Source organism: Lathamus discolor, chromosome 2 (assembly GCF_037157495.1).
Source record: "Lathamus discolor isolate bLatDis1 chromosome 2, bLatDis1.hap1, whole genome shotgun sequence".
NCBI classification, from domain to species: domain Eukaryota; kingdom Metazoa; phylum Chordata; class Aves; order Psittaciformes; family Psittacidae; genus Lathamus; species Lathamus discolor.
In genome coordinates, this window is record NC_088885.1 from 148593087 (window position 1) to 148737265 (window position 144179).

At 43.4% G+C, this 144179-nt stretch overlaps 1 protein-coding gene across 1 annotated transcript; it reads left to right on the forward strand.

Moving 5' to 3' along the window:
- The first annotated feature begins 353 nt into the window (after window positions 1–353).
- FER1L6 (fer-1 like family member 6) lies at window positions 354–65736 on the forward strand. Its single transcript, XM_065669156.1, has 41 exons — window positions 354–478; window positions 7433–7518; window positions 10070–10196; window positions 12956–13010; window positions 13105–13236; window positions 13966–14028; window positions 17913–17991; window positions 19152–19308; window positions 20456–20642; window positions 22197–22389; window positions 24215–24564; window positions 27796–27904; window positions 29839–30019; window positions 30902–31022; window positions 32325–32425; window positions 33074–33164; window positions 33938–34057; window positions 34962–35114; window positions 36431–36617; window positions 37169–37293; window positions 38673–38807; window positions 39351–39500; window positions 41095–41205; window positions 43326–43487; window positions 44611–44794; window positions 44986–45176; window positions 47335–47457; window positions 47589–47628; window positions 48102–48217; window positions 49328–49459; window positions 50517–50642; window positions 50854–50981; window positions 52596–52766; window positions 53872–54032; window positions 54965–55107; window positions 55671–55759; window positions 57861–57959; window positions 60185–60426; window positions 60764–60927; window positions 62699–62799; window positions 65185–65736. The coding sequence occupies exons 1-41, from the start codon at window positions 354–356 to the stop codon at window positions 65363–65365; spliced, it is 5691 nt and encodes a 1896-aa protein (XP_065525228.1). The 3' UTR covers window positions 65366–65736.
- Window positions 65737–144179: the final 78443 nt, after the last annotated feature.

The window sequence follows — 144179 nt, forward strand, 5'->3', positions numbered from 1 at the left end:
CAAAGCAGCAGTGAAAGGAAGCATTCTCTGTGGAAACTTGAAAAAAGGTTTTACTCCTGTTTTATTCTTACAGGAGAACAAACTTTCTCTACACTAAAAAAGTATCCACAGACCATTTTTGAGAAACCTAAATGATTTTATTAAGCTTTGTGGATTTTACCTGTATGCACAATATGTGGAGCGCGCACGCTGTCACTGGATGATAAGCAGTGTACAAATCAAAGTGATGGAGTCTCTCAGTTGTGAGGAATTGGTACATTTAGCTCCCTGAAGACTTAATTTACTTCTCTTGGACACTTATGGAAGGATTTGCTCTGACAAATCCCTTGTGCAATGGATGCTACCCTGCCATCATGTCGAACAACCCCATGCTCTTCTCCTTTCCCATAGCTGAGCATTGCAAGCGGCTTGTGCTTGCTGCATCTCCAATGCTTTTGAGGGATGCTTCTCTGCCTGGTCACAGCAGCCCTCCGCCAAAGTAACTGCCAGGGCCAGGGCTACAGGAGCACTCAGGTGCACCCTGGTGCATTTCTGCGGTGAACCTCTGGCAGACTGAAAAGCCGAGATTGAAATCCAATTTGCTTCAGAGATAGATTTTGCTGGTGGCACCTGGTGGCACCTTCTGCAGTTCTGTCTTGCAGTTTTGGTGTTTGTTTGGTGATGTCAAAAACATAGAAATCATGGAAGATGGCCCAGTTTCCACGTCAAGCTTTATTAATGGCCATTCCTCCAGTTGCCCTCAGACTCCTGCTTTGCTTGAGCCATATTTTATCTTGGTACTACATTTCCACTTATACTCATCATATTTTAGCATTCTTTGGCACATGGAAGTTGTACATTTTCTGTGATTGCACCCAGCAATATTCCTTTTGGGCCTGGCCAGTAAGCTTAAGTTCCTTGCTCTGAATATAACTTTTAAAGGCATCAACTTCCCTTTCCAGTTTGCAGGAACTTTTCATCTTGTCCTGGGTTTACCAGGAGCCGTTTTGCTCCTTCTTAGTAACTGGTGCAAGCTCTGTGTTTTGACTTCCAGCCTGGGCAGAGAGCTGATAATACCGATTGTTTTTAATTGTTGCTAGGTAATGTTTATTCTGGCCAAGGACTCTGTGAGTCTCATGCTCTGCTGGGGACGAGGGAGGCCGGGAGGAAGCAGAGACAGGACACCTGACCCGAACTAGCCAAGGAGGTATTCCATACCACAGCACGTCATGCCCAGGATGTAACTTAGAGTGACCCGGAAGGGGTAGAGGGATGCAGGGTTGGAGGAGGTATCGGTCGGTGCTTGGCTGGGGGGAGTGGGGTGAGTTACTGGTCGGCTGGTGTTGAGGTGTTGTATTCTTTCCTCTTGTTATTTCCTTTAGCATTATTATTATTGGTGGTAGCAGTAGTGGTTTGTGTTATACTTTAGTTACTAAACTGTTCTTATCTCAACCCGTGGGAGTTGCATTCTTTTTGATTCTCCTCTCCATCCCTCCAGAAGCAGGGGGAGGGCAAGAAGGGGGGAGTGAGTGGACGAGGTTTGTGGTTGGGTTTAAACCACGACAGTTCTTTTTGGCGCCCAACGTGGGGCATGAAGGGTTGAGATAACGACGGAGATGATCAGATTAATAGTCTTCACAGTGCTGATTTATTGGCTCTCAAAGTTGTTTCTCTTGCTCTCAGCGCTTCAGAATGTAGTACATTACATAGAGCCGGTATTCCCTGTGTTCGTGTTTATCAAGTGTGGGGCTTGGGCTAAGGTTTTTGTTTCACTGTACTTTATGGCAATGGCTTGTAATACGGGTGGGCTCCAGCAGCAGGGAGAGATGGACGTGGCCGTGGACTTGTACCGGGCCGTCCCGCTGCTCTTCACCGCCCTGGCCCTTGTCCTCGCCTCTGTCTTCGTGAAGCTGCGGGGAGCCGAGGGGGAGCGGCCCCGGGAGCCGGCGGCGGCCGAAGCGGCCCGGGAGAGCGGCCCTGGGGACCAGGCGGCGGCGGGAGCGGGGCCCGAGCCCGGGAGGAAGGCGGCTGCTGAGCAGCGGGGGGAGGCGGCCGAGGAGCCGAGCCCCGCGGCCGAGCCCAGCCCCGTGGAGGAGCCGAGCCCAGCGGAGGAGCCGAGCCTCGTGGCGGCCGAGAGCGTCCCCCGGCAGCCGCCCGCAGAGCCGCAGGAGGATGCAGGAGCCCAGGCAGCGTTTCCCAGCAAGGCAGAGGAGGAAGAGCTGCACCCAGGAAGAGAGAAGCTGGTGGTGGGAGAGCCGGCAAGCACAGCAGCTGCACCAGCCCCAGGGACAAGTACAGCAGCATCGTTTGAGAGTTCTGAAGGGTCTGAATGGCCTGTGGGTACCCTTGGGACCTGCCTGCTGATTGTGATGGGGATCAGCATGTTGGCACACACACACAGTGTGTTCTACCCACGACCATTTTGTCTGATCTCAGAAGTCAAGCAGAGTCAGGTTTGCTTCTTGTCTGGGGTTAGACCACAATATGGGAGGACCAAGAGATCTTCCCCAGGGCTGGACAGCCATGAGTGGCAGTGTGTGTGGGACAGTACGAGGCAGTATCTAGTCCACTGGGCCCCTCCAGTGCTTTGGAAGCATTGGAGATGGAAGGCATCTGTATGGAGTCCCCACAACAAGCTGCAGAAATTGCTGAAGGGGACAGTGAATTATTTGGAGCCTGGTGGGCCATGACGCTTCAGGCCATCAGGGCAGAGATGCAACATACAGATGGGCCCGTGACCGAGGGGTGGACTTAACAATGGACACTATTGCCCAGGTTATTCATGACTGTGAAACATGTGCTGCAATTAAACAAGCCAAACGGTTAAAGCCTCTCTGGTATGGAGGACGATGGCTGAAGTACAAATATGGGGAGGCCTGGCAGATTGACTATATCACACTCCCACCAACCCGCCAAGGCAAGCGTCATGTCCTTACCATGGTGGAAGCAACCACCGGATGGCTTGAAACATACGCTGTGCCCCACACCACCGCCCGGAATACTATCCTGGGCCTTGAGAAACAGATTTTGTGGCGACATGGCACCCCAGAGAGAATTGAGTCAGACAATGGGACTCATTTCCGGAATAACCTTATAGACACTTGGGCCAAAGAGCATGGCATTGAGTGGGTATATCACATCCCTTACCATGCACCAGCCTCTGGGAAAATCGAACGGTACAATGGGCTGTTAAAAACCACACTGAGAGCAATGGGTGGGGGAACTTTCAAGCATTGGGATACACACTTACCAAAGGCCACCTGGTTGGTTAACACTAGAGGATCAGTCAATAGAGCTGGCCCAGCCCAGTCAGAACTTTTACATATGATAGAGGGGGACAAAGTTCCTGTGGTGCATATGAAGAATTTGCTGGGGAAGACAGTCTGGGTTATTCCTGCTTCAGGTAAAGGCAAACCCACTCGTGGGATTGCTTTTGCTCAGGGACCCGGATATACTTGGTGGGTAATGCAGGAAAACGGGGAAGTCCGATGTATACCTCAAGGGGATTTGATTTTAGGGGAAAACAGCCAATGAAGTTAATTGTGTGCTGTTGCCTGCTGTGTAATACTTTTAGAGACCATCAATTAGATGTTTTCAGGTTACCAGTGACTGGCCCTGACTTCCCTCCAACCGTCATCCCAACAAAGAATGAATTCTGATAGAACCAGACAAGTTCTGCAGTGAAGAATTATCACCAGCAGGCAACAATCCAACACTGCACACAGCTTTTCCTGCCCTGAAAAGACTGTTACAAAGGATGGAACCTGACATCATGGACCGAATGGACTCAGCAGCTTTATAAGGACTGGTCTATGCACTAAGAGTGTACTGAGATAAGACTGATGGTATACTGAAAAATGTGGGATCTGAGCATGATGTGAATGGTATGGAATAAGGGGTGGATACTGTCCTGGGTTTACCAGGAGCCGTTTTGCTCCTTCTTAGTAACTGGTGCAAGCTCTGTGTTTTGACTTCCAGCCTGGGCAGAGAGCTGATAATACCGATTGTTTTTAATTGTTGCTAGGTAATGTTTATTCTGGCCAAGGACTCTGTGAGTCTCATGCTCTGCTGGGGACGAGGGAGGCCGGGAGGAAGCAGAGACAGGACACCTGACCCGAACTAGCCAAGGAGGTATTCCATACCACAGCACGTCATGCCCAGGATGTAACTTAGAGTGACCCGGAAGGGGTAGAGGGATGCAGGGTTGGAGGAGGTATCGGTCGGTGCTTGGCTGGGGGGAGTGGGGTGAGTTACTGGTCGGCTGGTGTTGAGGTGTTGTATTCTTTCCTCTTGTTATTTCCTTTAGCATTATTATTATTGGTGGTAGCAGTAGTGGTTTGTGTTATACTTTAGTTACTAAACTGTTCTTATCTCAACCCGTGGGAGTTGCATTCTTTTTGATTCTCCTCTCCATCCCTCCAGAAGCAGGGGGAGGGCAAGAAGGGGGGAGTGAGTGGACGAGGTTTGTGGTTGGGTTTAAACCACGACACATCTATAACTAAATGCGCCTCAGATTTGCAGGTGATTTCAGATGTTTGAGCACTGATTGCTGTCAGGTTTGCTCAGTGCTTAGGGGCCTGCTTGATTAAGGTAGTTGGGCTGTGCACTTCCCCAGGTAAGTTTTTATTCCTGCAGCAATTTAGGCAAACAAATGCTCTGATGATAAGGGAACAAAATATGTGCTGAATGTTTCTCACTGCAACTTGAGGCCAACAAAAAACCTGGAAAACGTTGCATTTATACTAAATCCTTTGTGTTTCCATGCTAGCCCCCTGCTTTGCTTGTCGTTAGAGTTAATAGCACAAAATTCTCGAGCAGCATAGGTTGATTCTCTCTCTGAAATATGCGGCATATTTGTTTCCTTGGAAAAGCTGTGGTATGAAATCATGCCCAGGGAGAACTCCTCTTGAACTGATGTGATCAATAATTAGGGAAATAGCACGAAGCAACATACTAACAAAAGTGGAAATTTGTGTGGGATTTAGTGAATGTTTCAGCTCCCAAAATGGGGTGAAAGTTTATTTTCAAAATATAAAAAGACGTAATTGCAACATTAAAAAATGAAAACTTTCAGATACTCTGAAATGTTCAAAATGAAAGGGACCAATTAGTCTTCAAACAGAACCCCTTATTTCACTACTATATAATATGAAATCTGAACTACGTTGATTTCAGCAAGCAGGTAAGATCTGCGACAATGGAGTTGACATTTTCACCCTCAAATAAAGCCAAGTGACTCATCTGCAATGACTCTGGGTTTCTGATATAAATCAGGTTGGTCTCACTAATTCAAATGAAAAGTCCACAGGCTTTTATTTAATGACAATAGCCTCTTAAGCTCAGTTTGGTTCTACTGATTTCATGTCTTGTTTGTTTATTTATTTATTTAACTTTGGTTTTGTTTTTAGTTTAGGCACTCAAAGCCATTATTGCCCACTGCTATTCCAAGCACTGTCCAGTTTACCATTCAGGAAGAACTTCTGTGTATGTTTCCTCTGTTACTGTGGCTGTTTCACCAGACCTTGATTGGCAGCAAGAAAAGACGTGCTGACTCCAAGGGTCATTATTAAACGCTGGTTCAAGCCTTTAAAACCTTCAGAAACCTGTAAAAATTAAACTGCACACTCCAGTGCTCAGAGATTTCACTTACACTTCCCAAGCCCTTTTGGAATGATGAATCATGCAGCTTAAAGCCACACACTTTGTAAAGGGATGAAAGATAAGAAAACTGCGAAGATAAGCAAAAAGCAGCCAGTCCTTTCCCCAAGTGGAAGGATACAACTGTGCTTAATTGCCCACTTCAGTCCCTCAGGAAGGCAATTGCAGCACAGCTGGCTGCTTCCCACCCCTTCTCCAAAATCTTGGGTGGAAAGGGGCCTTCCATGCACAGCTCTGGTGCAGAAAATGGTGTTTCTGTTCCACATTGCTAAGAATGGATGCTCCCTTGAACCCTGCTTATGGGCAAAGGAGAGAAGTCCCATCTTATTCCCACAGCTTTCCTCTCTGCAGTGTATCAGCTCCTGCCTCGACTCCAGAGTATGGCAAAGCAGAAGTTGGAGCAGTAGGTCAGGTGTGAATTGGAGACTGTTAAATTTAGTCTTGTAATCAGGTTTGTTTTCAGCTTTCAAAACTCAGAACAGCCTCGGTGTCCTAGTGTAGGACTAGTGTTTGCGGATCCTGACATGGAGGCAAAGAGTTTGGTGGGTTGAGGCTAGCTGGCAACTAAGGAAGGTCTGCTGGCTATGGGAGGAAATAGGAGACCCTTTGTGGAGGGGAAAATGCTGAATGATGTTTGTAGAGATATTTCCTTTTGCTCCTCTCTTTAAAACCAGCTCCACAGATCACAACAGCTCTTTTTCCCTACTTACTGAAGAGCTGAAGTACCAGTAAAAGAGCAAATTGGGAAAGGGACAACCAGCACAGACCTGAACAACCAACACTGGCATTGCTGTTATAAGCACTAGGAGAAGTACTTTATCTTAGTTCAGCCGCTGTACTGCCTCCTGACTTGGGGCCATGGGGAGTTTTGCCATCCGTTTGCTAAGAAGCAAGAGTGCACCATGCATCCTTGCTGAGTGTCTTGACATGTTTTATCTCTGATGGCAACCAAACAGGGGTCATGCTTCTCTTGCCTGCATCTTGCCCTACAAACGCACCTCATTCCTGGATGATGATGGGAGGTTCCTGGTAAGAAGTTGTGGTTAAAACTGAGTTGAACTGGAGGAATAAGGAAGCCCTAATGAAGCTATAGAGCCACTTTAGCCAGGCATGATCTGAAAAATGGACTCACCAATCTTTAGCTGGACTGGCTATTTTTAAGCTGGATCAATTCCCTGATCCAGTATAGGAAGAATTGTGAGGCAGAAAAGCCCCACACTAGCTGGGGTTGATCCTGGGTTTAAGCATCTCTATAACTCAGCTTGAGCACAGCTTGAGGAGAAACCCTTGTTCAGGCCTGCTCATGGATTTGTTGTTGGAAAAGGGTGAGAACTAACTAAACAAATGACAAAAGCTGTTGTAATGTATGTGCCACTGATACAGTGGGTATCCTCACCAAGTAAGTTTATGCAAATGCTTTTATGTTTATCTTAATTCACTGGAAAACTGCTTTTCATCTGGAACCTGTAATTTATGAGAAGCTTTTATCTTTGGTCTTCTCACAGGCAGAAGAATAAGGCATGGGAAGTCATAAGGTTAAAAACTTATCTCAAATTTTCTTTTTTTTGCCTCTTGTCATGGTTTGAAAAAAATGGCCAAATGTTCAGCATAAACAAAATTAGGTGAAACATAAAATCAATGTTTTCTCTTGTTTGTTTTCAATAAAAGGAAAGTCAGAATATAATGATTTTGCTTGGAAATCAAAGCTCCCTCACAACAGCTCCCTGAGTTAAATTTGAGTCCAGCACAGAAAAAGGCTTGAAGATACACTGATTGCTTTGCTTTACTTTTTCAGAAAGGGGCTCTTTGCTGGCATGAAGCTGAAGAAGAAGAAGAAAAAAGGCGAGAAAGGGTTGACTATTGCAAACAAAGATGCACTGGGTAAGGCCTCATCAATCAATATTGCAACTGGGAAGAGCAGGTTGGGGATTATATTGTATCTAATTTCATGTGAACTCATTTGAATTATGTTTTAGGGCTTAGGACTGATAAAAAGGGCAGTAAACTCTTTGGCACTCCTGAGTAAACAGAGAGCTAATTCTTTTTGCATTAGATGTTTCCTTAAGTAAACCTTCAGATTCTGTGAGTTCAGAGCGCTGTATTTGGTAAAGCAGAAATGTTGGTCTGACTCTAACCATAGAGAGATTACATGCTTTTGAAAGGTTTTTTTCTGCTTTAGAGATAAATAATTCATTAATTAAATGGGGGAAGTTTAGGTTAGATACAAAGAAGAAGTTCTTTACTGTGAGGATGGTGAAGCACTGGAATGGGCTGCCCAAAGAAGTGGTGAATGCTCCATCCCTGTCAGTGTTCAAGGCCAGGTTGCACAGAGCCTCGGGTGACATGGTCTGGTGTGAGGTGTCCCTGCCCATGGCTGGGAGGAGGTGGAACCTGATAATCTTAAGGTGCTTTCCAACCCAACCCCTTCTGTGATTCTATGATTACAGGTGTATAATTTCTCCAAAAGATTTGCTTCTTCTAGAAAACGTAAGAACACAACCTGAGTATGCTCTGATGGCTGGATGGGCTGTCTCAGTAAAACTGTGACCTTTATTTAATAGCAATTCTCCTCTTAAATGTAGAGGAGCTATTTCATTTTAATTTTTAACTTTAATAATAATATTTTATTTTTAATTAATGTGGGCACATCCATAAGACACGAAGAGTCTCCTATTTCTTTCCCTAACAGACCATTACTTTTCAAGCTAAGGACACATCTCCTGCACATCCTACCACTGTCATTCTCCTCCTATCACCACAGTCCTGCCATTCAGCAAAACTGGTAGTTCAGCCACAATAAAGTCTTTACCTTTTGTAGTTCTATTTTGATGGATTTTAAAAACATGGGCGATTGTGTGTTTAGCGCAGCCCGTGAATTACAGTATTGTAGTAACCCAGCCATGTGTGTCTTGACTCATTCTTGGGCAGAAACAGGAATACATATTTGTGCCATGAACATTATTTAGCTAAGAGCAATGGTCCTTACAGCAAGGGGTTTGGGCTTTTGGAACAGAAGAAACTAAAGTCCATTGAACTTCTTACTAATCACAGATATGTTGGAGTTCATTTATCTTCTGCTCCATGAAATATACCATGCTCTACAAAATAGACCATACTATAGTTTGTTTCAAGTTTTCCATGTAAGCATTCAGATCTCTATTTCATATGATTCTGTTTGAATCCGTGGATAAATTGGAGTCCTTCTGCTGCGTCTTCATCTATTTTATTAGTGTCTTTGCTGCTGATGTTTGCAACTAGCAAAAATACAGCAAACACGAGTTGTCTTTTGTCTTCACTGGGATTTGGGCTTAGGAGATCTACTGGGGGGATGTGTATTAGGGGAATGTTGTCATTGAACCCTTCGCATTTTCTGTCCCTGGATTCATACAGGGGAATAATTCCTGCTGGTTAGTTACGCACAAACATATATGGTTATTGAGGGGAAAAAAAGGATAGTGATTGAGATAGTAAAGAGTCAGGGAAATGGAGATGTAAAGGGAAAAAAGCACGGCAGAGTTTACATCTCAACAGAAACATCACGGAACTCACATGCTGATGCCTGTCCAGCAGCTGCTGGGAAGTTCCATCTGATTTGTCCTCAAAGCAAACAAAACAGACTACTATAAGCCCATAATCAAACAGCATGCACTAGAGTAAACAGGCTATCGAGGGTAGTCGTGAGAACTTGATGCTACACATGCAAAACTATAGGCAGATGCCTTTGCCTCAAGGGCTGAAAATTACGCAATGCCTATATGGATACAGAGACAAATTCAACTTCCCTATGTTCCATGGAGGTTGGAGAAGAGCCACTGGGGCAGTTGAGGAGCATATATGTTGCGTGAGATTGTTCTTGGGGTAACCTTCATGGAGCTGGTTCATGCCTGGCTGCCTCGCGACACAGGCAAAGGCTGTGTCTGTCTGTACCTGTCTGGTGATTTTCCTCAGAGTAGGGGCTTGTGGAAGCCCACTGAAAAGGAATGTTCAGGCCTGGTAAGAGCTGTCCAAATGAGTTTTACTGTACATGGATGGTCCTTTGCTATCATCACCAGTTTCTAAACACCCCTCAAGTGACCATACCTTTGCAAAGAGACAAGGAAACACCACAACCCTTAGTTTAATTTCATAGTGGGAGCACAGGCCCATAAAATGCTTGCAGAAAATGCACTCGTATGTGTTTCCTTTCATTTGATGCAAGGCTACTGTAGGGTATTGTTGGGCAATTTATCTTTACTGTTGCAGGTAGAACTTGGCAGCTTCTAGGCCAGAAATAACTGATGCACAATACAAACCACTACTGTATCAGTATTTGTGATACCCAAATAATTAAATCTTCGGTTCATGCTGATGAATTCACTGCTGTGCTTCAAGTTAGGTTTTCCCTAGTAGAAATCAGAGGTGGTTTTGATTTCTTGATTGTTTTCTTCATCAGGTGATCATGATGAAAGTGTAAATCTTCAACATGGCACTCTTGGAAGACAAGAAGAGAGAGAGGAAGACCTAATGAACAGTGATGTCTTGTCCAATGTTTTTGGATCCCTAAGCCCAAAGAGGAAAAGGTGATCCCTTGTGTACCTTGGAAGTCTCATGGACTTGGAAGTCTCATGGGAAAGTGTACTAGGCGGTAAAGGGGCTCAAGATAGTTGGTTAGCATTCAAGGACCGCTTCTTCCAAGCTCAGGATCGGAGCGTCCCAATAAGTAGGAAGTCAAGTAAGGGATCTAGGAGACCGGCGTGGTTAAACAAGGAGCTGCTGGGCAAACTCAAGTGGAAAAGGAGAATCTATGGATTATGGAAGGAGGGGCTGGCCGCTTGGGAGGAATATAGGACAGTTGTTAGAGGATGTAGGGAGGCAATTAGGACAGCTAAGGCCTCCTTGGAACTCAATCTTGCTAGTCGGGTTAAAGACAATAGAAAGGGCTTCTTCAAATACATAGCAAATAAAACTAAAACAAGAGGCAATATAGGCCCACTGCTGAACGAAGTGGGTACCCTGGAGACAGAGGATATAAAGAAGGCAGAGGTGCTGAATGCCTTCTTTGCCTCTGTCTTTACTCCTGCAGACTCTCCCCGAGGGCCCCGGATTTCTATAGCCCCAGAAGGAGTCAGGACAAAGGAGGAGTTTGCTTTGGTAGATGAGGATTGGGTTAGGGATCAGCTATGCAAACTGGACATCTGTAAATCGATGGGTCCGGATGGAATGCACCCACGGGTGCTGAGGGAGCTGGCGGAGGTCATTGCTAGGCCACTTTCCATCATCTTTGGTAAGTCGTGGGAAACGGGCGAGGTGCCTGAGGATTGGCAGATGGCAAAGGTCACACCAATCTATAAGAAGGGCAAGAAGGAGGACCCGGGTAATTATAGACCGGTCAGCCTTACCTCCATCCCTGGAAAGATGATGGAACAACTTATTCTTGACTCCATCACTAGGCATATCAAGGATGAGGGCGTCATTAAGAACAGCCAACATGGTTTTATGAGGGGGAAGTCATGTATGACCAACCTTATAGCCTTCTATGAGGAAGTGACTAGGTGGAGGGATGATGGTAGAGCGGTAGATGTAGTTTTTCTTGATTTCAGTAAGGCATTTGATACTGTCTCCCACAGCATCCTCATAGATAAGCTAAGGAAGTGTGGGCTTGACGATCAAGTAGTGAGGTGGATCGAGAACTGGTTGAAAGGAAGAAGGCAGAGAGTTGTGGTCAATGGCGCAGAATCTAGCTGGAGGTCTGTGACTAGTGGAGTTCCCCAGGGGTCGGTGCTGGGACCGGTGCTGTTTAATATTTTCATCAATGACCTGGATGAGGGAACTGAGTGCACCCTCAGCAAGTTTGCTGATGACACAAAACTGGGAGGAGTGGCTGACACACCAGAGGACTGTGCTGCCATTCAGCGAGACCTGGACAGGCTGGAGAGTTGGGCGGGGAGAAACTTGATGAAATTTAACAAGGGCAAGTGTAGAGTCTTGCATCTGGGGAAGAACAACCCCATGTACCAGTACAGGTTGGGGGTTGACCTGCTGGAAAGTAGCGAAGGGGAAAGGGACCTGGGGGTCCTGGTGGATAGGAGGATGACCATGAGCCAGCAATGTGCTCTTGCGGCCAAGAAGGCAAATGGCATCTTAGGGTGCATTAGAAAGGGAGTGGTTAGTAGGTCAAGAGAGGTTCTCCTCCCCCTCTACTCAGCCTTGGTGAGGCCGCATCTGGAATATTGCGTCCAGTTCTGGGCCCCTCTGTTCAAGAAGGACAGGGAATTGCTTGAAGGAGTCCAGCGCAGAGCCACAAAGATGATTAAGGGAGTGGAACATCTCCCTTATGAGGAGAGGCTGAGGGAGCTGGGTCTCTTTAGCTTGGAGAAGAGGAGACTGAGGGGTGACCTCATCAATGTTTACAAATATGTAAAGGGTAGGTGTCAGGATGATGGAGCTAGGCTTTTTTCAGTGATATCCAGTGATAGGACAAGGGGCAATGGGTGTAAACTGGAACATAGGAAGTTCCACGTTAACATCAGGAAGAACTTCTTTACTGTAAGAGTGACAGAGCACTGGAACAGGTTGCCCAGGGGGGTTGTGGAGTCTCCTACACTGGAGATATTCAAGGCCCGCCTGGACAAGTTCCTGTGTGATGTACTGTAGGTTACCCTGCTCTTGCAGGGGGGTTGGACTAGATGATCTTTTTAGGTCCCTTCCAACCCTTGGGATTCTGTGATTCTGTGATACCTTACCTAACATCCTCCTAAACACCATTTTCATCCTTCTTAGGGATGACATTGCCCTAGGATAATACATCTGCTGACAGAAAATCCGTTTGCTTGACAGCACTGTTCCCTTCACTCCTGCTCTCTTACATGACAGAGTGGGATGTACTTGTCAGCAAAATAGAATCGGTTCAAGACAAATTATTACCATATGCTATCCAGTGCAGGGAGAGATTGAAATGGATGCTGAGAGTGCTTCAACCATGCTAATGAACTCTGCTAAGTTCATTAAGGGGACAGCAATCTCTATACCCAAGAGCTTGTGTAGTTGCTCTTTTCGTACAGGGAAGGAATGGAGTCAAGTTTAATAGGATCAGCAGGTGAAATCCTTCCCATGTATGGCAGGTAGCTGCACTGGTCTGCAGATGCAGAACATTTTCCTATTACCAAGTATACAAGAAACACAGAGATGATCTCTGCTGATGAAATCAAGCATAACATTTCCCAGCAAAGCTACCTACCATCAACAATGTTTGTTTAGTTACGAAAAGTCCTACCACCACATGTCCAAGTACCAGCTCTTGCCTAGAAGTGCCTAATGACTTGTTCTGTCATTTAAACAGGGCAAAGCTGACAGCCAGGATTCATGAAGAGGAGATGAAATCCCAGAACTACCAGGTGAGCAGGGTGACGGCCCTTATGTGCCTGTGACATCCCCAGGGCAGGCTGGACCTGAGCCCTGGAGTTTGAGTGGTGTCCTTGTGTGTCACAGATTGCCATCACCATCATTGAGGCCAGGCAGCTGGTGGGTGAGAACATTGACCCTGTGGTGATCATCGAGATAGGTGATGAGAAGAAGCAAACAACAGTAAAGGAAGGCACAAATGCCCCTTTCTACAATGAGGTAGGCACTTTCTTTTGGAGAAGTCACTTTCTTCAATGGCTCTAGGTGGCCTCCACCACTGGTAGCTCAAAATGCGATGAACTAAGTTTGTGGCACCTTAGTGTCTGAGGAGGGAGGTCCATCCAGGAGCTGTTCGAATTTCAAGCTCAGCCAAGAACCAGCAATAGCTCCCTTGGGTTTAGCTTTATTTGCTCTTTCTCTTCTCAAGCACTGTCCATCCCCTTCCCAGCACCGTCCACTGCATCCTGTCCTACTACCACTTCCTCTGCATTTTTTCAATTGATCCATTTGGGAGCTTTGTCTAAACTTCCCCATCCCCCCACAAACCTCTTTTTTTCTACCATTTCACTGTTTCAGTCTTTCTTTGACATGTGTTAGTCCCAGCTGGTGACAAATGAGACCAATACAGTTGCCCAAATCAACCTCTGTATTTTCTTCCGCTTTCAGTGCCTTTTGGCAATACTCTGATGCAGGATGAGGGCCACAGGCATTTGTGAAGGGCAGTGCTGTGCAGCCATGCAGGGAGGAGAGTAGAAAACAGATCTGGGCCACAGTAGACATGATCCAGGGAGCAAGGAAAGGGTTTTGCTGTGTCCATCACTGCCTCCACAGTACATCAAGTGTCTCACCAGGGTTCTGTGCAGTAGCCCCAAAAGCTAAACCATGCTGCTGACTGCTCTGGCTACCAGCACAAGGACAATGCTGATCTGCTGTCCCCTTTCCCCACAGTACTTTGTGTTTGATTTCGTTGGACCGCAGGTGTTCCTGTTCGACAAAATAATCAACATCTCTGTAAGTACCTCAGAAAGCTTAGCACAGTAAGTAAAGGTCATTGTTGTCTGCATGAGAAAGAGGAGGAAAAGCAGCTGGCAATGATTTGTAGAAACATTACCCTAAAGGAACATTAAGTGTGCATTTTCAGGGGCATTCATTGCTGGGTTGGCAGTCTGCAAGTTAGAATGTGAAAATTCAGCTCAGTTAACCCTTGCCAGCACTGCCTTCATCCCTCTAATTTGCAAACTGCCACTTATTTCAAATGATTGAGTTGAAACGTGTGGCTTGTCTCAGTTCCTCAGATAACAACTGTTTCTGACTGAACTGCCCAGGTGCCTTATCCTCAGCAGCGGCTCTTGGGCTGACTGGCTATAAGCATGGAGAGTGGGCTCCATGTGGTCAGTGCTGTATCCCACTGCTCACTGTAAGTAAAGTCCTGGTGAAGCTACGTGACATCTCAGTCCAGATGGGAGACATACATTCTCTTGGACTTGGGGCATTAGATAATGATTTGTAGTTTGGAAGGCCAAGTCTATGGAGCCATGCTAGTTATCTCACCTGAGGCTCATCACCACATTTAGCAAAGCTGCTAAGGAATTAAGGAAGATGTCAAGAGATTCTGGAGAGTGCTGTATCTTTATTATTTGGAAATATCACAAGCGGAGTCGTTTTCTTTGCATTTCTACTGCCAGAAGTCCCACCACTTGGCCAGAGAAATGAGCAGTGAGTTTTGCCCCAGGAAAGGTTCTTTTTCCCTGAAGTACTTTGTACATTTCAAAAGAGTACACCAGGAAGGGGTCTACGCTGGTTGTGCTTGAAAGAGACAGGCAGTGGTCTGGAACTATAGCAAAGCTCTGCGCAAAACCTCTTAGGGATGTTCACTGTGTACCTGCTTTGCTGAAGCACTAAGAAAGTGACTTTCCCCAGCTACAGAAATAAAACCTGTTCATTTACACATGGCCAGCTGAACAACGTGAATTCATACCTGCATAAGGTGTCTGCAGATCTGACATTCAGTTATTCCCTAAGGGAGAGTTTACTATAGGCTGATAATGGCACATCTTTTGCATGAGAGTGGGCGTCATCTCGCTGTTATGACTTGTATCACAGAGTATGGCCCTGTATGTGTTTGTGACATGGTTTGTATCAGCACAGTACTGAGGAGACAGCTCTTGTGAGCTACTGTTGCCTGGGGATGTACAGTTATATTTCTCCAAGATACGGCCAGTCTTTCCAATCTCAGATTCATTTGACAAGGATTCCAAATATCCACTGGTGGTGGGAGCAGTGCCAGGTTCCTGAGCATGATGGGGGTGTGGGGAAATGTATTATAATTACCTGCTGTAAATCTGCACAGCTTCATCAGGCTCAGTAAATGTATTTGATTTACAGCTGGTGAAGGTGTAACACTAAGAAATTGAAAGTCATCCAGCCAAAAACTACTTTAAAAACCCCAACAAACTAACCTAGCACAATGCTTATGTGTGCTACTTCAAACAGAGGCTCATTACTTTGCAACTTAGTTTTGGAGAATGCAATATATCAGGAGAATAGAAATTAATAGAGAAAATATTTGTGTGTTTAGAGTGGAGAAAACTCTGAGGGGTGGGAAGTTTCCCAGCGCTTGCTTAACAATCTCACCTAAAGAGAAACAAAGATTGGCAGCCTCCATTACCAGCAATTGCTCATGCACCGAATTTGCTTAATCTGTGAAAATGAGCTCACCTGCATGTGGAAGCTCAAGGAAAACAAAATAGATTAGTGCTGTTGTCCGTTAGGGCAGCAGTTAGTCGAGCTGCATCCAAACCCTGCATTTGAGGGGAAAATGAGATTTTCAGTTTCTCAGCACCTGTTAATATTTTTCTTCATTTGTATCTTCCACTTCATTCCAGCATCTTGTAGTAATGCCGTATTAAAACTGCGGCGATGCCCTTTTCATGCTAAACCTGTATCTCCAGTACTGAAATACTCCCCAGTTTCACACTCTGTGAGCTTGTCCTCGTTAAGAAAACCTGAAGAAAACACTGCTCATCTATAGAGTCAATCAAGTGTGAAAAGACACAAACCTTTAATTAGATACAATGTAGAGGTGATGCTCCCTCTCTAAGAAGACAAGAGGTGTTTGCTATAAGCTTCATGCTCACCTGCTTTGTTAAATTAGAGAAAATATGATTGAAAAATTTACCAGGAAAGATGCAGAGCATTTAATAGAAGCTGTGAGTTATTTCCTCTGTGGTTAAAAGCAATGTGTACTACAGGGAATGGAAACCCTCACTGTTTCAGTGGGAACAGGGAGCATTTACCCAAGGGCACCACATTCTAATCCAGCCTCACCGGAGCGAGGATCTGGCGCTATGATGGGACCTGGCGTCATTAGAGATTGAGGAAAAACAGCACCAGTGAATTGGCTTCACACTGACTGCTCTCCCATATGAATGTTGCTTAATTTTTAAGCTTTATTAGTAAAGTAAATAAAACTGCTCCTTTGCCCACTCTTGATTTCTAAGCCCTAGAAACTCTTCCCATGTTGAAGTGAGGAATCACCAAGGTCAACTGAGTGTGTTCCCTAAATCACAGGGGCACAGTGGCCCCAGGCTTTTGATGGGGAATGACGTTATGTTGCAATGAGAAATCTGAGTTTTCTGGTAGAGCTTAATGAAGGTGTCAGTGATCTTTACGACCTGGTAATCTTAAAGGTCTTTCCCAACCTAGCTGATTCTATAGAATCAAATAATAGAATAGAATAGAATAGAACCTATGATTCTGTGTATGTCTCCTCATCTTGAAAAATGCACACAATGAAGTCACATGAAAAATCCAGTGCAAAACCATGGAAGTCTTGTATCCCCAGGAAAGATGCATAGGTCCAAAGCCAGGGTATGATGTCTTCCAGACTCCTGAAACACCCTCAGAAGCTTGGTTGTTCAGCTCCAGCATTTAGATATACCTTCTGTGGATGTGAGTCCCATGGGCTTAGTTTCGTTTTGCAGTTAAGCAAGGTGTTAGAGACAATTCAGCCTGCTTTCAGGAGCTTTTCCACAACCAAGAAACAGGTTTCAACCTTTTAAGCTATTCTGAAACCAGATCAGATGTATTTGTTGATTTATTGAGTCTTTTCATAGATTCATAGATTCATAGCCAGTCTTTTCCTTAGAAGGTGTTGCTAGACTCTGCGTTGTCTGTAAAGTGAAGCACATGCATGTATTTGAAAACCAGGCACAGAAGTAATTAGATCCAGGAATCATGACATAGGAAAATTATTAATTAAATTTGAATTAAATTAAATTAAATTAAATTCATTACTTGGCAGGAAGGATAAGGAGACAGGCTCGCTAGGGCCTGCTTGCTTTCTCATTTACATCTATGTTCTTTGATTTCATTAATATTGTGGGGGATAAATCAGAATGAAGTCTTTTATGTGCACATTGAAATTGCAAAGAAACACTCGGTTCTTTCTCCTCTGGGTGTGCTCTGTTCTTATGGCAATTCAGCTATTGCACAGAAAGCGATATGATTTCTGCAGCCTAGTGTGAAACCATTTATGCCCCACGTGCTTATATTAATTATGATTTATTTATAACTGCCAGGATAAGTAATATAACTGTGTCTGCTCTGAAGACACATCCATCTGATTCCTGCTGTATATAATCCTGGGACCTGGAATGAACCTGTCTGATTCCACCTGGATGCAACTATGTTGGTTTCTAAATTAGCATAATATTGGGTAAAGAATAGATTTGAGATGCTTGCTGTATCTTCTGTGGCTATGTACACCCAGGTTTGGATGGTGCTGGATGTTGCTGCTTGTTACCTCTGAACCCAATGGGACCTTTGGATTGCTCTTTCTTATGCTGACTGGGAAGAAAGAGAGTGACCTTCTTTAACCAGACTTTTCCTAACAGGTTGTGCACAATAAACTGATCGGGAGCACGCTGATAGGCTCCTTCAAAGTAGATGTGGGGACGGTGTATGGTCAGCCAGGTAAGTGGTGCATTTTTTGCCCTTTTTGTCGTTAAATGAGAGGTGAGGCAGGGAAGAAGAGGAGAGGGAGGTGTGCTGCTTTTCCACTTAGATGATTGTGGTTTATGCCAATGGATAACTTAGCAAGGTTTTTGGAAGGGTTGTTTTCCTGTTTGAGTACCAGGGTATCAGCCAGATTTTTGGCAAAATGTTCAACAGTGAAAACACCTTGACAAGTGGGAAGCACTTATGAAGGATGGCTTTTCTTTAGGGGGTCAGAGTGGGCAGCTGAGTGTTCTAGAAAACCTAATTCCATTCATTCATTACAGAGCATCCAAAGCTCTGCTACACATGTTGCTGTGGAAGGGGTGGAGCGAATGAGAGCTGGATTGAGTGTGGAAGGAACGGTTAGGAGAGCATGAGACGAGAAGAGGAGCAATGAGAGAGAGAAGATGATAAAAAGGTGACCATGATCCATTTTCAGAACTGTCTGGTGCCTGAAATTTGAAGCTAAGAAAAGGTCACCTACCCTGGTTTTGGCCTTTTTTTTTTACAGCCATCCAAAACCCATTCATCTTTCTCTCTTTCACAATTGCTCAGGGACCTTGTATCTTCTCAGTCCTGGGGAACGAACATATTTAGGCCACTTGTTGTAGATGTCACACAGTTATGCAAAAGGTAGAGTCATTCAGGCCACCCTCTCTTCAGGGTCCTGCAAGAGTCAGTAGAGAGAAATGGCTTGACTGAAGTGAGCAGTCTGCTTCTTCCTTTGGTGGCTGTCCACCCTGCTTCCTCCCTTTCTCAGCTGGCTGCCAATGTTATGCCTGGCCACAGGTCCCAGCAATGGCTTTGCTGACAGAGTTCTGAGACCTTCAATCAGTTCTCATCAAAAAGTTGGCCTTTACTCATAAAGCCTTAATTCAGCTGCTGAAATCTCACCCAACCTTCCACTGGTCTTTAGTCACTGATGTCGATAACCATTGATGAAAGTGAGCTTGTTCCTGACTTTTTTGGTCACACAACAGTTTGAACCCTCTAGATGTGCCTGGTAAAAAAGTGTGCTTCAGCTTGATCCTTCTGAAAGCACAGACGTTTGCAGTGCCCTTCCTGGGAGTGGAGAGGAGAAGTATTTGCAATTTTGGCATTCTCTATTTGAGTGTTTAAGTTTGTCCATCATACAGGTCATCAGTTTTGTGACAAGTGGGCACTTCTCACAGACCCTGCTGACATTAGGACAGGAGCCAAGGGGTACCTGAAGTGTGACATCAGTGTGACTGGGAAAGGTGATGCAATACAAGCTACGCAGAAAACAGCTGATACTGAGGAGCAGATTGAAAAGTATGGCAATATTTTCTTTTTTACTGCTTTCTTCTTTACTAAACGTTCATTGCTCATTGCAGGGGGATTGGACTAGATGACCTTTGAAAGTCTCTTCCAACCCAAACTATTCTAATTCAATAGGAGTCCTCTACCCTGCTTTTAGTCCTTTCCTCATTAACTTAGGGTTACTAGCAGGGTAGCATTGTATACCTGGATGTTCTGATGTACTCAATGAGAGTTTTTGTAATCCTCTCAACTAAAATGAAGGACATGTTAGGGTCACATCTCTGCAGCTGATAGGGCTGACCAGGCTCAGTGGATAAGTGCCAGGTTACCCCTGACAGAAGGTTCCTTTATCTGAAACCAGTCAAATATTTCTGAAATATTTCTGAAGAGCAGTGAAGAAAAAGAAAATAAAAAATGAGGAAAACTATTCCTTCTCCTCTGTCAGATGTGTGTGCATGGATTCTTTCCGTATCCTTAGATACACTCAAGTGTATTAGCATTCTCTTTGTAAAACACAGAAGTTTAAGGTTGTAAAGTATGCTGCCAGCATACTTTAAATTTTACAGGAGCGATGTTTCTGGTCAGTACTGACTTACCGGACCATGTTCATGGAGTGTCACCAAGAGGATGGAGGGCTGCAGCATGTGGTCTACAAGGAAAGGTGTGAGTGGGGTCATGGTCGTGGTTTCTCGAGCCTTAAGAAGCGGTTCTGGGGTATTCTGTATGAAGAGGGCAGAGCCAGACTCTGTTCAGAGGAACACAGCAGAAAGATGAGAGGCATTGGATGCAGGTTAGAACAAAGGAATTTCAGAGCAGAACTTTATTTATTTTTACCATGAATGTGGTCAAATGTGACAGGGGCCCAGAGAGAGCGGGGAATCTCCATCCTTGGAGATATTCAGAATTTACTGGACAAGCTCCTGAGGAACCTGGTCTAACTGGGCCTGGTTCTAGATCACAGGCAAGTTTGCTGAGTGATGTTGTATCATTTTCTCACGGTAACCAGAAAACGTTTAGTGTAGATGCAGAAACAAATTCATGCACCTTTTTGTATCTTCTTGGGATGCAAGCTAACTTGAGATAACAATTGTTTTAGAAAAAAGATCACTTCACTGTCTTAGTTTTCAATGTTCAGGAAATGGCTTCTTTATTCTTTCAGGAACCTCTTGATCCCCAAAGGTTTTCCATCTGAAAGAGCATGGGCCAGATTTTATGTGAGAATCTACAAAGCAGAAGGACTTCCGAAGATGAACTCTAGCATCATGGCCAATGTCACCAAAGCATTCATAGGAGACAGTAAGGACCTTGTGGATCCCTATGTGGTGGTCATGTTTGCAGGTCAAATGGTAATTGGGATCTTCTTGATCGCAAATGCAGATTTTCTTTCCCATTAGCTGTGCTACAGCAGGTGATTATGCTGATGTCCTTTAACTTGTAGTTTCATGAATTAAGTAATACACATATTTCTGACATCAGAAAGAAATTTGTCAGTTCTTAAATTATGCAGGAACAAAGCAATGGAAACACTTACTGCTAGTTCATCTGGTATCAGCCTCACAGCAGTAGGTGAGATTAAGGCAGCAGGAGGGGAAAGAGAATTCTATAGATCTGTTACTTAAACATCAGGTTACAAGACAGCAGATTACCTAGCGTGGTATTAGGTAAGTGGTTCTGGTCTACCTAGAGTGAAAAAAGGAAGCAGTAAAAGAAAAAAAAGTATAGTTCAGTCTGGATTTTAGGGTAGTGTATTGATTTCTGAATTATTCTGCTGTAATTCAGGACTCTTGCAGCTTTTCTGTGGGTAGCAGAAGAGGAAGCATTTGATTAGTCTCTGTTTCAGCGTTGCCTGGCTTCTTTGCTCCCGGAGGTCCTTCAATATCAAACATGGTGCTCCAGATTGCTGCTGAGAGGGGCCTTCTGACTTTGATGGAAAAGGAGCACAGAGGAGCTCCAGAGGCCTGGTTCCTCTGGGCTACATCCATTAAACACCATGCCAGGGAGCTTGTCTTGATTCTTGGTGTAAATAAGAAAGGAATCAAACTGGAAACAACTTTAAGCCAGCAATACTTTCTGTGTGTAAGGAAGTCTAAAGAAGAACTCCAGTTAGTCTTTTACAGATGTTTCAGGCATGAGAACAAGGCACTTGGTGCTGAAAACGTGTTTTGTTGTAAATCCAAATTGCAGAATATTACATCTCCAACTAGTATGTGTTAAAAAGGTCAGACACATGCAGCTACCTTAGGTTTAATAGTGGGCTGAAGAAGACACAAAAATAAGTAGCTAACATGGGTTTGCACCCTGGTGTGTAAAATATGGGTTTAGACTTTTCAGTTCTCTCCACCAAATGTGAAGGTTGAAGATGGTGATATAGTTCTGCCATTTCCTTCAGGCTACAAGAAATAACACTGGTTTCTACCACCCTGGGACACAGGCATATGCCCAGAATGTGAGCCTCAGTAATCATATTTTATACTAGATAAATTGCCTCATTTAAGGTATTTCCATTGGAACACGCAGCCTGGCAGCTGTAATGAATTTAATCTTTTATGAGACAAACTGTGCTACATTACCATTACCCAGGTATTTCAAAAGCCATTTGAAGATGTGCAGTTTGCAACAGAAATGCCAAAGTCTGGCTTCACAGATATGCTTTGTGCACAAGGGCCCTATTCCAGGCTCTGCTGAGTGCAAGTGAGAATTCTTCAGACATAATGTGGTCTTTTACTAGCAATGGAGGGGAAAGTAAACAAGCTGATAGAAAAGCTGAAGTACTTTCAAGGTAGGGCATTTGTGCTTTAAAAATGATTGGAGAGATATCGCTAAGTGCAGTTTGTGCTGTACTCGTTGCCATTCTCCAGTCTGATCCCTCTGGGGTTAAGTTTGCTGGACTTTCATTTCAGGGTCGGACAACAGTGCAAAAGAACTGTGCAGATCCAGTATGGCACGAACAGATTATCTTTAAGGAAATGTTTCCTCCACTCTGCCGAAGAGTCAAAATCCAGGTCTGGGATGAAGGCAGCATGAATGATGTGGCCTTAGCCACTCACTTCATTGACCTGAAGAAAATATCAAATGAACAAGACGGTGACAAAGGTAAAGGGGAAAATGTTCCAGAATATGCCCTTGTCCTGGGTTCAGCAGTAGCAGTCATTTTTCTCCTTCTTAGTGGCTGGTGCAGTGCTGTGTTTTGACTTCAGCCTGGGAACAGAGCTGATAACAGAAATGTTTTAGTCTGACCAAGGACTTTGTGAGCCTCATGCTCTGCTGGGGACGAGGGGAGGCCGAGAGGAAGCAGAGACAGGACACCTGACCCAAGCTAGCCAACGAGGTATTCCATACCACAGCACGTCATGCCCAGGGAGGTAACAGGGAGTTACCCGGAAGGGCACGGGCTCTCTTCAGGGGGGTCGAACTCTTTCAGTGGTGGTATTGTACTCTCTTCCCTTGTTATTTTCTCTTATCATTATTATCATTGGTGGTAGCAGCAGTGGTTTGTGTTATACCTTAGTTACTGGGCTGTTCTTATCTCAATCTGTGGGAGTTACATTCTCTTGATTCTCCTCCCCATCCCTCGGTGGGGGGGGGATTGGGGGGGAGGAAGGAAAGAGGGAGAAAAGGCGGGGGGAGTGAGTGGACGAGCTGTGTGGCTTGGTTTAAACCATGACAGCCCTAAAGAAAAATCTACTTGCCTGGAATCTGGGCATGGCTAATCCCATTTTACAAATGCCCAGAGCTCAAGCAAACATCCATAGTTTTTGTTGGTTCTGAGAAACCTTCTCTTGCTTAATTTGAAGTTATGTTACACTGTGCTCTACCACTGGTATACCACTGACTTTCTTGTTACAGGGCTGCTGCATAATTTCATAGAATCATAGAACAGTTAGGGTTGGAAAGGACCTCAAGATCATCTAGTTCCAACCTCCCTGCCATGGGCAGGGACACCTCACACTAAACCATCCCACACAAGGCTTCATCCAACCTGGCCTTGAACACTGCCAGGGATGGAGCACTCACAACCTCCCTGGGCAACCCATTCTAGTGCCTCACCACCCTAACAGGAAAGAATTCCCTCCTTATATCCAATCTAAACTTCCCCTATTTAAGTTTTAACCCGTTACCCCTTTTCCTGTCACTACAGTCCCTGACGAAGAGTCCCTCCCCAGCATCCCTATAGGCCCCCTTCAAGTACTGGAAGGCTGCTATGAGGTCTCCGCGCAGCCTTCTCTTCTCCAGGCTGAACACTGGTACCTTCTTTGTGACTGCGGTAGTAGTCTAGTCTATTATGGATGACTGCTGTACATTAATAGATTGTGCGGATTTCTGTCAGTCAATGAAAGCCCAAAGTGCAAATCACGGGTAGAACAGGCCTGTGTTTTTGATCTACCTAGTAAGAGCAAAGTGTTTAGCTAAGGCTCAGTTAGGTATTATCGCAGCCCAAGGAGGAACATTATCAGTTATCAAAGCCCAGCTAAGTAACTCCATAATTTGGCAATTGAAATGCATATCTGAGCCCTCAATCAGAAAATAAAAAAGAAATCATATAAATTGGGTAGTGACATGTGCTTGGGAAGAGTTTTGCCGGGGTGAGAAAGTCGCCATTCGGCTTCCATCATGTCCTAACCCTCAGTTTATGGGAGCAAGCTCTTTTTACAAGAGGTGCAAATGCCTCAGCACTTTTGGTATGAGCACCTTCTGAGAAAGAGCGCCATACAGGCAGAGTTCCTGGGACTCTGCGACAGGGCTCCCTGGGGCCTAGGAATTGCCCTCAAAAGAGTGCTCTGTATGAGGTTGTCCCCACCTGCATAGAAATGGGTCTATGTTTGGCTTTTGATGTGCAAAAGGAAGATTTCTTGGAGCAGACAGTAAGGAGTGCATGTAACACCTAACAGAAATGCCATAAATGGTGCTCTATCTCCAGGGTTTTTGCCTACCTTTGGGCCTGCCTGGATCAATCTGTATGGCTCACCCAGGAACCACAGCCTCATGGATGACCACCAGGAGCTTAACGAAGGTTTTGGAGAAGGGGTCTCCTTTAGGGGACGTCTCTTCATTCAGATTGCTGTGGAGATACTTTCAGGAGGAGCCCGTGAGTCGAAGTTTTCAAGTATTATCAAGGATATCAAATTGCCATCTAAAGATAAAGACTTCAAAGCACCCAAAGGAAAAGACAAAACTGAGAAAGCAGGAGAGGATCACAAGTCAGCTTCTCCTTCAGATAAGATGAACTCAACAGAAGTGGAAGTCGAGCCATTTGATGTGCTTTCAGAGGTTGGTATGAGAGAAGACGTTGATTGACATGTGGCTGTAAACCTCCAAGGAGGCACTGATGTGTGTATTTGGATTCAGGTCATGTAATACTGCTTTTATCTTCTTCCCACAGCTTCTACATGCCTCTGTAGTCTTGGGATCTTCCCATAATAATGCAGCGCAAATGGCACATTAATGTATACCTGTAAGGCATAAAAATATCTCAAGCAGGACTTGGTTTCCATAAAACTTAGTCTCCTGTTCTATTGTCCCATATGCACTAACTGCATCCATGTGTTCCTACTAGAAAATCATATGATCTACCTGCTAAATGACAATATGATTTATCTGCTAAATGACAGAGGGCCAATGGGGGCAGATGGCAATTATGAAGTCCAATTTCCTACATCCGAGAAAATCAGTAGTTTTCAATTGGGGCCAGTGGGGAATCACTCACATAGGATTTGTACAAATACAGAGAGATACAACCTAATCTGTTTTATCTCCTCCTTTAACACTGCATTGTCAGTGTAGTTTTAGATTGCTACTCTCTTTAGGAGAGGGGCTGCAAACCACTTGCTCAGTCTCCACTGGCATTTACAGATGTTCCTTTCCTAACTCCACCTGTTGTACTGGGTTACATCATGGGAAGGTCTGTGCTACAATGCTTTGAGAAAATTGTGTGGTCGAGACAGAGTATGTGGGTTCAGGTCCTGAGCCAGTCCTTGAGCTTTGATTCTCTGTTCCATCACATCACTTTCTGGAAGCAGCAGCACATTGGTGCATATGCAAGCTCAATTATTTTTTACCCAATAAATAGGAAGAAAAATATTCTCATAACCAATTTTCTTTCCACTTCCATATGTCATTGCTCAAAATTTTGGCTTTTGTAGTGGGAGACCCACTTCAGTGCTTAAGGCACTCATATCCTTTTTTAGATCTAATTCTTGGTCTTCTGACACCAACTCTACAAGTAAGTAGGAGGACCAATTATTCTTTGGTCTTGAGGCCTAGCCTTGACAAGTGTTCTTCCTTGACCTGTGCTCTGGCATTGCTGGTGTAACATTGCTAGCTGAAACAGGTCTAGGAGTGAGTTAGTAGAGAAATAACATGGGTAATTGCAAGCTAATTGTGTGAACCTGTGCCCTGGTCTTGCTTTATGTACTCATAAAGCTGTCCCTCAGTTCTTCTCTGAAGAATGTGATGGAGGTGACATGAGAATAAATGTATTTTCATATAGATTTTCCTTAGAATGGAAGAAAACCATTATTGTGAGTGGCTCAGACACTATGGTCTTAGGTGCTAGCTAAATACTCCACGTAGAGGAACAAACCCTGCTGTAACACCAATAAATATTAAAAGTATCAAAGAGGATTTATCTCTGGCTACTGTGCCTCACTTTTCAAATACAGGATGACATAATACAGTGGTGCTTGATATTCTTATGGTTTTAACATTCAACGATGTTGCATGCTACAGTAGACACAGTAATTGTATTACAACCCTCTGAAAAGAAAAGCAGGAACTGAAGGCATTACAAATAAGGTGAAAAATGTCTCATAGAGCCTCTGAGACAACAGAGGAGAATTACCCTGCCCCACAGCACAACTTTATTGACCCATTCGGGCAGCAAGAAGATATTAGACATTTGCAATTTGCTTTCTTTATAATGAGAGATAGATATGTGTGTCGTAGTCTCTGAGCCTCAGCTTTATTAGGCATCCTATACTTTGGGTTTATGTTGAAAATCATTATGGTGCAGGGAAGCTAAAGCTACTCTGGTGCTGCAGTCTGGTGTTAGCTTTAATATGTGACACTGCTAATCCATTCACTGAAGACCTATGCTGTTTTACTGTGTGTAGCAGAGGTTTTTCAAAATTAGGAGATCATGGGCTCTGTCAAAAGCTGTTTCTGCTTTGCAGAAGTCAGGGAAACAAATACTAATATGCAGCTATGTTTTATTCATTGCCTCACTCAAGCAAAAGTAGCTAGTACTTGTCTAATGGACTTCAGTATGCTGGTGTCCATGCTGTGAAACCCGAAGAGAGAGTGTGCCCTTCCGGGTAACTCCCAGTTACCTCCCTGGGCATGACGTGCTGTGGTATGGAATACCTCTTTGCCTAGCTTGGGTCAGGTGTCCTGTCTCTGCTTCCTCCCGGCCTCCCCTCGTCCCCGGCAGAGCATGAGGCTCACAGAGTCCTTGGCCAGAATAAACATTACTTAACAACAATTAAAACAATCGGTGTTATCAGCTCTGTTCCCAGGCTGGAAGTCAAAACACAGAGCTTGCACCAGTTACTAAGAAGGAACAAAACGGCTACTGGTAAACCCAGGACAGTCTCCAATAGATTTAAACAGAGTCTAGCAGACCCTTAAAACTCCACAAAAGGTCTTTTCACTTCTCAGCGTTTGCTGCTGTGCTGAGACCCTTTTGTTCCTGCGCTTACAAATTCTGTCAAAAGCTGAAAACAAGGTTACTGGGCTATTGGTTTCTGTGCTGTGATGCCAGGGAAGGCAAAGAGAAGAGGATGACACCCCACCACACCTTTGGGCTTGTGTTTTAGAACACAGTCGGATAAAAGAAAATAAGGGACTGCTTGGTTTCAGTAGGCTTTTGCACAGGGCTACCATTCTAAAATGCGGATACCAGAAACCTTTGTCTTATTGGTGTCACTGAAGGCTGAGTGTCAAAGTCTTGACTTTGGCAAACACATGGGCAGCAGGTTCAAGTCATCCTGGGGAAAGCAGAGCTGGGCAAGCACCCCCTTCCATGAATACATTACAATGGCAGCATTTACTATTGCAATGCAAAGAAATACTACTGCTACACTCGCTGATAAATGACTTATATCAGGATGGTGATGTTTTGTTGCTGTCACACTAAAAGAGTGCCCTTGAATTGCCATAGGCGTATAGTTTGGATGATGGTATAAGAGTATGTGAAGATGCTGAAGACATTTAATAGTGAGGCAGAGTATGAAGTGAGGGGTAGTGACTTTTATGTAATTGGTTATGATCTAACGGGACAATACTGCAAAACCAAAGCCACACAGGCTTATATCTTTTTCCAATCATGTCATTTTCTCAGAGAAGAGATATTACTTCTTCCTGCAAATTGTGCCTCCTTGGAGTGATGGATCTATGATAGTAGCACAGCTGCTAGAGACTTACAGATCCTCCTCCGTGCCGTAAAAAAGAGTAGAAGGTGAAATAAATGTGGTTTTTTTTTCCTGACTCCTTCTTATCCCATAGATCTATGAAGAGAAATTTGAGGAATTCCTTCTCTTCGGGACATTTTTTGAAGCCACGATGATTGATAGGAAGCTTGGGGACAAGCCAATAACCTTTGAGGTTTCTGTTGGTAAGTGTAGGTTGGTAAGCTCTTCTCCAAAGCAGAGAGGGACTGTCAAGAGCAAGGGGATGCTAAGTGTTACTGGTGACTGTGTCTCAGTGTTCAGGAGTCAGCTTCAGAACAGGACTTACATTTAAATAAACCCCTGATCTTCATTTCTCTGGATAACAGTCAAGCTGGGCATACTGATACCTGACTGTCTCTACTCCCGGATGCCCTGTATTAATGCAAATTATCTCTTCCACTATGTACAGCAACTCACTCAGCATTTAGCCTCCTAATCTCTTGGCAGACAAAACTCAAGTAGTTTACTTCACGGCAGAGTTCATTCTGTAGTGCCCATTGAAGTTAGTCACTGGCTATGAAGGAGCCCCTTTGCAGGGAGGATCCATGTGGACAGTCTTAGCCAACCCTGTTTAGCTACGTGTGGGTCTGTGAGTGTAGCACAGGGGTCATGTACAGCCAAGCCTCAAAATACATGCACCAGATTGTGCTCTAAGATCCTCCTGGTAAATCCTGTTACCTTTCCAAGTAAAGCAGGTCTGTAGAGTGGGAGGGGCCTCCTCATAGAATCATAGAATGGTTAGGGTTGGAAAGGACCTCAAGATCATCTAGTTCCAACCCCCCTGCCATGGACAGGGACACCTCTCACTAAACCATCCAACACAAGGCTTCATCCAACCTGGCCTTGAACACTGCCAGGGATGGAGCACTCACAACTTCCCTGGGCAACCCATTCCAGTGTCTCACCACCCTAACAGGAAAGAATTTCCTCCTTATATCCAATCTAAACTTCCCCTGTTTCAGTTTTAACCCATTACCCCTTGGTGAAGCTGAATTGTCCCCAGGGCAGACTGAAGAGAAAATGAAGACATTTTCATGAATGTTGAGTGGATAGCTTCAAAGCTACTCAAAACTATTCAAAGTTCCAACTGTAACGCTATGTGTGCAGGGAGAGATGCCTGTAACAAACAGGGCAATCAATGAGTGATACTGATTCCTGCTGAAACTTAGGAAGCAGAGCTGAGAATATCACGAAACTAATTTGCATAGTAGGGCAAGAAATTCTACTGATTCTTGTCAGAATTAGTACTAAAGATGAATCTGGTTTTCAGTTCTGGACCTGAATATCTATCAACTACCTGTGCAGTTGAAATTTGGATCCAAATTTGGCAAATGACCATTATTACATGAAAGGCTGAACCAAAAGTTCAGATCAAGATGTTGTACGGGGTGATTTAGCACATCCTTCTCCTACAGGGAATGTTTTCTGCCTGTCTCCCATAAAGGCGGTAATTACCAGTCTGATGGATACACCTCATTCCTAGTGCTACTAATTGCCCTTTAAGGCAAAATCCTATCAGAGAAAATGGCTGTGTCATTAGCAGAGTTGTCTGGCATTAGTCTTGAAACTGGGACCTCAAAGCATTGTTGTTACTAACTCTGCAACTCTGCTATGCAATTTGCTTGTCTGAAAATGAGCTTTAGCACTTCTGAGACCAGACTTTGAAATGATCATCCATATGTTGCAAAGAAGACATACATTTACTGTGTAAATCAAACATGTATTGGGGCTCCCAGGTCTAGAAATTTCACCAGCAGTATTGGTTTTGCTTCTGAATTTCTTTAGCAAAAGCAGAGGGTCCTGGGGTCAAACCACCTGGGATTGCATCACTTAGTGATGTGGGGTAGTATACTAGGTATATATCTGTATTTCACATAGGGCAAATAAGGAAGCACTGTCCTGGAGTCTGAAAAGTCACTGGGACTGACATAGCTTGTCAGGACCTTTATAAACTGTGGTATGGCCAGAACAGCTAATCAACATGAAGAGACAAATGCTTTCCACCGCTATGACTGGTCATTCTGGGTATTCTTAAACCTCATTTAGTTTCATCCCTTCCAAGCCAGTAATCTCTTCACTTGTGACCCTGTGTCTCTAGGTAACTTTGGGAATATCACCGATGGAGTGTCAGCAGGAGCTAGAGGGAAAAAGAAGACACGTGATGGAGAAGCAGAAGAAAGTCTGCTACATGAGGGGGAGGACGAAAGTTCTCCTGACCTGGGAGTACCCCTGATATCAACCACACCCCCCGAGAAGCCACTGATCACAACTGGGAACAGGTAGGATCTGTGTTTCAAAAACTCATCATGCAGGACTCTGGTTCCTATTTTATAATCTTGTGGGACTCATTAATGAACCCTGGCAGCACTAAGCAAGTTGTGTGAAACAGAGGCTTTAAAATCCTTAATTACATCTTGCACAACAGTAAATTTTCTAAGCTCCAGTGAAGTGAATGAGCTCTGAGCCATTTTACACTCATCTTCAGATCTTGGCACCACAGGCTTTTGAACTTCCGGTGTTTGTAAGAGGGGTGTGTTTGCCAACTGTGCATTGGAAGGTTTTAGGAAAGTACGACACCTTCAATGCTGTCCCTGGTTTAGAGTCCTATGCTGTGATCACAAGTAACATCTACTCAGTGACCAGCTGTGCATTGAAAAGCTGATGAGATTTTAAGCCTTGCTTCTTTTTCATAGAACCACAGACTGGCTTGGGTTGGAAAGGACCTTAAAGAACATCCAGTTCCAACCCCCCCCGCCATGGGCAGGGACAACTTCCACTAGACCAGCTTCTTCAAAACCCCATCCACCCCAGCCTTGAACACTTCCAGGGATGTGGAATCATCTGGGTTCCCTTGTTGCTTCCCAACTTTATTTCAGAGCTTCTCTGCATGCCTTTTTTTGCCTGGCTTTTCTCCCACCCTGGAAAGTGCTGAAATGAGGTCCACTGACTTTCAGGGATCCTACAGATAGCACAAGTGATCTTTGTGTTTGTTCTTCCCCGTATTTACTGGGGAGAACCATGGTTGGTTAGCATATGTGAACATGTCCTGTTGTGTCTTCAGTTTCTGTCCTATGAAAGAGCCCCAACAGTTTTACTTCCCTGCAACTGCCCCTGAATTCTGCTCTCACCTTTACGATCTGCTTCATACTTTGTTCTCACAGGAACTACCAGTACCTGCCGTACAATGAAAGGAAGCCCTGTATCTGTGTCAAGAGCTACTGGGGCAACCAGACCTTTCGTCTGTACTCTTCCAACACTCTCGAGAAAATGGCAGATCACTTGGTACGTGGCAGCCACCCTCCCAGGCTCAGCAGAGTGTGGCAGTGAGAGGTCAGGTTCCCAAAACAGGCCTTCAAAATTTTCCCCAACTGCTCTCTTTGCTGTTCATTTTGTGAAAGAGTAACTGATATCAACCCCTTCCCTTTTTCTTTCTTTTTTTCCCCCCAAATTGCTTTGATCTGTTAGAGCGAGTTGAGTATTCCTGGCCACAATTTGTTAATTTCTTTTTAGCTGTAAGGCTGTTTTCTTTTCTCATAAACATTTCATTCTCTGCAAGACCAGTCAAACAATTAAAATATGAGATATAGAGTAAATGTGTCTCCTATGGCTCTTCCTTTGATGTCTTCTTACTCAGATCACATGGTTTAACCTGTGTTTATGCTGGAGACTCTTTAAAGGACATTTTTTGGTTTCCTTAAAAACACTGTTAGAGACAAAAAGTCGTATCATCTCATGGGCCATCAATGTGATGCCTTAGTCATACTGTTTTCCCATATGAAGTTTCTTTCTACCCTTGTTTGATGACTATGAACAGTTTCAACAAAGTAGTAATCTCTAGGGTTTTCTTAAGTGACTTCTAGTGTTGAATTTTTTAATTTGAGGCACTCAGATTAAGAGTCAAATACATCCTTCCTTTATCCTTATATACCTCATGAGCAATGATACTGAAGACATACTTAGGCAAGGTTGTATCATGAGAAGGCTTATAGGTCAACATTTCAAACCCAGGTAATTGAAAACTAAATATCTAAATATCCATATGGATAGATATGCTTGTCAGTGTACCTGAACATCCACAGATGTTGCTGGAAACTCAGACACTTGCTTTGGTTTGTAAAAACAGACTTAATTTCTCGGTAACAGTAGGATTTGCGGTAGACCTTGCATATGGATTCAAGTGCCTGCTAAGTTTCAGAAGTTAACTCCAGCAGCTTGCTAAATTTAAGGAGCAGGGCTGCAAACAGAACCAAGAAGGACAGTTTTAACTCCTGCCTAGTGGGGGATGTTTCCCAATGGTGGGTCTTGTTTGAAGAATCTAGAAAACAAAGCTGCTCCAAGCAGCGGTAGCTTGGGCTAGTAGCTGGAGAGACTGGGGAAAGGTCAAACTAAATTATACTGCTGGAGTCTTCTCTCTGTGCACTTCAAGCATAGCGATATGTCAAAGGTCTTGTTCTGTCAGGTTACAAAGTTACAGATGCCTCCCTTATTCTTGCTAGTTATATAGTGAGTAATGCTGTTAACAACACTGGAAGAATGGCAAAGTGCCCTCCTTTATATAACGGCTTTTTCATGTGTTTTTCACAGGAAGAATCATTAGAGCAAGTGAAGGAGCTGATCAAGGTTTCAGAGATTGCATCTGAGGAGAAAATGAGGACAGCCCTAAACAATTTTGTCAGTCAAAGCAGGTAACTACATTTACTAAAGGCATACAGAAAATCAACTTTTTATGTTTACCGTGAATCTGGAGCTAGACAAGGAAACTGATGATAACAAAAAAGCTACAGTAAACTTACTGAGACACCTATTTTATTTATTATGCTATAAAAGCGAAGGTCTTCCAAAAGTGTGGTTTCTATTTCTACAGCTAAAATAATTTATTGCTATTTTCAGTATTCAGTATTGACAGTTGACTGCTGACAATCGCTGTCATATTATTTTGGCTTTCTGGACTCTAAGCATAGAACATATATGGGATAAGTAGAATTTAATGAAGTGTGTGATAGATATGCTGGACAAAGTTAAGATAAAAAAAAAGGATTCCACATGCTGGTATATATCACCCAATGATCTCTGTGTCAGGGTTGATTTGGCTCAGGATAGATATAAACCCTAATTTCTAGGTACTAACCCTGTTTCTGTGAAATGTGGTGCAGAATTTTTGGACTCTATTCTTTGAATCGTAGAGGTGCTCAATATTTATTTTTGAGAATATCAGCATCTGTGTCTTGTGGCTGAGGTACTGCAGCAGGCAGAGAACATTTCGTTCCCATGTCTTTTAGCAGCTCACGTTGAAAAAATTGCACATGTAAGACCCTGTTATTCTTGCGTCTCAGGGCCTTCATTACCATTGCTGAAAAGAGGCGAAAAGGGTTGGACTACACTGCTTTGGACAAAAAGAGACTCATGCTGTTCAAGCAAGAGCTGGTATGTGTATTTTTCATTGGTACTATGATGTTAACTGAAACCACACCGGTTGTATACATTTTAATTTCTATTTGATTTCACCATACTGGAATGTTTTGTACTTAATATAAATGTAATATCCAAGAGCATTTTGTTTATTAATGAACCCTACTGTGCTTACTGAAGAGTTGTAAAATACCCCAAAACAATTCAGAACCTGATGTTTTAAAATACAAATAAGCCAGTATAATAATGAGCTGATTTTTCTTTTCCATGCATCTTACAAGCGGATGATGCTGAGTTCAGTGGAAAACCACTGAATTAACACTGCCGTTAGGCATTTAATTACTGCAGTGTGCTGAACTTTAAGACTAGTGAAGTCTGGCATTGGGACCTAATCACTTCCAACACAGACTCAGTGAGAAGAAACCAAACTGGGTGGAGGTTGTCTGAAAGTTTATCAGATTTATTTACTGTTTGTAGCACTGCATTTGTCTGTGAGTTCTTCCAGGACCAAGGCCTGATAATTCTAGGTGGTAATCACATGTCTCTTGGTACTTCCATACATGCAGTACCCACGCAAAGAGAAAATGGGGGACATTTGTGTTTTATGTTATTCAGCTCCAAAGAGCTGATTGCTTTCCGTTGTGATAAAGAAGGCAGTTGTTACCTTGAACCAGCTGTCTCTATCTTCTCTTTTAAACTGGAATCAAAGACTGTTCTCTCTTTCTGTGTCCCATTCAAACTACTCGATACTGCACAAATAAAATACACAGTGTCTTTCCTGACTGCAGGAAGCTATGTCCAGTGATGCCAAGGGAATTGTTCAGCAGCAGAAAAAGAAGATGCCACTGGATGAAATGATGCGCCAGACTCAGAGCTTCGTAGATAAAATTCGATTCTTGGCTGATGAGGTAACCCACACAGAAATTTTAATTTAAATAGGTTCATCCCATATGTATACCAGTGTTTTGGGCACAGCGCACTTTCTGACCTGAATTCCTGTCTGCATTTGTGTGGACGTCGTGAATTGGGCTTGTATGAGATATGAGGTCTCTATATTATTCTTCGCTGTGTGGACACTGCTTAAACATGCTATTAAGCCTGAGAACAGACATATTTGGTCAGGCAAAATCCAGCCAGTGCAGGGCTGTCCCTCTGAGAGCTGTCTATGCTAGCAAACTAAACAGGGCTATGGCTATTCCCAGGGTCAGAGAGCAAGTGGCACAGCCTGGCATGGTTTGTAGCCTATGCCCAGATTCTCTTCCCTCCCAGAAGAGAGTGACCTGGCCCACCATATCTCCTGGGAGCAGCCCCTGAGCTGGTCTTTACTGCCCAGGCTTTGCTTGAGGAAATGTTATTTGGGACAGGGCAAAATGATGCCATGGAGCATCCTCACAAGCAGAAGAGATGATTGTATGCCAGGGCTGAAGTCTGCTCCTGCTCCTTTTTGGTTTGCTGGTAGAGATGAAGCTGATGGTATTTCCATGGTAGGTACTTTCAGCTTATGCAGTCTGTGGGTAAGTTATTTCCTGAGATTGTACCTGGGTTTTTAGTTTCAGTTTCTCCTGAAATGATTTATGGAGTGGGTGCTCCTTAATCTCTCTATAAAGCTCATTACCTTCAGCTGTGCTTAGGAGTAGAGGTTAGGGCTACAAAGCCTGAAGTGACAGTCTCTTTTAGTCCGGGTGCACATCTGCGAATCCACAGGAGCCATGAAGCGAACAGCTCTTGGTAGAGAGTGTTTTAACAAAAACCAATAGTGGTGGCTTATAGAAAGAATTCAGTTTGAGTTCAGTATTCCTCATCATTTAACAGCCGCAGAATACAGTGCCTGATGTGTTCATCTGGATGCTCAGCAACCACAAGAGAGTTGCATATGCAAGAGTCCCAGCTAAAAACATACTCTATTCCCCAGCAAAAGAACAGAGAGGCAAGGACTGTGGGAAGATTAAAACCCATTTCCTGAAAGTAAGTCTGGGGTGCTCTGCAAACACAGGTAATGCCAGGGGACATTTGGTATTCAGATTTCTCCCAGGGATTGTATTTTACAGGCTCATCTTTATAATGTACTAAAAATGTGTACACGTTTATATCTGCCATCTATTGTTTGCTTCTTACACTTATGCTTGTCCTTCTTTAAGCACTGTATCACTGCTAGGCTTTAGGTGTATAAGTAATTAATTCTCTCACTACTTGTTATGGCAAGAATATAGCATTATTTATCTATAGCTGTACACATAAACGGACAGAAGAGGCACAGCCTCTTTGTTGGAAAAAGATGCCAGAATGCAGCACACTGGGAGGAGACTGGGAGGACATCAGCGCGCAGCAACTCAGATAGCAAGGAAACCTAGCTATTCAGAGGCAAAACACAATTATTTATGCTTGCTATTGAGAATGTGCCTAGGCTTGTGCAATATATGTCCAAAATATTGTTAAGTTTTTATTCATCTTGAAAGAAAGTCCTAGTGGATGTACTCCCATGAAGGGAGTGTGACCAGCAGTACCTGGAAGAGGAATATTTTGCAATGTAACTGTTACTATCGCTATCAGGAAAAGCCCAAACACACAAGACAGTAGTAACTTCATATGATGACTTTTCAGTGCTTTTTTCACCTGAAGCTTCTGGGAGCACTCCCATAAAGCACAGCTGAAGAGCAGCTAGAAATATGTAAGCTCCTGATAGGTGCCATAGGTACTTGGTAAGCACAGTACTATTTGCCTGCATGAACAAAAAATGCCACAATTAACTCTCCAGGCCCTTCAGTGTCAAGAATTACCTTAGAAACAGGTAATGCTAAACACTGAGCTTAGCAGAGCTAAATGAAATGGGAAAGGAGAGGAAGGAAATAACAGCATTGTTTGTCAAGATTAATACTGGAATGTTTTCTGACCTGCCCAATAGAGTAATATGTTTAGTAAAACATGGGACTGACTATTGGAGACAGCAGAACTGCATGAAATGGAAGCTGGGCTGATGTCTGGGAAAAATAGGGTATCAGCTGACACTGACATGCTTGCAGCTCTTAGGCAGCCTGCACAAACCTCTGCATACTAGGCAGTATGACATTTACATAGGCTTTCAACAGAACATTTCTTCCCTAAGAATCACAGAAGTTCCTTGTGCTAAATGAGTCTTAGGGCCACTCACTAGGGAGAAATGCCATTTATCAGTGTATCAGTTCGGGGAATTCTCCTTTAATTTACTCTGGGTTGGTAGGATTCAGCATCCAGCCGTCTCTCTCTTGTGAATTTGTTGGTGATGGGTGGATTTATTTCTTCAGTTACCAGGCAAGCGCCCACTGGGCTGGACTGTGCAGGCAAAGGTGGACATCTACCTATGGCTTGGACCTGCCAGCTATGCCCACAGTGTCATGGAGAATTTGCCTGTAGGATATGAGACTGAATTACCATCTAACACCAATGCAGGGCACAGTGTGATGCCCTCACCTGCCTGCCTGCTGTATAAAAGTAAGACTCTGTTTTTTATCCATGTTGGCAATTAAGAGACATAACCCCTAATGCTTTAATTCAGAGGGCAGCAGTGCCTCTGATTTACAGTAACTGTTCTAAAATGATCATGGCTTAGCACCTTTTCATTAGAAAAGGCTGGGTTTTTTTTTTGCCAAGTCATCAGTTCTGATACTTTATGGATGTCTGGGAAAGAAAGGATCTGTTCACTTACAGTTTCTGTTCTCCGTCCCATTGGTCTGTCTCCTTGTAATGAGGAAACATCCTTCACTTTTCCTGAAGCTACCATGTTGAATGCCTAGTAGATAAACCAGTGACAGGGGATTAAAACTCAGAGTTAATAACCTTGCAGTTACAGTGGACATTGATTTTAAGTGAATACAGAAGTTTTATACAACTTCTGAGTGTCCCAGGTATCTCTTCAGCGAGACCGCTATGAAGAGCTGCTGTTGTCAGATCCTGGTTGGATAGCAGGTGATGAATCTTCCCTTCTTACCTATGTGCTGCATCAGTTCCATGAAGCTGACATTACTGTTTTCTTTGCAACTCAGCCCTGCATCTCTTCCAGCTGAGAGCCCACATGTACCAGGCAAGGGGGCTCATTGCAGCTGACAGCACTGGACTTTCAGATCCTTTTGCAAAAGTTACTTTCACATCACACTGCCAGACCACAAAGGTAAGTTCCAAACTCCCTTTCAGTAAATCAAAACCCTTCCTTTTCATGGCTTTATTGGAAAAAGACAAGTCTTCATTTTGCAAGAAGGCACCTAGCAGGAGAACTCAGCTGCCTGCTGTTTAAGGGCAACTCCTGAGGACTTACTACAAGCTAGACTGAAGTGTAGGTGTAACCAGCTACTCTGACATGAGGTTCAGTAGCGCTAGTTTATTTTAACTCAGATTCTCTGAGGCTACTGGGACACTGCAGCAAGTGAATTACTTTTCTCTACATCTTTTTCTGTATGTTTGAAGTTTGTGCTGTTGTCATTGCATGGTATGAGGATGAACCCTCATGGTTTTCTTTCCCCATAGTCAACGTGTGCAATGATCGAGCAAAGAATGAAGACCTTTATACGGCTTCTGTAGCCATGTGAGCCTCTGTGATGGAATTTGCCAAAACACACTGGTGGCTTTAGAGTGGCAAAGTTGAAATGAGCTGAAACTGGAGAGATGTGAGACTTTCTGGACCACTTAAATGCTGCCAAAATGCTGCCATAGGGAGTGGTCTCACATCTCCCTCAGACATCTCCAGGGGGCAAATGGGCAAAGTAGAATTTGGCTCAGGAAATAATAGGATTTTATAGGTACAGAAGTGTTAAGTTTATTCACTGCCTGAATAAAAGATTGCAGCCAATAACTTTCATGTTTTCAGAAGGCTGTCAGCCAAGTGCCAATAAACTGTAGTCAGGAGCCTTATTTCCATTTGAAAGAACAATAGCAGATTATGAGTCATTTTGCAGTTGTCATATTTTTCCTCTTTAAATGTTATCTTTGTTAAATAAATTTCCTGCCAAGACAGTTAAAACATTGTCTATGACGAAATGCCACAAGCATCCATGTAAGCTGAATTACAGCAAAATAAAAACTATTGATTTATTAGGAGTGGTTCATTAATTATTTTTTTTCATAGTGTTATGTGTCATTACACTGAAGAAAAAACAAGTCTGAATAAACAGGCCCTGGACAAGTGAAAATTGGACTCGGTTTAGGACAAAGGCTTTATTTTAATAGCGTTGGACATGAGCCTGCTCTCCTAAACCAACAGCTTTCCTCTAAATTTCATACTGAGCTTTGTCTATACAGTCTAGTGGTCATGGATTGATATGCTTGTGAGGGGTGTGTGAGGCAAACAGGGAAGTGGAGAAACTGGAGATGCCAGCCTGAGGGTGAAAGAATCCTATTCTTCTGGCTGGGCATAGCTGATGAAAAACGCGGTGTCTCAGGCAAGGAATTGTTCAGGCTGTGGGGAAGGACGTCAGCAGCAGATCAGCACATCCTGCTGAAGGACTCCTAACCAACCAGTTCATAGCTCGTTGACCATTTCCTCTCTTTCATTAGATCATTTCTCAGACATTATCCCCCACCTGGAATCAGATGCTGCTCTTCAACAGCATTGTGCTTCATGGCGACAGAGAGGAGATTGCTCAGTTCCCACCAGAGATCGTCATCGAGCTCTATGACGATGATGCTGTGGTAAACTCAAAATCCTTCTCAGTAAAAACATAGGCTTTTACATCATTGCCAGTGTGAAAGCAAAGCTGTGCTATTGAATAGGCATTAAATGGATGATCTTGCTGAACTGAGCTCAGTGTTACAGCAGTTTGCAGTTTACTATCTGAAAACAGCCTTGATGCCTTGAAAACCTATGGCTATTTTTTCCCAAGTGAATCTTGCTCCCAAAGACAGGCTTAGGGAAATCAGAAACATCTTGCCCCCACCTCCCTGATACATGATTGCAAATATTTTATTTAAGTCTGAGAAGACACAGATTTATCTCTGACCATGCAAACTCTGTCACTGTCTCACTGACTGAATATTGAGGTCCGAACCTTTGGATGCTCTGAAGAGGTAATAAACACCCAGCGCTTCCATGTTCATAGTTGCCCAGCAGTCCACCTTGAGCTTTCCTTCAGGAGAAGTTGTTTTCTTTACAAATACTAAACTTTGCATCATCTTGGCTCCTGTGATAGCTGTGAAATTCAAATGAATTTGATGCCTGTATTCTCCTTCATTTAGGGTAAGGCAGAATATATTGGTTCTACAGTGGCTGTCCCTGTGGTGAGACTTGCTGATCAAAACTATGAACCGCCTAAACTTTCTTACCACCCAGTGTATTGTGGGAATCTTTCCGGGGGAGACCTTCTTGCTGCATTTGAGCTTCTGGAGGTAAATCAGACTTTCTTGACCATTACACTTTTACAGCCTGGGCTCAAAAAAGCAGCCCCTCAAGGCCCATCACCCTGTTGAATTAATGGGGATTGCAACTGGATCAGGATCATTCTGCTATTGGACCTCATAGTCCCCATACAACCCCTGTCACTGCCTCCACCCTTCCAGCAGCCATTGCCCATGCACACACCACCACCAGCCCCTCAGATGCTTTGAGCCTCATTTGCCCATCACTTGCCACTAAATTGGACTCTGGCCTGAGAAACAACTGACAATCCCACCACCTCTGCAATGACCTGTTCTTTGGAGTAACACATGGCCCTGAATTTAGCAGCCTCAAAGCTCTCAATACTTCCATTACTCTTAGGAAAAGGAAGTGGTGAAAAATAAGGATTGGATCAGGGAGACTGAGTTTTCAGATAATAAGTTTTCAGTATAGAGTGGGCTGTATCATGCCTGGGATTTCAGGGAATTTCAGTGGAATTTGCAGAGCCACCAGTTAGAGGACATGTCTCCCTGGTGAAAACCTGGAACAGTTTATTCTGAAATCTGAAATGGGAAAAATGTGGAACTTGGTGACATTTTTTACAGATATTCCCAAGATAAAACAGGCTTTTAAGAATGATGGGCCAATTATGTTCTTTTCTGAAACTAGAAATGTCCTACCATGTGGAACATTTCCTCATTATGGTGCATACATAGGGGATAGAGTCCAGCACCTTACCATAATTTCCCCTCTTTTAAAATTGAAATCCACTCTTTAGTGAATGAAGAGAGCATTGTATTTTGTTTTGCCATCTTTTTGGACAAGGGAGGCAGCACTGCTTCTGGGAATGTATCCAAATATACCCCTGAGACTTCGCTATAGAATTGACAAGAAAGTGTGCGGTTTAGACCGTCATGAGACAGGTTAGTTTTACCCTACTGATGATGTGTTGTTGCAATAGTAATCCTGCTCATGCACTGGAAACCGCAGAGCCAAACCTGCATGCAGGCGGTTCAGGACATTGGTTGCTCGAGACTGACCCAGGAGATGACAGTCTTATTCGGAAACATCCTGAATGACCAAGCAGCCTTTTTTCCAACCGAATTTGCCTATCCCACCTTGCCCTTTTAGTCCTCATCGAGACTGTAGTAAGCGTGGGTAAAGCCCTTTGCAAATCTTCGTTCGCGAAGCCATGCCATCAAAACTGTCTGTTCACCAGCCTTTTAAAACTAGAATCAGATCTGGAATTTTCCTGTGTGAAAGTCTTCTAAGCAGCTCTGCTCAGGATTTTTGTTAAACAGAATTACCAAGCTTTTCACTTTTAGTAAGTGGAATTACCATGCTTCAGTACGTGCATGCCTTTAGGGCAGACTATGTCCTGTCAGGACAAAGGAGCCTTCCTGCCAAATGCTTTAGCATCACCGCAGGATGGATAGCAATCCGGGTCACATTCCTCTCATGGCACAACCTGTGTCCTCTGCAACGTGTCTTGTAAAACTGCATTAAACTGATTGTTCTATGTGCTATTCACAGGTACTTCTGATACTGCTTTGTTCTCCAAAAGGAAAAAAACCAGCCTAAGTTTAATACTGTTTAATTTTTCAGATTCCTATGTCAGATCCAGACAAACTTCCTCCCCTGGATCCACCAGATGCTGGCCAGTTTTACCCAGTCCCAGCTAACATCAGACCTGTTTTAAGCAAGTATAGAGTGGAGGTAAGTTACTTAGAGTATTTCCAGTTCCAAATCTCAGCTTTGATTTATTATCTTATCAAACTGTAACAAGGGATGATGATTTAAAAATCCCAGTCAATAGGAATCATGTAAAAATAGCATCTGGATCCCAAAATAAATGTGGTAAGCTCAGATAAAATAGATTCTTCAAGGCTGGGCATGCAAGGCAGTGCTTCCACCTGAGGCTAGAAATGGGGACATCACAGTCCTGACCTGCTGGGAAGGGATTGCTCCCGTGGCAGAGTGTAGCTGATGGACCTGTGCCTTGTGCAGCACAGGGAAGTGTCTGCAAGAGATGGAGAGCTTCCCCTTCCACCTCAGCAGAAGTGAAGGTCAGCATCAACCACCTCTCAGGCTTTTCCTCAGTCCCAAACTTCAGCCAAGCCATGTTTCCTACCTGCGTGCAAATGCTTGCACCTTCTCTACCCTCCTTTCTTATACCGTTTGGGTCCAAAGTCTCCTTATGTTAGAAAGCAGGGAAACATGGTAGCTTTTCATGTCAGTGTGATGCCTGGATGCTCCCCAGCCTCACCATGCGCTGTTACTCATCACGCAGCTTTCACACCACCTGCTTATGTGCCCCTCTTCCTGTCAGGCCCTGCTTGCCTTACCTGGTGGCCCTTCCCCAGAAGCAGTTACAGCTTTGCCATCAACAATCAAGAAACTGAGCTGCTGAAAAGGAGAGAATAGTTATTAGCTCTGCTATATAATTTAGTTAAGCTACTGTTTTCTGTACATAGGAAAGAGTATTTGTAAGCAGTATTCGCCTTTTACACCTGACATTGTGAGGGAAATAAGCCCATGAACTACTCTGCTGATGCTAAAGGACAACTTAAATCCTTAAGCTTAGGTGTTCCTCTGAGTATTGTGCCTTCTTGCAGCCCCTGCAGCATGATTGCTTTGTGCTGCTCATACATTTTCTATTTTACACTGCTGTGACATTCATTCCAACCAGCTCTGAGGCACCCAGCTTACAGGCATCCTCACTGCAGGCTTCTTCTTTGGACAGCTGATTAGAGCAGACACCTTCCCAAAGTGATTCAGATCTTAAATGGATTTTACCTTTGTCTCCTTTGGTTCTGGAGGGAGACCAGGACAGGTCCACCCTCAGTCTGATACCTCGGGCACCTTAAAATCAGGGAAACTGCATCCCAGTCCAGGGAGTTTAATGAATATGAAAGCAAGTTTATAGTTGAAATGCATGTGTATGTAGGGAAGTATGAACTCTGGAGGGTATCCAGCAAGGGAATAACACAGAATGTGCATAACACAACCATTTTTTTTTAGTTGTTATAAACTCTCACAGTGGTGGAAAAGGCCATGGAGCCATTATAAGTATAAAAGTGTGCCCCAGTTTTAATCAGGGACCTCTGGCAACAGAGCAGAATCTCACCGATCCTCATGCCCCCCTAATGCCCCTTGCTGTTCCCTGATGCACACAAATCCCAGTCCTGACCAACGTTCAAGTTGTCAGCGGAGCTCCCATGCTTCCCTTTGGTCCCAGTCTTCATTTCAGGTTCATAAATCTCACTGCTTCCCTCACCAGCTATAAGTAACCATCTCTTGGTGCCCCAACCCTCTCCTTCAGGGCCTCCCAGTGTGTGTCCCATTTTTCCTGCAGATCCCTATTTTGCACACCCAGTCTCCTTTTTGTCCTTCAGACCAGGAGCATGGTCCTTTAAATGAAAGCTGCTCAGAGACCTCCCACCACCCATTGCAGACCTGAGGGCTAGCTCAGCTGGCAAACCTCTGTTAATCACCTCTGCTCCTATGGGATTTGTTTGCTCTTTCAACAGCTCTGACACTTAGAACAGAGTCCCTGCTGTTCAGATGAACAGTCCATTTGCCCTGCTGAAAAGACAGCTTTTGCAAATGTGATAGTTATGGCTTGCTGTTGGCGATAACTCCTTGATAACAGTTCAATGTTGTTAAATGTTTTAACTTCCACCATTAATCCTGGTGGTTATTGGATATCAGATTCAAGTCGTTTGCTTTTTCCTGGTAGTCCTGCATTCCCAAATGGACATGAGGTGATGGGATCCCAGCAGTGGCTTCTGCTAGACTGAGGGGCCTCTGCAGGCTACTGATGTTTCTCTTTGCAGGTCCTATTCTGGGGTGTTCGAGAGCTGAAGAAAGTCCAGCTTCTCTCTGTAGATCGCCCCCAGGTCCTCATTGAATGTGCAGGAAAAGGAGTGAAATCCTCTGTCATCCAGAGCTACAAGAAAAATCCCAATTTCAGTGGCCTTGCAGACTGGTTTGAAGTGGTGCGTACAGCATGCTGCTCCTTGCCTGCCCATTCTCTGGTTAGGCAAGGTGTTAATTACTAGTTTCCTTCCTTTCTTGACAAATACTTTCCTCTGTGTCTTGGTTAAACACTAGGGGACATCACTTATGCAAAAGCTACTGATTTGAAGATGCTTTAAATGATTTCTGCTACAACCACATGATAGAAGAAGATGATGTTCCTCATGTTATGTCCCAAGTAGGCAAGGCAATATGTTGCCATCAGATTTATACTGATAGGTTGGAACTTGTTGGCAGATAACAGGCCTATTTTTAATACTTTTTCCTCCTCCTTTCCCATTTTAATGGGTAGTGCTCAGTTTCCTCTATTTTCTCTCAGTTATTTTCGTTTTCATTCGTGTGTTACTGGGCTGTTAAGGGGATTGATCATTTCTGGCTCATGAGCTCTGGACTTTTTCATATTGCTGTTACAGTATGGAAGTTTGTCAGCTGGGTTATAAGAGTCGGTACTTTCAGTAGACAAAGATCAGCATCAGAAAAAAGTAATCTGTTCCATTTGGCCTAGTTGCTAGCATAAAAAGGGAAGAAGTTTATTTAAAATACAGAAGGATATCAGACCACTAAACTGGATACCAAAGTATGGTTGCTGCAGTATTTTTGGCTTCAATTGTACAACACATGTCCAAAGAGCTGTTTTGCCTTTTGTCATTCATCCTGATCACCCAGTGTCCACACCTCATGGTTGGCCAACTGAGGCAGACAGGGTTAATAGCCTCCAAGAAAGCATCAGTGGCATTAAGACTCACAATTTCCAACACAGTGTTCATTCCTTCTGAACATTCCTGATTGTCCTGGTTTATTCTATACAAGAGATGCTTGTATGTGATAGCATGGGACTCAACTCAGTAGCATGATCTGTACAGTCCATTCTGTATTCCTAAGGACAAGGCTTTCTCCAGACTTCACAGAAAACTGTGGACAGAACTGTATTGCCTATGCTGTATGTAGTTTTCATTTTGAGTATGTCAACAGATGAGAAGTAGAAGGGAGGGAAGAGTAAAGCTTCATTGTTGTGCATAACAAATATTCTACACATGTTCTATATTTACAGTTCTCATGCTGCTCTCTGTCCTTCTCCACTAGGAGCTGCCCGAAAATGAACTCCTGCATCCACCACTAAGCATCTGCGTGGTCGACTGGAGAGCATTTGGGAGGAGTACTCTTGTTGGGACACACACCATCAATTGCCTTAAGCAATTCCTATATAAAACCCAGCTGAGTCCTCAAGCCACATCAAACAGACTACACATTGTAGAAATTGACAAAGGTAAATGTCCAATCCTGACCCCAAATAAAAAGACAAAGGACCTACTGGGAGGCTTAATACTAGACATGTACGTAGAAGATATGGTTAATTGTGTAGGGTCAAACTCCTAACTCAGGTAGGATCATCTGATGATTAACAAACATGATGATAGCACCTCTGGCAAAAATCTTACCTAACTTGCAAAGTTTCAGTTTCAGCTTCACCTGAGACATCCCAGGCTGCTGACTTATCCCAAGAAGAGCCATTTTTAGCTGATCACATTTACGCCGAGGTGGAGCGGGGTCAATGTACAGTGCTAGAGCCAGACCCATATCTTGCAACAGTTCCTACCACTGACGCAGAGCACTCTGCCTCTGAACCAGGGAAAGAGAGAAAACAGAAGGTGGGTGTACCTGAAGCTGCCAGCTAACTCTTTGTTGCAGTCTCACAGACTTCAGCCCTTCCTTTTAAAATAATAATCTCTTACTTTACTCAGGATTAGAGATTCTGGGTACTGATGTTAATTGCTACTCTATCTTGCTGGCCCTTGAGAGAATTAGCGATGCAGCTTTGACCCCACATAATTTCTTTATTTCCATTGACAGATATTTCGTTTTATTCCTTTTGTGCTAGATTGTCATCTCATGGGCAAGTATTATTAGAGTAGTAGGATTTTTTTCTTTTCCTGGCCTTGTACGATCTACTTAACTGTGCAAGTCTCACTGTGAATGACTGTTTCTGTGTCCATGGCATTTAGGCAGGGATGAAAGCTCCCTTGTGTTAGATGCTGTATAAATGTGGAGCAGAAACTCTGTTTCCAAAAGATATTATGGTCAAAGGATAAAACTGGTGTCAGTCTGTGGGTAGAAGATAAGAAAGTACAGGAAAACAAAGCAATTCTGGTCAGCATGGTGTTTACAAAGCAGTATGTGCTTTAGACTGCACGCTATTTTTTGTTCAGATGCACATGCTCCTCCTTTGTAGTTTCACTCATCACACTGTTTTATTAGCAACAATAAAATAAGAGGCTACAGGACTGAGTTGTGTTTCAGAAGCCGTTTCTGTAGCTACATAAAGCATACCTCTATAAACTTTGATGTTTCAGTGGTCAGATGTTCTCTGCATCCTTCATAATTAGGTTGTCAAAGAAACTGCAGGGCTGTCTTGATCCCTAGATGTACACACCAGACTGGATCTTTCATTTGGTACAGAACAATTTTAAAGTACAACAGCAAACTATAGTAAAAAAGAGTTCTCAAGTGAACCTGTAATTTAACCATCTGTGTTATATTAATTAGCATTTACACTTACCTACATACCATTCCCAATGATCTGCCTTTGCTCTGACCTCCCCAGCCCAACCGACAACTCTCTGCAAGGGCATAGGATAAAACACTCTTTAACAAGGTGTTGTGGTTTAAACCAGTCCACACAGCTCGTCCACTCAACCCCCAACCCCTGACCCTCCCCGCTCCCAGAGGGATGGGGAGGAGAATCAAGAGAATGTAACTCCCACAGGTTGAGATGAGAACAGCCCAGTAACTAAGGTATAACACAAATCACTGCTGCTACCACCAATGACAATATTGATAAGAGAAAATAACAAGAGAATACGATACCACGGCAGAACGAGTTTGAACCTCCCCCCGAAGAGAGAGCGTGCCCTTCCGGGTAACTCCTAGTTACCTCCCTGGGCATGACGTGCTGTGGTATGGAATACCTCTTTGGCTAGCTTGGGTCAGGTGTCCTGTCTCTGCTTCTTCCCGGCCTCCCCTCGTCCCCAGCAGAGCATGAGGCTCACAAAGTCCTTGGCCAGAATAAACATTACTTAACAACAATTGAAACCAATCGGTGTTATCAGCTCTCTGCCCAGGCTGGAAGTCAAAATACAGAGCTTGCACCAGTTACTAAGAAGGAGCAAAACGGCTCCTGGTAAACCCAGGACACAAGGGCCAATCTTTAGACAAGAGTGAAGTTAGTAAGATTTGCCACATGATGATCTCCAGGATCAGATTTTAGCTTTTTGTAAGAAGAGAACAGCTAAACTGCACAACTTATGGAACTTTGTTCTTCCAAAAGGCAATAAAGTAATAATGGGAGTTCTTAAAATACTTGCAGACTTAAGTGGGAGAAACCAATTTGTATCTGAATGTTCACACCCCTTAAAACACCATTACCTATTTCTCGGTGTAGATTTGCCTATTTTAGTGGCTCATCCTGTAGCAATATCTTAAATGTTCTGGCCTCATCAGTAGGTAATACAGAGATAGCTTTAATAATATGACGATCATCTAATTGAAGATGTCCCTCCTCATTGCAGGGGGGTTGGACTAGATGACCTTTGAAGGTCCTTTCCAATCCAAACTATTCTATGATTCTAAGATTTGATGATGAACTGTCTAGCAATAAAGGCAGAGACATGTAATTCATAATGCATTTTATTTAGCTCTTTGAGGTTGAAGTTTTCTTCATATACATCTATTCATGCTTGATATCATGATTCAGGTGATTAGTTTTGATCAGTTCTAAGGTTCAATGGTGTTTTCCGCATGCTTTGATAGGATATGAAAAAATCCATCCGACGGTCAACAAAGAGGAGAAAAAGAACGATTGCGGATGAATCAGCTGAAAATGTTATTGACTGGTGGTCAAAATACTATGCTTCTGTGCTCAAAATGCAAAAGGTAAGTCACCCAGAATGGCCAAAACTCTCCTGGGTGAACAGTGTTGTAAAAGTAGATTTACTGCTGAATGATTCCTTTTTGGCATTACCTGCATAATGAGGAGTTTGTTCATCATCTTTTTCTTTTGAAAGGCTAAAGGAATATATTCCAATGAGGGAAAACCTGAAGAGAGTAAGTAAATTATTTGCATTTTTCTGTTATTTTGTAATACCAATATTTTGTTTCTTTACTATTTTACTGTCAGCACTCAATGTCTGGTAACAGAGTACTACCGAGTACTGGGTTCTTTCCTCCACAGCTCATCAGAATTATAGCGTCTTCCCATGCCGGAGCTGACTGCACTTCACCAATGTTTGAGGTGATTTCTGTCTTAAAGGAGGAAGCAATAAAGGAGTGATATAGGTCACCATCACTAGTGGTGTTCCACTAAGCTTATCACGAAGATGGTTAGCCACAAAGAGGATAACATGCCACCACTCTGCCTGGGAAGAGTGATGGGAAAAGAGAAGACTTATGCTTGGCAGTAATAAAATGAATAGAGAAGGAGTGAGGGTGACTCTTTAAAATGTAGTTTGCACCCTTATCTGAAGCACTTCATGTGCTTTGCTTACTAAAACCTACATGATGTCATGAAATCTTTACAGATAATCGAACTTCTGACCACATTGCATTGATCATAGAAGAGGAGCCAGACAAAAAGAAGAAGGAAAAGACACTGAAAAGGAAACAGAAAGAAACTCCAAATTTAGCAACACTGCAGGTAAGGGAGAATTAAGGCTGAGAATTAAGACTGTTATTAGTGTCTTCCCAAAGCTTGACATCAGCAGCTGAATTTAGCAAACCCTCCTTAAGTTTATTTCAGAGACTTTAAAATGAATAAAACCCACAAAATGATAGTGATAACGCACTTCAGCACATGGGGCCCAGAGGAAACCAGGGTCTCGTACAGCAGATGTGACCAGCTTGGCCTCAGACCTTCAATTTACCAATATAAGCATACCTGGGGAGACTTTAGTGAAAATTCAGTTTTGTCGTTTGCCTGTAAACCACTAAATTTGGAAATGCCAAAATTCGTGTTGGAAATATTGCAGGCTATTAAGTATGAGTTAAAAAAGAGTATGGAAGGCATCACTGCAATTGCTTGTGCATCCTCCTCCTGGGGAGGTAAAATTCAGCTTGCATTAAAATTTGGTTGGGTAACGATAGGAAAAATCCAAAGAAAACGATGCAGGTCATGCAAAATGACGGGAGAGATGAAGAGGTTTGAAAGGATTAGGACTGCTTGGATTAGACTGTAGCTGAATAAACAGGAATTTGAAACTGCTGTTTCCATTTTTTAAGAGAGCAGTAGTCCATGGAATAACACTTGATAAATTACAGGAAGGAAGTACTGAAAAAACCCCATTCTTAAAAAAATTATTTAGTCTTTTTGCCTAGGCTAAGGCTCTGTCCCTACAGCACTTTATTATTGTCTGCTTTGCTCTCATGTTGCGACACATTAACCTAACAGAATGGATCGGTACATCAAAGGCACATTGTAGAGATGCAACAGAAGCAAAGAGCAACACATCCAGTTTTTCACCCACACCAGTGCTTGCAAATGTTCATTCCAGCCCCACCCCCGGAGCCACTTCTACCTGCTGATTTAATGTGCTATTCCAGTAGTTGGGAAGGACTTTGGTTAAGGACAAAACTGTTCCTGTTTTAGGTGGCGAATTAACTTTTTTTTCCTGAAGGACTTTGCAAAACCTTGGTTTTATTAAAATCTGTATTTTGAGTCAAAATGGATTTTTAGACACCCTGTAATAAAAAAGTTGCTATAAATATATTCACTGCATCACAAAAAATAAGCATTCTCCTATTTTCAAAGATTTATGAAGGAGACTTGGAGAGTGAATTTAATAACTTTGAGGACTGGGTGAAAACTTTCCAGCTCTTAAGAGGAAAATCTAATGATGAAGTTCATGCTGACTCTGAAGACAGAATAATAGGAAAATTTAAGGTGAGCTTTAACGTTGATTAAATGGGTAATAATTTGGAGACTTTATGTTTTCATGCATATTTTGGATATACCAAAGATGAAAGAAAAAGACATTGACAGTCTATTGTAAACAGAATTATCCCTTTTACTGGATCTAGAGTCATATTTTTGCTTTCCCATTATCTGATAGATGAAAGCAGCATTCAGCATCACATGTTCACTGCCGGTTTGAAACAATGAATTACGAAAGAATTTTAAATCACAGAAGAGGAAGAAGAGAGACGTTATGTAATCAAAACTGTGCTAATGCAACTTAGTTACTGCAGTATCAGCTACAGCATCTTATATGTCATTTCCAGTAATCTAAATGGAGGCCCTTACAGCTACTCCAGTTGGAAACAATTGCACAGCCTGATCCAGGTCACCATCAGGCAATCTGAAAACACAGTTCAAAGCACGAATAATGTTAATAGGATTTCAAGAACTTTGTAGTTTAGAGGAACTGATTGAACTCATTGATACCTCAATTAGTCTGCAATGCAAATTTCTGTTCAAATGACTTGCTAGTTGCTTTCAGGCAGTATGAGCTACTCAGGAGTGTGAGTTAATGTTGATTTATGAGTTGTAGAGTGGCTGCAAAAATGCAGTTGGATTCCATTCGCACTGCTGTGAAACTGGCTCAGTGGAGTTACCAATTTGCAAATATACAGTTAAGGTCAAAATAATGTTTTTTAGAATATTAATATTAAGAAAATTAGATTTAGAACACTTGCAGGTGTTAGTGCCTTTAAATAATAAACCACAGAGCTAAGGGCATGCAAGTACTTCTTGCAATCATGGTGGTTGTACCATGATTTGATTATAGAGCAGAAGCATTTTAAAAGATGATGTTTATGACACTGAAGCCTGTGGGCTCTTTGAGTGGTACCATAAAAGGTTTTGTGTATACATCTATACTGCAGTGCAGGCTGCTTGAATGATGTTTTGTTTGGATTCAGAGAGTTGGGTTTATATTGAACTTGATCTGTTTTCGAGAGAGATAAAAGACAATGAATTGTATTTTACAATATATTACCAGGGCTCCTTCTGCATATACCCAAGTCCTAAAGATGGCAGCTTGCTGGACAGAGGGCAGCCCCGCATCCTGCAAGGGATACCACCAAATAACTCCATCAAAGTCCTCATCAGAGTTTATATTGTGGCAGTAAGTAGGCAGATGTTCTTTCAACCTTGGAATAACTTGGGTGTTTCTTTTCAACTCAGTTTACCTCCAGTGTCTTTGCAGTGAAGCTTCTAAAATCCTTACGTATGTGGTAGAAATTTTTGGGGTCATATTTCAGACAATGCTTTGTGTTTTAGAAATGGGTGTCCAGAGCTGACAAGCTTCTTGAGGACACAGTCTTTCTCCCTAACAGGCATTTAACCTCAGCCCAGCTGATCCAGATGGCAAGTCAGATCCCTACATTGTGCTGAGACTGGGCAACACAGAAATTAAAGACAGGGAAAACTACATCCCCAAGCAGCTAAACCCAGTATTTGGAAGGTCAGTGAACTCTTATTTTCTTATTCAGGGATGTTTCCTGCTTTATCACTTGCCACCACTATTGATGTTACTATTGCAAAGTGTTTTTTATATATAGATTTTTGCCTGTTTGGACGTTTTGTAATTCTGTTGGTTAAAATGTTGAGAACTGTTATCATCCTGTGTGATAATACATGCTTCAGTTTTCATACCAGTCATAACACATCATGGAATGCAAGCTGTGAGAGGTTTTGCAGAACGATGCATGAGAGGAAATGAGGCAACAAATGATCTTGCCTGTGCTAATTAATGCAATTGTTAAGTTTCAAGGGAAATAAATATCAGCCCATTGAAGTGTGATCTCACAATCTTTGTTGCTGTTTCAGGTTGAATAGATGCCAAATAAATCTCATGATTTTAGAACTAGGACAAAACCCCTAGTTTTTTCAACCCCCAGAGCCTTCTGAATGGGTGAGCCAGGGGCAAGCTGTCAGTAAACACCAACTCTGTTTTTCAATACTTTATACTTATTTATACTGTTAATGTCAATAGCTGTGGCTTTGTCAGCAAGTTCCGTGTTTTAAGAAGGTTGAAAATGTTTTGAATTGGGATGGAGTTATTCTTTTAGAACACTAAGACAGATAAACGCTGCTGGGTTGGACTGAAAGTTCCCTTGGCCAATGTCCTCTCTGCAAAAGCAGAGACTCAAAAAACAGCATAAGGAGAAAAGAGTAGAGCAGTGCCTCCATAGCATGCCATCTCAGTCTGTATGATTTAATCTCCTTAGCAGAGGTTGCAGCTGAACCATCATCATGATAAAACACAGGCAGTATAGGTGTGTATACATGGAACGGGAAATCACCATGTTTGCTTTAGAAATTGTTAGGAATGGGCTGTTCATTTGCATAGTCCTTGATGCTGTCAGGGGCAATACTGGGGTGACTGGACCAGCAACTTCTTCGCAGCAGTAGCATCAGTCACAGTAACTACTGCTTATCACCCTAGAAACCCTGGTCAGCACGGCACCACTGACCTCCAGCAATCCCAGACTGTTTTCAAACATCTCTCTTCTCCAAAACCTGCTCTGCTCTTGCTAAAAAATTGACTTTGGCCACTTGGAGAATAAGGAAAGAACTCATCCTTCAGCAACAAAGCTCTTTTTTGCTTTGGAGAGATCCAGAGCCAGTGTTGTGCTGGTGAGGATGTCCCATCTTCCACTAATTTGTCAAGTCTCTTTTAAATCACTTTTATATTTTCAGCATCTGTAAACACCTCAGCAATGATTTCTATACCTGGAAAATGCACTGAGTGAAAAGGGAGTTCTGATCTTTGCTTTTTTGACACTTGTTTATAACTTTTGCCTGATCAGTTTAGTGGGTGACCTGAGATGCCATTATTCAGTACTTAACCTGAGGATTTTGATAGGGAAGCAGGAGAAACAAAATACTTTGGTCCTGTGTGTTTCCAGTATGTTCAGATAATTAATTGAAACAAAAAACCCACTATCAAACTCCCCTTCCCTACTGATTATTCGAAGTGACACTGTCCACACGTTGTTTACTCAGTATTTTCAACTTAACCTTTTAAGCTTCAAAACTGATTTGACTGCACATAGGTCTCAATTTTTTGCTGTAGATCATTTGAAATCCAAGCTACGTTCCCCAAGGATTCCTTGCTCACAGTCCTGATCTATGACCATGACTTCGTGGGAACAGATGATCTCATTGGAGAGACTAAAATCGATTTGGAAAACCGTTTCTACAGCAGGCATCGAGCTACCTGTGGCTTACAAAGTCAATATGAAATGTAGGTACCTCTTCAGACAGCAACAGCACACACAGCGAGCGACTTGACTGGAGCAGAAATTCCAGATGTCCAGTATTATACTTTCTTCAGCACTAAAGCATCACAGGAGGTATTTTAGTTAAAATTCACCCAGGAGATCAACAGTGGTTTTGGGCAGCTGCCAGCCTCAGTAGGAAGTGGGGATTTTACAATAAACAGCCCTGTTTGTTCACCAGGTATTTTAGACAGTAAACAACCTATATGTAGCATATACCTGCTTAATAAATTGCCTTCGGACAGGCATAAAAGGGGAAGTGATAAAAAACCTGTCAGAAGTTCTGACAGGGCTCTACTCTGTTATTCAGCTGCAATTGGAGTGATTGCAGCAGGGCTGGTGGGGCTGCTGTGGCCCTGGGAGGAGCAGGAGCAGAGTGGGGATGCTGGCATAGCCTCTGTAGCAGAGCTGAGCCACAGGGCAGTGGTTCTGAGCTCCTAGTCACTGCTATATGGGTGCATTCTCAAAGGTATTGTGGACAAAGACGAATTAATGCAAAGAAAGTAAAACTAAAATAGCTCAATTTTTCTTGGGCAAGGCGCTGACCTGGGACATGGGGGTTTGAGGTTCTTCTCCTATGGTTGTTTCTTTATTTTACCAACAAACAAAAGGCAGACAATGCAGAAAACAAATCCAGGAGCACAGACCAAACCCCAAGGCTTCCTTTGCCAGGTCAGTCTCCATTGTGATGTATTTCTTCATGAGCTTGTTCCAGGTCCCAAATATCAGCTTCTCCTCTGCATGTGGGAGCCACAGAACACTTCTCCTTAAGTGCAGGTGGAACATGTAGCTTGAATCCTTTAGGTAAAACAGGGAATGAGCTCTGGTCCTTTTCTTCTTAGGGGAACATGCCAATGCCTGGGCTACTTCATCTAAGCTGTGGGTAAGGCTGCTTCAACCTGAGCAGGCAGAGGGGGTGTCTCAAATAAGAACTAGTGATGGACAATTCAAAGGGAAAGTTTGGCCACTGACCACAAAGCAAACCTCCTCATGGGAAGTCCTGATTTGTCAGTGCACTTTGCTGAAGGAAAACTCACCCGTTTCTTTTCATTCTCTGTTCCCTCCTTGCAGAGAAGGGTACAATGCATGGCGTGATGCAACCAAACCAAGCGAGATCCTCACTAAGCTGTGTAAGGACTACAGAATCAGCGGACCCTTCATGCGGCCAGGGGAGATACAAGTAGGAACAAAAGTCTTTAAGGGACAAACAGTCTTCACAGAAGATGAGAATGGTAATGAAGTACTTCATCATTCTTCAACTGCATTGTAGCAGTACCAACAGCCTGCAAAGGCTGTAGCAGTGGCTATTAGGAAGGGTTCAATACCAACTCTTTAAATCCCAAACAAACCCTTTGTCAACTACCAGGACCTCAGTGATAGCACCCACAGGAAAGCTCACAACAGTTTTCTGACACAAAGAAGTCTTTAATTTGCTTCTCACCTGTGTATTTCTCTCCTAATCTAGAAGATATCCCTCCTCAGTAGTCTGTGTTCTGTGTAGAGTCCACACAAAAAAGGAGGAAAGAGAAGCTCAAGAGCCCAAAAGGCTTTCTCTGCTTGCCGGTATCCTCCCTGCTTCCAATATTAGCACTGGTCCTTCCTAGAGGTGCCATTCTCTGGGGTCTCACTTCCTTCAGTGGCCAAGCTGAGCACATCAGAAGGTGACATGTTCTTGCCCATGGATTTCAACCCTCTTCCCCTGATGTGTGATTTGGTCCTCCAGGGGGGTCTTTGCTGTTGCCATCACAAGGCAAAATGAGGTGTAGATATAACTACTAGTGCCTATTTACGGCCAGCTCCATCAAAATCTAAGTTTCCTTGTCTTCTGTGAGCTGTAAAAAAGCAGATTTGCAATTTTCTGTAAGAGTAGTTTCTTCTACCTTCCTGTGAAAAACTGCTGGTTGTAATAGTGAAATTATTTGCTGTGTTTTACAGATAAACTGCTGCCTAAGCGCCAATATTCCAGTTATCCTGTGGGTACCCTTATTTACAAGAATTAAATGTATTTCAAGACATCTCTTTACTTAGCTGGGATAATTCGTAAAACCTTTAACTAAAGCAAATTTTTAATGACCATCTTTAATAATTAATGGAACATTTTACCAAGGGGTTCAACATTATAATTCAGCTGCCTTTGTTCTTTTTGTTTTACTTTTTGCTACAGAGGAGCCAACTGAATCGTATGAACACCTCTCCTTAAAGGTTTTACATGCTTGGGAAGAAATTCCTGGAGCCGGGTATAAACTGGTCCCAGAGCACATCGAGACTCGGCCTCTGTACCATAAGGATAAGCCAGGCATAGAACAGGTAGAGCAGCTCAGAGATGGTGGTGATGGTAGACCCAGAAGCAGTTTTCTTTTCCTCCAGTTATTGTGGTTTTTGTTTGCATCTGCAAACTCACAGAGACAGCATCCAAGTGTTGTACTATACATGCGATTTTGTACAGTATCAACCTGGAAACTGTCACACGTGTGTATAGAGCCAGTTACTTAAATACATGGTAATCACACAAGGTGTAATCGCATATTTTCATGATTTTAAATGCTTTAGTTTATTAAGTTAACAAAAACTGTGCTTGTATTTAGACTTACGGGGTTCTTTTCTGGTCATCATGTACTATTTTTATATGGAATTTACCTTGAATTTGCCAGTGTTTGAGCTCAACCAAATTCCTGAGAGATTGATGGAATGATAGTATGGAAAAAAATAAAAAATTATAGTAAGTTTATAGATTAGATCATAGTTACAGGATAGTCAGCTGGTTGGTGCTTATAGAAGAAGCAGTGGTTTTGGATGTCAGAACTACGTTTAAATCCTTCTAAAGTCTCTCTAAAACAGGGTTTACAGATATGTTTATCTCTGTTTTCAAGGGTCGTGTACAGATGTGGGTTGACATGTTTCCTAAAGATATGCCTCTGCCAGGACCCCCAGTGGACATTTCACCAAGAAAACCTAAAGGGTAATACTCTGTACTTTCCTCCCAGCACAGTGGCACAAGTCTTCAAAGACTGCGTCTTCCTCAAGTGTCTAGAAAGAGCTATGGAAAGAGCTATGGAAAGAACTACCACAACAAACCACTGTAATCCTGAGAAAAGTTTTCCTAGGTTCACATGACTTCAAGTCAAACGAGAGCATCTCGTTCAGTCTCCTCCATTAAACAACTCACAGACCTGTTGGTGATTTTTCAACAAGGACTATCACAAATCTCTTTTAGAAAGATATCCCTTTCTTTCATATAGAGATATTGCAGGTGGCTGGATGCAGGAGTCCCTTAACAGTTCTGATGTTATCATCCACTTGTTGAGCTGAAATAAGTAATTCCAATTTCACTACCTCTTTCAGCCAGATAATTTACTTGACCCTGGTTGAGATCTTTAATTTGATGCAATAGTTGCAATGGAAATGCAACCTATTGCATTTCCATCACTTTGTGCAAAGACAAGACCAAGAAACACATAAAGCAGCAGCAGATAGAAGAGATACTTTTGGAATAATCTCTCAGATTTCACACAGATACTTATGCTGCTTTATATACAACACTACACATGGTCCTTCATTCTAACTGGATGTAAATGAAACACAAAAATGAGCAACAGAGTTCTCAGCCTATCTGTATCAGATATATTCCAATACTTCAGCAAGGCCTTTCCTGAGAGTTTTATGTCTGAAGCAGCATCAGGTACTATTCCTGTATTTATGTTTGAACAAGAAACAATGTCATAAAAACTTGATTCTTTTCCTTTCCTTTGACATAAGCCAAGGTCTGACAAAAGTAAGAGTCCCTGTAACAATTACTTTCTTCAGATCAGAACTGTCTACAAAGCTACTTAACAAGAAGAATTGTCCAATCCAAATAGCTTTAAAACTAACCATACCCACGAAAATAAATTGTTGCTGCCGTTTATGTAGTCTAAAAAGCAGGGCAAAATTTAGTCAAACCATTTGTTATAAGAAAGTAAACATGCAAGCATGAGTTACACGTTTTGCTGTGAAATGCTTATTTGCTGCAGCAAAACAGGTTCCAGACTCCAGAAGACTTTAAACACTTTGTGAAAACATTTCTGGTTAACAACTGAACGAGGCTCTGATGGAGCACAGCAAATGAAAGTTTCTTCACCCAGTGTGTGGAGGCTTGGTTTTCATGGTCAACATGTCCTTAGGAGCTGGTCTTGGCAGTCCTGGGGTAATGGCTGGACTTAATGGTCTTAAAGATCTTTTCCAACTTAATTGATTCTATGATTCTATGATGTAGAGTACCTGGTAACTTCTAAGACAAACTCTTTCACACCTGAGATTGTGGCTATTATGAAGACAACACATGTATCAGAAAAATCATACACTGGTGTTCTCAAACGGGTTTGGGGATCTTTTTATTTTGCAATTCATACAATGACTCAATGCATACCTAAAATTTTAAGTATAACTTTTTATGTCACCTCCAACACCTGTATTTCAGTTCAAGCTTCTAAAGCTTTGTATGGCCACTATAAATGTCTGTATATAGGGAGTGAAAAAGATGGGAAAATGTCAGTTCCTTTTACTGTTGCTTCTAAAGATGATTGTACTTGTTTAAATGAAAATATCTCTAAAGAGTGCTTCTCTTCCCTTTTAATGCACTGGATTGCACCAAACACAATGTTTTTAGGCATTTCTATTGAAAAGCACCTCACAGGTTGCTCTGGTTTTTGTTAGCAAGAAGCTCACTGTTTTGGAGACTTCTCTGATGATGTTGTTCAGACCAATTTTGCCTTGTTTCACTGCACCATTTCTGTGGAAAGAACTGAAAAGGAACAGGCACATAAAACACAAGGAATTTTCCATCCCTCCAAAACTGGCAGTGACCCTGCTGTAATCCAGCACACTCCAAGAGCTGGAAGGAGCCACAACCTCACTCTATCACTAGAATTTTGTAAACACACAAGCCTGAGGCTGATACTGGTTTTAGAGTCTTGCAAAAATACATTTCTCACTTTGAGATAAAAGTGTGATCTGATAGAGGTTTACATTAGTGTCTGACCAGCGCTTGAGTATATACAGGCCTACTTTCTTTTCTTTTTCAGCTATGAACTGAGGGTAATAATCTGGAATACAGAGGATGTAATTCTAGAGGATGAAAATATCTTTACAGGGCAAAAATCAAGCGATATCTATGTAAAAGGGTAAGTTTTTCAGGACTTGTCTTCAACAGTATATGTAATATTTCATTCAAATATCAGAAAAAATAAATGCTATGAGAATATAGGATAAACTGTTTCTGTAACCTTGGTACTTTGCTCTAAATGGGTGCTGAAATCACTCATTTATATTTGATACTGCTTCTTTTTTGGCATGCTAAAATCCAGTAACTGAAATGACACTGGTCGTTACTGTTCAAGCAGAGATGGCATGAGATGAGAGCCAAGCCAACAGCTGAGAAGAGATCAAACACTTACAGGGTCTGAACTGTAAGAGCTTACACAGATACAGAGAGGTTTGACATAATCAGATAAAGGGGAATGATGACCCTGTTAAAAACGAAAGCAGGTGTTTGCTAGGCTACCTCTGCTGGAAATGTTTCCTGACCTCATGTGGGGAATGTATGGGTGAATGACCATGGCCGGGCTGGGAAGAACATCATATGGGGACTTTCTGCTCTTCAACTCCTTCTTGCTGCAGACTAAATGTCTATTGCAGCTTCACAAATGCCACTGGGATAGCCAGTAAAAGATAAAATGAAAAGACAGAACGAAAGGGGAGTTTGACACTCGAACCCTGGCTCTTTCCTGAGATTGCAGCAAGTTATTTCTTCAAATTGCTTTCCTGTTTTGGAGTACTGCTCTGCACTTTCTGCTTGGCAGTATTTGAATAAAGGTAGCAGACAGACTGGGGGGAAATGATGGCATAAGTAGGAAGTCTTACAAATCTCAGGTCCAAGACTGGTGTTAGATTTCTTGCTGTGTTTCCACTACTAGAGAGTGGGATTATATGTTAATATTAACTGCATCATTGTGGAGTCCTGGAAAAATCTGAGTTTGTAGGACGCTAGGAATATGGCAAAATTATTTTCCTGAAAAACCTGTTGCTTGTGTTGCCACTGACCACCGTGGGAAGCACTGGGACTGATGGGGCAGAGAAAAGAGGATATTTTCCATTTTGCAGGTTCTGGAAATCATATGAATGTAATAACAAATCCAAAGTAAGCATAAGGACAGGGCAGCCTGGTAGCAGCTCTTACTCCTCTGTAGGGTATATCTACATGCATTTTAACAGGAAAACTTGAGTTAGCTCTGACCAAGCTGTGCGGGGCACCAGGAATGGTACAACTCCTTTGGAGGAGGTGAAATTAGCCCAAGTGAAGCACACACTAATACAACCACGTAGTCCTCAGCGTGCTGCAACTGCAGTTGTTGCACACACTGGCTGAGCAAACCTCCCCTTGCAGTTCCCTGAGAGGAGCGACCAGGACATCGCTGGAGTTCACAGAGCTATATCCAACTTAGCAATGAACTAAGGTGTCCAGAGCAGTTGCAGAGTAGCTCTGAGTTTGAAAAACTGAGGAAATAAATAAGGAGCCAGCCTTTGTGCTGAGCTGTGTGACAACATGAGGACACCACTATCTGTCAGAGCAGTCTGACAGGGAAAGGCAGGAGTGGAAAACTAATTGCTTCTGTGTGTTAATGATGAGGACACGAATCTCATTATGTTCAGAGAGTGTACATGGCACTGAATCTGCCACGAAGCACGGACTTTCACTGGGGCAGTGCTGTGCTTGGTATTGTTACTGGTTTTCCCAATTCCCTTTTCAAATAATGGGGCTTGCAGGGAAAAGCCACTCTTTGGATGCAGCACAAAATGTTGATCTTTACTCAAGCTGTGATAAATCATCTTCAGAACTAAAACGTACCTAGCTGGATCATAACCTCAGTGGAGCTCTTTAGAAGAGAAGATTATGTTGAGGAAAGCATTGTCCTTTTGTACCATAGCATTGCACATCAGATGTTGTTCACATTGTAGCAGAAACCAAGAGAAAACCACAAGGAAAACCAGAGGCTTTTCCAACCATACTTATGCCATGTTTATACCCCCAAACAGGAACTGCAAACAATTTAGATTCTAACACTGAGCACTGAAATCAGTTTTGGAACATTGTCACAGATTTGTTAGAGTGGTACAACATGAATACAGGGTGATTACTAGTGGGTAAATGACTGATGCTGTCTTGCCTGTCCCAAGGAAGACAAACATCTTGGCCAATAGCAAGCAGCCAACTGATTGTTTCTGTGTGTAACAGTCCTGGATGGTGTGTTGCCTCCTACTGATTAGGTAGGAATTAGTAAATGATCATGCCTGTAACCAACGATAACCACAGTTCAAGCTCCCCTGCTGACAGCAGTGCTTGCCATAGGTGGATAAAGGGCCTGGAAGAGGACAAGCAGGAGACAGACGTACATTACAACTCCTTGACAGGAGAGGGTAACTTCAACTGGCGCTTTGTGTTCCCGTTCCACTACCTCCCAGCAGAGAAACAAATGGTGGTTAGTACAAGAGAAAACATATTTTCCTTGGAAAAGACAGAGCGCAAAATACCTGCTGAGCTGGTGCTTCAGGTGTGGGACTTCGAAAGACTCTCTTCAGATGATTTCTTGGGTAAGTATGCAATGGAACTGCCTGAGCTTCACCTGAGGTCTCACCAGACCTGTGTATTGTAGAGGCGCATACAAAGCAGGGTATGACCCAACTTTTACTTGCCTTTCTCTGAAGCACCACATTGCAAACTTATACATTTCTTGGAGGGGGAATAATTAGGAACTTAGATGACATCATGCTAGGGCAATACAAAAGGATGACTGGCAGTACAGAGAGATCTCCAGCTCCCGAGCTTGGGCCCAAGCTGCTGCTCCATGTATCCCATCTGGGAGCTGCTGTTTAAACGCCTCCATGTCTGTCTGGTCTCTGAGAGCTGTCACATTATTTCTCCCTCCAGGCACTCTTGAGCTGAACCTGAATGGATTTCCTCGAGCAGCAAAGACAGCCAAGAGCTGTGACCTGGGCATGGCTGTGGCAGCAAGTGAAGGAAACAAGATCTCCATATTTCAGCAGAAGCGTGTCAGAGGCTGGTGGCCTTTCATCAAGGCTGGGGAGCTCACGGTAGGTAGCTCACTACAGATGAGTAGCTTTTCCCTGTCCATGGCAGGGCGGTTGGAACTAGATGATCTTGAGGTCCTTTCCAACCCTAACTATTCTATGATTCTATGATTTTCTCTGGGTCTGATATGCTCTGCTGAGATCCTGAGACAGACACATGCTGATTTTGGATATGGCATCTGCAGAACAACCACCACTGATAATCCATGGGACTCCTCCAAAGTCCAAACCATCTTTAGCGGTTCCCCATAGAACCCGTTCAGATAATCCCAGAGCACTCTGCACTTTTTCTTTGCTTTCTTTCACTGTTCATATCCCAGCACACTGGATGGGTAGAGTGGAAATCAGGTGGTTCTAGCTAACCTTCTGTCAGCTGAGGAAGTCCTGGGAGGAATTTCACCTGCTTCTTTATTTCTTTACTGTTTATTTCTCACTTCAGCCAGGGCGAAGGAACTGATTTTGGAGTCTACCATTTTTCTCCTTGCTAGTGACACGTCTGAAATAGATAGAGCACAGTCTCCTCTTTTGTTGAAGGGTGCTCAATAAGCCAATATATTTTGGTTTAGTGACAGGATACAATTGATCTAAAGGAATGCAAAGAAAAATGACAGCATCCCTCAAACTCTACAGGACTTGTTACATTAGAAGTATCTTCCTAAGAAGAATATAAATGTTGTCACACAAATTTTCACCTACCTAAATCCTCTAGTGTAACAAGGCTTGCAGCAGGATGTACATCTCACTTAGCGTGTACATAGCCATTTATCTCAGGGTTTGGTGCTGCAACTTCTCTTCATAACGTAGTGCTCTCTGTGTATAATATGGAGCTATGCTGAAATTCTCAGTGTATAACAGAACTTCTCCATTTTCCCTTTCTTTACTAGTTGTTTGTACTGTTACAGCAATTTAGGGACCCTAAACAACAACTCTGATCCTCTGTTTCCTAGATGGAAGGCATGTATCTAGGCATGAAGTACTTACCGATAGGTAACTCTGAATATGGTCTTGGGGGCACGTCTACATGAAAGAGAGCATGAAACAGAGCTGTGTGAGCTAGTGAATTAAACCCCAAGTTGACGTGCTCACATGGCCACAGAGAACTTAGGGAGCTTGAATTTGAACCTGGGCATTGCTGCAGCCCAGTTCTGGGATCAGTGTAGTTGAAGCCTTTAAGTGCATCTAGGTCCCTCTGGAGACACAGACCAAGAACTTCAAGCTACCTTCCCGTAGTATAACCCTCTACAAATTCACCTGCTTTGACCGTTTTCAGGGGATCTCCCTCTGTCTCTCTAGACTTCCACTGATTCTCCAAGGGTTTTCTTAAATCTCATCCTTCCTTCATATTTCTGTCCATTCCAGCAGGAAGAATGTTTTAACAATAAGTGTCAACTTTAAGTTCATTGCCTTCTTAAGACTGAAGGTGATTGTGTACTTCCTATGGATTTAGTGAACAGGCTCCACTCTCAAATCCTGCTTTAGTTCCAATTTCTCAACTCTCATACAAGTGATTCTCTTTCTCCCAGTCCACTTCCATCTCTCGATGACCTTGTCTTCCACAGGGATGCCTCAAGTTCCTTGAGCATAAGTCAGGAATTTGGTGTCTGGGTTTTCCTTCGTGATTTCTCTTTAGCTACAAAGACTTGGTCTCATTTTCTTTAATGAATTTCCTTTTCTTTCTCAGATGGTTTCATAATTTTTCCACAAGCCAAATCCCACTGGGATCTGATGAAAATAATCCATCTGTGGATGCTTATGTATGATCTCTCCCATCCAGGGCAAGGTGGAAGCTGAGTTTCACTTAGTCACAGCAGAAGAAGCTGAGAAGAATCCAGTAGGCAAAGCTCGCAAGGAGCCCGAGCCTTTGGAAAAACCCAAGTGAGTAGGGGTATATTCATTGAACAAGCTGGGATAGGGGCATTCAGCAGGAGACAGTCTCCTCATTCGTTATCCTCTCTTTATCCTAAAACGTATATATTGAACTGACAAAATTAAGCACACAGAGAAGCAGAGATATTTTAAATTGAGAAACAAAACAATTTCAAACCCAAAATTATCTTCTAGGAGCTACTAGACAGTAGCAGACTCTTTAATGTACCAGAGCAAAGGTAGCAAAGGTTAAATGTCCAGGAACTAAAGAGAAATATGCAAATGAGAAATAAAGTGCAGTGAGTCTAGTTTTGTGGTGGCCAAAGTTATCCATGCAGTGATCCATCTCTTCATCTCTGCCGATCAAGAGAGGATGCTTTTCCAGACGCACTCTATTATAAGAAATGTTCTGCTCTTACCGGTACCAAATTCTATTGCCTACGTTGCAAAGAAAAATTAGATGAGCAACAGTCTGCCTTTTCTTTTTCCCTGTCTTTAAAGATTATGAAAAGCCCCTAAGTAGTCGGAATGTGCAGACCAATGGTTTTGTTACTCAAGTCTGTGATTCAGTAAATTCTAGAGTATGCAACTTTTAATAATTCCTTTTAACCTGGAGGGTTTATTTGTTGATTTATTTCTGAGCCATTTCCATCTCAGTATAAAACACAGCCTGTAATTAAAATACATTCAGTTGGCCTTTTAGCTTTACAGACTTTCTCTCACATCAGCATTCACTTCCACATGCTGAATGTTGAATTCTCAAGATGACTAAGGCATTGCTTAAACTCCTTAAACAGCTCTCTGGAGTGAGACATGGACATTGCTTTTTGTGACCCTCAGTTAATTTTGTTCTCTTTACTACTGCACCATCTGCACAATTGCAGTGATACTGGATAAGAAAGACAACCTGCACCCGATTTTGCAGATATTAGTATTGCTTCACACCACTGTACACACTAGATCATCCATCACACAAAGCTGACAGATGTTGCCTCAGCTCACTGCAGGCTGCTGAAGTCAGAGACATAGTGACCTCCCAAGCTGGGTGCCATGCCACAGGAGAGAGTACGCCAACATTTTTCCTAAGGAGAGCGTTGTTTTCCTCCCTGAATGCAGCCAGTTTTGCTGTACAGTGTGAAGAAACTCCTGGTTATGGAGGCGAATATGACATGGGGCCACATTTAGAATAAAAAACAGGATTGTGAAATGCAGATCTTCTCCACCAGAAGGTGGCTCTTCTTTATTTTCCCAGTCAAACTACTTAGATTTCATCTCTTCTGTTTTCAGGAGGCCTGTTTTAAATTTCCTTCTGAAAATATGCCATTTTGGGCCATACGCCAGGTTTGAGCTGCTCTGACTGTTATGGCACCAAGACGATCATTGAGCAATAAGATTTTTTTTTTAGTAGCTTTTTACTCCTTTGTTGTGGTTTAGACCCAGGCAGTAACTCAGCACCATGCAGCCATTCGCTCACACCCCCATCTCCCTCTCCAGGCGGGATGCAGAAGAGAAGTGAAAGATTGTAGACCCCACAGGTTGAGATAAGAACAGTTTAATAACTAAATCACTACTACTAATAATAACACTAATAATGATAATGATAAGGAAAATAACAAGGGGAGAGAATATAGAACTAAAAGGGGAAAGAAAAGAAACCCCAATGAGCACAAGTGATGCACAATACCATTGCTCACCACCTACTGAAGGGTACCCAGCCTGACATGAGCAGTGATTGGTCCCTTCCAGGTGACTCCACGAGTTTATACACTGGGCTAGTTTGTATACTTCGGCTAGTTTGGGTCAGGTGTCCTGTCTCTGTTTCCTCCCAGCTTCCTGTGCCCCTCCTCACTGGCAGAGCATGAGAGACTCAAAAACTCTTGATCAGGGAAAGCGCTGCCCAGCAACAACTAAAACACAGCTGTACTATCAGCTTTGTTCTCAGATTAAATCCAAAACACAGACCTATCCCCGCTACGAGGAAGAAAATTAACTCTATCCCAGCTGAAACCAGGGCATTCTTTTGCATAGCTAAATTCCTTGCAATGATTAGAAATCTTTCTACTGAAGGTCAAGATGTCTGCATTTCTTATTTAGGATTTATCATGATATTATCCGCAATTTTAAACCCTGTATCTTGCCTTAAATTGGAGAAGTTATGAAGTGTGAACTGGAATTTCATTCCAAATGGTGTGTGGAGATTGTGCTCAGGGACAGGTGGAAGAAGTGACCTAATAGAATGTGAACTTTTGGAAGTTCCCTCTAAACTATATAGTGGGTTGTCGGGAGTTACAGGTCCTTTCTAGCCTCAAATATGTATTTTGCAGTGGGATAGCTTTGGAAATAGCTGGATCTGCTTTTACATTTTTCTTCCTCTTTTTCTTTCTTCCCCTTTAGCCGACCAGACACATCCTTCTCTTGGTTTGTAAACCCTTTCAAGTGTTTGTACCACCTGATCTGGAAAAATTACAAGAAGTACATCATCATCGGCATAATCTTGCTCATTCTAATCATCTTCCTGGTGCTCTTCATCTACACGCTGCCAGGTGCAATCAGTCACAGGATAGTTGTAGGATGAGAATAGGTTACAGCTCTCATTGTAACCAATCATATGCAGACACTTCAGTTAAAAGTCAGGCAAACAGAATTAATCAACCTGAAACACACCTCATTCGTTGTAAAAAGAAATGATAACTATTTGTATCAGAAATTGGAGGCCTAGAATATTTTAACATCGTCTTTGGCTGCTTATTGAGATCCAGCTTATTATTAATATACTGGTGCAGCTTTATTGACAATTAAAGTTTGATTCTGCACCTAAAAATGAGTTAAATGTAAATTCCTCAGTGCTATACAGAAACTGATTTGTCAGTCGCGTATTTATTATTACAGGCAAATTGTTAAATATTAAGAGCAAAACGTGCACCAAGTTAAATGAATAGCTCAGTCTTAGCATAGTTTTGTAATTAATTAAACTGTTATTCAATGAACTTACAACAATATGATTATTTTGAGCTAAAAGGTATATTAAAAAAGACCTAAGGTAAAATCGTCTCATTTGGTTTCATCTGCAGAATTCATCTTGAACCTCTCAGTAGGAGCTCTATGCTCTATAGAGACATCTTACATACATCGATCCAGGACCAAGCCTTGGCTCTGGACAACAGCAGCAAGCAGTAGCAGCAGCCCTGTTAGGGCAAGACGACTGAAATGACATTCCACCCATAACACCCCAGCCCATCACAAAACCCTCAGGAAAACTCAAGCATAGTCTTCCCTCCACAGCCACCACAACTATGGAGCTTAAACTACCACAAGATAAACATGGACTGGGGAAAAAACTTGTAATTTCTAATTCCCCTTCCATGTCCATAGAATGAGACTGGCAAAAGCAGCACTTGATTTCCCCACAAGGCAAGTTCCTACCAAGCTGAAACACCCAGCAGAGGCAGGACAACAGCAGCATCCCAGATAGCCCTGGCTCCTGCAAGGTACAGCCCTGAGGCTGTGGTGGAGGATGAGCTTTCAAGCCCAGTCTTGTGCTGTGCCAGCCAGGACACACTCAGCATCATCTGAAAAGTCATTTCTGCAAAACTCACCAGGCCCATGCCATTTTCTGTGTGTTGTGCAGTTAGTCTGCATTTCATATGGCAAGGTAGCATCGCAGCAGTGTGTAGGACTGGGCTGGTACATGTGTTATCCAGATGTGCTACACTCACATCTGCAACTTAGCATCCTTTCCAAAGATCTCTGGAGGTCTCTTTGCTTTCTTTGCCATGTAGCCCCTTGGCCCCGGCATGGACCCATTGGCAGCAGGAACATCCCTCTCCTGTCTTGGTGTGACTTTGGCAAAGGGCTGATTTGCTGCTGCTGTGAACGAAGCAGCACATCTGCCTCCCTCCCAAAATACATGTGCATCAGTCAGCAGCCTGATTGTACAGCTGTGGCTGCAGTGTAGCAGCTCCAAAACGCTAGAAATGTCACAAAACAGATCAGCAGGTCAGTCCAGGGGAACTGTGATTAATTGAAAGCAAATTAATCTATCAGTTAGCTTGTATCCCTGAAACGCTTCGAGGAGAATAAAGCTTTTGGGATAAACCAGGCTTCGCTTAAGAGGCAGACCAGCCAGTCCTTTCCTATACAAGGGGCATAACCACATGTCAGGCCGGGTGCTGGCATTTTAATTCTCTTGTAGAAAAGCACCACAAATAGAGAGATCTGACATAATTTCCTGGCTCTGCCATGACTGTGCCTTTTGAGAGGGCACAGAGGTTTCCATGCAGACCATGAAAAGCACCAATAAGAAGTTAAATCTGTAAAAATTCCCATGTAGAGACACCTAACTAACAGCCACTGTGATAAAGATGAAAGCACAGCTTTCAAAATGTGCCTCCAATTTGAGGCTGTAAGGAAAAGATACCTTTTTTTTATTTTGAAAGCCCAGCCTCTACTTTTTTAGCTTCTTGCAAACATTTTAAAAAGGGAAGATAGCAACGTGACTGGTAGAAATTGTGTGTAGCATACTCAATTAGTTTTGGTGAAGTTACCATACTGAGAGTGGCCATTCATAGCTAGACTACATCAATATTCTACTGAATATTGGATTTGTGGATTGGCAGAACAATTTATGCTACAAAGCAAAGGAAGAGGGGAAAGCTAAGCTCCAAAGCACAGTGCATACATGCTTATCCTGCAGCTATCATTCTTCTGAGACAACAAATTCAACAGCTCTGTGCCTCTTGGGAGACTTAATTGTTTGTGTTTTAGCATCCAATCAGAAACAGCCGCTCCTGAATTTGGGGAGTTGGGCATTTTTTGTTTAGTTTTGGGGTTTGCTTTGGTTTGGTTTGATTTGATTTTTCCCCCAGATTTTGCAAGTTAGGATTCTGGACAAAGAACCTCTTTACAGATTTTACCTGTAAAAAGATTTTTTCCTCTCAGAAGAGGTTGAAGGCACTGTGGTTGATGTTCATGTGATCATAGCTTCAGACATTAGCTGCAGAAATGGCTTTTGATTGCCAGAAGAAGCTCCTCATATTCTGTGTGCCAACTGTGAAGTCCAGAAGGGGTATTTATGGGCTTAACTGAAGAGCCCATTTGCCTTCAGCTCCAAAGTACAGAGTGCTGCCTCTTTTCAGACTAATTTGTACATTCTTTATCAGCTATGTGTGACTGGGGAAAAGCTCAACCCAAGATCTGGTTCCAGGCTCCCAGATATTTGATATATGACAACCACCTCTCCCTCCCACTTTCCAATGAAGTCTTAAAAGGAAACAGATAACAACTTTTCATGGATTTCTAATGGAGAAAGGATAACTCACAAAAATCTTCCAGACTGTGACTCTTTTAATCACTTCTGCGAGCAGCTATGGAGGCTCACCAGAGCTACATTAATCAGCAGGAACTCTGTGTCTGCTTCCTGGATGCCTCTGCCAGGGCCCCAGTACTCCATGGGAGTGACAGAGGCTATTGTCATTAAGAGCAATCAGGAAAGATCTGTACTAGTTCCCTGTCTCCTGCTGACTGAAAAGTGGCTCTGGCTGAACTCTCTCTGATGACACTAGCAGCTAATTAATGAGCTAATTCCAGCACCATGCTCTTTCAGAGTTACCTGCTCATCACAACAGAACTTGTTGCATATTTCAGCTCCTCAGAAGGGCTGTGTTTGACCTGCCAGCACAGGAAGACACCGTTACCAGCAGTGCCTCCCCCTTTTGCTGCACTGGTGCCTAGTACTCCTGCAAGCAGCTGGCTCCTGCCAGTGTGCAAGGTGGAAAGCAGCAATTCCATTGCAAGCAAAATCTGACCCAGAAGATGCAATAAAAGGGAGGCCAGTGAACGGGCGGGAAACCATATCCAGTTTTCCATATCCAGCCCCATCCTGCATTTTCCCTTGCCATTCATGGCAGACCTGCAGGTGGTATCTGCAGGTGTTATTAGACTTCTTCTCCAAATGTATCTTAAGAAAGGCAAGTACAGAAATCTGGCATCCATTGGTAGACAAAACTGAGAGTCATTTGAGACTGGGAAATAATGAAATATGTATAATCACATATTAAAAATACAGACCAAGAACTCTTCAGGTATCTACATTGCCAGGTGGCAAGCTTGAACAGTATATATACTGCCATCATCTTTCTCCAGTGGTTTCCTTTTATTCCAGTCCTTTGTTACTCTCTGCAGTTCTCATCCAGAAGCATCTCTGTACACCCCCAGTTCCTGAACCGGGGCAGTTGGACACCCTGCAGTGCCATACCTCAGACTGATTCTTTAACCCACTTTTGCTACCTGCAGCCAATGTGACGACAGCTGGTCCAGCTACCTTGTTCAGAAGCCTTGCCTCTCAAACCTCCATCCTCCATCAAAGCACCATGCACCCATGAGCAGTGGTTACAGCTGCAAGCCCCTGCTGGGCTAAGGGACAGATTTCAGGCACAAGGAAATCCAGATAGGTTTGTCGTGCCCAGAGCGTGCTGAGGTGTGCAGATCTGCCCTGCAACTTACGTGCCAGATATTAGGAAAACATAAGAAAAAGAGCCAAGTGCAAAAGCAACTCCAAAGGCTGCTGGCACGAGAGATGTTGTCAGAAGAGGCGAGGATTTATTTTCTGTTTACTCCTTTTTCAGTGATGTTTCTTTTCCCTGACAGATAAGTGGTAGTGAATCCACTCCAGAAGCAAGCACATAATTCTGATATACTGACAAAGCATTGGTCTGTCTGTATGTCTGTACAGCAAATAAACCTTGGCTACGTTTGGTTCACGTGATGAACTTTTAATTAGCCTTTGCAATAAAACCTCACTGAAACACTAAGCAAAGCACTTCGCAAACACCTGTGGCCTTTTGACACCATCTTTATGGTCTTGGCTCTTGGTGTGTGCATAGCTTCACCGAAGAGAGCAGCTCTGCCTTCGACTGATGGCTGTCCAGAGCTGGTACCCAACAGTACAGATGGATGCACACAGCTTGTGTGAAAGTGCAACACTATAGCAGCTTCAAAGGCTGGTTTAGAGCCTTGGAACACAACTGGATTGAATACCATAAGGAAAGTCAACCTATTAAGCAAAGAGTAATAATAAGACAAACCAGTTAATCAGAGGATTAGTGAGAGCCATCCTGTTCTGCTTCTTCAATATATTAAATTTGAAATAGTTTTCATTTCCAGGCTCTGTTTTGACTGATTCTTGATGGAGTGCAGCTCATGCAGATGTCTCATTAGCAGCTGTGATCACAGAGGGCTTGCTCATGGCTCTGAGAGTATGGGTGGATTTTGAGGACCAGGACTTCCTGTTCTTGGCACAAGGAGTTGGAGTAACCGTTTGCGAGGGGCACTAATGGACTGGATGTATAAAGCATGACATGGAGAATGGGTTTCAAAGCCAGGTACTGTGATTTGTCCTCCCAGGAGCATGGTATACCCTTGACAGAGTGAAATATCTGCTTTCTCCAGTGCTGTTCGTGTGATCCTGGGTCAACATCTCTCACTAATAATGTTCACTGCCCACCAGGACAGATGTTTTCAGTGAAGGGCCAACACATGTGCTCAAGAAATAGAAACTTATTAGGTCATCCAGTTGGAGTTTTGGACATGAAAGGTTTTTCATCCTGAAAAGTTTAGCTGGAATGCTTTGTCAGCATTTTGCCCCCCATAACATCTGTGATGTGGGAGGAAAGATGTAAAGGCTGAACCCTTTTTACTGACTCCACACATTTCGGTCAGGGCCTTTTGGTTTGTAAAACCAAAGATTGTGCAGGCAGCTGAAAAAGAAAAGTTTGGGAACAACTGCATTCGTAGCGCAAATCTCATTGCAGCCATCAAGGATTCCTGTGGTTGTAGAGCCCTTTCAGCCCCATGGGTTAAGATGAGCCAAACCATCTTCATTTCCAAGAACATCACTTTCCCCAAATCACCTCTAATTTGGGGCTGAAACTTTATAGATTGGCTTTAGTGCTTCCATTTGCGTTCAGTGGTTTGAGAAGTTAGGTGGAGTTATGGACAGGGAAACACAGGATGATGAGAATTTGGGGTTGCTGTATGAGGTTGGACCACGAGCCATGGAAGCCAGCTGGCAGGGACAGTGGCAGAGCTGTGCACAGGGCTGCACGAGGGGCACGGTCCAGGCTGAGTTCTTGCATCAGTCCTCGGGGGCCTGTACCACAAATACGCTCCAGACTGTGAGACCTTGAGCAGCTGAACATGCCCTTGCCAAAGCCATTTCTTACTACAGCAGGCAAATTACTTCCCAGCAGGTATTAGGCTATCCAAGGTGTTCTTCCCATTGGACCCAAAAAGGGAAGCTGCACCTGTATGTCACTTGCACCTGTAACCACTGGGGTGCTGACTGAATTCCCTGTGGGATTTGAGCATGTGTCAGACTCCGGACACTCCACTGCTTATGCCAGGCACAAGACCTATTTTTAAGAAAAGAATAAAAAAGGTCTGGCTTCTGCCTGAAAGGTTGTTCCACTTGGTTAGTATTCAAATATGTTAATTTATTCATGGCAGGACAATTATCTTGCTGCACACAAAACTAAACACTGGCACCTTTCAGTGTCTCAAAAGGTGATGGGTTTGACTCCGAATTTATTCGCATTCATTTTGCTCCCCCTGTGAGGAAGGTGAGGCACTGAGAGCATCTCAAGGACCTCCCAGACAGGCTGCTTGGGAGAGAAATATCAGCTCATTAGCTGAGTCTGGTCTTGGAAAAGCTGTAATTTAACAAGCCCTGTGGATCATGCCTTGCTTTGCTAACTGATCCCATCCAATAGGGCTGAAGGTCAAACAGGGTGTGCAACAGAAATCGTACCTGTAAATTACCTTTGGGCCACTCTCTGCTTTCAGACCTCTATTCTGCATGCTTCAAGGGCACAAGGCTTTCCCTGCAGTCCCTAATCATGAGACGAGATTTCCCAATCAGCTTTCATTCACTGCTAAAATTAAATATTCACTATTGCCAAGTGCTCAGCTAAACCCCCTGTTTGTTCTCCCACCGTGCCATCAGTTGCTGGTACTGCAAGAGCAGACAAGTAATTCTCTCTTTGGAAGAAAGCAGCCTCACAGATTCTTCTTTCATTCTAAATACCTGTGGAGTAAGCTTATCTTGCAGCAGCAATGAAAAGTAGAGGCACACCTGGTTTAAATGGGCCCATCCTTGCATGTTGTTTACTGAGCCTGTATTATTGACTTTCTTAGGTAATTGGCTGTAAATTGAAGGATAAAAGCAGGTGGATCACATCTCTGCAGTCCTTGGAACTGGGAAACACACAGCCTGCCTGGAAGTAAGTGAAAATGCGCTACAGGAAGTGCATTCTACAAGGGGATTTGGCAGCACAGATCAGACCCAGTGCTGGAACCCAGCTCCTGTGCATCCCAACCCACAGCAGGAGCACCAAGAAGGAACCAGCTCCAAATTTCACAGCTGGTCCTGCTACCTCCAGGTTTCAGAGCAGCTTGAGAATGACAGGAGCAGACTTACCAGCTGGACCAAGGTGCCCTGTGGGATGTGGGCAGGTTCCAACACTGCTGAGGCTCCTCAGTGCTGGTCAGGATCAGTGTCTGACAGCAGTAGCCCACCCCTACATGACCTGATCTCACCTCAGCTCCCTGGGTCCGATGGCATTTCAGTACTTTTTGGAGGTCTTCGTTCACATTTCTCACAGTCTGCAGTTCAAAACCACTGCCAGTTCCTCTTGGAGTTAAGGAAATGACGATCCCTGTCTCGGAAGCACATGCAGTATTGTTTTGTCAGTGCTTTTGAGGGGGCAAGGCAAATTTGTCAGTGAAAAATGTTATTTTAACCTCAGGCAGCTTGCAAGTACTTCGTACGTGACAGCTTTTTGATTGCACTGCTTATGATTACATTAACTCCAAGCTTTCAGCAGGCTCTTGACTTACGAATATTTATGATCATGATCTCCATTTTCAATCCCGCAAAACCCATCCCAGGGTCATAAGGTCTTTTTTACACAGTAAGCCTTGCAGGTTGGTTTTACTCATTGCCACATACCTCACTGAAAGGAAGGCAAACTCACTGTGGTTCCAAATGGTGTGTGTGCAGTTGCAGGTCATCCACTGAGCTGGGAGCAGCTGGGGAGCATCCTGCTCACATCTTGCAAAGCTCTCATGGTGAGACCCACCATCAGAGCAGAGCTCCTGAAACACCGGTGTGCCAGAGCGCTCATGCTTAGCTCATTACCCATCAGACAATATGGTTTGTGTGGTCAACCATCCCCAGCATAGTTTAAACATTAAAGTGAAATGACTCTGCCAGTGTTCAACCCCTGGTGGAGCAAAGGATCACACGGGGAAGCAGTTCTGTTCTCACTGAACATGGTGGGAGTTTCATTTCTGATGTGGTCAGGGCTTGAGATAGCTAAACTTCATACAGTCAACAAATTGAGAGTAAGTGATTTTGCTGCTGAAAGCTTTGGAAAAGAACCCCATTGCTTCTCATCAAATGTGTGCTTCTGATAATTTTGCATTTTAGAGGAAATTAAGCAGACAGTAAAGAAAGAACCACTGTGATGAAATACTCCATTATAAAAAAGTGCTAGTAGCTTCAGGATTTCATGAGTTCAGTCTTCTGTTGTGCAGGACTGAAGATGAGGACTGGGGAAAAAAACCCATAAACAACAAATGTCTCTAAAGAAAAAGCTTCTCTAAACTCCTGCAGTGTGACTGCAGCTCTGGAGATCCATTTTCCCCTTCCAGGATCACTGGATACAGTTCTGAAGCAGTAGGTGGCATGTAGGAACATCACGCAGAGACATCAAGGTGGGATCAGCATCAGATGCCCCATATACATGGGTATGGTGGTACAGGCACTGAGGCAGAGCAGAAGCAGGCCAGTCAGCTGCTTGTGCTCACCCCACCACCCCTCACTGCATCACCTGATGTGAGGACCTCACCAGCCTGGATATGAGCTGTTGTTGCAAGTAACACCTTAAGGGACATACTGAGATATGACACAGACATTTTTAGCAGTCAGTGGCTGCAGAATTGAATCTTCCTAGTCAAGAGCTTTACAATGCAGGAGAAAAGGAACATATGGCACACACAGGGCAATTTGGAGTGAAGGTGGAGAGAGATCTCCTGAATTCAGATTGCTTTGCACCAGGGACCTAGAACAAGTTGTTTCGACAGGCCTAGCAATCAACAAACCATGAGATGGTGCTGGGATAACAACCAGGGAGTACAGTAGAGCAACGCTGGGCCAACAGACCAAACTTCTGCCTTTCCTATTTTGCTTGTTTCAGTCCTTTTCTTGCAAAAGGTGGAAAGGAGTCCAATTAAATAATTTCTCAGCTGTGGCAAAAGAAGGGGTAACATTTCAGTTTGAACACTAGTAGAATTGAGAGTATGAATAAAATGAATGAGGTGGAGAAGATTCTAGCAAGTCAGTTGTGATTTTCAATTACATCTACCTTTTTCACTACATTTTTGTTGGGATGACAATTTTTATCCAAAATCTGTGCTGCGCTTTCACTGTTCACCTCTTACGGTTGACCAAAATGTAGCAGACTCATGCTAGAAGTCTCTCATCTAATCGTAAATCCCTGGAAGTTTATATATCGGCTTGTCATTGCACATCTGGTAAAGCATTGAAGGGCAAAATTTGAGACACCTACCTGGAGTATTGCCACCTGTTCCTTTTTCCTCATTTCCTGTTTGTACAATAAGTAATTCAGTTATATGCAGTTATAGTCTTTTATTAAGTCCTTAAGCAGAAAGGCTGTTATGCCAGTGCAGAAAAGCTGTTACGCCAGTGCAGTTACCATGCTGCAGAGACTCTAAATTCACTTGGCCTAATGAGGATGTTGGTGATGCAAGTGTGTCACTCCCTACTCTGCAAACCCCAGCACTGAGCTCAGTCGTTTTGCCATCCTAAACTAAATCCCCACGTAGGTATTTCTTTAAAGAATATAGAAATTATCAAGTCAAGACAAGGGATCTAAGTTAAGACCATCCAGCCAATTCCTTATCTACTGAGTGGTCCATCTGTCAAATCTGTCCCCTCCGGGTTAGAGAGAAGGATATTGGGCAGGACACTACCAAATGCTTTGTATAAGTCCAGGTAGCAGGAAGCTTCACAAGCATGTAACAGCAAAGTTGTCGTAGTTTGAAGAACTTTGTATCAGACCATCACTGAAGGAAATGTGGTTGTTACCTCTCAAGTGGAAAGATAATAATAGGAAGGAGAGAAAGGTGCTGAGGTAAATGTTGCCTGAGGAAAGAGAAGGCAAGATAGCTTAGAAAATGTGGAGACGTTATCAGGGAGAAAGAAATCATGTACTGTAAAAGCAATAATGCTACAGAGCCACTGATTTTTTGCTGTACAATAAGACATGAATTTTAATTACCAGGTTCATGTTTGCCAGAAGTCTTGTAAGTTTCCTTAGTTCATTTTTTGAGACAACAACTAGGAAGAGTTTGGATTTTAGGAAGATTTTTTTAAGTCTTTATATAACAGTTTACCTTAGCAGGAATATGCATAGTATACTTTGCTACTGCTTGAATGTCACATCTATTCAAATAACATCTTCCCATAACCCACCATATTGTCTTCAGACAAGACTCATATCCACTCTGAAGAGGACATAGCTGGGATGATGGGTTGTGCCCAGTGTCCCTGTGTGGCTACTGGGAATGGAGGTGGCTGCTTTAACCTTGGTGGAATCAGACTGAAAAACGTACAAGCCTGTATGGTTAACTTTGTACCTGCGAGATTGTTCAAGGGCTGAGAGATCGTAAGGCTGGGAAAGGTTATTCCCAGTGAGTTGCCTGCCTGATATGGGCAAAGGGGATGGAGACAGGATTTCAGGGAGCATAATCACTGTGTGGAAATCCACTTTTTGTGAGCTATTTTTTGAAGAAAATGAAAAATTTGCTGGTGGGACATAGTTTTCTAGAGAAGGAGCCTTCTGTAATTGCTGCAAAGGGATGGGCTGCTCCCAGGCAAAAGAAGATTGACCAAGTGTGGAGGAACCTCAGTGTCCTGCCTGCTCACATCTCTCACTGTGTTCACAGTAGGCTCTATGTACCCTCATTAAGCAGCTCTTTGTGGTGCCTTTGTGGAGTCTCCTACACTGGAGATATTCAAGGCCCGCCTGGACAAGTTCCTGTGTGATGTACTGTAGGTTACCCTGCTCTTGCAGGGGGGTTGGACTAGATGATCTTTTGAGGTCCCTTCCAACCCTTGGGATTCTGTGATTCTGTGATTCTGTGATTCTTAGGACCTCTTATGGCCGCACTGAGGCTTTTCCTCACCTTGTGTTTTCTCAGCAGGTACTTGGCCCTTGCCTTGAGATGTCTCTTTTAGCATATTTATTCTTATGGGGATGCAGAAGCAAATAGTCCGTGTGCTGTTCATGGAACTGTGCGACCTTATAAAATGAAGAAATGATTCTTGTATGTCCTTTGTGTCTTGTCCTGTCACTGGGTGCCACTGAAAGTTACTGGCTCTGTCTTGTTTGTTCTGTCTCCATCAAGTTTTTATACATATCAATAAGATCCCCAAAGCCTTGTCTTCTCTAAGCTGGACAGTTCCATCTCCAGAGAGATGCTTCAGTCCCTTAGTCATCTTCATGGCACTTTGCTGGACGTGCTCCAGTATGTTTGTGTCTGTCTTGTACTGGGAGCCTGTCTCTGGGCGCAGCACCCAGAAGAGTTACCCATGCTGAGCAGAGAGGGAGAATCACCTGTTGGCAAAGTTCTTCCAATGCAGCTCAGGATGCTGCTGGCCTCCTTATTACTTATCCTCACAACTTCTGCTTCTATCTGTAAAAGGGACATTTTGTCAGAGAGGTGATAAAACTCTTTAAACACTTCGAGGCACTCAGAAAGTGCCAATGGAGCCCTTCATAGTTACTTAAACCAAATAAAAAGTTTTGCTCCCTGGTAATGGTAAAAAACCCTTCAGCTGCTTCCCCCATACCCCATGGCACAGTAAATAAATAGAAACTGACTTCCCAGCAAGGCCTCTGTGAGAGGAGTGCGGGCAGTTTGGACAACTCCATCCTCTGCATTACTGATGTAGCTCCTCGCCTCTGTGGACACCTAAGGCTCAGTAGGACGGTGAGCTGCGTACAGTGTCATTACAGCAGAAGGAGTCCCAGCCAAAGAAGACTCTAGAACTGAGGGGACACCTGGGAGGGCAAGGTAACTCCTGTTACATCTGCACGTTACAGCTCCAAGCCTGTCACCAGAAAACATCACAGGGGAAGGCACTAGGACAGAGGGTCTCATGTAACAACAGTCCAAGCCATCAAGGCTGCCTTCCTGTTGCAGGAGAGAACAAAGAGTTGGAATTCAAATACAGCTGGGAAAGGAGGCACATCACAGGTAAAAGGAGCATGAGAAAGCTCAGCCACAGCTACCCTGGGAGGGGTGGGGAAGGTGTTTGGTCAGGGCTAAGGTCCCAGTGGTCAAACCCCTTTAGGGTTCTGAATAGCACTGAGTAGCAACATGCAGGGAGTCGAGTGGTGGTGCCTGAATTCCTTTCTGTTCTCCTGCCTGAAACAAGCCTTAGGGCATTTCAGGGACTACCAGGGACGGATGTTTCTGCACAGGTAGGATGTGAGTTTGGCTTCCTTTATTCTGCCTCTCTCTTCAGTAATCTTTTTATTCTGCCTTCTCTTTCTGTAATCTTTGTTTGAAATACAGCTACCTATCCTTTGGTTCAGCTGAAATAAACCTGTCATGTTGCCATCCCTGGCTTGCCTGGTGTTAGAAGTCTTGGAGGAGTAAGAAGACTCTTCAGCAGTAGCAAAGTGAATTAGAGATGTGCACAGGCAGCACTGCTGCTGATCTTGAAAGGAGGTTCATTAGGCAGTTTTCCCACCGTGCAGACAGAAGTCCCGCTCCAGCAGCTTCCAGCCCCGGGCACCTTTCTCTCTTTGTTCGTCACATACCTCACTTGTCTGTCTGAGAGAATGGAAAGTTTTGTGCAGAGCAGTCACCAAAAACACTTGGGTCTTTTTGCCTCAGCAAGGCTGCCCCAGCAGGTATGTTTGTCTCCTCACATGGACTGCATTGCCTCATCTCAGCCAGTGCTGGGGCATGACCATATCTGAGACAACCACGAAGAAAGGAGGAACTACCTCACCTCCATATTTGACCAAGTGAAAAAAACACTATCCTGCTATCATATCATATCATAGAATAGTTAGGGTTGGAAAGAACCTTAAGATCATCTAGTTCCAACTCCCTGCCATCATTGCATTTAGCCATCAACCTCTTTAAGAAAATATATGATATCTGTTTTTCTTCAAATGATGATATCATTGCTGCCTTTTCAAAACTGTTCTGATACTGATTGCTTGTACTCATGCCTAGGGCTCAGGATATCATTGCTGTTCTTCAAGCAATCAGCAGGAAAATCATGCAGAGACTTCATAAATCAAGTATGCTCTTCCTATCTACTAATTACTATTGTTAAAGCTAACCAGCTGAGGAATTAAACTGTGCTGCAAATAGGTGTTTGATTGAAAATAAAAACCCAAAAGCCCCATTACACTATGAAACCAGCCCAGAAGCTGGATGCTGGTTCCATGAATGGCATGTTCAGAAAGGGCAGCAGGATCTGAATGGCCCTTTTCCTCTGAAAATATTGTCAGGATGCAGTTGAAGGTGCAGGAGCTTTGTGCAGCACTGCAGCAACAAAAGCAGCTGATCTAGTGACCCTGGCAAACGGACGTCAAATAGATGGAAAAGGCTTGTGCTTCATCTCAGTTTCCAAATTCAAGGAGAGCATTTAAAGTTAGCGGAGATAAGCGATTGAGATAAGTCCTGTACCAATTCCCGGAGTGGTAGCCACACTTGCATTACTTTTTCATTTACCTTACACAGGGAAAAAAGCTGCATGTGAAACATTAAAGGCATCTTTTGAAGTTTCCACATACTGTGAAAAGTAGCAATAGGAGGATCTTCTCCATCAAACATCACTTACTTCAAGAGCTACTAGGGGCTGAGCTCAGCTCCCTGAACGTAGAACGCAGTCTTCCTGATTGATAACTACAAAATGAAATGTCTCTATTGGATACGTACATATGTGCAAAACCAGGTTTGGAAAGAGAACAGCAAAGACTGCAGTATTCCCAAACCAAATCCTTCCAGTCCAAGTCAGCAATGGAAACTGAAACTTTATCGCTGCTTGGGCTGAAACCTCAGGTCTAGGGAGATTTCCCAGGCTGCGAAATTTCAGCTCAGACAGTTATAACTGAGCAAAATTACAGGTGATAGGAGACATGATTATAAGGCAAGTTATAGGACTAGAAGGATCCTGCCTTCAAGACAGGCAAGTAGGTCACTCCTCTTCTACTGATCTCATAGAAAGTATTTTCTGCTCCCTAATCTGTACTTTCTTCCATGTTTCTTTGGTTACTTCTTATCCTGACTGTCATGGGATGGAAATGAGGATCTCTTTTGTCCCTCCTAGGAACTTCATATGAATTTCAAGACTTTTTTAATGTTTCTGCATCACAGCCTCCGAATGGATGTAAGTGCCCCAGCTGAGACATCATCCATGGTGAACAAGGCAGCAAAGAAACCTTGGGGCCTTGTAGGCTAATTGCAAAAGTCACCTTAACAATTAGCCTGGTGTGATATGCCGAGCTGATATGCTTGGCTGAAAGGTGGTGAAGTCAGGCAGGTTCAGTCACTTATTCTGTTGTCTGTGTTTTGTAGGCATATACTGCAGCCAGCCTGGGAGAAAGAAGGAAATGGTCAAAGAAAACTCTTCATTTTCCCCATCATTAATCTCAGTGGATTTATAAAGCTGTTCTTAAAATTTTCCATTGAAAAGTACTTGGGAAGCGTAGGAGTATAAGAGCAGATGTGGAAAATACACTGAATTGTAGAAGATGCCTTAGTGTACCAGGGCACTTCTCAATCTTTTTTATTTCAAGGTATCATTATATGCAGAATGACTTTATGGAGTATTAGTTGCAGAATCTGAGCAGAAAAGATGGCAAGGAAAAAGCTCCTGTAAGGATTCAGAGAGACCATGGACACTACAAAAAACAAGAGCAGATATGTAGCTTATTTACATGTCATCTAAATTCTATGTCTTATCCTGACTTTAGATCAGAATTATTAAATTATTAATTAACTTTGTAGAACAGACACCAAATGTACACAAAACTGTCCCCAACATAAACTCAGCCTCCCACTTCTGTTGGATTATTTGTGACAGCCTAGGCAGAAAGTTGATTATTGTTATAAATCATTTCATGAACCCTCCTCCGGTGCAGTAAAAGGCAATGATTCAGCCAACCAAAAAACGGTGAATAAAAAGAAATTAAGGACTCAGTTAAGAGTAATTCTAGATCAGAAATTGGTTGATGGAAGATTGTTGAATCCATTTAAAGTTCCACTTTGTTCTTTTTAGTTCTGTAACATAACTCCATCCGAAGTAAATCAGTTATAAAACCAGTAGAACTACCCCGGCATTCCATAGTGTGAGGCTGTACCTTGACTAACCACAGCCAGTAAAGCTTTTGTGAACATCTTATTTCTATTTTAACGTATTCTTTTGTTTAATAACATTAATATTTTCCCATGTTTTCTAGAGAGCACTGCAGTTTCTTTATCTGTGTCAATGCAGCATGAAAATATTCCAGAGGCTGGAAGAGGGGAAATTTGTAAGAGAAACTGCTTTCTGCTAGTGGAAGATATCACTGTACTGTTTGTAAAATGGATGCTATGTTTTCTAGAAGGAAGACTGAAGTGGATATTAAAAGGCTATGACTAGATATCAATTCAGGTTTAGAGGGTTAGACACAAAGTACTTTTGAGGAAAAAATGGAACATTACATCAAGCAGCCTCTGGGAGTGACCCCCTATGGAAGAGTCTTAAAGATGAGTGAGCAAGGTCCATGAAAGGAACTGGCATCATGCAACATCCCAGCACTAGGACTCAAGCCACTTAACCCCATCTCTGAAGCCCTAGTCCTGAGCTCAACACCTAAACTCTCAGTGTGATGCATAAATCACATTACACAAATGCCAGAGGAGTAAGTAAGAATGGCGCAGTCCCTAAGCCACAGCAGGGCAAGTAACAGGGAGGAGGAGACAGGTTAAATACACCTTTTACTATAGAACTTTCCCTGGAGCCAATGCTTCAGTCAGGACTATCCTTTTTAGTAGAAAATGGTGGAAGAAGTTGTTCGTGTACCATCACTCACTAAATGGAGCAATAACCCTGTGATGACAGCACTACAGTTGGGGAAAACTGAGGTATAAATCTTGTTTCTTTCTTTTTTGTAGCTGAAAATAAAATCTGAGGTTTTCCCTTTGCCTGGTTTCTCAGTCATAAAACAATCTCGTTTGGTTCATAAAAAACACCACTTCTGTGGGCTTGAATATAGCTAAAATAATGCATTTTGTGCATGCAGACTCCGTGTAGTTTAAGTGAGCAGGTGACATATTACTTTGCATTACTGTCGGTTTTGATCTCCCCATACATATAGAAAATGATGTAAATTCAGTCAGACCCCTGATTGCTGTTGCTGGGATACAATAAGCAAATACATGAGAGACAAAGAAAGATAATAGATTTGATACCGCAAATAGCAATGGACGAAGCACCACAGATGTTAAATTTCTCAGTAAAGGACCTAAACAGTAGATAGAAATCACTTCATTTAGGATTCATTCATATCAAGGCATTTAAAGAGACCAACTGGATATTAATAATACTTTAAATTGAAAGGAAAACACAATAAACAGAGAGACTGGGATCTGAAGACTGAGGGACTATCAAACGTGTTATAGGGATTACCCTCATCCTGTGGTTAGAGGCTTGACCAGTGAAGTCCTGAGCGAGAAGGGGTGTCCCCCACATAGATACATTTTTTGTTATTCTGCTTTACCTAATCTGGCAATAAATTAATGTGACTTGTATGACAAGGTCCTAGGGTTCTCTTTGTTATCTTTGCCTATTCAATGGTGTAACAGGATAAGTAATTATTTACATATGTGAAAGACAAATGCATGCAACAGAGAATTGAGAGATGGCATACACCGTATCTAGGATAAGAACATTTTTGTCTGGGAATCAGAGTGCTTTTGTCAGATGAAAAGGGTATTTGAGTAATGATTGTCCTATTTACAGGAATTATGGTATTAAGTAAGGCTTTAGGTGGATTTGTAATGTCACTTGATGTTATGGAACCTGATGTTAATGGGTTTGCCTTTATTGAATATGAAAGCCGAAATCTGAAAGCATTTCCATGAAGTGTTCTTCTTTAGACAAAGAGGATGTACAACTTGCCAGCAACACTGACTTTGAAGGCTCATTCCTAGGGTGAAGAACCCATCATTCCACTTACTGGGCTGTTCACTTCCCAGAGCAGTGTTTGGAACCCTTGTCAACCAGCAAAAGGACTAGGGCTGCTATTTGGTGTTCACTGCTGGGGAAGGATCAGACCCCACAGCTGGAGTTGCCTGTGGGTCTCATGTACACAGGGAACATGGCACTGGACATGTTCTCAGAAGCAGAGGACCAAGATTATACACTTAGAAAGAGAATGTATCCAAAAGTCTCCCAGACCACAGGATTTTCTCACCAATTTCTTCACCATCATGAACCTGCAAAGCTGTAAAGGCAGACTTGGAAATAATTTCTTCAACAGCATGGAAATATGCCAAGGAATCTCAGCAACTTCCCCAAGTCATCCCAGAACAGCGCTTTCCCAGGTCTTGTTTAGATTCTATTTCAGAGCATGTAAAAATGATTTCTCTCTCGGTAAAACTCTGCTAAATACCAACAATTTGCTCACACCTGTTTTTCATCCTCATACCTTTTCATCCAGTCCTTCGCGGAACAAGCCCAATGATCAAGGCAGACTTCCTCTCCTAAGAGGAGAGTTCCCAGTATAAACCTTCCTCACTGACTTGCAAATGCTTCTGGTACTTCAGGGAGTCTCATCCTGACATCACTTGTATTTCCCTGGCAGCTTGTCACCTCTGAATCTTTCATTTCACTTTAAAATCTTCCCCCCACCAACTCCTTAGCTTGAAGTACTTAATTAATGTCTGAAGCTCTGTTAAAGCATTTAAGTGATCTGACATCTGCAACCCACAGGGAAAAAGGCTTCCTCCGCTAATTGGTACACGGAAAATTGCAGAGTCAGAGACTATGAAAAACCATTTTGAGTTTCAGTAAGTTTGTGGATCCGAAGTACTTGTCCCTTGGGACCTGCTTTGGGGTCCCTGGTTGTGACTCCATGGCAAGCTCTTCTCTGAACCCTAAGCAGGCAAGGAAGGATCACCCCCTGCTCCAGAGGGGATCCAGGCTCAGAACACTTCCTCTGGTTCCCAGTCAGAGGCTTCTTTCATGTAGTCCTCCAAGAGAAATATCTGCCTCCAGACTGGCCAAGAAAACCAGAGAAGTACTGCTAGCCCCTTCCATTCCAAACACTGCTCTGTGCTGGGAGCATCCCCTAAGGCACAGACAACCTTGGCACCAAAAATTCTCCTCTTTGGATAAGGGCAGCAGTGCAGCTTCCGTATGTTGACATAAAGCACTTGGATACCAAGACCTTCACTACTACTCAGTGAAACTGTGTTGGGTCTTGCTATATTTCTCTTTTCTAGAGCATATAGAAGCATCTCCAGACATTGCCCACTGGGGTTGATAGGTCCCCTAAGTCAAAGACTTGAGACAGAGCTCAGGTGACTGTATGTCAATGTACAGGGTACAGATTTCTACTTCTGAGCTAGTCAACCCAGATTTCTCCTGCAGCTGATGTAATCCACAATTTCATGGGTGCAATTTAATGTGATCCTATGGCAGCTGGCTGAAACAGCTCACGTTAATTGCACCTAGCTTTGTGTCTTTTCATGAAAAAAAAAATCTCCAAGATATCTGCTCATGTGCCTAGAAATGGTTTCCAGGATTAGTTGCTCCATCACCTCCCAGGGATCAAGGTGAGGTTGACCAATTTGTAGTTCCCTGGATCCTCCTTCTTTTCCTTCTTGAAGGTAGTAGTGATGTTTGCTTTCCTCCAGTTGTCACTGCAGGGTAACCGGTACTCCAGATTACAGTTTAGTGTTTTTTAACAATGCACAATATGGAGGGAACAAAGTTTATAATCCATTTCCAAGCCCTTGAAACTGGGCTTGAAAACTGGGCCACACTTTAAAGTAAAAATGGGTTTTTCAGGGAAGGACTTCCTCCTTTAAGCATGGATTTCTGTAGCTGAGGAACACAGCTCCTTGCCACGTGTATGACAATAGCATGCAGAGGAAAGCTTGTCTTCATAGTATTCCAAGGCCATATGTGTGGTGGGTGCCTGACTGATTGATCAGTCTGTTCCCAGGTCTCTCTCCACCTCAGAGACCATGCCTCTGAGACGGGCAATTGCATGAATCTCAGTGTCCATATCTTAACAAAACTGTGTACTTCAATCTGTGCCATCTAACATCCACTGAACATGACATTATTAAGTAGCAAGAAAGACTAAATTAATCCCTCATGTATCGCCATGGACAAAAGTGATCATCATTTTCCAGCACTGAGAATTTGGTGGGGACAGAATGTCAATAAAACCTCCTTCACAGCACTGAGTTTCTTACATCTTAATTCCTTTCTGTCAGCAGTATCTGGCATTTGCTGAGATACTAAAATCTGTGGAATTTACTTTTTCCTCTGAGTTTGCAGCAATGTGTTCACCAGCAAGACAATTCGGCTAGTAAAAATGCCTACCTCTTTCTTTACTTGGTTTTGAGGATAAAAGGAAGAAAATCAGTAAAAGTTTAGGTGAAAGGCAACGAAATGCTCAAGAAATAAGCAGAAGAGAAAGGCCATCCTAGGAGAAAGGAAAAGGTGCATGGCTGGAAAATGTAGATTGTGAAATAGGTGCTTAGTAGAGTTTCCATCTCTTTCCATCTCTTGTGCACCAAACTCTTGGAATTTGTTGGAAATAACCTGAATTTGTTTTTCATTTTTTTCCCCTTACTATCCTGCCTGCAATAATGTCTTTATTCTCATGGCTATGAAATTAAATATATCTCTATATCCATCTAAAAAACCAGTGCGAAATGAAATCTTCTTTTCTGTTTCTGGATGTGTTTTGAGGGCTACTCATAGAAGTGCTGCACAAAAGAAACCATTTACAGTGCACAAACTTCTCCCCAGCCTCGGCCACCCTGGGACTCCTCTGTGTATTCCCGAGTGCCATCTGCTGGCACCTCTACCGTGGGGCTCTGGCACACAGAGATCAGACAATGCTCCTCAATCCTGAGCAATTCCCTAAGGGTTTGCACAGCTCTGCCCTTACAGCCAGCCAGCCCACAGTGAGCCTGGTAGCTCCATCACCAGGTCACAGCAGTCCAGCTGGAGGGTGTATAAATCACAGAAGGCCAAATCTTCAAAGCAATTGAAATGTTTCATTTGCCCTTCTGATCATCTACTAGAAAGTTTCAGTCTTGAACCCGTATCTTTCTTTACAGGGATGGGGATTTATGGCCATAGCTGGCTGGTGAGCCACAGACAGGTCCCAACCACTATGTTATCCTCTGTTTTCCTCCAGGTTACCTCCATAGGTGCTTTGACTCCCTTCTCTGAAACACTCTCAGTGTTCCCTCCCACCATTCTTTCCCGCTTGTATTCCTCCATCCCACTACATTTATATAACAAAGGACCTGATACTTTCTGGAGAGAGAGCTTTGTTGCCTCTTTTCTTGTCTGGTGGTTCAAGAGGAAGTGGAAGGTGCCAGTAGGACTTTCTAAGGCTCTCTGTTCAAGGCAAACACATGATGTGAGGCTCTTACCTGTGTCTTTGTGAGCCTTTAACCCTAGGTGGGTTGCTGTAGAGCACTTCAGTGGATTTGGAAAGCTCTGTGGTTAGAGAAACATACTGAGAGATCAGTTTGGCAGCATGAACTATGGAAGAGCTGGCAACACCTACCAGTCTGCCTTGCCTAAAGGGCTAGATGGGTACCAAATATCATCAAGAATCTGGGTTTGGGTGTACAGGATGATGTCACCCATGGAAGTGCTGCACTAAGGATTCAAATTCATGTCATTCAATGACTGGAAAGCGTGGTGAGAGATGCAGCTTCTTGCAGTGTGTTTTCTTTTGGTAGTGAACAGATGCTACAGAAATGTAGAAGAGTGAGACACAAATCAGGAGGAAAAAAAGGAAACTGTAAAACTGCAAGAAGAAAATCTTGTTTTCTTGCTACTGCTGTAGCAGTAGGACACGGTATGAGAAGAAAAGACACTGATTTCAGTTATTATTATGGACAATTAAATAATTTGGGAAAAAAAAAGATGGTAGGTTTGGGGTAAGGGGGTTTGTTTGTTTGTTTTTAACTTTCCTCTCTCTCTTCTCAGACAACCAAGCAGAAAGGTTCTTGTATTCTTGCTTCATACATCATAACTTTATATACTCTCTTGATTCAGGTACTTTTAAGTTGGCAGGGACCTCTGGAAGTCATCTAGTTCAGCTTCCTGCTCAAAGCATGGCTAACTTCAGGACTGATCAGGATGCCCTGGGCCTGTTGCAGCTGAGTGTTGGAAACCTCCAAGGGCAGAGATTCTTCCACCCCTGTGGGCACCTGCTTCTATCCTAAAGCAGTGAACATGCCCAGCCCCACTGCTTTGTCTAGGCAGTCTCCCCTATGTACAGGGACTGAATACGGCAGCACAGGAGATCCCTGTTTTGCTTCATATTCTCATTGTGTTAACTTTTAAATAGTTACAGGCCTGAATTAAGAAACAAAGTCACGAGGGTAAGCATATCAACACCATAAAGAAATCTTGCACTGTTGTTATTTGCAGCACTGGCTATTTGTAGGTATATTGAAAGCAAGTACAGCGTAATGCTCATATCCAAGGAAGTTCAAGGAGTATTTCAAAGTCACTGTCAAAGAGGCAGCTAGAGGAACAAATACCATTTCCACATATAGATTACCCTAGTAAATCATTTAGTGCATTAGAGGACCTTACCTAGGAATATTTATATTGCTAATGGCCTGTGCCTGCATGCAGAAATCCAGCATCTACAACGCAGATGGTAGACAGTATATATAAAATCCATCACTAGTCAGTTTGGATCCTCCATCATAATTCCGTGGGGAAATGAAGCATAATACAGTTGCTGCTGAAGTCAACACATCTCCCCAAGGACTCCTCAGTGGGACTGGACTGAGCACCAGGGCCTTGAAGGTCTATCTTGTCGGAAACCTGTTTCTGAAAATGGCCAGTATGAGCATTTCGGCTACTTCCAGACTCACGGCCCATCTTCCCTTACACTTGTGCGCAGCAGGTAAGGTCTAGAGCAGTCGTCCCTCTGGCTAACAAAGGAATCCGTTCAATCGACCAGCTAGATGATATTTAGACAACAAGCATAGCTTGAAGTCTGAAATGCTTGTTCTGCTTATGCTTTTATGTAGAGTAAACATGGTCCTCTGCTAAGACAGCTATGCCAGTTAACGAGCACTGTGAGATGAGAGAGCAGGCAGATAGTCCCTTTTGGGCTACTCCTGCTAAACGAAGTACATGTGACTTGGAAGAAAATGCTGGTCCACTGGGACGCTCAGCGCATAACTTTCAGATTTGCCTCCTGAGCTTTTTACTTCCTCTCACAATTTCTTTGTTTTCTTGTTCAGCAATGAATTCAATCAGCTCAACTTAAGAATATGATGATGACGATGTTGGAATAAGCAGAAATTGTGCTTATACAAAAATTCTCAAAATGGACATGATTTCAAGCCCAGCACGGCTCAGAACAGTCAGTCACAAGAATGCTGTGAAAACCAAACATATTCCTTCTTTACATTTCAGTTTACTGTTTTATTTCTGCTGCCTGGCCTGGCCTGCAAAGCTGATGTCTGTGTAAGACTTAACGCAGAGACTTAACTGTGTAAGACTTAACCCAAAATCGTTTGAAAGACACAGATGAAAACTGAAATCATGGGCTGAAAATAGATGGTCTTTTTCAGCCTAAGGGTCCTTTCCAACCCTAACCACTCTATGATGAACATACAGACTTCCAGATGTCTAAAGACTGGCACAGATACTGCATTATAGTCCTTATTTCCCCCTTCTGCCTCAGAGATCTCTGCCTCAGAAGAGTGAGATGCCAACTTACAGACACCATTGAAGTGTTTCGAGAAACACAAAAGATATGAGCTGTATGAGCTGTAAGGTATTACAGTTATTCATTTCATTTGCAGATGTAACACTGTCAGTTTTCTGCCCTAAGGACTGAAGGTATAGGAAGCAGACTGGGAAAGAAAGGGAAGGAAGAGGTGGAGAGGCCGAAGGTGTTTTGCCAGTGAGATCCCTCTACAGGGTGGTATGGGAGGAAGATGCCAGTTGAGCCTTGGCCTGAGCAGAGCCTACCCTGATGCACAGCTGCTGCTCACGGAGGAAACATTAGAAGGCCAGGATAGAGGTGAAGTGAGGTGATGGCTGCACAGTCCCAAGGGGACTGGCTTGCTCAACAGTGCTCCACTTGTTTTAGGTAGGACCCAGAAAGTACTGAAGTTCATCTTCAAGTGTCAGCAATACAAAATCCCTCCCCCCTTTTTGTATCCACAGCATGCATATATATGTAATTATATTGCTTTCTCTAACATACAAACAGAGCAAAATACCTTTATATCCAGCTGGGATCTTATTCTCCATATCCACATTTTCTACCAGCTGGAGAAAAGCTCCTCAAATCCTTTATTAAATCTGTCCCATTATTAGGTGCATTGATTTACACTGGAGATTCACCCAGCATTTCCTACCTTTGCCACATAAAAAGGCAATAACAAGAACAAAGACACTTCATTAGGATAAGAAGAAATACAGGGAAAATGCTTATCACTTGAGTGTGCAGAGGTCATTACTGGCATTAGAACATGACTTCTTAAGACTGACCATTTATTTTTAATTGCACAAACACAGAAGGTGATTCCATCTTTCACATCATAGCTTATGACCAGAAGCCATTTGCCAAACAGGCATGCCAGTAGCAAATAAAGTTGCTTTGAAACTGGAAAGGTAGTCGCAATGTATGTGCTACTGTTTGTACCAGCTCCCCATGGGCTATCTGGGGAAAAGCTATTTGAGTAGAATTAGCAATGTTACAGAACAGCACTCTGGCAAAATAATCTCTCTTAAAAGATTAAGTGAACTTAGTGAAGAAAGTCAGAACTGAGTAAGGAGATAGACTTTATTAAGTTGTGGCTGAAAATATCCTAACTAACAACTTTCCTTTGAAAAAATATTTGTTTAGTGGAATTCAGACTTTCCTCCTTAATTCCGTGGGCCACAGCTCCAGCTGAAACTGTCTGTATTGGTATAAAATTTCATATTCCCTTCTTTTTTTTCCTCTCCAGTTTGGAATGAAGGGTCAGAAATGTTTTCCATTTTCCACCACTGGGAAACTGTTCCCAGTGGTGGAAACTGCCATTGCTGAAGAGTTCAAAGGATGGAAATGAATCAGGAACACCCTTCCCAGGCTCTGATTTCAAAATGGAAAGAAGCTTCAGGAGAAAGACCAGGAAAGCAGGATAGCGGCATACATCAGACTGTGCTACTGAAGGTCAAAGGATGTGGGGGGACCTTATCTACACCTCAGATCTTTACAGCCTGATTGATATACTACTGTTAGCACCTATTTCAGCAGAGTGAGAAAAGACTAGACTGCCTATTGTCCTAACAATATGCTATAATGCACTCTGCAAAGTACAGCTCTTGCAGTCCTTATCCCTGTTAGGAAGTGAAGTGAGTAGTGCTCAGGAATCCCTGAAGATGCAAAGATGCTGGAACAAAGTCCACGAAAGAGACCTGCTTCAGATGCTGCTGCCCTAAAGGCATAGGTCTCTTGCTAGACATAATCCTCCCACTAGGTGTTGCTCTGCCTGTGACAGCAGAGACAAAGATCAGACACAATCATCTCTATCAGATCTCTATCTCTAGCAGTGAGGTTGTCCCAGATACCTGTCAAACACTGTAGGTTAAGATAAATCAGCATCCTCACATGGGCCAGAGGGTTACAGTTACTAGGCAGTATGGGGAGTCTACATAGGCCAAGGTCTATTAGGGTGAACTACTCCTTTGGTAGGATTCATGTGATCAAATGTAGAATATGGCAGAGACATTTGTCTTGGCTTTGCTTAATAGTGGTTACAACTAGGTGTACCAGTGTCCATTATCTCAAAGTCAATATTTAAGCATGCTAAATAAATCATGTTTAAAATTGCCTTTTTTCTTTCCATTGACAGTGACAGGAGCTTAGGATAAACTGCTCAGATAAACATGCACTATAGCCATCCAAACAGAGCTATGATGTATCTTTGAATATCTAAGTACAGCAGAGGTATTTTTGACACAAAAGTCTGTGCCCAGTCTCTTTAAAGTGAATTATCTGCAGAAGCATGTACTTTAATGACTTGTTTATTGGTTTGCATGCAGCATATAATCAATAAAAATGCTTTATTCTTCTTACAATACGTTGAGCTTTATTTGGTTACACTGCCAGCAAATTCCTGTCCTGAGAGTGTGTCGAGGCTGTTTGCTAAGAACCCCTTGGCAACGACTGACAGGTTGCTCTGGCTGCTGTTTGCCTGATTCTGCCTGTTCCCACTTCTGACATAATCTGGTTACTTTAGGAACAGATCCCTTCCTTCCTTGCCAGAGGCAACCGTCTGCAAGCAGTAGTAGGGATACAGATGAGTGTTTCAGAGCTCTCGAGAAACTTGAAAAAGAAACCAAAAGATCTGCTTTGACATAGGCAGTAAATTACATTTGTAAGAGTATCTGACCTCTGAGTAACCTCTCAAACTGGGGGAGCAATGAGAACAAGAGAACATGAATACACTAACTGGAGAAGAGGCAATAGTTCATGATGCACGTTATCTTCATTTTCCCATGAAAAAGGATGCTCAGTGAGAAGACAAGAGACTTCCATGTGCTTTCCTGGCTTCTTCCAAATCTCAGGAAACAGAAAGGCTGGATGAAGGTGGCAATTTTCCTCCACCTTAGCATCTCAAACAAAAATCTGCTGCCACCACCTGCTTGTCTCCAGGACTTTCTGTCTTGCCTGACAACTTCTATTTTTAAACTGGCTCAATGCCTCTCTGTCAGGAATTATCACAGCTATCGTTACTCCCGTCCCAGTTCTACCGTGCTCTGGGCTCTGGATTACATTTACTCATGTGTTGTGGTCTTGTTGCTATTTTATGACTTCTGATGGGGTGTTTCTCCAGTTCCTTCACAACACATGCTGTGTGGAAGCGACTGGCACAAGGGAACAAAGTCAGAAATGCATCTCAGTCCTTCCTGCATGTGTCCAAGCTGCAGAGCACACTGAATTTTGATGTTTGGTTGGGGTTTTTTGACTTCTTTTCTTCTTTTTTTTACCTCTGTCCTTATTTTAAATATGCTCTTCATATTTGATTAGTGTGGTTTGCAATTGCCCTTGACTTAATAGTGGAAAAAACACACCTGTTACAGGATATTAGCTTACAAATTTTGGTAGCCTTTGCAATGATATATACCTCAAGCAATACTCCCCTAATACACTGGAAAAAGGCCATTTGAGTATTACTGCTCCTTCATTTACATGAGCTAGGCCCTGTGTGCCATATGCATGACTCAGATCTCACGGTCCTGTACGTAAATCATGATTAAATGCAAGTATTTTTAGCAGGAGTCAATAACTGATTTGTTTCTCCTCTGAAATTTTTTAGTCATTTGCTTTTTCTCTAATTGTTAATCAGAAGAACTCATTTTTCCTGTGAATGACTGAGGGGAGCATGCAGGAGCATAAGCAGGTCACAGGACAGAGGACCATACTCTGTTATAGATCCCCTCAGTCACGTTCTGCAGCACACGAAACAGCTCATGGATTAATGAGATCTGAGAGTGCTGTGTACAGTTTCCCATCACAAGTGTATATATGTCTCAGGAAAACACCACCTCCTTTGTTTGCTCGAGCCATTTAAAACCTGGGTTTAATTCCTTTCTAATGCATCCTCTGCAACCACACATTTGTGTCCCAGTTTTCAGAATTGGGCCCCCTGCCAGTAAATGTTTATGGTTCTATGATCGTATAAATGCAGAGAGAGCCAATAGTTTTCGAAATCCAGGTCAAAACCTGAGTGTAGATAGGTCAGGACCAAAACCTCAGCTTTGAACGTAGGCATGAGAGAGCCTGCATACAGCATGAGCTCAGTCTCGTTTTCCTCAAGGCACTAAATTCATACAGGCAGGGATTTTGTTTCGGGGCTTTTTTTTTGCCCAGTGCTTAGCACAGCCTAATCCCCGTGTTTAAGACAAGTAATAAATCTTGAAAGGAAGTTTTTCACATGAGTTCAGGTCAAGCCAAGCCCTAATCCTCCATTTCCCCACTCTGCGGTTTCTTTATCCTTTATCCTTAGGTTTGACAACATGCCTACCTATAATCTATAAAAAAGAACAGAAGGAAATCAGTGTTCACTACAGCATTCAAATCCTTTTCAGGCCCTTGTTACTGCTCAGTCCCTGTTTAAAGGAAAACTTCCTCCATCGCCCTGATGGCTTACTCTTTTAAACAGGTATTAAAGAGGGAAAAAAAGAGATCCTTTATTACAAAACCTGTTCTGTACAATCCCATGCCATTAGATTTAAAAGCCCACCAGCCTATGAAAAAGCAAGAATCCACCTGCAGATAGGAATTTAATTGGTAAAAGTACCTTCTGTTCTGATGCAACACTGAGATCTTGGAATCACAGAATCATTCAGGTTGGAAAAGACCTTTAAGATCAAGTCCAACCATTAACCAAACAGTGCCAGATCCACCACTAAACCATGTCCCTAAGTGCCATATCTACAAGTCTTTTAAACAGTTCCAGGAATGGTGACTGCCTTTGCTTGTTACTGAGGAAAGGAAATTGGCATGCACCTGGCTACAAACTCCTTTCGGGTAGCTGTAGAGAGCAGTAAGGTCTCCCCTGACCATCTTTTTCTCCAGGCTAAACAACCCCAGTTCCCTCAGTTGCTCTTCCTAAGACTTGTGCCCTTCTCTAGACACTTCTTCACCAGCACCTCCATGTCTTTCTTGTAGTGAGGGGCCCAGAACTGAACACAGGATTCGAGGTGCAGCCTCACCAGTGCCCAGTACAGGGAGATGATCACTGCGCTGGCTCTGCTACCACATTGGTGCTGATACAGGCCAGGATGCTGTTGGCTTCTTTGCTGACTGGGCACAAGCTGGCTCATACTCAGCTGGCTGTTGACCAACATCCCCAGAATCCACATGGCTTAGTCCCAGTCTCCTGCAGGGTCCAGTTGCTGGTGCGAGTCCACAACCACCTTGCAGCACCAGTAACTTCAGCAGCAAATCACTCAGACTTTGCAAACAGTAAAATAAGGCATTGAGTCTCCAGTGTTCAGTGTGCAGCAGTGATCTGTGTCCAAGACCAGGGCTCAGAGACCCAACAGTTGTAGCAGAATTAGGCAGTGGTGGAACAGGGGATGGTAAAGAGCCTGGATCTCATACATGGTTTTTTGGCTCCAGCCATGAGCTTTTGTTGGCCTTTACTCAATGGCTTTTATGCTGTTTAAATGCTAGGGCTTTAACAGTCCTTGAGAGAGAACTTCCTTACCAGCTGTTCAACCCATCCCATCATCTGAGACATGGTTTATGTTTTGCATATTAAAGACTTCATGTATCTTGGAAAAAGATAAGATGCAGCCAATTTACATACAAATTTCTTGGCTTCACAAAGGCATTGGGCATCCTTGTTTTCACAGCAGGCCAAATCCAGCTTCGGAGCCAATACAGCTCCAATGGGGGCAGAGCAGATGACACGAATTTACTGTAAAATTGGCTGATTTGGGGTTTCTTAGCCCAAAGAGGCTAATGAATGAGAAGAATGGGCTAACCTGTGTGATTGGACTTATCGCTCCTCAGGGGCTTTGCTGGAGGCTGCCACAAGTCAGCCGCATAGTTCGCTTGGGTCTGCACCAAGGCAGGTGCAGAAGGACATCCCCCTTGGCACTTCACCTCACTGCACTGTTCTCAGGTAGAGATCTCAAAGTGCTCTTTGAGTGCAAATCAGCAGCACTAACCTTGCCAAGGAGGGCATGTGGGCAGTATCAAATGTTTTCCCAAAACGCGCAGAGGTCACGTATTTCCTGGCTCACAGTAACACAAGGATTGTGCAACGTGGTCAGAGATGGTTCAAGGACACTCAGACACATGCTGCTTTCTGCTTGCACAGCACGGAGAGGAATGGACAGGCACAAATAGAGCCTGGCAAGGTCTGTGCTACTCTGTCCTGCATGGATGTGGGGTGCTTTCTCCATAGCAGGCAGAACCTCCTGAAACCTCTGAACACCAGGACCCCTTCCAAAACACACTGCCCAGGGTGAGGAAGGGCTACTGTTTGCCAGCTCTCACGGTCCTGGTGCCAGGCAGAGAGGCGTGGGGGTAAGCAGGGGCAATTCATTCTGTCATATTATTTGATGATAACAATTTCCCCCACATCCTTTCAATAGCTGTGTCTTCTGTACAGAGGTTGTGAGGGAAAGGCAATGGTAATTTACTACTGTGTGTCCAGACCAAGTGAATTCTTCTGACATAATTTAAAAACCTAAATTCCAGTGTGCAGTCTGTTTGCTTGCCACTTTATTCCTTTAACGAATGTTGGGGTCACATGAAGCAGTTGTTCTAAATAATACAGGTGAAATAGCTCTACCTCTTATAGGAAGAGGAGGACATAACAAGACACAGCAAGAAAGAGAGCAAAGGCAACATTTGATCCACATGTTGAGGAAGATTTTTTGTTATATACAACATCTTCCATGCTTCAGAAAACTGGAGATTCAAACACAACACTCCTACAATGGAAAAATTCAGTGTAGATATATCCTGCAAGTCTTAGAAACTTGGTGATAGTAGGGGAAAAAGCAGAAATGACAAGCTGCACCTATGGGGACCCATCAGCACGATCCTGCACCACCAGAGGTAACAGGTCACATTCAGTGGTTGCAAGATCAGGCCTCACTTGCACAGGAAATACATGGCCTGTGCATGTGGCTGCATTGGCTGTCAGTTAAATCAGGGCTATGCTGTGCACACATTTCCAAAAGTAAAACTAACCTGGAAGAATCCAACTTCAAGAAACACTCTTGCAGTCCCAGAGTAATTGAATTCTGTTTCAGAGCACGATTACTACTAAATTACTTTTATTCTCTAGGCTCTTTTCAACCTAATAAACAGCAGTGCTGAGAATCAACACAAACTTGTGGTAATAGTTTTACAGACTCTAGCAGTTTGAAGGTTGTAGGAGTTGTGGTGTGCAGCTGTGTTCAACCATCTAGCCTTCGGACAGGTCTACAAGCTCAGATGACCCAAAATGTAGAGGATCATAGAATCATAGAATAGTTAGGGTTGGAAAGGACCTCAAGATCATCCAGTTCCAACCCTGGATGGCATCCCTTCCCTCCAGTGTATCAACTAAACCACACAGATTGGTGTCATCGGCAAATGAGGATACTCGTAAGCAACTGAATATTCAGATAATCAGGCACTTTAAGGAACCTTAACCAAGCAGTACAGCCAGGATTACTCTGAGTAAATACTGGCTTCTATGTTCTCCATGTCTCCCCTGAACTGCATCATCTAGACACTCACTGGAGTCAGCAGAGTGGACTAGACAGATTTAATATGCAGTTTGTCTCTTTTTACAATGGTGTTTAAATAGGCAGGATGACTCACCCTACAAGTCCCTGTCTTCATTGACTATCTAGAGATTGAGATGTGAGGATGTTCTGTCAGTGATTTTGACAAGCGTTAGTAAACCTTTTTTTTAGTAAAAAAAGTTAGGTTAGTTAGTTACTAACCTAAAAAAAGGTTAGTAAACCTGTATATTAATAACTGTCTATGGGCAAGCTACTAGCTCTTACCAGTAAGATAGCAATGTGACAAGCTTTTTTATCTGGTGCTTACAGTTGGTCTCTATTGCCTTTCACTGAATTTTGACCTGCTACCTCCTCTTTGGGCCATTGCCTCAAATTGGTAGCTTGGACAGTTCAGCAGACCAGAGGTGACTTGTGCCATCTCCACTGTCTGGTTATTGTCTGGGCCAGACAGTCATTCTGAGAAGTCCAACCTTCATCTGCAACAGCCATTTGAACATGTAATTTTTTTTTTCTATATCTATGGACAGAAAATCTGCATTCAGAAAATTAGCCAAAGTTTACCTACAAAGAACATAGATTACTAAGGAGGCTTACATTAATCTTTCCTTTTTCCCCACCTCATTATTGCAAGTTTATTATCAGTCATATGACTTAATATAAAAGACCCATTTAAAAATCCAGTTCTAGCTCAGGTTTTGATTGATTACACTGCCATGTGGAGCCATTCCTGCCCTTGCAACATGTGGAGGAGGCACAGAACTGTGATCTTGAAAATCTACTTGAATAATGAGATGAGAATTCATTTCCCGATGAGAATATGCCTTCAGCTTGTTCTTCCACACTATAGATCAGCAGAAAGAGTTTAGGGAGAGATTTTGTGACATTGGTAAACCAAAGATCAATCAATCAGCAGCAAGAGCCATGTGGCATAAACCACTTCGCAATCTGCGTGTGGTCTAAGCCAGGCCACTAATTACAAATAAATGTGGTTTCATCAGCGGCTAAAGGGAGTTCCTCACATAAATACATTGTCTGCAGCATTGACCTACCAAGATCAAAATGAGACAGTATTCACAATGCACTCTCCATACAGCGCTGTATTTTCATTTTATTTGCACGGGACCTGACATCTGTCACATACCATACTGGTCCATCCCCAAAACTGGGCGCCACAGTCATGCATTCAGCCAGTCCAGAGGCGGAAAATGTGCAGGTACTTCTTGCCTTCTCCACTATCAAGTGCTGGAGCAGGGCCAGCCATACAATAGCTCAAGATGTCCTGCTCACACAGCTCTGTTCAACCAGCTGGAGCAAACAACAAAGAGGTGCTTTGTAGCGTTCAGAAAAACAGACCAGATCTGAGAATTAGAAGCAGGAGGCACGACCTCTCCTCCAAATCAGGAGAGCTCTGATTTGAAGGGAGTCTTTCTGTGGCAAAACACTTGTTGCACGCTAGATGTTCCCAGTGCCCTTACACTGCAGCTGAACCAGAGGTGGGGATGAGGCAGAAGGGTCACGAACAGCCTGTTTTCTTCTCTGTCTGCAGCAGCATCGCACAGGGCAGGTTAGAAAATTTACAGATACACTTTTCACTTCTGTTAGAATATAGTGCGAATTTGTGTTCCCAGACCCTTTTTTACTCATCTCTAACACACATCCTGTATTGAGGACAGGGACTATTTTCATAAAAAAGGGGCAAAGTAAAACCAAACTGCTTTAAAACAGGGCTATGTGGTGAGGGATGAGTTACCAGTGTTGCTCCAAGCACATTATCTAGGCTGAACACTCTCTGTCAGAGAGAGCATTTGTGTGAAGAGTCAGGAGCAAAACTGGAAAGCCTTCATGAAATTAGAGGTGCAAACATCTGCTTAATGGTTCACAAGCAACCTAGAAACGAGCATCAGTCATTTCAAACGCCTGCAGCTGCCAGCTCTTGGGGCTTTACAATGCATTTTTCTGGAAGTCCCTGATGCTGAGGTAGGTCATATTTGGCAATGAAAAAACTCAGTTTTTCTTTAAGCTGTTTCCATTCTAAACCTTAATGTGGAGCTGAGACTCTTGTGCCTCTCTGGAAATCTTAACAGGAGTAGATGTGTTTCTGGAAGGCTTTTTTTACTCAAACACATGCTGTTAAGCTTTGTCCAGGAATCCCAAGGCGGAAGCCTAAACTCCTTCCATTCATACTGTCACAACAAATTATTTAACAGTCTTTGTTGGCTTTAATATTTATGCATTTGAATAATAAAAAACAGATGGCAAATGAAAATTATTCCATTGGCTTTTGTTGTTGCTTTTTAAAATAATCTTTTGAGGGTTGATCACTTTCCCAGTTATGGAGTATTTGCCATTGTTGATACTGGCTTCAGCCTTCAGCCTGAAACTGGTTTTCCGCTTGTTTTATATCTAACATGTGCAGTGCAAAACCATCAGATGAAACAGTCAGTGGGATGGATCCAGTGGTGATTATGAGCATAGCTTCAGCAAAGGCAGTGGCCCTAAATGATCTCTGTGATGAGAGCCGGACCTCAGAAGTTCATTTAGCCTCACAACTGCCATTAGGTTCAGTTTTGCTATTTTGGGTTTACAGATGGGAAAAGAAGGTAGCAAGAGGTTATGCAACATCATTGTGATAATTCAGTCTTTCATACAGATGGGAATGGATGTGGTTTTAAAAATAAAGACATTTGCAGTCATTTCATGGCCCATATTAGCAATACCTGCACTAGCAAGCAATTTGGTAGATCAGATTCTTTGGTGCCCAGGCCTTTTCCTCTATGCTGCATGTGTCCGGGGTAGTGCATTATTGATGAGTTCTGGACTACATGTCTCTATTGTTTGTGCTGCCCCCAGCTGCCCCAGGAAAGCTCTTCAACAAAATTCTTCAGGTTATAAATTCAGGTTAGATATACCTATAGGTTAGATATAAGGAAGAATTTCTTTACTACGAGACTGGTGAGGCACTGGAACAGGCTGCCTAAAGAAGTGGTAAATGGTCCATCTCTGGAGGTGTTCAAGGCCAGGTTGAACAGAGCCTTGAGCAACATGGTCTAGTCTGAGGTGTCCCTGCCCATGGCAGAGGGTTTGGAACGGGATGATCTTAAGGTCCTTTCCAACCCAAACCATTCTATGATTCTGTTAAACATTTGCCCTTCCACAGGCTGCCCTAAGAAGGGCTGCACTGAGCTCACGTGTGCCATGCCAGTGTTGGGAGCACATCGCCTCCTGTCCACGTAGAGCTTCACAAATGGAAACAAGCCCTGCTATTGCTGTTGTCCTGCCTTATTTCATTAAGAAACTACCATTTATACAGAAATATCCCATACAGGCTCTGCGCAAACAGTTGGTTTCATCACTTTGAAGTGGTTTAGATTCCACTGTGGAAACAAGCCAGGCTGTAAGCTGACACAAGTCTTCCTTGGCCAAAAATATAGTTAAAAAAATAGAGCAAGTGTCTCCCCAGGCCCTGATGTATCTCCGCTTCTCCCTGTTTACAAGTCCTGCTCAAGTGGAATGCTGCAGGACACAGGATCATGGACAGGACAGCAGAGCAACTTCAGTAACTCAGTCTTACCCAGCAGGCTGTCTGTAGGAGTGCCCCAGAGCTTCCCCGAGGCTGGGAATGCTAGAGAGGGTTGTGCATTACCAGCAGAGCTGTGCGGCTGAGATCTGCAGTTCTGGTACTTTCAAGACAGTGAGAAATTCTCCACAGAATGAGGAATTTGTTAGAAATGAGCACTGCATACACTAGTCTGTGGGTAAAGAGCTCTCAGCTGAACCATTTACATATTAACTGTCTGGGAGCATCTTGCTGAATGCAAATTCCAATAAATAGAATAAAATAAATCCCAGGAACCAGATGCACAAACTGTGCTTTTAAAGCTGTCAGATCTAGGGGGAAAAATAATTTGCTTTCTGTCTGATATTTGAGTAACAAAATTTATTTTTTAAGTTTTCTGCTATCGTAGGATAACAGAACGGTTTGGGTTGGAAGAGACCTTAAAGCTCATCCATTTCCAACCCCTCTGCCATGGGCAGGGACACCTTCCCCTAGACCAGGTTAACCAAAGCCCCATCCAACCTGGCCTTGAACACTGCCAGGGATGGGGCAGCCACAGTTTCTCTGGGTGCCCTGTGCCAGTGCCTCACATGAGGAATGAGGAGCTAAATCAGTATCAAATTTGGCCATCCAAGTCAGGAACTAGGGGTATGTGAAAATAGCCATCAGAAGATGGGAGGTAGAAATAGACAATCTTTTCAGCCATCTTTCTGAACAATAAGTGAAAGCAAACAGAAAATTCTGCAGTTACTGCAGATACACAGTTCCCCTTTGAATTCTCACAATGTCTTCAACCTCTTTGTCATTATTTAATTGTTCAGGACTCATATCAACAGGGTGAGACTTTTGTTTGGAGCTGTTAAATACCACTTATCAGAGATAAAAATATGAGTAGAAACAAAAGGTAAAGGAATTCAAATATGCTAGTATTAAGTTTCCTTCTTCCTGCATTTTACCCATATTACATAAATCATGGCAGCATCCAATTGTAAACTATCCGCAAATGAAAGGTTTTATAGCAACCCACAACCCACCAAGAACAAGGATTAAAGTTCTGCCTATCCCAGGAGGTGGTGATTTACATTTCTCAAGAAATGTGAAGTTCTAATGGTTCTAAGTTATCAGACCCTTAAGCTTTAGCTTTATGTTTTATAGCTGCCATGAAATATCGTATTTATGCAAACAGAAAGTACTGGGTTCTGTTCAGGAGTAATTTATAAATCAATGTCCTTTGATGGGTACACTATGTTCCCAGCTATCCTGCGCTAGCAAAAGTGTAAAACTTACAGGCATTAAAGTTCCAGACAACCTTTACTGAGGCAGACAAAACTGTCCCAGGAGCCTTCATAGTTAATCCTGGTAGTGTTTCTAAAAGCTGCATTTCAGAATCAGATATATAGAAAGGTTTCTCAGAGCTCAAAGTATGCCCGTGCTTCAGATTAGAGGTGTGGGCCTGGAGAATGTTTCACTGGCAGAGGCACTAAGCGTGGTTTTACATGGATAATTACACACATTAGCTGTGGATTTTGAATATTGAATGGGACTGCATCCTTTTTGCTGTTTTCTTAGAGTCACTTCTGGACATGGAAAATGCTAATTCCATTTCATAGAGTTTTACTACGGATCTTCAAAAAAATTTGAATTAGTCAACAACCATTAAGTCTTTGCAGACTGACTAGTCAATATAACAGCCATTCACATCTTCCTTTCAGACATATATGCAAGTTGAGGACATGCTGCTCCTCTTACTGTTTTCTTTCAGCCGTCTGTCTTGTGAAGGTGTCAGTTATCAGGTTGGTTGATTCTTTAGTAATTAACAGTTTAAAGTCCTTTATACATCGCAGAAGACATCATGAGTCAGAAAACACCCTGCACTTCTGAATGGATCATTTAGTCAAAGCAGTTCCATCAATCATTTGATGAACCTTAGAAACATATCCTGTTTTTCCTAACTATTCTTCTCATTTGGACTTCTGAGCATGATTGCGTGATAAGAAAGGACAGTGGATTAGCAGCCAAGGGGCAACACAGAGGCCAGATAGGTCATGTTTGATTCATCCCTCCAGTGGTGGAATCACTCTGCTTGGCTTAGACATAGAACTTCACCATCTAAAAGGCATTAAAAGGTTTTTACATGTCTTGTGCAGATGGGGAAACAGACATAGAAAGGACAGGATACAATTAGATGTGGTTTTTTAAATTGAATTTAACTGAAGCTACAGATTCTTGCTGCTGTAAAAGGTCCTACTCTTTCAAGGATCTGAGGCACAAAGCTTTCACCAATGGCTAGAAGGCCTCCAAGAACAGTGAAACTACTCCAAGGCTGAGCTGTCATCCCTGAGCTTTCACAGCCAGCACTACTACCAAAAGGTGCAGAAAAAGGCATGTGAAACACTTGGTGGTGTTTCATCCATCACCTACCAGGCAGACCAGACAGGACCATTACTGTCATGGGCACTGTGCCCTGACACCCCACATGGACTGGGGCTAGTTCTTAGCGACTGGTAACTTGGTGCACTGGAGGCCCCATTTCCATCTCCAGTTTCTGCCCATTTTTTTTAGCTAAGCCAATTCTGAATTCAACTGAAGAATTTTCTCAGCATTATTTCATTGCCTTAGTTTCATTATGTATAATGATATAGTTTTGCAAGATAGTTATTCTGGTGAAACAGCTCAAACCAGGCTAGCATCTGAGTCAGGATCAAATAAAATCAAACTGTATCACATTTGCCATAGGCTCCGAAGTATGAACAAAGGACTATGGATCTGCTGAAAAAGAAACTTCATCGTGTGGCTAAGACAGACCTTCACCTGCCTGTGCCATAGCTACCCACCTGCAATGATAACAGTTCTTTCCCTGACATGGGTTTGTAAATACAAACTCACAAGAACCTCAAGGAGTACTTGATGCTTTGAAGGAGTTTTTACAGAATTCAGTCAGGGTATGTGCTAAGCTTAGTATTGATCTGTCTCTGGGAAAGAGCTGGAAAAACTAACTAAAACCATTGTTGGCTCCAGAGACTGAAGTGACCTGGCATGACCTGTGGATCTGAACATCTCTGTCCCCGTGAAATTAATGCTGATGTTCTCCTTCCTTCCTGGCTACAATAAGATCTGTGATTAGTTTTGACCAAAGTACAAAACTGAAATTTTTGCAAACCAGTTTTTCTTCTGAATACTGCATATCACCAGCATTCTTTAATACGCTTTATTTATTGCTGCCTAAGAAGCAGACTGGAGTCCTGCAAATCTGCCTTGTGGTCTCTTTCTCATTTCCTTTTATTTACCTTTTTATTACCCCAAACTCAGTGTTTAAATTAAAATTCTGTACCTTACCAGATTTTCCCGTTATTTTAAATTTGCTTTCCATACAATGTACCCACTTCCTAACATTTCTCTAGAAACAAAATCAACATAATGTAAACTTATGTACAGTAATCAACTGAACAATACCAGAATGCTCTTAGTATATGATTTTCATGTTAAGTGGTCAGTGGATTAAGAGGAAATTCAAAGAGAGTTCATGTTTCTTTGAAATGTTTAGTGTGAAGTATCCCTGCCCATGGCAGGGGGGTTGGAACTAGAGGATCTCAAAGTCCTTTCCGACCCTAACTATTCTATCATTCTATGAGATGTGCGATGCCAAAAACACTTCCAGGGGAGGAGGAAGTGAACGGCTGCATTCTTTGTTCAGGCCAAAAAAACTCAGCCACTGATGTAATTGATCCTTTCAAGACTTAACATTTTTTTCTTTGCTTTCTGCTGCTCGAGTCTCTATATTTTATTCTGGCTATGTTTTTAATTTGCCATCATGGTAGAGAAAGACTTTTAAAAACAGAAAGAAGGGTGAAATAATTGTAAATACACAAGAAATAAAATTTCACCCCATGAGAACTGAGAGATTTTTGACAACTCAAACCAGGAGATTTACCCTTTCCAAAGAAGAGGGTGGCAGCCAAAGAGAAATAAATGTTTATCAGTTAACACTGCAGCCCTCAAAAACACCCAGAAAAAGCAGAACTCACAAGGCAGGAAAAACGTCTAGCTTTGGTACCACACCGTCACTGTGGCAGCAGGTTCCAGTTAGTGGAGGAAAACAGTTTCCTGCAAATATTCTGAAACTCAAACCGGTTTTTTATACGCTCCTGGGACACGAGGGGTAAAACAACTGTGGGCAGCAGCAATATCTCCACATCAAACATTCTGTGCTGGAGAAACCGACAAGCGGTAAACCTGCCACTCAGCCGTCCTGAAGGGCTTTACAAGATGCTGCAGCAGCAAAAAATATTATGGAACTGACCAGGCCAGAGAAATGATCTTTTCCAAATCAGTGCATTGTCATAAAGTGTGTGATTGTGTCCCTTTACGGTAAAGAGGGTCTTTGTCATTACATTCGAGACATGCAAGTTACAAAAAGTCTCTCAGGAACATTTTCAAATCCCAGTTCCTTACAGAATAGGAGTTTATAATGCAGCCATAAGAAATGGTTAAAATGCAGTTCTATGTTTTCCCCTTTTCTGGCACATGTAGCTCATCCTTCTTGCTTTGCAATGGAGACAAATATATTTTCAAGTACTATCAAGAACACCCCGAAGCTGCTTCAAAAGTTATTATATAAGGCTGACTATAAACAAATGTCTATGTGCATCTCTTCATACCCCACATTAAAATTCAAATTACAGCCCTTACAGCTCTAATTCTGAAGTGTCATTTCACACCTAAGAAGAATAATTGTTCATCAAAACATTCTGAGGGGTTATTAACTGCTTGCTGAATATTCCCCACGTCCTGCAAACTTTCCAAACTCCTTAAATGAGCCTCTTTTCAAATTCGCATCTCCATTTGCAGTTCTTATGTGGCCTGTCTATGAAAAGCTGGATATGGATGATAATGTCAGAGGGAGATAACAATAAAAGTAAGAGCAATAGTTAAAGATGAATCTGTGCTTGGAGATCATTTACTGTGTCCAGTTCTGGTTCCCACAGTTCAAAAAAGACATGGACAAACTGGGTAGGGTCCAAAGGAGGGATAGAAAGATGATCAAAGGGATGGAGAGCCTGACCTAAGAGGGAAGACAGAAAGAGTTAGGTCTTTTCACCACAGAAGAAGAGAAGGGAATCTCATCACGATATTCAAGTACTTAAAGGGAAGCTGCAAAGAGAATAGAGGCTTTCTCTTCATCAAGGAGCCACATGAAGAGGACAAAGGTCGATGGGGGCAAGCTGCATCAGAATAGGTTTCATCTCAGTATAAAAAAGATATTTTTTACAGTGAGAATGATCATACCCTGGAACAACCTCTCCAAGGACATGGTGGAGTCACCGTCACTGGAGGTTTTCAAGATGCGATTAGGCAGGCTGCTAGATCATCTCATTGAGGCTCCCTTTTCCTCAAAAGGTTGGACCAGATCACCTTCTGAGGTCTTTGTCAACTTGGGCTCTTCTGTGGTTCTGTGACCATTAGCCAGGACTTGCTGCATGACTAGAGCAAGACCAGGAGTTGGGGTGTCCCCACTTGTGTTTATTATCATCATCAGATGATGGGAGAGTTCAGAGCTCCAAAATGGGGCCACTCGAGGCCAACCAGGGCTCTTTGTACTGGGATGTGTAATAGTTACAAATACCTGTTTCTTTCACTAAGGGGTCTCTGGAAGGACAGAGGGAGTAAATGGTAGCACTATAAAAATACATTTTCTCTTCAAGGCTGGCTGAAATTTTTCTGTTAATTGTTTTTACAAGTTGATACTGGGTTTTTGAGAGAACTCATAAAATCTGCTTTCTCCAGCTGTGTGCAGGGATATTGGCTCATCACTAACTCAACATGGAAACCATTTGTTCTTTCATTTCCATACTGCAGCCCCAGGAGAAGCCCACTCTCCAAGCTCAGACCCACATCAAGCTGTGAGCAAGTGACTGAAATCTGTCATGCCACAGCTCAGTCCCAAAAGCCCTCAGGCTTCTTTCACTCCTCCAGCTGCTTCCTTGTGTAAGTGGCTGAATAACCAGCTACCAACTGAAAATCCAAAACTTTCATGAAACTTCGAACATGGAAATACTGCACTGGGGAAGGGTGTCATAAATTAGGAAGGGTCATAGTGGGAAGCAAACCTACAGAGACACAGAAGTCTGATGACCTCCAGTATAGAGAAAGAGAGCTGGAGCCTCCCTTCTGCAGCTCAGCTTCTGATAATTTTATATACATTAAAATGCAATTAAAGTCACCTATTTTTGTGTAACTATCTTATGAAGGATAGAGCCAAGTCTAACTTTCAGGCTGAACATCGGTAATGAACCACTATGTTATTCCAATGGTTGACTCCAGGTGATCCAACAGCACCATATTTATTATTATAGCTAGCTGCTCACTTTGGTTTGTCAGCTTGTTATTCCTGCCTTGAAAGTAATCTAATGAAATGTACTGTCATGTTCTCCTTCTGCAAAAGTTTGTTTGAAAGGACTGCTGCACTGCAAGAAACACAATCTACTTTCATATTCTGCTACTGTGATTTGATAAGGAATGGCAGCAAATGTGTTTTCCTCATTGGTTCATCTAGCTGGGTAGGATTATAGACTTCTAATATAGCTTAAATGAACGAAAGTCCTTTTAGGACAACAAAAGAAGCAGAAATGTGAATTGAAGAAATGTATTTTTCATTTGCCATGTTAACAACCTGGAAACACATGAGGCCTTTCCCTGTAAGGTTGTTCTTATTTTCTGCTATTTTCGTTTTAGAAATCTGAACACAATGAGAGCACACACAGATGCACACATGCAGGCACGCTACTTAAAACCATATCCCCGATAATCATGCTACTTGAAACCATGTCCCTTATAATTTCACCCCCGTATTTTGCAGTCCTAGACACCCAAAAGCACTGTGACTGTCAGTAACAAGTCTGTTCTGATGTGCTTCATTTTTTCTGCTTCCAACACTTGAAAATGTAAACTGGTGTCTTACACTGTTTTTTAGGTGTCATTTTTCATCACTCCCCTACAAAGAACAGTTTCAATCTGGCTGGAATTACAGGGCAGAAGGAGAGGACAACCCTGTGCCACAGGAGATGAGGCTGGGGTTTAGTAAAGGCGTGCTGCTGAAGTTTGACCCACATCCCAGTGCACTCTGGAGCCCTTGCATGGAGGTATGCTGCGTTGGAGACAGCAGCTGCAGAGCTGCAAATCAGTTCTGAGCTGGATAAAGCCCTGCAGGCTGCTGCCAGCCAATACACATCAAAGCACCCTGTTGGCTGGTCCAGTTTGCAGCCTTGACAGATGTGGACCTGCAGATGCAGAGACTGAAGAAGCTGTAAGGGTCTCCCAAACAGTTTCCCCTGTGAGGCCAATAGTGACCTTCTCACCTCCGCGGCACTCCATAATGTTCTGAAAACTTTTGTACTGCACAGGATAATGTACTTGCACACACCTCTATCTTCATAGGCACAGGACTTCCAGCAAATTCTTTGGCTCCTATTTTTAGAAGACTGGAATTATCTTTTCTGCAAGGATAATTCCCCCATTTCTGTGGGGATAATTCCCCCTATTCTGAGCATTTTGTGGAAAATCATATCATAGGCACAGAGAAAGACTGAACACTCTCTTATCCACTGCATCTCAGATGTATATAATCTGGTTTGGGAAGCTAGGGAAAGGAAATGTTTATGTGGGCATATTAATCATAGAATCATAGGACAGTTAGGGTTGAAAGGACCTAAAGATCATCCAGTTCCAATCCCCCTGCCATGAGCAGGGACACCTCACACTAAACCATGACACCCAAGGCTTTGTCCAACCTGGCCTTGAACACTGCCAGGGATGGAGCATTCACAACCTCCCTGGGCAACCCATTCCAGTGCCTCACCACCCTTACAGTAAAAAATTTCTTCCTCATATCCAGTCTAAACTTTCCCTGTTTAAGTTTTAACCCATTACCCCTTGCTATTCCTGCAGCTGTAACTGCTACTGGAAGATGCTCAGAACATGGTAGGGGCAGATATATCTCCTGATGAGTGGACAAAATGTAGGAATGAGACAGCTCTGAGGGTCTCCATGCTGCTCAATCCCTTTTTTATGGGGATCTGCTTAACTATCCACCAGTCTCCATATGCCCTGTGGGTGAAAGGAATGGGTAGCCTGTGTTGGGTAGATTCTCTCCCCCTTGCCTTCCAGCCTGAGTAACTGCAGTCAGAGACAGCCACTGAGCTGATGTGCCTCTGCATTAAAAATTATCTCTGCACAGCATCTAAGTGCTTGCTCGTCAAGTGTCTGGCTGCCATGAAGCCTCCAGAGATGGCCCCCAGCACGCAGGTTTAGGCATGGCAATATCTCAAGAGAAAGCAGTATCTCCAGAGAAATCCTGCTCTGTTGGTGCCTGAGCTGTGTATCGTATTCTTATCAACTTTATCATTATATCTTATTATAATATGACAAAGTGAAATGAGCTCTCTCCCAGGTTTGTGGCCTGGATGAATATGGGTAATATTCAGAGTAATACTAACAGCTATCTTTTATATTGACCCAATGCTGAAACATTAGATGATTTAAATGAGGGTACTCAACCTCCTACCATCAATAATGGCTTTAAATGGCAACTTTTGGCACTAATTTAATAAGTCTTCTTCTATAGAAATGGAAAATAGCAGGTATTGTCAGCTCACTTTTTTCCCCTGCAGCACAGTCTCAAATCAGCAGCCCTCTCACAAGGCTGCACAGAAGGTGGGATAAACGGGAGGAAGAGCAACTGCAGCGACAATGCAAATACAACCTCACTCCCTGCTAAGAAGACCTGGGTTTGATGGTGGTGCTGATGCCATCAGGGATCTCTGATCATTTCACCTTTCCTTTGTTTCATCTTTCACCACCTCAGTGTAAGAGGTCAGGAGCTGTCTGTATCTTGCATTACAATTTTCCTAGTCTAAGCAAGCCAAGACCAGACTTGGAAGAAACAAAACTGGGGCATTCATTTTCAGAGTAGCCTCCCTCCAGTAACACAGCGATGATGGTTTCCTATATAAAGACTTGTGCAGATTCACTTTCTGAAAGTATGGAGTCTGGGACACTGTGTGAATAACAGAAGCTGTTCTTATTGTCTTTTAAAATTCAGTGCAATCCCAAGACAGTCTCTCCTCTACCAGAAGAGATAATTCCCAATATCCTCATTTAGTGAGCTTTGGGAAAAAGAAAGTAAAAATCCTTAGGGAGATATAAGGGGGAGAAGATGGGAGAGTACAGAAGAATCTCCAGCTAAGCAACTAAGAATAGCAGCAATCCAGCTCAGGCTAAAAATATCTCCATTTCTGGTGACGGGATCCAGACATGGAACAAACGCCAGTTCATGTCACCAGCTCCAACCCAAGCACATGTGGTGAGACTGTCAGCAAAGAAATGATTATTAAACAGAGTTATAAACCTGTGACTCATGGGATCAGAAAGCAGCAGCATTCCAGTTCCCACAATGAAGAAACCCAGCTAGCTGTGCTCAACCCTAATAAAACAGGCCAGTGCTTGCTATATTCCACAGCTTTAATAACTTGGGAATGTCAAACACGCCTTTGCCAGAAATTAATCTCTGTTTTCCAAGCTCCTTTCAGCTCTTTATGTCATCTCTGAGCTCCTGAACTCACTGCAGGTTTCCTGCTTTGCTTTCAGCAGAGAGCAGAGCCGTAGAGCTGACAGAGATTCTGGCTGGCTGCCTCAGTGCTCCACCAGCCCAGCCAGGCTGCGGAGGGTGGCTGGACAGGCCAGAAAAGCAAAGGGAAGTTACTTTTCCTGAATACATCTTTGCTGACTTGCAGCTGCCCTGTGCTGGTGTTATAATTTCCAGCACAGCCATGGGCCTGTTGAAGGCGAGCCAGAAGCAATTACGGTGGGTCCTAATTGCAGACTGCACATCACATTAGGTAACACCAAGAAAGAAGGGCAAGGAAGGAATATAGCCTTGCTAAACTCACCCTTGGAAAGATGTGTAAGTGATAGCAAAAGGTTTCAGCTGCATAACACATTTGTGTCCACTCATGGGGACCCCCTACTTGGGCAATGTGCCCTGGCAAGACCTAGCACCATGATTTTAATAGAGCTTTGCGCTAGCAACTGTGCCATGATACTGGGACAGAAAGATTGGAAGTGCAGCTGAGATGGAATGCAGCAAAGTAGAGATAGAGCCCAGCAGCATAGAGCTCTGCTTGGTCCTTTTTCCCCACTCACCTAGGGAAAAAGGATGAGCAGCACCCAGTTCTGCACTGTCTCTGAACCTATAAGCCTCAGAATAAACAGGGAGAAAGAGGCTGCTCTACTGATGCAGATCTGGGAAACAGAGAGGATCCTCTTGTGACTCCCCACAGTCCTTGGAGAAGAACTTCTGGGGCTGGAAGATGATCGAAGGAGCAAGGGAACAGAGCTGCTTTGCTGCAAGGAGCCACACAGAGAACTGCAGCTGTGGGACCCAAACTATCCTGAAGACCTGCAGCACTGCAAGCATCTCAGCCTGCAAAGACTAGGGAACAAAAGATGCACGAAAGAGATAATTAAGTACCGCTTTGGAGACATTTATACAGCACTTCATGGTCCTTTTGGTGTCTTATTTGTTGTTTGTCAGCTTTTGGGAGCTTACAAACAGGACCCTGGGGCAAAGGGAGGTCCTGCTTAGGGAAACAAGACCTAGAAAGGTGAGTAGGGAGCAGGCAGGGTGCTCAGTGTAGTCCAGCATCAAACAGACCAAGGAAGATAACTGCAAATGGAGGTAGGGCTGTCACAGATATGGCCATGAGTTTAGCTCAATCACATTGCTGCTCAGATTATACTAAATTGTCAGCCTGTGAGCAGAATGATTCCAATAAAAGCTTGAGAAAGCCAATAAGAGCAACCTGTACTGCAGGCAATTAATCTGACACATCACTTCTTGCTTGGGGAAGAAGTTACCTTTTAAGTGGGTGCAGTAATAGCTTGATGCATCCTACTTTTACAGCACCTTAAAAGTGCAAAAAACTACTTCTCTGCCCCTGGCCATGCCCGTTCAGAACACATGACATAAACATCCTTTTTTGTTTTGTTTAAGGCATAAAGGAAACCAGGACTACCAGAACAGATGAAGCTCCAGGCACTACATCCATGCTGCCCACTGCCCTCACTCTTGCAGGGAAGCTGCTGTGTCAAACCAAGCAGGTGACCAAGGAGCTTGCACTGACATCTTTACTGCAGTGGTGAGACTGACTGATATCTCTGTTCCCTACCTCTCTGAAACTTACCGGCACTTACTAAGCTCCAGCCTTTGTCCAGACAGGTCAGAAAGCTGGATTTGAGATATGGCAGGCAATGACTGCCAGGCAGACAGATGGAGTGCAGTTGCATAAGCTTTGTCCTATTGGCAAAAGGTTTAAAAAATCCTGTTCACTTCCTTTCTTGTTATTACCAAGATCACTTCAAAACAAGATGAAAATTAAAGCAAAAGTGGCTGCTGCTTAGAAGAAGTTATGTTGGGTGTTTCCCCCTGTATTTCAAGGGACCAAAAGTCTGTTCAGTTTACAAGAACATGTTATTAGAAGGTTTAGGATGCATCCAAAGAGCAGGGAAAGTGTGATTCTCTCTGGTGATAAACACTGTAAGTAACATCGGAAAGTGCATCTGTTCTCCTTGTCACAATTTAGCTGCTCTAAACTGTAGCATTCAACTGTGCATTTTGATGATGGTAATTCATTCATAGAACTGTATCAGAGCTCCTGGTAGGTCTTTTGACCATGTGGCAAATCATCTTCCCGTTTACAGACATCTATAGAGTTAATTGGGTGCCAGAACAGTCATGAATGATGTACTTCAACCTGCTTTCAGGGTATCTGAACAATGTCATCCAAATTGCCATGCCTAGGTCACTCTGCCTGCCTTTTAAAAGCTTGTAAGGGGTGGCAGATGCTTTGTTGCCTATCAGGCCAGAAGGGTTTAGAGGAGAAAGGCGTGAATCTTTGTGTTCAACCCAGGCAGCTTTGCTCCCTTTTTGAAGTGTGATGGCTCCGCCTGTGATCCAGCTGCCTGTCTGCAAATGAAAAGCATCAGAAAGTATCTTTCATCAGGCTAAAACTGAAGAAGACAGTTTTACAGGACATAGATATACAAGTAGGCAGGAATGTAGGCCAAGAGTATTAATAATTACTGACTAACGGTCTTTGACGCAGTATTAGGGAGGGAGGAGGCAAAGGCTCAGTGTAGTCCATTAATCCACCCAAGCAGAGCACCCATGGCTGCAACATTGAATTAGCTTTTCCTGTGACCCAGACAAACTGGGAAAGGAAAATTTCAGTTGTCAATAGGATTTTGCACTGCCAATTCATCCAACAACCGCTAAATTTTCATCTTAATCAGAAATTTCTGCATTGCTCCCCAAGCAGCAGTTTTCATCCTTTTGGATCCAAAGTATTTTGCAAAGTCAACAGCTGCTGGGATAACTTTGGCTCAGAGAACATTTTACTCATCACTGAAATCAGGTGAGGTTTTGTACAGAGATGCAAAACCAAGATCCCATAAATGAGATGCTCTCTCTCTCTCTCTTCCTACCAGAAGCACAGAGGGGTGCTACATAGCTAGGATGGAGCCATTCAAGCTAGATACCAACCACAACACATTCTCATGATAAGCACACCACAATTTTTAATGTTTTTTTTGTTTTCATCAGACTTATTATTAGGTATGAATTAAAGCAAGCAAAGGACTACCAAGGTCAGCTCCATCCACCCCATACAGCAAACAAGGACCAGCCCTCCATCTCTGAGAAAGGCCAAAGCTGGAGGATTCAGAAAGCTGAAGAACTGTCCCTCAGGGTAGTTATGCAATGATTTGCCCAGAAGAATGGCTTCCTTCAACCCCCTTTCAGGTCTTGATTAGCTTGTTCATTGCACAAATGCTTTTACACCGTCTAGTCTGACTGCAGGTACCACCGTTCTTCAGACAATTGTGTTGTATTTTCCTAGCTCCTATTTACTTGTCCCTGAAAAACAGTTGTTTAAAATACCTGAACCCTGTTCTTCCAGGATATCTGGTCCATTCCTCTGCAGGAAGCTTCAATGCAGGGACAAATATAATTTGGATTTCTACATATTCCCTCAACATATGCTCTCAGTACTTTTTTCTTATAAGGGGAACAAGAAGTCCAATCTACATAAAGTTTGGGGAAGCATTTCTATGCATAAGATTAAGGATTTCGGTCTTCAGGCCGTATACTTTATGTCCCTTGAGTCTGTTTGCTTTGGCATCTGTAATGAATGTTGACTTAGAGCATTACAGAATGTGCTACAGTTGTGCAATAATTTACTGTTCATTTCATTCCAAGCATCTGCTCAGACCTTACTTTTCTCCCATGTGTAGCCTGGTTGAAATCAGAATTGACAGAATCAATAAGTTTGGGAAAACCAGAGAATTTAATAAAAGAGATAAAAGGGCAGGGATTTTGAAGGCAGCACAGAGTTGCTCTGTTTTCCTGCCACTTACCTTAAGTTTCCACAGCTTTTAAGTTTTACTCCTCAAAACTGTTTCTACAAAACCATCCAAGCACATTTTGTTTGCTTGGCTGTGCAGTGAAAAGTGACCAACTGGCTTTAAAATAATAGCTCTCTGTATCTTTTTGAGGCAAATGAAGCAGAAAGCAAATCTCTGAGTATTGACTGAAAAGTCATTAAATTGCATCTGCTTTAGAAATAATGCTAAAACCGTAACTCGTATTGGGAGGCTGCCTAAAGCCTCTCTGTTCCATCACTCTCAAGACAAATTCCCATTATCTTTTGAGCCAGGGGTGAATCGTAGATAAAGACCTGCTGACCAAGGGGGCTACTTCTGGGGTGCTCCTGCCAGCTCCTTGTGCCTCCCATGGTCAACACCGCTACAAGGTAAAGGGAGAGCCAAATACATCAGGACTTTACCATACAGCTGATGGATTCTCATGGCAGAACACAAGTGTGTGCTGGGAGGAGCATTTCAAGAAATGAATGCAACTTGGCCCTAAAGTCAGGATCTAACTTGCAGTGGAGGGCACTGGGATTGTCTCTTGTGCTGGTATCTAACCATCGTCTCTCCTCAGCTGTTCCTGTGTAGCTGGCTACCTGGATTTTCATTTACAGGTAATTGGTTCAGCCAGCCTTTACAAACAGGAATGCTGTGGTTGGGTTTGTTCATTTCTATATGAACAATACAAATATTTCAGAGCTGAATCAAGTTTCTGCTACCTCTCTATGAAAAGAAGGCTGTATTTGTCCATATCTCTGCCACCCCAGCACCATGAAGATATGCCACAGAGTTTCATGGGAAGAGGGAACAGAGGTCTCTTCTCATGAATGGTATATTTCTGGAGATGCCACCCCACATAGATATTGGATATTCCTAATAATCTTGAATGTTTTCCTGCAGGTTTAAACAGTTCATTTCATCAGTTAGCTCTATGGTCAGTGCTGCACGCCTCACTGCCGTGGCCTAGTGGTGTTTGCAAAGATCTCATGCACAAGTGTTGTCCCAGCAAAACACTCAGGTATTATATCACGTGCAAAGGCAGCACAAATAATTTTAGTGAGTCTGGGTTCAATCATCTGCAACGATGAGTAATGTCTTACCAACGAATGGGCAGTAAAGCATGCGTGCTCCAAGATAGCTGTCTATACACATAAAATAGCGAAGTGCTAAATACTGGGGGGAGTATATTTGTTTTTTCAAGTAGCAAAAGAAGAAAAATGTTCCAAACTGAACAGAAAGAAGAAAATAAAATAGCAGGCATCAGTCTCCAGCTTTTTAAACTGCCTATTGCTGTTCAATTGGGAGACAGAAGGAAACTTTCATCATTTTGAAACTCATTCCTTGATCTTTCCACTGTGTAAAAGGGAAGGCACAAGGGTAGTATGATTAGACCAAACCAGAACAATATATTGAAGTTGAATACAAAAAGCCCTCGGCTAGCTAGAAACCTCAAGGACTTCTATGGGTGGAAGGGCCACAGTCTGCATATAGCAAATTCCAAATCAAACTATATCCTTCCCTGAGTGGGTAAAAAACCCACTGCTGTATATGGGGACGTTATCTAACAATTATATACCAAACCCATTAACAGGAATAGTAGCTATTTCTAATTTAGATGGAAATTGCATGTTTGATCGGTTGTCATTAGTTGAGTTTGTGCTGAATCCAACAAATACTGAGCTGTAGTTACTTTCATCTGAGTAAACTCCTGGAGGCTGCCATGTGATTACTAAAGGCACTTAAAAATTCTTTTCCAACAGAGTTTCACACTCCTTCCTACTTTACTAACAAATACTCACAAAGGCATCACAGAATCATAGAATAGTCAGGGCCGGAAAGGACCTCAAGATCATCCAGTTCCAACCCCCCTGCCATGGGCAGGGACACCTCACACTAAACCATGCCACCCAAGGCTCTGTCCAACCTGGCCTTGAATACCGTCAGGGATGGAGCACTCCCTGGATGAACCTCCCTGGGCAACCCATTCCAGTGCCTCACCACCCTCACAGTAAAGAATTTCCTCCTTATATCCAATCTAAACTTCCCCTGTTTAAGTTTGAACCTGTTACCCCTTGTCCTATCACTACAATCCCTAATGAAGAGTCCCTCCCCAGCATCCCTATAGGCCCCCTTCAGATACTGGAAGGCTGCTATGAGGTCCCCACGCAGCCTTCTCTTCTCCAGGCTGAACACCCCCAACTTCCTCAGCCTGTCTTCATATGGGAGATGCTCCAGTCCCCTGATCATCCTCGTGGCCCTCCTCTGGACTTGTTCCAACAGTTCCATGTCCTTTTTATGTTGAGGACACCAGAACTGCACACAATACTGCAGGTGAGGTCTCACAAGAGCAGAGTAGAGGGGCAGGATCACCTCCTTCGACCTGCTGGTCACGCTCCTTTTGATGCAGCCCAGGATACGGTTGGCTTTCTGGGCTGCGAGCGCACACTGAAGCTGGCTCATGCTCATTTTCTCATCGACCAGCACCCCCAAGTCCTTCTCTGCAGGGCCGCTCTGAATCTCTTCTTTGCCCAACCTGTAGCTGTGCCTGGGATTGATCCGACCCAGGTGTAGGACCTTGCACTTGGCATGGTGAAACTTCACAAGGCTGGCATCAGAAACCTTACAAGCGTGTCAAGGTCCCTCTGGATGGCAGCATATCAACTGAACCACACAGCTTGGTGTCATCAGAAAACTTGCTGAGGGTGCACTCAATCCCACTGTCCACGTCAGCGACGAAGATGTTAAACAAGACCGATCCCAACACCAGTCCCTGAGGAACACCACTCATTGCTGGTCTCCAGCCGGACATTGAGCCATTGACCACAACTCTTTGTGTGCGGCCATCCAGCCAGTTCTTTATCCACCGAGTGGTCCATCCATCAAATTGATGTCTCTCCAATTTAGAGAGAAGGATGTGGTGTGGGACAGTGTCAAACGCTTTGCACAAGTCCGGGTAGATGACATCAACTGCTCTGCCCTTACCCATCAGTTCTGTAGCCCCATCATAGAAGGCCACCAAATTGGTCAGGCAGGATTTCCCCATAGTGAAGCCATGCTGGCTGTCACCAAGCACCTTGTTGTTTTTCATGTGCCTTAGCATGCCTTCCAGGAGAATGTGCTCCAAGATTTTGCCAGGCACAGAGGTGAAACTGACTGGTCTGTAATTCCCCGGGTCACCCATTTTCCCCTTCTTGAAAATGGGGGTTATATTTCCCTTTTTCCAGTCGTCGGGAACTTCACCTGACTGCCATGATTTTTCAAATACGATGGCCAGTGGCTTAGCAACTTCATTCGCCAGCTCCTTCAGGACCCACGGATGGGTTTCATCAGGTCCCATGGACTTGTGCATGTTCAGGTTCTTAAGACAGGCTTGAACCAGATTCTCTGCTACAGTGGGCCTAAAGTCTTCATTCTCACAGTCCCTGAGTCTGCCTTCCAAGACTTGGGTGCTGTGGTCAGAGCATTTGCCAGTGAAGACTGAGGGAAAGAAGTCATGAAGAACCTCAGCCTTCTCCAAATCCAGGGTAGCCAGTTCTCCCGAGAGCTTCTGGAGAGGGCCCACGCTGTCCCTAGTGTGTTTTTTCATGTGCAGTGTATCTATAGAATCCCTTCCTGTTATCTTTCACATCCCTAGCCAGGTTTAATTCTAACTGGGCCTTAGCTTTCCTAACCTGATCCATAGCTTCCCAGACAACACCCCTTGTATCCTTCCGAGGCTGCCTGTCCTTGCTTCCACCTTTTATAAGCCTTTTTTTTTTTCCTCTAAGTTTCCTCAGCAACTCCTTACCCACCCATGGAGGTCTCCTGGCCCTCCTGCTGCACTTCCTTCTAGTCGGGGCATCATTTTTAGTTGTTGAAGTTCAATGCCACTGGGATGAGGTATTTATAGCAATTTGAGAAATACTAAAGCCTTGCTTACAGTGAGACTAGAAATGCAAAATTTCCTTAAAACTTTGTCCTGGGCTCAGCAGTAGCAGTCATTTTTCTCCTTCTTAGTAGCTAGTGCAGTGCTGTGTTTTGATCTTTTGGCCTGGGAACAGAGCTGATAACGCCGATGTTTTCAGTTGCTGCTCGAATGTTTGGTCTGGCCAAGGACTTTCTGAGCCTCATGCTCTGCCAGGGAGGAGGGGAGGCCAGGAGGAAGCAGAGACAGGACACCTGACCCAAGCTAGCCAAAGAGGTATTCCATACCACAGCACGTCATGCCCAGGAGGTAACGGAGAGTTACCCGGAAGGGCTGGGGACTGCAGGGTTGGACGAGGTATCGGTTGGTGCTCGGCTGGGGGGAGTGGGGTGAGTCGGCTGGTGTTGAGGTGTTGTATTCTTTCCTCTCGTTATTTCCTTTATCGTTCTTATTATTGGCGGTAGCAGCAGTGATTTGTGTTATACCTTAGTTACTAAACTGTTCTTATCTCAACCCAATGGGAGTTGCATTCTTTTCGATTCTCCTCTCCATCCCTCCAGGAGCAGGGGGAGGGCAAGAAGCGGGGGGAGTGAGTGAACGAGGTTTGTGGTTGGGTTTAAACCACAACAAACTTATTCATGACACTTTTGCTCTTTACAACTGTGTCACATCCCATTCACAAATCTGAAATATCTTATGGCTTCATATTTTCTATGTAAGACTTACTTTAGCATCACCTTTATTACCCCTCTGCTAAAGTTGTTTTATACTAATTCATATCTCTTTAGAATCTTTAGAAAATACTGAACAGGGTTTGCTTTAGGTTCAATAAATACTTTTCTCCTATTTTTTGCTACCACTCATCATTTTATTTAAAGCTCTTAATATCTGGTGTTTTACCTAAAACCAGAGCTTCTGAAATCATATCATGATGTGATTGCTTCTGCTTTTTTTAAAAAAAGGCTTCCCCCAGATGGTTGCAGAATAAACCAATGAAACCTTCGTATGATGGGTTTTAGAACTCGATTTACAGTTGAAATTTCAAGAAGAGCATCCTTTCCCAGCTAGGGAAAGAAATATTTATATTAATAGAAATAAAGCAAACATCTTTTTTTTCCTCAGAGGCATTTTGAAAAGAAACTACTGCTGTCATCTTCATAAACCACAATTTCTACTTTGACCTTAATATTTAACTACCCATCCTGTCCATAATATTTCAGCTCCTGTTAATACTGACCCTAGGGAAGTCTACAATAGAAGCTCATTAGCATGCTCAAGACTATTTTCAGCTCCGCATGGAGTACGATATCTCAGTACTCATTACAGTAACACCCTGCTGGGTTTGAGTCTTAATTAGTAGTTGATAAAGCACTTTTAAATCTTGAGGTGAAAGATGATATATCCTTCCTAAATATTATTACTTTTCCATTGCTGGGTGATCATCTTTTACATCATCATTTCCCATCTTAAGAAGGAAAAGCATAAAAAGGCTGTTTAATGAGCAAGCTGAGCTTACACTTTACAGATACTGATTGGCTCTTTCCTCGTGGCATTTCATGATAACACCAGGTGCACACATCTCTGTAAAAGCTATGTTGAAATACTGACCATTCGCCAGTTTATAAAATCAACTGTAGGGGCAAAAACGTAAAAATAAATCAGTCAGATGACTGCATTCGTTTCATGCAAATGATCACTGAATGAGCCAAAGGAAATCGATTTACCAGGAAAATGTTTAACGGGGTCAAAAGAAGAACTGCAACTACTGTGCTAAATAAAGTCTAAGTCAGTCTTGATTCATTTCCCTGCACCCAAAATACACTTAGGTTGTAAATAGAACAAGGGAAGGGAAGAAAAGTCTAAGGTACTTTCTGTATCTATGAACTCATGCCCATACCCTGGCACAAACAAAAGGTCACATTAACCGATGTCCTTACATGTGCTACTGCTTGTGTCCTGCTGCTGTTAGGAGCTTGAATGCATGCTAATAATAACCACACAAGCTAACCTTTCTTAGTGAGGCACGGAGTAAAAGTGTTAAGTAAGTACCATTTGATAAGGCCCAGCATAGTCAGAGGCAAAATAGGCTTAGCCAGCCAAACTCAGGCATGGGCACTCCAGTGATATCAACAGCACAGTCAAACCAGAGTGCTCATCTGGAGCAAACTGGTGATACGCTCCCAACTGATAGCTTTCAGCATCCTTTTCCTGATGGAGTGCTTCCCATTTGATTCGGTTATATGGGCAGCCCATCCTCCTGGGATGTGGCTGCATTGGGAATCCCAGCGTGAGGGATTTCCTGGGATGCTGGAGAAAATGTGTAATTCCTCAGGTCCTTAGGATGGGGGAGCCACGTTGCTCCAGCAGACTGCCCAGCTCACCCCACTAGACTCCAGGTAAAGAAATGACTGGTGTTTCTGCTCCAGAGGTTAGTACAGCAGTTTGCTGTTGGAGTGCATTTGGCGCAATATTGGACAACTCTCCAATGAGTGCAGCAACCAACAGATGTGCAGAGCCATGGAGTGTGTCTGGCTGCACTGCATCAGGACTTTGGGCAGCACACAGGACATAACAGACTAGGTCCATGAAGTGGGTTTCTGTTTCTATTGCTGAGCAATAGATGAAGTATCTCCTGGCTCTACCTCTGCACCTTTTCTCCATCCTACGCTCTCAGTGCACATCCCCATGGCCGTGCAGCACTGACGGGCAAGAACGGGCACAGTGTGTGAAGGTAAAGCCAGAGAAACCTTGTTGGTCCATCTGACAATGGCCAACAGCAGGTGCTTTAGGAAGAAGAAGGACAGGTAACCAGAATGCAGTGCTGTCCCGGAGAACTCCAGCAAATTGCTGCTCAGGGACTTTAGGAGCTGAGGGTAAAGTCTGGGGGTTTAATAGTCTTTGATTCATTTTTCTCCCATCTTCAAGGAAACACTTGCCCAGTCCCACACAAAATCTTAGTAATATTCTGCAGTGAGAGTCCCACCATTTAGCTGTATGTTGCAGGAAGTAACATACTCCTGTGTTTCTTTTGAACCTGCTGTTAGTGCTCCTCATTCCTGCTACACACTCCTGAGACACACTCACCTTTTACTATTTGCTTCCTGTGTTTTGACCCATGGTGTTAGACTTCTGTTGGACAACTCAGCAAGTGTACAGATAACCAGGGATGCACCACTGACACCAGTGATGGCTATTCCCTGATCACTGTGATCACAGGGACACCAAATGGGTTTGATAGCTTCAGGCAAGGAGTTTTTCCTCCAGACTGATACACTCATACTGGTAGTGTTGCTGTGCACATTGTATTTCCTAAGGTCTTCCATACTCTCGCTTCCTTGGGAAATGAAGAACTATGTCAAACATAATAACTGTCCTACAGCAAGGAAAGAATATGTTATTGAAGGAGCAGATGCTGGGCGATCACAGTGTGAGCCTCTGGCAATTTAAATGACCCATGAAAGGTTGTATGAACAGGCTGGAAGCTACCCAGCAAACATCTCTGTTATCAATGCACACTGTGTTTACCATGCTGTTTGGGAGGCCAAGAGAGACATGCAATCACTGGGGACATGGGAATGAGCCATCTGTTGATTCCCAGCAGCCAGCTGTGGGTCAGGCACAAGAACCAGCCGAGGCACTGGGAGGGTGAGGAGAGCCTGAACCACACAGTCTGACACAGCTGCTTACAGCACATATCACAGTGATACTTTGTGCCTGTAGTCAGGAGCTGGTTTTTCTTTCCTTGGAGAGCCCTCCAGATCACAAAGAAAGATTTATACTCAGCATCTGCACCAGAAGAGAGAACTTGGCTTTCCACACAACAGGGGTCCAACACAGTAAACATTACACAGACTGCTCAGAAAACAAAGGGCTTCCTGGGCCCCTGTGAAAGCCTGGATGCATTCATTAGTCCTGCTCTCCACTGCAGAAATGATTTCCCCAAGAGCTTCCTGACGCATCACTCCAGGGGAAGGCATACGGAGGAGGACGCAGCTGTACCCAGTACAGCACCTCCTGAGACGGCCCTTCGGCTCTTTGCTTTCTGTCTCTGAAGGACTCTGGTTTGCTCTGCAGGGATCTGGAGGAAAGCTTTGCATACCTCTTAGTGCTTTTCTCTCTCTTTCAGACCTACTTTCAGACTGAAGTTTCGTGCTATTCTGTGAATGTCACCTGTTACATATATTGTCACTTTACCAAGTCTCGGAGGGTTTAGCAAGAACAGCTCTTTAAGGTACTATGAGCTCCAGGGTAAGGGAAACAACTTGTGTGTTGTTGCTAAATTCAAAGAGGTTAACATCAAAATACGAATAGACAAACAAATAGACAAACCATAGACAAATATGTGAGTATAAATATTTATGTATTCATGGCTGTTGAACAGCAGCAGAGCACAGTGAGACCATGGGCACACTTCTGGATCTTCTAAATGAGCTGGGTGTGGGTGAGCTGTGTGACCTGAGGGAAAACACAGTGCAAGCTATGAATTTTCTGATATGCAATGGAAAGCATGATGGATACATGCTGTGGGGGGATACTGCATGGCAGAGAGGTGTGTGAGACATCTTGTGGCTGCTCATCACCACCATATTGTAATTATTGTCCTTTAATAACCCATCCTCTCCAAGATCTCTTAGAGACTTGAATTGGAAAGGTCCCTGAAGTGGAGAGAGGAACAGGGCAGCTCTGCCTGCGAATACCCAGGCTATGAGCAATCACCAGCTGGGTGAAAAGTTTGGCAGTTGTTCCAAAGGAGCTGAAAACTGTGCAAGCAGAGATAAGCCACAGCCTTTACAAATGACAGGGCTGTGATCCTGGCCAAGTTACACCCCTTCAGCAATCCAGGCATGTACTGGTTTGGCTGTTTTCAGCGCCTAACTGCAACACCCAAATAGCGTATTATAAAAACTGATGTTCAAGAACTATGCTGCTCTTTTTTGCTACAAACTCTTGTGGTCTGGGTGCACGGTTATTGCTTGTTCACAAATCCTTTCCTAATTCAGTGCATTTCTTTGTTAGCAGGAAGATACTGTCACCATAGCTACCCTGAGTGCGTCGGTAATGCTCTGCAAGCACCTTACCATCAGTGAAAGCAGATTTATTAATTCGAAATGTGTTTTGCTGGATTACATTCCCACAAAAGCCCGAGGTTTTTATGCAACAAAGGTGATTACAAAGTACTGATGTGGGAAGACGTTTTGGCTGCTGACTCTTGTTTTTAAATTATCAGTCCTCCGTTGTGCTGCCAGGTGATGCTCTTAAAATTAGTGAGTTATTTCAACAGCAGAATTCCTTTTGTCCCTGCCAGTGCACTCTCATCTGCCATCCAAGTGAGGAAAGAAAGTCACTTTTGGAGGCTTTGAAAAACACATGAAAATGAATGGATTCAGTGAACCCTGACCCTGCCTCAGAAGGTAATTTGTCATTCTGTTCATCTGAGTATCAGCGAGGTCTTGGCCCTCTGATGGTCTGAGGTATCGCCTCCTTCCAGACAGTTCTGATGGCTCTGCCTGGTCTTCCTGCAATATCATAGTGTCACTGAAATACAACTTTGCTCCTCAGTGAATGCAAAAGTGAGCTACCCACCATGTGCAAAGAGAGGAGGAGCTGTGAGGGATCAGAACACTTCCAGACACCACAGCTTCTGAGCAGGAGGGTTCAAGTATGAACAAAAATGTGGGGGTCAGGGACTGCAGGGCTTTTGCTGGAGGAAGGCAAACATGAGTGCTTCAGCAAAAGCCATGCCTGTGGCTAGTAGGAGGCACATTTCACCCAGCAAATGAATTCAACATCCCTTGGCAGCACTGCAGTGTGCATGACTCAAGCTGTGTCTGCCAGCCCATGAGGACACCAGTGAGGTTGGTGCAACGTGGTAGGGCAGGGAAAACCGAGTACCTCTGGTACATCAATATCACACACCTTGTAATCTATGCACACCTACATCTACTCACTGTAGACAGGAGGCATGATTCTGCAGCCTTTATGTGGGAGCAAAGCAAACATCTGCTTAAGTGGATATTCAGTTCACAGACTGAACCATGGAAGATATTCAATCAAACATGAGCCAGCAGCTGAGCTGGTGTGATGTACATCATGTACATTAGCATCACTGAGATCAGTGTTCTTGACTTACTGACTATACTGGCACTGCTGCAAGTATGATGAATAGTCTAACAGGGACAGAGTGCTAAAGAAAGACAAACATGTACATAAAGTATTTCTAAACAAAAGCCAGGCTTCCAAGAAACCACAAAAAAGAAGATGGGTAAAATTACACCCTGTAGTTAGGTTTCCTCTCTCTGCAGATGGTATCCATTTTCCCTAAAAAACTAGGTGTGAGAGATAATCCATGCTACCCTAAAACCAGTGCTTAAGTCATCTGGGGTGATGGTCCTTCCAGATGTGCTTGTCTGCCTCCCTCAGCGACCTCTAAAACTTTAGAAGGCTGAAGGCAGATGAGATGGTTCCTGCTATGAGTGAAACTGTTTGCGGCACCTTACTGGAGTTGGGCCGAAGATGAGCATGGAGCTTGTAAATAACCTGTAAATTAAAGAAAGGGAAAGCAAGAGTTTTCACATCAGGAACTAATGTACTATCACCAGCCAGTCCCACAATGATAAGAACTCTCTCCTTCCAAAGCCTCCAAAGTGGAAAGCTTTCATTTCCCGTCAGTCTCAGCAGTTCCCTGAGATGTCTCAAGCTATGGCTGCCCTCTCAGTGCTGTTGTAAGAAGAACAGACCAGCCCAGGTCAATGGGGTTTGTTTGTAGTTGAGAACATTCAGAAGCTGGGTCCCCTGCTACTGCTATAAGCTTGCTCTCAGACACCCTAAATACATATAACAGGCATCACAGCAAGCATGGACAGCAAGAGACCAACAGGGCTGCCTCATTCCTGCATGAGGCTCCAATAGCTTTCAGCTGCTGCAGTCACAGTGGAGGCAGAGAGGCTCAGTTTCCATTCTCCCAGCTCTTCCTGGAGGAAATTCCTTCCAGACCCTGGCCAGAGGGATGTGGTCTGACTTGGTCCCTCCAGATCTGCGGGACAGATCTGTATGGCACAAAGGTCTGGGGGACATGGAGGCTGTGAAGATTTGTCAGCATCAGCCTGAAGTCACCCTCAAAATCCGCCACTGCAGCACCCTTCCAAGAGTCATTAATATACCCAGAATCAGGATCTACCTTGCTGGAATCACAGCTCCACCTGATGCTCCAGCCAGTCCCTCTTATTGTAAATTCTAAAGTTAATTACAATGGCTAAGCCTGCACTTAAATATGGGCAGAAGAAATGGTCAAATCAATCCTGTTCATGCTTATAGGATTTTATAACCTAAAGGCTCTTGGCTAAGGGAATTGGCCTGTACAAGGATGTGAACAGCATTTGGGGGTCTCTGAAACAACTCATGAACTGAATTACCTGGCTAAAAATTAATGAAATGGTGCTCCCCTTGGAGGAAATTACCTTCCACTGCCCATTAAGACAACACCTGACCAGATTATTTACCACCTCCTTACACTGTGTTGTCTAATTCAGCTGCTCTCTTTTCCACATTAAGCGCTATTAAAAACCATATACTTCATGGCATCAGCTGGTAAACGATATCCACAGGCTTTCATAACAGTGTTGGAAGGATAAAATACTGAACAACCCCAAATCACACACAGCTGTCAAGGTACATAAGATCACATTTTGGCCAAGCAGCACAGTCACTACTGCGACTACTGTTATGAATATCCTCAGGGCCTCTGGGGATATTCATAACAGATTTAACTGTCCCCAGAAGGAATTAGTCTTGCAAGCTTGAAGGGAGATGAGCTCCCCAAGACACTGCTTTTCTGAGTAATGAAAATCTTATCCAGTTACTTTTCTGTCTTGGGGATAAAAAAGTGATTTTTAGATTGAGAAAAGAAGTCAGAATCTTGGAATTTTGAAACACCATGGCAAAAAAAAAAGCTCAATGTCAGTGGAAAATATTTTGGTTTGATGTCATACTGCATTTGCCAAAAATATCAACTGAGAAAATTAAAAGCCATTTTAAGCCATAAATATAATCTTTTTGGGGTTAAAAATATCACCAGTGCTTTTAAAACTGAAACACCTGTCAAGGCCAATGTTCTCCTGGGAAGATCTTTAGTTTTGACAAACATGACTTTTTTAATGTATTTATTTACACACTAGATACAAGTTCTAAATCTATACATCTTCTGTAAATCAATAATCATAGAATCATAGAATAGTTAGGGTTGGAAAGGACCTCAAGATCATCTAGTTCCAACCCCCCTGCCATGGACAGGGACACCTCACACTAAACCATCCCACACAAGGCTTCATCCAACCTGGCCTTGAACACTGCCAGGGATGGAGCATTCACAACCTCCCTGGGCAACTGATTCCAGTGTCTCACCACCTTAACAGGAAAGAATTTCCTCCTTATATCCAATCTAAACTTCCCCTGTTTAAGTTTGAACCCGTTACCCCTTGTCCCATCACTACAGCCCCTGACGAAGAGTCCCTCCCCAGCACCCCTATAGGCCCCCTTCAGGTACTGGAAGGCTGCTATGAGGTCTTAATGACCTTCACCAAAGAATTGCTCACAGGTCCTTCATACACAGGAATAAAGCACCCATAGAACTTATCTGGGGAACATTTCACAACAAAATCTGCCTTTCTCTGTTCGCAGTACATTCTTGTACATATCTAATGTGCACAAACAGCACAGGCATTTTTGCTCATGCTGTGGTTTGATCAACCACGACTTGTTCAAAGCTTATAAAAAATATATTCTGTTCTTTTCCTGAAAACTCAGCGGCCAATATTTACATTTCTATCCAATCCACGTTCATTTCACAGCGACTAATCAGTCTCCACTCAAGGATGTAGCCTGTTGATAAGTGTATATACACCGCATGGTAGCATACTGATCCCTGGTTTTGACCAGTACCTTTGAGTAAAGCCACTGCCTTAAACAAATGCCAATCTGATTTTATTTTTAAGAATAAGACAATTGATACTTGTGTAGTCAGAGTCGCTAAGTTTCATTGTGGCTCAGAAGGTATTTCTTTCCAGATCTTGGTTGACTTCCACGTTTATATTGGGACTGCAAGGCAAGTACATGACACTGCAGCTGATGCAGTTATTTCATGGCATGGGCAGTAAATTTGTTTGGCATCTTAAGTTGCACAATTGTATTAGGGCAGCGCTTCATTTGCATTTATAACACTTTTTTATGCTTTGGGTATTTAATGCACACCTACAGTAACTGAAATATCAACATCCTTCTGCTTCCATCGAACTCCATGCCAAAATCCTGCAGCCAGTCCTGGAAATGGAGTTCAGAGAGATCAGCTCCAGGTGCCATGGAGTTTTACACTTGTTCCAGGAAAATGCTTATGGCCAGATATTTGACAAAAAAAAAAAAAACAAAATTGTTAGAAGGCCAGCAGAAAAATGAATTACTCCCCTTGTAGCTGAATAGTGGTGTCAGGGGTTAAGCATGGAAAATAGAGGCGGAGTTTGGGCTTTATAACTGCTGTATAATATCAGGTAAATTAGCACAGCTCAGTTTTGCCCTTGTGTCAGACTGGCAAGTAGTCATCCACCTTCTCAGATGTGCTGTGAAGAGAAATTACTCAAGTCGGGGTTTTTTTAGTCCTAAGAAGCCCTAAGTGTTAATGATTATTCCCACAGTAGCGTCAATCATCATAAATCTCTTCTAAGTCATGGTCTAGCAAAGGCAGCCCAAGGCAGGATTCCAGGTATTTCTGAGTTCAGAACTTAGCTGTTAGAGTAGCTACATGTCATCCCACATCCTTCACCAAACCAGTTAGATCCAGATTGCAAGAGATATTTCAGCACTTCACGATGTAAATGACTGAAGCCAATATTGAAAACGGGGCTGTGAAGTTACTTTGCTCATTGCAAGCCTAAATGAAGAGACATGGAGGCATCCCAATTCTGTCCTTCGCCAAGTAGGGCAAATGCAATCTATTCACCGTGGGGGGTGGAAGGAGGAAGAGAAACTACGCATGCAAAGTACTTTGAGAGTTTAAAGCAGATATAAAATGTATCATCTCTTACTGTCATCACAGTGTTAAGTGTAATACTTAAATAGAATAGGCATTTCTTTGGCTGGGGGCACTTCTCTGAGCTACCTGAGACAATGTCTGAGAGAGAATGCAGGGTGCATACAGGCAGAGAAAAACCACAAGGGTTCCACATGAGCTTTTCCTATTGATAAACTTATGAAGCAGACTTATTTTCTATCAGATAGGACGATTGTAGCAGCTGGAAACTTCCATAATGGCCATAGGCCCATATATTGTGGCTTCTGACAGTTTCAATACCCAAGTTATACTGCTTAGTGAAGAAAATAACTTCTTTTATTCCAAAACCAATGAGAGTTAGAATCAACTTTTCATGTTCCTTAGCCCATGGAAATGCCATATGTATTACAAAACATATCCTGACTTCATTAAGGAGGATATCATGAGTTACTCTGTTTGCCTGAGGCAAGGTTAGATTGTTTAATGAGAATATTTTGTGTGTTAGAGCCTCTCTGATAGTTCTTGCACTGTTCAGAATGTAATTTACAGACTTCATGCAAAGGGGTAGTAAGCATAATTGCAAATATCTAAAATGAGACAAATCAATAGAAATGAGCAAACTAATTGCCCGTATTGGTGTCAGTAAATTGCTTGATTTCCTTGGATTTGTTTTAATGAGATTATCTAATGAACAACCTTTTTCTTTAATTGCCTACTAAATAGCCAGTGATTATGAACTGATGGTTTTTGGGTTTTTTAACTGGTTATTTCAAACTAAATGCTCCATTTCCTTGTTTTAAAAACATTGTGCTGTTTTGCATTGATGTCTGCATGATCAGCAGTGGGACCAGCTTTGGGCCATGGTGGCACATGTTTACAGCCAGTTCTCTGTTTGAACCGTTCTCAGAAGAGAATGAAATTCAATAGCAGTTGCTATACAACTTTAGTGTAGTTTCAGGGAAAACACTGCCCATGATTGCACACATTCATGCCTGGATTAACTCAGTTCATTTCACAAGTATGAATACTAACCTCTATCGTCTTCCCATTGCCCTTTAAATCAGTTACACACAGTGCCACATATACATGCATGCATTATCTTACTTCCCAAATAGCAAAAGGCATGGCGGATGGGTCTTGCCTCCCTGTACACAGGACCAGTCCTTGCTGCAGAAGCCCACAAGCTCTGAACACATTTGGTCGTAACACACTGCATTATTCCCTATGGGATGCAGCACAAGCCTTTGACTCCTTGAAGACAGGCCAGCTGGAAGTGGCCCAATGTAGAGCACGCAGGGGAGAGACTGGAGCGTGCTGCACTCATGCAACCACCCCCTCAGCTAGTTCGGACACTGGTATTGTGTAGGGAGGGCCAGCAGGGTGCTGGGGCCAGCCCCATTGGCTCTGCAGCACTGCAGTTCCTCCTTCCCCTTCCAGCATGGGCCCTCCATGGGGCAAGAGTTGCTGTTTTGTGTGGTTTTGCTCTGCAGCAGATAAAACAAATTACCCCATTTGCAGTAAAACCTTTGGCCTTCTGAAGCAGCTGCAGATGCTCCATGAAAGGCAGCGCTTGGTAGCTGAAGCTGTCACCAATTCTAAAGGGAGCTTTTGACCCCTTGGGAACTAATCTGATGACCTGAGATCTGTAATTGCTACTCCCTGAAGCTCCAGTAGATAACCCTATGCATAAATCACCATAGCATTCCAAACATCAGAAAAGCATGGCTTTTTTTAACCCCGCCCTCTAACAGCTCTCCCAGCTTTTAAGCATGACATTCAGAGAGGAGAAAGAGGAAAGTCAGGGCAGGCTAGCAGAAAGAGTGTTTTTGCAAGGATTTTGACCAGAAAGGTTTACAATAGGACGCTGTACAACACATAGAGAGTTGCACTTGTACATTTAAAGTGTTAAATATTACAGCTGGTGTCTCACTGAGAGAAGTAAGGACTGCTCTGATTTCCCTATTGTTGTTTAAAATGATGCATTCCTTCACAGAAAGCCTGCGAGTCTATTTGACTGATGAAGGGAAGAAAGTTCAGGTCTTATCTCCCGTAAGAAAGAGGCAGGAATCCCTGTAGTACTGCAGTGGGAGATGTGCCATCGCGGCAGCAGCTGCAGAGTTAAAGCAGCAGTAGCAGGTCTGGCTGATCGCCGCACAGATTTAAGTATCTTATTATCCTCAGCCACTCCTAAAAGCATCAGAAAGCCCTTTCTCCAGCGCCTCATGGTGCTCAGTTGCTGCTCCATCCTCCGGGAAGCAACGGCGTTGGCATCTGTTACCATCACGCTCTTCTAGTCAGTGTCAGTTCACTGGGTTCAAGCAGTCCAAATGAACACCGATTCACAGCTCCAAAATCGCTCTTGTCAGGCACACACATGTTGGATGCCCTGAAGTTTCAATCTGCTGTAGATTATATTTGACTGAAGCTACCACAGGCTGATAAGGACCTCAACAGTTGAGCAAATGTACATGCAAAACAACCAATTCCTTTTTAAGCAATAATTTCCAGAATAGTTCTGTGGTTTCTGAGTAGCCAATAACATTGGAAGATTTCAGTGTTTTAAAGCTTGTTTAAGGCAAATTGCCAGTTTCCTAAATATAAACCATCTAGATTAATTTTTAACTACATTCATTCCAAGAATGTGGAGCTAAATCACATTTTACAAGTGCAATTCACAAACAAGTGGTAACAAGCGTTCCTAGCTGCTTTGATGAGGATGGAGGAGAAAAATAGAGGCAAACCTGTCACTTTTTAATTTCTGGCCATAAGGGCTAGTGGTTCACATGGGAAGCACACTTTACCCTGTCTACAAAGCTAGTTTGCTCAGTGTCACAGACTTAGTCCAGGTAACCCCTGTTGTTAGCCTGAACAGACACATTCAGTCTCATTCAGTGCATGGGGAAAACTCAAAGAACACAGCCAAAACAGTAACAGGAATACAGACAACCTTTCTACATCAGGACATCACCTCTTGGGCTGCAAGGCAAGAGTGGCCAAGGCAAGTGTAAAGTACAACCCATACTGACAAGCCTGCTGGTCAGCACTGACCTTGGAAAGCCACACTGACTTCACCCCATGAGCTGACCTCGTCTGCTGTTTGGCTGTGTACTTCATCGTCTTTAAGCCAAACCAATGCAATGCTCAACTGTAGCAGATCCCACTGCTTTCCTTGAAGGGTGAACTTACTTCTGGGCAAACTGGGAAGGCAGGGAAAATTAGAACCCTTGCTCTGTGCTCCTCTGTGCTCTGGTACTGTTGATGTTCCTGCATTGCACAGCTATTTGGTTGCACACAGCTTGAGACTCAGCATACTTTGTTCAATTCCCTGCTCTTCCACAGACTTCACATGTGATCCTGGACAAATCCGTTTGAAAGATGTTTAGGCACCAAAATTCCATTTATATCAACAACAGGAAAACATCAAAATAATTTTCAGTCATTACTGGGCTTCAGTTCCTACTACAGATACAATTATGCATCCTATCAGTTCAGAGCGCTCACAACGATGTGAGGTGCACGGCAGATCCAAATGATAACCTTTGGAGGTCCCTCCCAAGCAACATTTTGAACCTATGACACAGTGAACTGGTCAGCTCTTTCCAAATTCAGACTCAAGAGTGAGCTAACATCCCTTTTCGTATGTGATACACATACAACTGTCCTCATATTTTCGTTCAAGCTTTTCCGTTACCTTTTACACTTACTTACCCTCTTTCTGCGCTTTCATCTCTTCACTGTAAATAAATCTATTTCTAACCACAAGCTGAGCTTTTCTCCCCTTTCAGTTTCTACTCTATTAGACCCGCAATACTCAGTGACCACCTGGAATACAAGCTGGGGATTTTCAGACACTGAGCAGCTATAAAATCACAAATTAAATATATGATATAATTATAAAGGTAGCTACAGTTGTGTTGGTCACCCATAACTGCTTTTCTAGTCAATGCAGGTGTCTATTTTAAGGATCCTGTATAGGAACCACTGTTTCTCTTGGCTGACTCTAAGGGAAGGCAGCTATCTCCTTTTGCCCATACCAGAGATACTGCTCAAATGAATCCTGCTCGACATGCCTGTGGGCAATCCCCAACTCTGTTGGATACAAAATCTATCATCTACATCTTGCAGTCTGCTGCTGGAAGAAATCACCTTTCTCTCCCCTCTTGTTACAGCTCATTTGCTCTGTAGCTCCAGATGCATGGCATGTATGGCCTGGGCTATCTACATTTCTCTGTCTGAGTTAACAAAGAAAGCAGACAGTCAGGACACTATTTCTTCCAGTCAAGCCAGGAAAACATTCCCTCCTGTCAGGCAGTGTTTGACAATATACACACAAAAGTCTACAGCTCTACTCTGAATGTTTGAATTCACTGCAGCTCCCAGTTGTGCTCAGTGGGACTGCAATTCAGATGACCAAAAGAGTAGCTCATAACTCTCTTCTTCCATCCCAGGCTGATAGCCCAGCCTGTACCTCTGCACCACGCAGACTATGTCTTTACTCATTTTTAGTATGATTAGATATTTAATCTGCAAAAGAAATACCAAGTCAGAAAATGCAGAGGCTGCTTTGAATTATGATGATGTTATCACTAGCAGCTCTTTGGTAACAGAAAACAGCACAGTGTGCTGGGTGACAGATACAAAATGAAAAAACCTTAAAGAAAGACCTTAAAGAAATAGTTGCCACACGCTGTAAATGATCACATACGGGCCTGGGCAAACCAAAAGGTAGGATTTTGTCCTTTGCTAAGCTGTTTCAAGCTGTGCTAATCAGGAAGCCCCAGTTGTTTCTGCTCCTGCCACTAAATGACCCAGTCACCTCTGAGTTACCAACCCGTGCTTATTCACTGTGCGTGGACTCTGAGATACGCTGCAGTCTCACACTGGAGGTCATTTTAAAGGTAAGCATCATTAATTGAACGCAAGGCTTCAGAAAATATGAAAAGAGCACAGTATTTGAGCAAGGCTACTGGCAACATCAAACCAGCTTTTTAAGTCTAGCACAAAGCAGCAGAGGGGATCCAGCTCTGCTCATTGCTTTCTGACCCCAGTTCCTGCAGGCAGCTCTCCCCTTGGATAAGGCTGAACCCTCCTAGCTGAAAGCCATGTCAGGAAGGACTCGGTGCAGTGAGACTGCTGCCAAAATGACAAGTAGGGGATGGAGTTTCAGTCTTTGGCAGCGGACAGGATGACTGACTTGGTGACTGAAGGTCGGTAGAGCAAGAGCAGGGAAGAGAAGGTTCACTCCAAGCAAGTGTCTGGGCAGTTTTATCAGACAACCAAAAAGCCTAAGTTTGCACAAGGAGGTTTTATATATTTATGCATTTAAAGAAGTTTTCTGCCTTTCAGGATAAAGGGCTTAGAGGCTTTTACAAAAGCAGAGGGCATTGAGTGGATGTTTATAAACAAGATTCTTGGCATACCCTGCTCACAGTGCTTTGGAAATCACTAAGATGAGCATCCAGCACTGTATGGCTGCTCTGCTGCTCCTGCTCCTGGAAAATAAGGCAGTGTGAAATGAGAAAACCTTTCTGGGAAAACAGAAGGATAATCAAATTACTCTCAAATACATATGAAAAAGACCTCAAATATGGGTCCATGAATCACCATTCCTGGCAAATACCTTTCAAGTAAGTCACTGTTTGGATGCTTTGGTTCCAGTGAGTCAGTAGCTAACCTTCGGTACATATCTGAGCTGCTGCCATCAGCAGAATGGAGAGAGTGCATAAGGCACAAGGGATTTTGTGTGACAGAGGGTGTCCTTTTCCAAAAATGCCAATCTGGATGGCATTGATGACCTCACATCCTCTCCCTTAAAGAACCCATACATATGGGCAATACCACTCACTTCCCTGTTATTCCTAGGGCTTGAACTCCTGAAAAGACTGCACAGCAAAGCTTGTGCTTTTGTAGCAGCTATAAAATGTCCACAAGTATAACGCACATTTTCCTTTGCTCCTTCCAGCCCCAGTGCACTTTGGCCCAGTTATTCCTCTGTGTCAGATAGCAATTTATCATCAGCAGTAAGCATAAGAAAAAAAAGGAGAAGTGCATGAGGTCTTATGTGTGCCCAGGGAAACAAAGCCAAAGCTTCCAGTGGAAGCTATAGGACTGCTGTTATATCGTACTGTTCTTTCTGTGTGGGGCTGCCTACCTCCATACCTGCCATATGTAGCTCTGTGTGCCAGTGCTTATGGGTTTATTCTGCAGTGTGAGCCACACGGCTGGCAGAGCAAACACAACATATGTCCCTGATTTTGTTTCCATGCCCTGCTCTAGAAAGAGCATTATTTTATTATATTGCAGAGAAAATGCACTTAGCTTATTGTGAAAACAGAAAGGAGCCAAAATATGTTATATACAAGTGCACTCTGCCTGCTGCAGGGAGATCCTGTTCCTAGTATAGACCTCAAAGCAGTATGGTGGTTCAAACAATTAACAGTGATGATGATGGAGATAACACAGTACTCTCAGAAAGAAGTCCTTGGGAGAAGAGTCCTTGGAAGGTGGGCTACTACTGGGACATGGCTAGGTCCATCTAGCTTTTATTCTGAGCTCCCACACATGTGCTCAAGAGCTTAATTACCTATTTTGCCACCTAAAATGGAAAATGAGCCCGGAATACCAATGATGATTAGTGCCAACAAATCTGGAGTATAAAAGTCATTAGGATCTCAAAGCTGGACTGACCTATGGGGAAGATGCTAGTGCTGCTCACAGGGAGCACTGCACCAACAGGATGATTTTCTTTTCCAATAGTTCCCTGGGAAGAGAGCTGCCCTTCAGAGCTCAGAGCAGCTTTGTTCTAGAACACCGTTACCTTAGAAAACATTACAGACTTGTTTGCTGGGGATACTAAAGAGGTCAGAGCAGCTACAGAGTGAGTTCATCTATAACATCTTACAAAGGGTTTCTATTTGTATACATCTTTTGACCTCAAGTCTAAAGGAAACATCAATCCACACTGTATGTGAGGTCCAGTGAATGCAGACATGTCAGACATTTCCATATGAGCTGCGAGACCTTTAGAACTGCACACAGCCTAGCAGGGCCCTCTCCAGCGCAGTGTGTGTTGAAGACAAGCAACAGACAGATTGCTTGTCAGCAGCAGTGGAGACAAATTCTTTCCAGCAACATTTTTCTTTCATCTGCCCGGGGGTGAGAGATGAAGCATGAGTGTGCAGATGCCTGAGGGAGGGGGAACCTGGGGAGGGGCATGGACTGGTGTCAGAAGGTGGGACTTCTTAGCTTTGCTGTGTGAGCTTAGAGAAAACAGTACCTGTTTCAGTTCTCCCAGTTCTCTTCGATGTCTCATTTGTTTAGATAACTCCCTCCTCCTGAAGGAAGCTTCTGGGGCAGTGACCTGCAGCTTTCCATTGCTGCCAGGCTTCCTCTCACTATGGCAGTATTTATAAGCTTGCTGGAAGCAGATTTAGTCAGCCCTGAAAAGAAATCAGATTCTAGCAAAAGTCACTGTCTTTCACCCAAATGCTTTTATATCTCTATATAACTGATTTATATAGCCTTCTCCTGGCACAGCAGGTGCCCCATGGCCTGACCTTGTAGCATTCAGCTCTTCTTCAGACGTAAAACCAAACCTCACACTACTACATCCCTGCAGAATAAGTAAGAGCATCAAGAGCTGGGCTGTATCCTGTACAGAAAACAAGTTAGCTGGGATTTTTTGGTACTTTTCAAAGGATGCTTTGTATCAAGCACCCTGAAGTCCCTGTTCCTTCTCAGTGCAGCATTATCCTCTGATCTACAGATCTGCCTGCTGCTCTCACAAAATTAAGAGACCATTAAATTTACAATAATTTATCATATTCCAAGCCTTATTTAATGAAGAGATGGTTTAATTGGTAAACATGCCAAAAGATGGTTGCTTACATGTTCACATCTCTATTTGTGCATAGTGATGCCTATGTAGACTTTTCCTCTATTTTTCAATAGTCCTGCAACCCAAACTTGCCTTATATAATCCTGCTTCTTTGGCAGATGGCTGCTGAAATTCATTAGTAACTTTTCAATTTAATTGAGATATTAAGAGTTTTTCACTATCAAATTTAATAGACAACTGGAAACTGATTACAGGGTCATTAAAGTAAATTATTGTGCTAGTAGATTTCATGTAAGCGGAAAAGCTACAACAGAAATATCAGATTTGGGTCTTTGATGTATGTTCCTCATGTATAAGGTTGTTCTGACCTCTAATCTTTCATCATTTTGAAGCAATTGAAGGGCTACACTTTGACCACCTCATTGGAAACCTGACATAAGTGAGGTCTCTGGTACAGAACAAGAGCTAGGTGAGGACAGGATTGAGTCTATCTGTACATGGGAACTCAGCTCACTTCTGCAAAGCGCTGCTTTACAGCTTTTTCCTTCTAGTGTGAGAGAGGACTTTGCTTTGCTTTTGAAAGGGACAGAGAAAGCTGTGTCTGAGCAGCCCTTCCTCTCTCCCAGGAGTCTGGAAAAAACATACTTGTACAAGTGTGAATCAGGACTGATGATCATCTGATTGTTCTCCCTTTCTCCCACTCCTAACCAGCCTTTACACCCCACTTCTTCTTTGCCTGCTTTGTCTTCCTCTTCTTCTCCTCCTTCACCGAACTCCACTGCTCTCTTGTCACCTTCATAGCAGAAGCTGTCTGTATTGCAGCCCAGTCTGGCCCCACAGCTATCAAGACTTCCTTTTAAACTCCTTATTTCATGATTAATGGAGATTTGCTCACACATCCCATTTGCCATTAGGCTCTCACTGCTTTTCTTACCTTTCCACTCTTCCCCCCTACCAACCATGCCCCCACTGCCGGCTGCAGAGTCCACTGTGCCGCCTTTAATGGAGATTTCACCCCTTATGGCCAGCCTTGGACTGCTCACCCCATCTTTAACAATTTTAGCTCATCCGAGCAGCCCATCTCATTTTTCAACTCATAAATAACAAGAGCTTCAGCATAAAGATTTCTCTGGGTACCTGCCATTTACAGTGCAGACACATGGGTCACCGGACAATGACCCAGTATGGGACATCTTAATTCCAGGGTGGAAGAGCAACTGCCAATGGACTGGCCCCACATGGTTTACCTCAATTCACAAGTCTTCTGTAAACAGTTATGAGGCAGTAGGTACAAGCAACAGGCTAACACTCACTTCCAGACCTGTGCAGTGTCACCCATTTGTTATCCAGCCCCCCAGCTATGTCTTCCCAGCTGAAGACAAAGCCCTAGAACAGAAATGATGCTTTCTGAAGCTGACCTAGTTACATATCAGCAAGCTGGTGAACTCTGCAACAGGGTAAAAAGGAATGAGCGCAGTGCACAGCGTTATGCAAACCCCAGCCTAAAGGGCCTCAAGAGATCGCATTAAGATGGCAATTTAAGTAAGATTTACGGCCTTCAGGTCTGTTCCTGGGGGCATTGAGAGTTGTGGAGGCCAGTCAGCACGCTCAAAACCACTCTAAGTACCTCTGAGCTTCCTCTGTGTGGTCTGGCATAAAAGCAGCGTGGTGGGGGAAGTGATTAGCAGTGGGGAGCCAGTTTATCACATGAAGATAGAATAGATAATGACAACCAGGGGAAGGACCAAAGGAAAATGCACATCATCAGTTATGCTGGTCCTTCATTCCTGCTAGCAGAGAAGTATCTAGAGGGACCACAAACCCTCTGGGACAGGGACTGTGGCCTTGATCTGCAAATACGCAGAGATACTGAATTCCCACTGGCACTTCTTTGAGCAGTAGGGGCCCAAGTACTTTTGCTATAAATCCAAGCACCCACAATGTTTTCCCTATGTTTAATCCCATAAGCACGCCTTTGTATATAACTTATGCATACACATGTTTGTGCACGTTGCAATTGTACCTCTGGTGACGTAAAGCCATACCTTTGTCTGGAGATCCCAAAGGAGGCATTCCCTGGCACAGGAACTCAGTTTTCCATACTGTTAAATTGTTACCATGGTCCTGGCACATTTTTGGCCTTCAGGCCAGCAAGCACTGACCCAGATAATCACCAGGCACAGCTCAGGGGTGCGCATGGTGCAGACACCATTGCCAACAGGCAGCCTGGATGTGGCCATGATGTACGTTCCGAATGCTTGCCTGGTAAAGATGGGCCACCCCACACCAGCTGGGCTCAGCAGCAGGGAACAAGTACAGGCACATGCCTTTAGCCTCATCTAGTCAGTCACTAAGCAAACTGGCCAGCGTCACAGCAAGGATCTGCGGTAGGAGAGCAAATGTTGGTGTCCGGGGCTCTTGCTACAAGAGATCCTTCCCATCACAGAGCCAGGGTGACCTGTGGGGTGTCCCAGCACCTCCAGCCCCCTGCTCACCTGGAGCTTTGGTGGAAGACTTGGACTCTTTCAAGGACGAACATCTTTCCTTCCCTCTAAAGCTTTGCTGCTATTCCAAAATACATCAGAAGCTGAAGCAGCCCCAGTGAAGCACAAATGAAAAGGCTGAGACTCCTCTGCCTTATCTATAACCTCTTTATTAAGAGTCAAATGCACCCCCTCCCCTCAGAAGGAAACACAAGACACGTGTGGGAACCCCATGCCCCGAGGGAGGCACGGCAATGCAGGGGTTTAATCTGGGAGGCTGCAGGGATTGCTGCTGATGTGCTGCCTTGCAGAGGTGCCCCAGTGTGCCGGGTTTGCTGGCTTGTGTTTGACACCGGGCCAGCCACAATGGGGCTGGGGCTGGCTCCCTTGGAGCATGGCAGGGGGCTGTTGCAAGTAGAGGTAAGGCACCCGTTTCGACTCCAGACCTTATGCTTGAACCACAGAATAGTATTTCTCCTCGTGGTTTGCCTACAGAAATGAGGTTGAGTTGTTCTGTTCACACAGATTGGATTCAGGATGTCTTTGGGCAGCTGAAATACAACGTACTGCTTGAATTGACAGTATTAGTTTGAGCTTAGCTGTCTCTTCACAGCCCTGTATGGCTCACATATAAATGACCTGTCTGACCTTTGTATAACCACTCCTCTGCAACTTTCATCTTCTGTTTTCCTGTTTGCCCTTGGTGAGATTTCATTCCCCCATTCTCCTGGCACCACATTGTGGCCTGGAAGAACAAGCCTGAATTAACACTGAGAAGGTGAAGCAGGGCCAAGTTATGGCGATTACTGCAAGAACTGCGGTAAACCAGAGCTCAGGTAAGTGAGGAAGCGGTTTTGAAATCTTCGTCTATTTCTTTTATGCCTTGTGTCACTCAGGACTCCAGACTCAAACGTGAGGAGCAAGCAGACCAGCACTGCTGAAGCCAGAGGAACAGAACTCTCAGCTCCTGCCAATCTTTTTACCTTAGTCCACTCTAGAGGTGTTCTAATACATAGACTTTGTCTAATAGAGCTTCCTTCCAAGTCGATAATCCCACTATGCCAGGGTATTTTGTAAATTCATTTAAGAGCACCCCTGCTCCCAAAAGCCCATAGAAATTAACTGGCTGTTCAATAGTTATACACCCACAGTTTTATACAAAATGGCAGAATTAGCAACAATTTGGGTCTCTTGACTTGCCTGCAGTGCTCCTACCCAGAAGACAGTGCTGCCAAGCAGCATGGAACACGGTGACTCCTCTCCAATTCAAGTGATGTCCATGCACCCTTTGACTTTGGTGGTGCAAATGGATAAAGATGCACACTGCACAGCATTCTCAGACTGTTGCATCCATGCTGGTGGGTCAGGACTGTGTCTGCAGCTCTTACCTAACACACATCAATAATAGCATCCCTGGGAAATACTTCCTCCCTGCCGCCCGACTCGCCACTATATATAACTCCATCGTTATCTGTGAAGTCTAGAGGAGGCAGAGTGAAAAACCAATCAACAGAAATATCTTAACTGAATGCAAAAATACCTTTCAAAAAATCACTTTTGAGGCTGGGGGAGAGCAATTTGTTTATATAACATCTTATTTTTAGATTAACAGATGCTTAATAATAATCAAAGCTGACTGTAAGAGCAATCGTTTTAAAAGCCGACTAGCTTTAAGCTTGATAAAAAAAATCTGTTCAGGTTTTGTCTTCAAGGTGATCCCATACGTTTTACCAAAGGAAAACACGGGAGAAACAACGAGGCTCAGTGAAAAGCAAAGAAATTGATGCCGTAAGAGCAGTAGACAGGCACAAGCTGTTGCAGTCTTTGTCATCTTGCAGGTACACACACACAGAGCAAGATTCTGGGAACGCCGTTTACAGAGACACCTCAGGAAAGAAGACAGGATGGAGATTCCCAGATGCAGCTGCATTCCTACCGGTACTTTCTGCTTGTGATAGTGGCAGAAGACTGGTGAGGCACTTTGCAAAACCCTTCCCATTCAGTCTGCAGCACAAACTGAGCTACTGAGGAAGCTTGGCTGCAAAGCTCTCACTGTCCATGGCTTTGTATTGGAAAGTACATTTATTCTTTGGGGGCAGATGGCTGATTTGGGGCTTTTCTTTAACTGAGTGCTGGAGTAAAAGTGACTCCTCTGCAATAAACAACACCTGGGGTGCCAATAAAGCCAGTCTGATTTTCATTTCCTGATAAAGCTCAGCCCGTTTTCTCTCCATCCACTGCAAAAGCCTTGCAGGAACAGTCTCCATACAGCTAATTTTAATTTCCTAGTAATGAAATGTGAAATTATGAATGTGAAATTATGCTGGGAAATGTGTGCATATGATGTGATGTCAGATTAGAGACGTGCACTGCAGCTTTCTATCGTCTGTCTGAGATGATGTGTGTTTACCCACCTCTGCACACCACTTCCCGTATTTTATGGGCTGAGTGCTTACGGCTCCCATTAAACTGGTGAGAGTTATTGGTGTCCTTCACACCTGAAATAAGTCAGCTCATTACAGGAAACTCACTCCAGTATACCCAGATTTTACAGCAGCACTCATCAGCTCCTTTTCCAGGGACCTTTTTCCAGTAGCGACCTAAAGCACAGAGGAAGTTTTACATGACGGAGCTAGACTCTGCACTCAGGCACAGGCAGTAGCTTGTGGTGCAGCTCAAACCATAGAGATGACTTTTCTGAGATGGATCTGCTCAAAAGGAACATTCTAGACAAGGTACCAAGAAGGCAGCATCTTGAAATCTCCCCTAAAATATTTGCCTTTATTTCCCTGAACTCATGGCCATTGCCTGAAGTTCCTCCTTTATATAAAGTAGATCCACAATAAAGAGCTTGCTGTACTGCTAAGGAGACCCAAATCTGCCCCCCCCCCCCCCCCCCCATCTTCACTCTCTCTCTTGGTTCTGCTAAACCTGCAAGATGCCTTAGTTTTCTGAGATATTTGCCTACTAGAAAAGGAAGGAATGGACAAAAACTCACTGTAACTTTCTTTGCAAGTGTATCAAAATCTTGACAAAACATTTCCAAAGAGGCACTTTGCAAAATTCATGCTTTCTTATTGCCTTGTCCCATGTGTTTCCCTGATAGAAGCAAGAGACAAAAGCAGTAAAGGAAAACTTTGAATGCTATCCTCTGTCATCTTGTTGCCTTTGATTTCTGAGCCAGTCCATAGCTGACCAGATGACTGATCTCTTCATAGAGCGCTTTCTCAGTGAAATCTGGATGAAACCATTCTGGAATGAGAAGGTGCTGCATGATCTGCCTCATTCCTTCTCCAGTTTTAGGCCTACAAGATCTTGCCACTTGCAAAGCTTCCCCTGAGCCCCCCTCCAGCACCACGGTCTGAGGACTGTGGTTATTTCACTTGCCTATAAGCATCCAGCAGGCAGCAAGCATCTATAAAACATTAATACTGAGACTGACTCATCTCCCACCAAAATTATCCTGTTACAGTGCTGGGTCACAGGGAATCAACACCTTTAGTCAGCTCAACCTAGGAGAAGGTGGTTTGTGCCTGCACGGAGAGAGGGAACTACAGATGGAAAAGAACGGCAGGAGAAAAACAGTAAGAAACGCATAGGAACTTACAGGCCAAGGTATTACTTACCAAGCCAAGAAAAAACAATCTTTTCTTTAATTTATAAGTGATTTCAGTGGTACCATAAGCAGAGACTGAGCCATTTTAAGCAAAATCAGTTTTGCAAACAAGCCCATAATAAATGCATTTATTTTTGACTGGCTATTCCCCAGTAATAAGACACAAGGACTGTTTAACACCTTTATTTGTTTAATGTTTCCTGCTTGCTTAATGTTCCTCCTCAACAGCAGTTTAGGAGCCCTGAAGGAAGCACTGGGGCTGCGCATGAGCCCTGCTGCCTCTCTGGAACACTATTTTGATGGCATTTTAATCTGGTTCAGCTGTGGTGTGGAGAGATCACTGCTTTGACTGGAGATAGGCCAAGCTATTTCAGTTAAAGGTCTTCATGGAGCACACACTCGGGGGAGCACAGTGACTGTCTGGAAAGTCAAACTAATTTCATAGCTTCTCCACCTCACCACAAGCTGCTCTGGACTGTGCCTACAGTCAGAGTCATGCAGTTAGAGAGACAACCCTAGGTGCAACCAAACTGCAGCTTTTTGCACGAAAATGTGGTCATTTTGGCAACATTTTGACAGGAAAATCTTCAGATCAGCTCTCACCAGGTTTAGTTGTGTAGGTTTAGCCAGACAGTTGCCAGGGTTGTTGTGTAACTGTTCAGCTTTTCAGTTTCCAGAGGACTGTGAAATATGTAGTACATGTTAGCGCTATTTTACAGCACAAAGATACAGACTGTACCATGCCGGTCCTGCACGCTGCCCTGCTGGAGGCCATGGCAGAGAAAGGCCTGGCTGTAGCAGAGAAAGGGCTGAGAGCTGGGGTCCGGGCACCCTCAATGCTTGACTAAGTGCCCCTGAGCCCACTCTGGGCTTCAGCTTGCCCATACCAAACTGGGAGCGAGGGAAGAGGATATATTTAACCCATATGATGTTGGTGAATGCAGAGTTCAACCCACAGGAGGAACAGAGGAGGAGGTGAGGTACCATCTGCTAAAATCTGCAGCCAAGAGCCTCAGAGGGAGAAACCACCACGGGGCTGAAAAGTTGCTGAAGATGCCAAAGAAGAACATGGTATTGTGCACAGGCATTGCACATTGTCAGAAAGATTCCCCACATGGCTAAAATAACCATTTAACTTAGGGTCTAGACCAGCAAATCTGAGGGGCCATGCTGTAACACAGCATAGGCTTGGGGAAGGAAGGTTTGGGCATTTTCCCAACAAGATTACAAATCTATACACTACAGAGCTGTTCTTGGGCCTCCCTGAGACACCTGACTGTTTCATGGCATGCTTATCAATCAACATGCACAAAGGAGCTGTTGGCATCAGAAGAGGCATGAGGTGCATCAGAGACTGGCCCACGGATGGGTCTCCAAGTGCTCTCAGGTGCAGACCGTACCAGAGGGCTCCTGCAGAGATCAGGCTTTGAGCCAGCATTAAACAAATGCTTTGACTGTGGTACAGGCTTTTTGCTTGTAAAATAGGCAGAAGATAACAAGATCAGGAAAGTAGCAAGCAAGCAGGAGAATGGCTTGCCTTTGCAAAGTGATCCGGATTACTTGGTAAAACAGCTACAACCCAAAAGGATGGATTTGAATATAGGAAATTGTCATAAACGACCAGTTTCTTTACACAGGATAAAGAAAGCATGGCATAGTGCGGTCAATGGTTGATAGCAAAGCATTAAAATGGGCTAACATCTGTTGGGTGTCACAGAACACACCATCAGAGTTACAGCTATTAGAAATACTCCTCAGCATGTTGTAAACTGTAGTCTGCAGGGTGAGATTTGCAGAGGTGCCCCTTCAGAGAGTGCTCCTTGACATTCCAGAGACAGCAGGAAGGAGTGGAGAGCAGCTGCCTGTTCTGTTCTCATCACTGCAATTGCCCCATCATTACTGAAGAAATACACGGCTTTGAACACACAGCACACCAAAAGATTTGTGATGAGTGCTTGACTGACACAATTATTAATGTAGAGAATTAAGAGAAGGAGATGTTAGAAGAGCAATCATGTACATGCCGGTCAGAAAGGATATTCTGACTAATAAGAAAAAGCAGTTTGGAGCATGATATCAATATTCTGATTTGCAAAAGCCCCAAAGGAATGACATTAAACTGATGGGAGAGGTCTTAACCAGCAACATTTTTAACTCAGCAGTGACCTATTTACTCTGTCTTTTCCTAGTGGAAAATGAGAAGTTTCCCAAGATTGATAACGTAGCCCACAGGAGCAAATGCTCTATACTCAATGGAATCATCACGCATATTCATCTTGTAGATAAATATTCAGGAAAGAAAAGACTATTCCAGGCAGCTTATAAACTAGAACATATGTATAAAATACGTGTTTCAGAAAAGCCAATGCCCTTTCTGAAAAACATATTGGCAGTGGACTTCACAGCTTCCTGTCTTTGCTAACTACTGCATCCCCTACCCAGGAATCCAGGTGAGACCAGAGGGCAAGTCTTTAAGATACAGCTTTCTTTCATCTGAGTTTATCAAACACACGCTGCACTTAGCGGTGTCAGCCTGCACAGGAACATCATCTCTTATTACCTCCAGGAGATGGAGAGAGGGGGCAGGAGGGTCCCACCACAGCCTGAGCAGTGCTTTGGCAGGACTGTGTGGAGTGTCCACTTCAGCAAGTAGTTACTAGTCCTGTGCACCATCACAGGGTGTACTCACAAGTGAGGACACAACATGGACAGTCCTCACACCCTGCAAACATCTATGGCTATCTGAGCTCCCTCAGGAAACATCCCTTTAATGCTTCCTTAGTGAGATCAAATGAGATGTTATCCCTAGGCAAATCATCCTCAATGTTTCCTTCCTCCCAGTTTCCTGTTTTATTGCCTCAGTTTGGTGTTACACTCAACCTCCTACACAATGAGACCAGAATTGATGCCAGCCTATTTGGGGATAGCAGCACTTCACAGAATCACAGAATCCCAAGGGTTGGAAGGGACCTCAAAAGATCATCTAGTCCAACCCCCCCGCAAGAGCAGGGTAACCTACAGTACATCACACAGGAACTTGTCCAGGCGGGCCTTGAATATCTCCAGTGTAGGAGACTCCCAAACATTTTCCATGATACATCCAAAGGCATAAAAATTGATTCCTGTGATAATACATTATAAATATCCATATTCTCCTCTGACATTTTACACACTTAAAAGGCAACTTTTATGCTGCTTCTGTTTTAACATGTTCCTGAGACATTCATAGGCATGCAACATCTCCTCCCAGCTCTCCAAGACTCAGTCCCTGGGATGAGGTTCCTTTAACCACTGTATGCATAGCAGTTAGCTTCCTCATGCATTCTTTACAGTCCATGGAGAGAAATGGGCATGTGCCAGGTGATGCTAAAGGAGATCTAACAGACCACAGTGTAAGAACTGCCTGAGCCTCTCCACAGCCTACAGAGCAGCCAGGAGCCACCATCTCACAGGCAGCTATCTGCAGACAGAAGAGATGGGCTCCACTTTGAGTTCTGGACAACACTTGTGCTTTGTGCATGCCAGACTGCTGGCTGCATCTGCAATGACTAGGTGGCCCAGATCTGGCTGCTCAGACACCCAAGCTCTTCATGGCCATGTTGTCTGCCATGGGTGAAGTGCAATAAGGTGAAGACAGGCTGAGCTGAGCCTGTCCTTCAGGGTAACTTTGTTGTTCACATGGTCCTTCTTACCCCTGTGCTCTGACACTGTCTCCCCTGGAACCTAGTGGTGGCAAACTCTCGACCATGTAAACGCGTGCACAGATAATGGATTTTGCCTTCAGCCTGGCTCCAGTCCATGCCTGAGCAGCAGCAACAAAACAGAACACCTATCGCCTACCCACACCAC

Bases quoted from the DNA above. Each gene is read 5' to 3' on its own strand.
- FER1L6 (XM_065669156.1), top strand. From the start codon at position 354: ATGTCGAACAACCCCATGCTCTTCTCCTTTCCCATAGCTGAGCATTGC. The intron at 22,390-24,214 runs GTAAAGGGGAAA...CTCTATCTCCAG, and splicing joins TGAACAAGACGGTGACAAAG to GGTTTTTGCCTACCTTTGGG. The intron at 50,643-50,853 runs GTAAGTAGGCAG...TCTCCCTAACAG, and splicing joins TCAGAGTTTATATTGTGGCA to GCATTTAACCTCAGCCCAGC.